Source organism: Giraffa tippelskirchi, chromosome 5 (genome assembly GCF_054371585.1).
Source record: "Giraffa tippelskirchi isolate mGirTip1 chromosome 5, T2T-mGirTip1v1.2.pri, whole genome shotgun sequence".
NCBI classification, from domain to species: domain Eukaryota; kingdom Metazoa; phylum Chordata; class Mammalia; order Artiodactyla; family Giraffidae; genus Giraffa; species Giraffa tippelskirchi.
In genome coordinates this window covers 179,984,868-180,127,704 of record NC_137279.1, presented here as the reverse complement: position 1 = coordinate 180,127,704, position 142,837 = coordinate 179,984,868, and the positions used below count along the sequence as shown (strand labels likewise).

Sequence of the window (142,837 nt, the reverse complement as noted above, 5' to 3'; positions counted from 1 at the left end):
AGAAGCTGAAGTTGACTAGCTCTGTGAAGATCTACGAGAACTTCTAGAAACTAACAGCAAAAAAAGATGTCTTTTTCATCATAGGGAATTGGAATGCAAAAGAAGGAAGTCAAGAGATACCTGAAGTAACAGGCAAGTTTGGTATTGGAGTACAAAATGAAGCAGGGCAAAAGCTAATAGAGTTGTGCCAAGAGAATGCACTGGTCATAGCAAACACCCTCTTCCAACAACACAAGAGATGACTCTACACATGAATATAACCAGATATTCAATAGAAATCAGATTGATTATATTCTTTGCAGCCAAAGATGGAGAAGCTCTACATAATCAGCAAACACAAGACTTGGAGCTGACTGTGGTTCAGATCATGAGCTTCTTATTGCAAAATTCAGGCTTAAATTGAAGAAAGTATTTAAAACCACTAGACCATTCAGGTATGACCTAAATCAAATCCTTATGATTATACAGTGGAGATAACAAATAGATTCAAAGGATTAGATCTGGTAGAGTGCCTGAAGAACTATGGATGAGGTTCATAACATTGTACAGGAGGCAGTGACCAAGATCATCCAAAAGAAAGAGAAATGCAAGAAGACAAAGTGGTTGTCTGAGGAGGCCTTACAAATAGTTGAGAAAAGAAGAGAAGCAAAAGGCAAAGGAGAAAGGGAAAGATATACCCAGCTGAATACAAGGTTCCAAAGAATAGCAAGTAGAGGTAAGAAAGCCTTCCTAAGTGAACAATGCAAAGAGACCGAGAAAAACAATAGAATGGGAAAGACTAGAGATCTCTTCAAGAAAATTAGAAATACCAAGGGAACATTTCATGTAAAGATGGGCCAATAAAGGACAGAAACAGTAAGGACCTAACAGAAGCACAAGATATTAAGAAGAGGTGGCAAGAATACACAGAAGAACAAGATGAAAAAGGACTTAATGACCAGTGTGGTCACTCACCTAGAGCCAGACATCCTGGAGTGTGAAGTCAAGTGGGCCTTGGGAAGCATTACTACAAACAAAGCTAGTAGAGGTGATGGAATTCCAGCTGAGCTAGTTCAAATCCTAAAAGATGATTCTGTTAAAGTACTGCACTCAATATGTAAGGAAATTTGGAAAACTCAGCAGTGGCCACTGTAGCAGAAAAGGTCAGTTTTCATTCCAATCCCAAACAAAGGCAATGCCAAAAAATGTTCAAACTACCGTACAATTGCGTTCATTTCATATGCTAGCAAGGTAATGCTCAAAATCCTTCAAGCTAGGCTTCAGCAGTATATGAACTGAGAACTTCCAGATGTACCAGCTGGATTTAGAAAAGGCAGAGGAACCAGTAATCAAATTGCCAACATCAGTTAGATCATAGAGAAAGCAAAGGAATTCCAGAAAAACATCTACTTCCATTTCATTAACAATGCTAAAGCCTTTTACTGTGTAGATCACAACAAACTGTGGAAAATCCTTCTGGAGATGGAAATATCAGACCACCTTGCAGGTCTCCTAAGAAACCTGCATGCAGGTCAAGAAATAACAGTTAGAACCATACATGGAACAATGGGCTGTTTCAAAATTGAGAAGAGAGCATGTCAAGGCTGCATATTGTCACTCTGCTTATTTAACTTAGATGCAGGGTACATCATGTAAAATGCCAGGCTGGATGAAGCACAAGCTGGAATCAAGATTGCTGGGAGAAATACCAACAACCTCAGTTCTGAAGATGATACCACTCAAATGGTAGAAAGTGAAAGGGAACTAAAGAGTTTCTTGATGAGGGTGAAAGAGGAGAGTGAAAAAGCTGGCTTGAAACTTAACATTCAAAAAACTAAGATCATGGCATCCAGTCCCATCACTTCCTGGCAAATAAGGGGAAAAAGTAGAAACAATGACAGATTTTATTTTCTTGGGCACAAAAATCACTGCGGATGGTGACTGCAGTCACAAAATTAAAAGATGCTTGCTCCTTGCAAGAAAAGCTATGACAAACCTAGACAGCAGACATACCACTTTGCCAACAAATGTCTGTATAGACAAAGCTATGGTTTTTTCAGTAGTCATGTATGAATGTGAGAGTTGGACCATAAGGAAGGCTGAGCGCCAAAGAATTGATGCGCTAGAATGATGGTGCTGGGGAAGACTCCTGAGAGTCCTTTGGACAGCAAGGAGATCAAAGCAGTCAATCCTAAAGGAAATTAACCCTGAATATTCATTGGAAGGACTGATGCTGAAGCTGAAGCTCCAATACTTTGGCCACCTGGTGTGAAGAGCTGACTCACTGGAAAAGATCCTGATGCTGGGAAAGATAGAGGGCAAAAGGAGAAGGGGACGACAGAGGATGAGATGACTGGATGGCATCACTGTAACTCAATGGACATGAATTTGAGCACACTCCAGGAGACAGTGAAGAACAGGGAAACCCAGCATTCTGCAGTTCATGGGGTCACAAAGAGTTGGAAACAGCACAGCCACTGAACAATAACAACAATAAGAAATTTAAAGGTATTGCTTTCCTGTTTCTTAGCAACAAGGATTGCTGTGGAGAATATTTATATCTATCATATGGTATACAAAACTTTGTGTGTGACCAGTTTCTCCCTCTGGAAGTTCTGACCTTCTGATTTTTTTTTTTTTCATTGCTGTGTTTTGGTGTGGCTCTGTTGTATAATAAAGAATTTGACTGGCCCTTGTCTCCTGTCCCTAGGAAGTAGCCTCTAAATTCTTCAAATTTTCAGAGTGATAGGACTGTCTTTGTTATCAAGACCCTGATAATTCATTTTCATGCAATTACTCCGGCATCCCCAAATGGCTCAGTGAGTAAAGAATCCACCTGTCATGCAGGAGATATAGAAGATGAGGGTTCGATCACTGGGTCAGGAAGATCCCCTGGAGGAGGAAAACGGCAACTGACTCTAGTATTCTTGCTTGAAAAATCCCATGGACAGAGGAGCCTTGCAGGCTACAGTCCAAAGGATTGCAAAGAGTCAGACACGGCTGAGCAACTAAGCATGCACATGAGGTTACTTATGGTGGTCCCCTAGATAAGTTAAGATGACTTAGGATAGCGGTTGGTCAAACAAGAAAGACTAGCCTTGTGATTAGGAGGATTGGAGCATCAAGCTATGTGATACTCGTCTGATCTCTAGATAAAGGAAGGGGGCTGGAGATTGAGTTTAATCATGTGGACAGTGATTCAACCCATCATGCCCATGTAATGAAATCTCAATAAAAACTGAAGCTCAGGTAAGCTTTCTTGGTTAACAGTCCTCTATATCCATGTCCTGGGAGGGCGATGTGTTCTGACTCCACAGGGAGAGGACACTGGAGGCTTCACATTTGGGACCCTCAAACATTGTCCTATGAGTCTTCTTTTGGCTGGTCCTGATTTGTATCTTTTTTTTTTCCATAATAAATCTGTAACCATAAGAAAAGCATTTTCCTGAGATCTGTGAGTTGTCCTAGTTGTATTATCAAGCTTCAGGGGTTAGTGGGAACCCCCTGAATTTGTAATCAGTTGGTCAGAATTGTGGGTGGTTTGGAAACCCCTGAGCTTGTAGTGGGGGTCTGAAGGGAGAAGTCTTTCGGAGAACTGCGAAACTTGGCCTACTCTGCAAAACTAGTGTCAGAACTGCATTGCAGGATCTTTCTGCATTATGAACCTTCAAGTCTGGAAATCCATGCACTCTGCAATTATTATTTTTTTGGAAACATTTCCCTACTCCATTCATTATCTTTTCTTCTCTCTTTCTGAAATTCCTGCCATCTCTTTCTTCGATTTCTACTTCTATATGTGTGTATGGTTTTTCTTTACTTTTTTTTCCCCTTCTATTTGGGAGATTTCCTCAACTTCCAACCTATTGACTTAATTTTTGGATTATTATATTAAAAATAATTTTTAAGAGCTCTTTTTTTGTTTGTTTCTCAAATGTTTCCTTTTTCTAATTTCCTGTTTATCCCCGCCCCCCACATGGACACAATCGTCCCCCTTCTTTTCCCTCTGAGGCTATTAATAATAGTTTTTATATTCATTATAAACTTTGAAGTTTCCTTCTGCTACCTGTTTTCCCTGTTTCTTTGGAATCTGTTTCTACCTCCCCTTTTGTTTTGCTCCTTTTTTTTTTTTCTGTTGTTGTTAGAGACTTTCATCAAATGTCTGGTGATCCTTAATGTCAGCTTTTATTTACACGAAAGAATAAAGTATTAAAAGCTCACAGAAAGCTCTATGTGTATGTGGCGGGAGGAGGATCTATCAATTATGGAACTTCACTAAAGGGTGATTAAGCAGGTATCTGGCATTTTTACTTGGAACTCTTCAATTGTCTATATATGTGTGTTCTTAAATTTCCACATAGAGAAGTCTCTTCTAATCTACCAAGGGCAAAGTTTTAAGTTTCCCAGTGTTCTGGGAACCAAGATGGGGAAGGAGATGGATGAGAGAGTCTTATAGTTCAGCAAATACCCCCTGGTTACAGTACAGTCCATCACTCCTATTTTCAGCTGTGCCCAGTGTTCCCATATCCATAGCCTCTGAATTCAGTCTCCTGACAAGCTGGAAGAGGGCAGTCATTTGGCTGCAGAGGTTGAAGGAGGAGATTTAGGAGTCTAGCTCCTTATGCTTCCCTGCAGGCCTCCCCTTTTAGTGCCATCTGACAACCTGCCTTCAAAGGTATCCAGCACCTCCCGTTCCTAAGCTGTTCTTGGGTTCTGAGGCAGGTATAGACTTGTTTCTTGTTGATACTTCTCTCCCCTGGATAAGGAATTATATTTCAGCTTCCTCTGGCCTTTCGCTAAGCCAGCCAACCCTTATCCATCCAGCTCGACATCTCTCAGTTGCTGTTGTCTCCCCTCCTTTTCTTTCTTTTTAAAAATTAAAGTAGAGAATTCCTTGGCAGTCCAGTGGTTAGGATCCCTCACGTCCACAGGTTTGATCTCTGGTTCGGAAACTAAGATCCCACATACTGCACAGCTTTGCCAGTAAGTAAATAAATAAAAATAAAAGTAAAATTCACATAACATCAAATTCACCATTGTAACCATTTAAAGTGTACAATTCAGCGGTTTCACAAGGTGGTGCAACCATCATCTATATCTAATTCCAGAACACCTTCATCACTTCTTCCTGCCAAACCTATAACCATTACATAGTCATTCCCTACCCTCCTACACCCTGGCAACCTTTTATCCACTTTCCGTCTCTGTGGATTTGCCTATTCTGGACATTTCATATAAATGGGATTATACAATAGCCATGGCTCTTTGCATCTGGTGTCTTTCACTAAGTATTGTGTTTTCAAGGTTCACCCATGTTACAGCATATATCAAGACTTCATTCTTTTTTATGGCCCCTGCAGAGGAAGCTTGGAGTCTAAATAACTGTACTCCCAGTGAAATCCCCTGTATTTTAACTTTTTGAAGAACTGCCAAACTGTTTTCCACAGTGGCTGCACTATTTTACATTCCCACTGGTGATGTATAAAGGTTCTGATTTTTCCACATCTATGCCAACACTTATTTTCAATTATTATTATTATTATGATTATTATTGCCATCTTAATGGGTATAAACTGGTATCTCATTGTGGTTTTTTGAGGGGTGGGGTACACCTTGAGGCTTGTGGGATCTTAGTTCCACGACCAAGGATCAAACTTGGGCCGCTGCAGTGAAAGTGCCAAGTCTTAACCACTGGTGGTGGTTGTTTAATAGCTCAGTCATGTCCGGCTCTTTGCGACCCCATGGACTGCAGCTCGCTAGGCTTCCCTGTCCTTCATCACCTCCTGGAGTTTGCTCAAACTCCTCTCCATTGAGTCAATGATGCCATCCAACCATCTTGTCCTCTGTCATTCCCTTCTCCTCCTGCCTTCAATCTTTCCGAGCATCAGGGTCTTTTCCAATGAGTCGGCTCTTCACATCAGGTGGCCAAAGTATTGGAGCTTCAGCTCCAGCATCAGTCCTTCCAATGAATGTTCAGGATTGAATAACCACTGGCCCTAACCACTGAACCACCAGGGAATTGCCCTCATTATGGTTTTGATTCACTTTTCTCTAACTAATAATATTGAGCATCTTTTCATGTTTACTGACTGTTAGTATATTTTCTTTGGAGAATGTCTATTCAAATCCTTTGTTCATATTTTAACTGAATTGTTTGTCTTCTTGCCATTGAATTGTAAGAGGTCTTTACATAGTCTGGATACTAGATCCTAATCAGATACATGCTCATCCTCAGTCGCTTTACTCGTGTCTGACTCTTTTTGACCCCATGGACTGTAGCTCACCAAGCTCCTTTGTCTGTGGGATTTCCCAGGCAAGAATACTGAAGTGGGTTGCCATTTCCTTCTCCAGGGTATTTTCCCGACCCAAGGATCAAACCCACATCTCCTGAGGCTCCTGCATTGCAGGCAGATTCTTTACCACTGGGCCACCAGAAAAGCCCTTATCAGATACATGATTTGAAAGTGTTTATCCCCATTCTGTGGATTGTTTTTTCACTTTTTCCCTAGTGTCCATTAATTCGCAAAAGTTTTTAATTCCAATGAAATCCAATTAATCTACTTTCTCTTTTGTTGCTTGCTCTTTGGGGCATCATATCTAAGAATTCATTGCCAAATCATGTAGACTCATCTCTATGTTTTCTTCCAAGAGTTTTACAGTTTTAGCATTTATATTTACATCTTTGATCCATTTCAGTTAAATTTTGTACATGGTATGAGGTATGGGTCTAATGTTTCCTCTTTCTTTCTTTCATGCAATCATCACCACAATTTCAGAATACTTTAAGCACCCCCTAAAGAAACACCACATCCATTAAATAGTCATTCCCTTCCCTTCTGAGTTTATACGTTTCTCCCTAATCCATATACTGTCATTTTAATGGAATTTCAGGAATCAGTGGAGATAAACCCATGTGATCAATTCTCATGTTTAGCCAGAAATCTGCTCCTTTCAAACCGCAACAATTCTCACTTTCACTAGGCAGATTCCTGAGCCAGGTGGTCTGAGAGACCTTTCTGGAGGAGGGAAATTTGATATGAGCCTTAAAGATGTTTAGGATTCCAGTGGAAGTTAAAGAGATGAGGTGGGAGAAGATGAGAAGGGAGAGTTAGGGAAGAGAAAGGGGGAAGGAGGGGAGAGGAAGGGCATCAACACCAGAAAATTTAATCAGATTAAAATCTGATTTCTTATCCCGAGTCTGTGACTCCGCTTGAGTTTCATTGAAAAGCAATCCTTTCCTTAGAACCCTAAGAAATGTGGCCTCACTTTGAGTGCAGTGAGAAAGGAGTTCTGGAATCTTTGCACCTGACTCTGCTGCCAACCTGGGGAAGGGGCCAGGTCTAGAGAGGCAAGGACAGCTATCAAGAACAAAGACAAGTAGGCTACACAGAAAACTTCTCCATTTGCAAGCTGTGTCACACCGAGCCGGCCTGTACCGCCTTTCAGTATTCTCACCTGTAAAGTGGTTACAGTTATCTAGCAGCATTATTGGAGAATTAAATAATACTGTGGGCCAAGTGATTAGCACAGTGCCTGACCCAGAAGAAAATTATAAAAATGCCAGTTTTCTTTTTTTCTTTGGAGATTCAAGGTAAACCATATGCATGGAATCTCAATCAAGGGCTTGAATGTCTGGTGAAGGAGCTTGACCTGAAGCTGAAAGCAGTGGAGAATCACAGGAGGTTTGTGAGTGGAGGAGTGACACAGATATATCTGTGCTTTGGGAAGATGACTTCTGGAAGAAGAGTCTAAGCATAATGCAAGAGAGGGAGCCCTAGCTCTGCACCTAATTGACTCCATTTTCTCACATGAAAGTGAAAGTGAAAGTCACTCAGTTGTGTCCAACTCTTTGTGACCCCATGGACCATACAGTCCATGGAATTCTCCAGGCCAGAATACTGGAGTGGGTAGCCTTTCCCTTCTCCACGGGATCTTCCCAACCCAGGGATTGAAGCCAGGTCTCCCACATTGCAGGCAGATTCTTTACCAGCTGAGCCACTAGGGAAGCCCAAGAATACTGGAGTGGTAGCATATCCCTTCTCCAGTGGATCTTCCGACCCGGGAATCAAACCGGGGTCTCCTGCATTGCAGGCAGATTCTTTACCAACTGAGCTATCAGGGAAGCCTTTCTCATATGTGCCCTACACATATGAATGGTCCTCATTGGTGTTTCACTAGCGGACTATGAGTTATATGAAAACATAAACCCTAATACAATCAGGCCCTAACAAGTTTGCCTTTTTTAAAGATAGACCTGATGGGAGTGGGGGCAGCTGATGTAGCCAGCCTGAGCAGTCACATGAGGGGTGAGATGGGACTTTGAGATGCTCTGGGGATGGTGGTCATGGCTGTGGCCCAGGGGCCCTGCAGGCACTGCCCCTCATAGAGGTGGAATGCTACATGCCTGGTGCGTGAGGATAATTAGGAAACCATATGAACTCCCCTTAAGAAACTTTTTCCATGATAAGTGACATCCACACCTGGGTGCTGAGCTCTGAGCACAGGTGGAGCCGGAGAATCACCTGGAATGACTCTTCTGTCCACTAGAGGGAAACGCAGGCTAGAGTGACAATGGCTCCTGTGCGCAGGAGCCCCAAGACAACCAAAGGATTTGCCACCAGCAGCCTGAGTTACCTAGGCCCAGTCCTGTGCTGGAAAAGTTTGCACCAGCTCAGTGAGAGCTCATTATTGCCTTTTCAGGAACCATGGAAGCTAGTTGTTACATGTGGTCATTACAAATCAAATTAAGACTGCCGTGGTGGTCCAGTGGTTAAGAATTCAGCCGCCAATGCAGGGATGTGGGTTCAATCCTTGGTCCAGGAAGATTCCACACGCTGCAAGGCAATTAAGCCCATGCACCACAACTGCTGAACCTAAACGCCCTAGAGCCCCAACTACTGAACCTGAATGCCCTAGAGCCCCAACTACTGAGCCTGAACGCCCTAGAGCCCATGCTCTGCAACAAGAGCTCACCGAGGTGAGAAACCTACACACCACAACTAGAGAGTAGCCCCCGCTTGCAGCAACAAAGACCCACTGCAGCCATAAAAAATAAAATTATATAAATTTTCTACATTTATATATTTACCAGGGACTCCCTGGTGGCTCAAATGGTAAAAGAATCACCTGCAATGTGGGAGACCTGGGTTTGATCCCTGGGTTGGGAAGATCCCCTGGAGAAGGGGATGGCTATCCACTCCAGTATTCTGATTCCATGGAGAATCCCATGGACAGAGAACCCTGGTGGGCTACAGTCCGTGGGGTCACAAAGAGTCGGACACAACTGAGCGACTTTCACTTTATATAAATTTACATATAATTAAATATTAAAAACAAAGATCATAGAGACTCCAAACTCATCATTCCCCACTTGTTTTTACTGTATTTTACTATTATGGTGGAAGTATTATAGAATGGAGTGCTACTGTACAACTCCAACTTTGATAGCTTCACATTGGCCACGGTGGAGTGTTTACTCTGTAGAAGCCTGCAAATGCTACAAATCAGGTTGTCCCCGTCCCCCTATCCCATTCCAGTTGTTAAATATTTACCAGGAAATCACTGCCTAAGCCTTTCCCACATCACGTCTTGTTGGGGAAGAGATGGACTTTTGCCAAACGCACACTCAGAGATATCCCCATGGATGGAGCATCCAATCTCAGCAGGCAGAGGCTGTAGGAGGGTGAGTTGAGGGGAAAGGCAGCGGTTATTTCTGTGTTGTTGCAGGACCTTGGCCTGGAGGCCCTCTCTCAATCTCAGGCTTTGTGCAGTGTACGCCCTCCATCCGAAATCTCTTTGAACTTAAGTGCTCAGGTGTGCCTTTCGGTGAGTTCTGAGATCACCCAGCACTAGGAAGTTTTCCCCCACCAGAAGAGATGCTTCCTGAGAGCCAGGGAAGCACCCTTCCGGATCTGTCTTCCCAGGCTTGGCTCCAGTCCCTGGGCCAAAACGTTGGTTGGGCTACACAGTACACTGTGGAGGAAAAAGCAAGACACTGGTATCAAACAAATCTGGGCTCCTCCACCCCCTCACTGCTGATCTGAGAAGGGCACTTCACAATCTGGTCTTCAGTATCCAACTTGTCAGATAAGGATAGGAATACTTGTCATGCATGGCCGTCCTGAAGATTGAACCAGATTATCCATGGGGAGCTCTCCCTTGGGCCTTCCTATCACCTAGAAGGTGTTCCCTGACACAGAAACTGTTTTTGTTATACTTGTGGTGGGGGCTGAATTTAAACTGCCTCTGAGTCCCAGACCGCCCTGACACTCGGTGTGTCAACGAAGGGGCGTGGGACAGGAAGGACCGGGGGCAACAAATCCGTGGTGGCACCACTGGCAGACCTCCCCAGTACCCAGCCAGGAAGTGAACCCTCCCCCGACTCCAGGGTTGGGACTTGCAGGGTGGAGGGCGGGCAGCCGGACGTCGCAGACCCGGGGGTGTGTGTGCAGGAAGCGGTGACCGGGCCTGTCCAGGAGCCTCAAAGTGGCGGAAGGGAGGGAACACCGGCACCTGCATTGTGAAAGGACCGCTCCCGCTGATTCGCCGCAGACCCCCTGGCGCGCGTTCTTGGCGTTCGCTGCAGGGGCGGGGCCAGCCGCTTTCAGGCAGGTGGTCACTGGGCAAAGGAGACTCCATCCACCTTCACGCCTTCAGTCATTCAGGCATCGATCAGTTATGGAGCTGCGGAGGCGCTGGTCCATGATCCCGAGGACCTTCCTGTTGTTGGCTCAGTGGTCAGATGGCTGGGTTGGAATCTCGGCTCCTCCACTCTGTAGCTGTGTAACTTGGGGTAAATGACTTAACCTCTCTGGACTGTCCTCGGCCGGAATGTTGGATTAAATGAGTGAATAGTAACTCCACTACTCTGTTGAGTGTTGGATTAAATGAATTCCATGTGAAGCACTTGGAATCGTGGCAGCAACCAGTCAGTATTAAGTGTAGGATCTTTTCAGAAAATAATTTTTATTATTGGAAGACTGTTTCAAGAGTGGAGGCTTGGAGGATGCGCTAGAGGCTCCCCAAACAGTTGCACAGTGGGGGGTCTGAACAGTGGTTTTAAAAATATTGAAAACTGAATGCCAACCTTTGAGAACTGTGAGATTTCATCTGAAACTCAGATTTTGGCTTCTTTTTAAAAAGATTGATGGTCTGGGAAGCTTGTGTTTCATAACCTGCTGTTGAGTATTGTGCTAGCGATGTTCTTTATTTAGAGTGTATTTTCCTAAGTCTGTTGCAAAGTGGTGTTAATTGTTGTACTAGCAAAAAAAACTCTTGGGCAATTCCCTTGTTGCAAGGGTCTGCAAGGACAATTTATTTTGAAAGGCAGATATTATATTTAAGTTGTGGTTATTGATTGCCTCGGTTTTAAAATGTTGCCTTCTGAGACATCTAAAAAAAGATTTCTTAAACATGTCAGAATGGGGCAGTTTACGCCACTTGTATAATCGGACAGTTTATGCCCTGAACCAAAGAAAGGAGCTGAAGTCCTTCAGGATTTCACAGTTGGGCTAGAGGCCAGAAGTTAGTGATTAGGTGGAAGGTGTTGGAGACCTTACCAAGAAGTGGAGTGGAGTTGGAGGGAAGGAGGAGACAGGTGACAGGTATTTCAAAACGTTGTATGGAAAAAACCCGAATGAACTTTTTGGGCAACCTAATAGAATTGAGGGACTTCTGAGGTGGCTCAGGGGTAAAGAATTCACCTACTAACGTAGGAGATGCCAGTTCGATCCTGGGGTTGGGAAGATCCCCTGGAGGAGGAAATGACAACCCACTGCATTATTCTTGTCTGGAGAATTCCACAGACAGAGGAGCCTGGCGGGCTGCAGGCCATGGGGTTGAGCACTCACGTACACACAGAGAATTGAGTACACACATAGAATTGAGAGTATGTGGGGAATGGAGGAAAGAGAGGAGACAGGTTGACTTTTGGGTTTCTGGCCTGAGGGAATGGGTGGGAGGTAGACCCATTCGCTGACCTGAGGGTCTAGAGGAGAATAATGAGTTTGTTTTTAGCCATGTGGGGTCTGAGACTCTGTATCAGTCATGAAATCAGTGAGATAACTTGTATCTGGTGCTCTGAAGAGAGAGGTGAGACAGGAGACCTGGCAAAATCACCCCGGGGGTGTGTGGGAAGAAGAGAAGGTCCAGAATGGACCCCGAGGACCTGCTTCCATTAAGAGATTAAGGCACTGAAGGAATTGGAAGATGTAAAAGGAGGAGGAGAGGAGCCTTCAGATTCGGTCCAGAATCTCTTCCTTTTACACTGCCTGCCTCCCCAGGGGGCCTTATCCTCCTTCTGCAGCATTAGACTCCCTGGACTGAGGAATAGGTGGGGAGGAGGGGTTCTGACCAGAGCCTGATGTTGCCTGAAAGGGAAGGCGGAGGCAAGACCCCTGTCAAGTTCGGAACACCTACCTAAGTGCCCTTCAGAAGCTCTCTCTTGCCTCCCCTCACCTCCCCTGAGTCACTTGGTGGGCTTCTGGGACACTATTGGAAAGGGGAGCTCAGAGGAAGGGCCCAGCTGGGCCCCTCTGATGGCAGAGTGAGCAAAAGCAAAACCAGGAAATTCTCAGCTGTGAGAAAGTTACAAGTCCAGAGGTACCAAGAGCTGCCACATGGTAGGATAACTACAGGTCAGGCGAACCCCATCCCTTGTGACCAGGAGGTGTTGCAATTGTCATCCATAGAGGCCAGCGATCTTTCTTGGGAGCCAGAGATCTGGGCTGAGCTTTGAAATGTGCATTGACTCTTACTATGTGCCAGACACCATCATGCATGTTTTATCTAATCATCGTAAAATTTCCTACGGAAGAAATACAATTTTCTGCATTCTTCTTTTAAAAAAACACATTTATTTATTTGGCTGCCTTGGGTCTTAGTTGCATCATATAAGATCTTTTGTTGTAGCACATTGATTATATGCTGTGACACTCAGGCTTCAGTAGTTTTGGCACCCTTGGGTTTAGTTGCCCTGCAGCATGTGGGATCTTCATTCCCTGACCAGGGATGGAACCCGGGTCCCCTGCATTGGAAGGCGAATTCTTAACCACTGGACCACCAGGGAAGTCCTGCAATATTCTGCATTCTACAGAAGAGGAAACTGAGGTGCAGAGAACATAAGTAATATGCCAAGGACATGCTACTGACGAGAAGCAGAGTTGGGAGGTCAAGGGTGGAACTCAGGCTCCATCACTGTGGTTTCTCCAGGGATGGCTCCACTTCTGTGATGCCTTCTCAGTCTCCTTGACACTTGGGTTCTACCCTGGGCTTCATCCTCGCCTTCACACTCAATCAAAAAACAATTACCAAATCCTGTCAATCCTACCCCTCTACAGATCTTGCATCTGTTCCCTTTCCTCACTCCCGGAGTCACCAACCAAGCTTGGACCTCATGGTCTCTTGTGTTGGCGTTTCCATCAGCTTCCTCCTTGGTCTCCCTGCCTTCCAGTTCTCCCACCTCTACCCCCATCCCTCTTCCACATGAGCTTCCAAAGGTTTCTCTTAAAAGCCAAGTCTGGCCATGTCATTGTCCTTAACACCTGCCAACAATATCCCATTGCCCTACAGATAAAGTGCAAATGCCCTAGCAGCCCCTCTGTTCCAGTGGTGACCTCACCACTCCCCTGACTTGCTCCAGCCAAACAGGATCTGCTTTACCCTCTTCTGAACAGGCCCTGGGCTGGGCTTTCTTGACTCTGGACCTTTGCACCCACCGCTGACTTGGCTGGCCACAATCTCCCTTATCCATCTCTGCCGACTAAAGTTCTGGCCACCCTCAAAGGCCCAGCTTCATAGAAGGCTGTTTTGCCAGAGCCAAGTGTATCTTGGATGAAAGTTCTTGGTCTTCCTGACTCTCTCTCCCCTACTGGGTAGCATGAGCTTCTGTGTGTGTCTCCCCCTGTGTGCAGCACAGTGCCTGACATACTAGAGAGGTTCTGTAAGCGAGTCCCTTAGCCTCCATCCACCAACTCCTTTATCCTGGCTCTGACTGCAGGTTCAGGCCTGGATTCACTCCAGCAACAGCTCCAGCTCCAACTGCAGCTCCTGGCTCATCCCCAACTCTGATTCTAGCTCTGACCTGCTTCAAGCTGTAGCTCCAGCTCCTGGCCTAGCATCAGCTTTGGCTCAGTATCCAGGACAGGCTTAGCCTATAGCATTGGTCCAAAATCCATCCAACTGTTTCCTACCCTCCCAATCTCCAGATCCAGTTTCCTGGACTAAGGTTTCCTGCCTCAGCATTCCCCAGTTAGAAGGCAGGAGAGAGCATGGGAAGAGACTTAAACAGAGTCCCACACAGCCTGCTGTCTTCTGGGGTCACCCCTGCCATCAAGTCACATCACTGCAGCATCCCAGCCCAACATCAGGGCCCTGACCAGTGCTATGGGGACAAACAGGCCCAGGTTCAAAGCAAGAGCCTGTCATTTACTGGATGTGATCCTCGAGGCCCAGTCCTTTTGTCTACAAAGTGGGACAACAGTCAACGTAAGAATGGCTGGAGGCAAGGCTGTGGAGTTCCCACAGGCATGGTGCCTGGCACAGAGTAGATGTCAATAACTGTGAGGGCTTTTCCTGCAGATGCCCTTCACATTCCAATGCCCATTGCGTAAGGGCTCTCCTGTCACTATGACACTGGTGGGCCTGGCACAGCCTTGTTTCTTGGCTTCTGGCTGGGACTATTGTCCCTAGAGCCTGTTGGGCAGTGGGGACAGAGCCAAGGTGCCCTGCTGGAATAGTGCAGCCCCTGCCTAAAACTCCATGTCCCTGACGTCAGGTGCAAACACGAATCCACCAGGTATGGGGGGAAAGGTCATTCTTCCTTCTTTGTTGTGGGCTGACTATATATGTTTTGGTGGGGGAGACAGGATACCTTCTTCTCCCCTCTGATTGCCCCACTGAGTTTCTGTCTCATCAAAGCTCAGAAAGCAAGGGTTGCTATGAATAAGGGAACTTGAGGATCCTATCCCTCAAACCCAGGGACCACCATCAGTGGGGGTCTGGATGTGATGTCCAGGTATATGCATGTATAAGTATGGATTTATATGTGGCATGATGTGTGGTGGGTATAGGTGTGCTAAAATATCATGTGTAGTGTGTATTTGTAGGCAATGTGTGGTCTATAAATGATGAAGGATAATTGGAGGGCTGCACCTATAGTAGCATATGTATGGCGTGTGCATATGACTTTCGTGTATGGATAATTGTAACGTGGAGACAGAAGTGGACCTGGGCGTGTGGTCTAAGCAATACGTGTATGTGGTGTGTCTGTACGTGGTGTGGGGCAAGGGGAGAATGTGAGCTGGAGAGTTTTGTTAGGCAGTTGGCAGCAGGGAGGTGTTAGCATATCTGGGATTCCTGCTGAATTCTCCGAAGTGACACAGGCCAATGTCATTGTCCACTTGCTGAAAGAGTAGAGAAGGGCAGTAGGGGATAAGTCAAAAGAATTGAGTCTAGTCTTCAGAGAAGCCTGACGCTCCATGTCCAGCTGACTGCCCTGCCCTGACTCTGCACACAGCCTGGGAAAATAAATACAACCTTTGGAAGGCCTGGTGATGTGTCTGGGGAAGATACTACAGCTGGTAGCTCATGTGAGCACTTCCCTGCCTTTGACCAGGAGTCGAGGTGGCTGAGGCCAACGGCTTTGCTGCCTCTCACTGGTCCTAGATGTTTACTTTGAAGCTGTGGCCCCGGTCCAGAGTTTCCAGACACTACCTGCTAAGCAGGGTTAGCCCAAGTGCAAATTGGCATCTCGTGGAACTCCAGGCTGGAGAAGGAAAGTTTCAGAACTTCTAAGGCCATGCCACATTCAGGCAGCTGATCTCTGGAGGAACATAACTTTAACTCAGGCTGGTTCCTCCCTGTCCCACCTCTCAGTGTGCCTCTTTGCTCAGAATGGGCCGTACATCCCTCCCACCTTCAGAATCACCCCTTAGATAATGTGACCCTGTCTGTGTCTTCCCTCACTCCATGCTAGAGACACCCTGAATCACTTGCATCTCCAACAACGCACTCTGCAGCTCACTGCCTGAAACACCTTACTCTGCCTGGCTAACTGATTTCATCCCTCAGAAGTCAGGTTTAGCATCAGCTCATCAGGATGCTTTCTGAAGCTGAAAATAATAGTTGTCCCCTAATGTCCTCTAATATCTATTACCCTGCTTGTCCTCAGTTGTAGAACACTGGTTTTTAGCTGGGCAAGAGGTTGGCCTGGAGTAAAAGTTCTGTTTCCCGGAATTCCTTGCAGCTAGGTGTGGCTCTGTGACTAAGTGCTAGTCAGCAGCTTGTGAGCAGAGAGATTTTAGGCAACCTCCAGGAACTGTTTCTATTATTTCATTATTTTTATTTTTGGCCACACCATGCAGCATGTGGGATCTTAGTTCCCTGTTGTTGTTGTTCAGTCGCCCAGTTCAGTTCAGTTCAGTTCAGTCGCTCAGTCGTGTCCGACTCTTTGAGACCCCATGAATTGCAGCACGCCAGACCTCTCTGTCCATCACCAACTCCCGGAGTCTACCCAAACCCATGTCCATCGAGTCGGTGATGCCATCCAACCATCTCAACCTCTGTTGTCCCCTTCTCCTCCTGCCCCCAATCCTACCCAGCTTTAGGGTCTTTTCCAATGAGTCAACTCTTCGCATGAGGTGGCCAAAGTATTGGAGTTTCAGCTTCGACATCAGTCCTTCCAATGAACACCCAGGACTGATCTCCTTTAGGATGGATTGATTGGATCTCCTTGCAGTCCAAGGGACTCTCAAGAGTCTTCTCCAACACCACAGTTCAAAAGCATCAATTCTGCGGCGCTCAGCTTTCTTCACCGTCCAACTCTCACATCCATACATGACCACTGGAAAAACCATAGCCTTAACTAGACGAACTTTTGTTGGCAGTCGCCCAGTCGTGTCCAACTCTTTGTGACCCCATAGACTGCAACATGCCAGGCTTTCGTGTCCCTTTGCAGATCACTGCCTTGATGTGGTGAAGGAGCTTGTGTAACTCAGTGAAGCTATGAGCCATGCCGTGTAGGGCCACCCAAGACAGACAGGTCATAGCAGAGAGTTCTGACAAAATGTGATCTACTGGAGAAGGGAATGACAAACCACCCCAGTATACCTGCCGTGAGGACCTCATGAACTGAATAAAAGGACTTAGTTCCCCGACCAGAGATCAAACCGGTGCCCCCTCCGTTGGAAGCTCAGAGTCTTAACCACTGGACAGCCAGGGAAATCCCCAAGAACTGTTTTTAAAGGCAGAGTGTGCTGCTTTCACGCCTTCCTCCCTGGGATTGACTGGAATGCAACCATCAAGGCCAGAGCTTGCACAGCCATCCTGGACAATGCGATAGAAGCATTGTGTTAAGAATGGCAGAAGATGGCACAACAATAAAACAGCAAGCACATGGTCTCTGATGGTCAGGAGTCTACCACACTAGCTCTGGACTAGTTACTTCCAGACTTCTAACTGGTTGTAATGACTGTGATTTGGGGTTTTCTGTGACCTACAGGCAAATCCAAGCTTAACTGGTATACTTTCCTTGGATCGGCTGACTCTCCTCTTGTTCCCTCAGCTCTGCTGGCCAACACCCTCCGTTCTAATTGCCTAGTTCTCTTTGTTCAGCAGATTGTGAGCTCATGAGGGCAGGGTCCACGTTAGTTACCAAGCACGGTGTCTAACAAATCAAAAAAAGTTAGTTTTCATTAACAACCATGTGAAATATACATTCAGGCATCCAGATTTGGGTGGAACTGTGATCAAGGAGTTATTCGTATATTAGTATAGAATACAGTATAGTCTACAAGTATAAAAATGGTCACTGAAGTGGTGGAAGGGGATGGGGTAAAGAGAAAAGAGAGTTAAAAGAAGAGGTCCTTTAAGGTCATGTTGAGGGGGAGACACCCTAGAATGAGGCTGAGGAAAAAAGCCTGCGAGCTGGCAAGGATCAAGCAAAGGGCTGCAGAGCAGGTGAGCTCCAAGACCTCATGTGATTCCAGGGTTTCCTCAGCAGCTCGCAGTTGCCAGATATAGTAGCAGAGAAAGCAATCAGTTGGTTTGGCCCAGGATGAGGACAGGAGAAGATGTCTGCAAAAGAAATGCCAGCCCTGTGGGAGGAAAGGCAATGTAAAACTAGGAAGGGCTGCAAGGTTGAGAGAGGATGGGGCTGTGTTGAGGGATGGGAGGTCCTGATGGAGTTGAAAAATAGGTGATGTGAACATGCAGACCTGACACAGCTGGAAAGAATTTGACATTTTTTTCACGATGTAACCAGGCCACACGATGCCTAGGATAAACACAAGGTCATCAAATTGTGGGGTTTTGTTTTTGTTTTTTACTAGTTCTGCAGCACCCCAACCCCTGCTCAAAGTCTTTCTGGAGACTCTGGGAATCCCAGGGTCTTTTCATACATGCCCGGAGAATTCATTCATGAGGCTTCCTCCTCGTTTCCCTCTTCTGCTCAGGATCTCGGTGGAACCATTGATTCTTGTCAGTGCTAATGGCCAGAGGAAACACCACTGCTGGTGAAGCCCAAAGGGGGGCTGATGTGACTGCTGGTGCCCACTTGGCTCTGTGCTGAGGTCCCCTTGCCCAAAGTTAAGGGCCATGCTGCTGAGAGAAGCAGTGGTCAAGGGCTCAGGGATATAGTCTAGGACATCTGAGTTTCCATCCTGGCTCCGGCACTGGCTCTGTGACCTTGAGCAAGCTGACTAACTTCTCTGAGGAGAGGATATTGCAGAACTGATTTCATGGGAATGTGGTGATGTTAAAATGAGGAAATTCACTGAAATCACTTAGTACAGTGCCTCGCATAGATGAGTGGTTACTAAATGTTGATGATCATGATTTTTGTTATAGTCCTTCTTGCATTCATTAACTCATTTAACAAGAAGCTCTGTACATTTTCCCGTAGTTGCTCATTGCTTCAGCCAAAATGGATTTCCTGATGCCTCCCAGCATTTCGCATCTTGTTTTACCCCCCTATCACTTTATACATGCTGATTGCTCTGTCTGGATTGTCCTTCACTCCTCATCTGCCTGGCACACTTGCCCTTCCTGCCTCAGCTAGTACCTGGTGGACTTTCCAGCCTGGATCAGATATGTTCTCTGGGCTCACACGTGACCAGGGCAGTCTTATCGCACAGCTCCAGGGGGAAACAGCCATATAGACCTCAGAGTTGTGCAACATGCCAACCCTGCCCATGTCTCTCTTCTGTTTCCCTCTGTCATAATTTCTTTTTTTTTTATCAGATCCTTATGGTAATGATTTATTTACCTGTTGGTCTCTCCCTCTAGACTCTGAACTCCTTGAGGCCTCTGTCTGACAGAGTCTAGGCTCAGTGAATGCTTATCTGAATGAAGGGATCTTGGTCTCATCCCTGTGTCTCAGGGCTGCTAGAAGGCTGAGAAGACAGAATGAACAAACATGAAACATGTTAAGAACTAAGCATGTCCAGGAAGTTCACTGCCTTGAGTGTTTCAGATCAAGGCATTTCCGAGACAAACAGAGCTGTAAAGGAGGATGCTGTGGTCACAGTAGGGGACTGGAGTTGAGATGGAAAGAATGAGTATATACTTGGAAAACCCAACATCCCACACTTCTGGATTGCTCAGTTTTGGGGCGGGAAGAATTCAAGCCCATCATTTCCCATGATTTTCCTCTGGTCCAAAGTGAAGGAAGTAATCATTTTGAAAGCTCTTACAAGGACATTATATATCCTAGAGGGACTATCATAGGTTGATGCCTCTTTATAGGCCTGTTTTTATGCATATAGGCTGGGCCATAGCCTGAAACAAAAAGATGTGCTCAGAGGATCTGCCATTGTTTTAAAATATAGTTTGAGTTATCCTCACAATGGGCTGGGACCAGATTATAGGACTTTTAGGAAAGCGTTTTTCTTCCTCAGTATGGATTGGGTCACAGGGGAGGAGTTAGGGCTTTGCTGCAACAGTTCAGGGGAGATAAGATGAGGGTCTGAGGATGGCCAGTGACAGTGTCACCTTTATAAGGTACAGATGTGATCATTTTGCTCCTCTGCTCAGAATATTTTTTTAAATATTTTAATTAATTAATTAATTTGCCACATTGGGTCTTAGTTGCAGATGCAAGACCTTTCCTTGGGGCATATGGGCTCTCTAGTTGTGGTGCATGGGCTCTGGAGTACATGGCCTCAGTAGCTGTGGCACACAAGCTTAGTTACTCTACATGTGGGATCTTAGTTCCCCAACCAGGGTTCGAACCTGCATCCCCTGCATTGCAAGGGGACTGTCAACCACTGGAACACCAGGGAAGTCCCTAAGGCTCTTTTTAATGGATCCTCACTGTCTTTGGGATGAGGATACAAGGCTTCCTTCCATCTTCTCAGCCTCAGGGCTTACCCGTTCCCCAGCAAGCAAACACTCATCCAGCCCAAGCTGCTCAGTGTTTCTGCTCCCACCATCCTCCACCACACTTCCATGTCTGTGGTGTTCCCTTTGCCTGGCATGTCCTTCCCTGTCTCAGGAACTCTTACTCATCCTGAAGGGTTTGGTTCCATTGCCACCTCCTCTGTGAAGTCTTCTCAGACTTCCATCCCCCCCTGCCCCCGCCAACAAAATCTAGTGTTTTCAAATGTGTATTCAGATCTCTTTTAGGCCTTTCCCATATCATTTCATAAGTTAATCTGCTTATATTTGTCTCCATGGTTAGATGTTGCTTACTCAAAGGATGAGATTAGCCATGCTTTATTCACCCCTGTGTTGCTGAGTGGTCACCAAATAGTCTTGGTGAATATACTGACAAGTCCACCTTTACAGCTTCCCCAAGTATCTTTTTTTTCTTTTTTTAATTTAAGGCCCTCAACTTTTAAGTTTTAAACCCAGATCAGAAAGTGTTTTTCCATTGTCTATTAATCAAAGACATCCTGCCAATCAGAGGGATCAAAAGAAAGAAGGGAACATTTGTTGAGAGCCACCTCTAAGGCTTGTTTTGTACACATATATTGTCTCACCTGATCCTATAATACTATGATCAGATAAATTACAGATCAGATGAGTGAGGCTTGGAAAACTTAACTGACCTCAAAGTCACAGAGTTGGCTAGAGACAGAACTATTCAATAGTCTCAAACCCTGATGATCCTGCCTCCAGGCCACTCTCTAAGGGCCTCAGCTAAGCTTATCTCTTGTTCCTCATCACCATTTGATCACATGAGATCACAGGGTTACCATTGTGTCTGAAGGTAGCCAACCAAACCTGGAGGTCTCTGCATGCCACAGTGGAAATGGAAGCAGCCATTACATGGTGTTGGGCTGTCCAGAACACTTTTTGTGCACATGGGTAAAAGGAGGCCCAGATGGGAGGCGGCACTTCAGAGTTGCCCAAGGCAGGTTCTGTTTCTGCCACGTTGGTCTGAGTCCAACAAGTGACTTACTTTGCAAACTTCCAGCTCTGAGAGGGTCAAGGCCAGCAGAACAAGGTTTAACTGTCATGAAGGAATATGGCATGAGCGTAAGGAGAAGGAGGGCAGAGGCCTAGCTAGCCAGTAAAAGAGTAGCGTTGCCTAAGCTTCAGTCTCTACCCCTTCTTCTGAGATTAGGCTCTGGGCTCTTGCCCAGAGAGCACCTCACCTGACCTTGTATCTCTGAGGGCTACCTGGTAGGTTGGTCCAACCACTGGGGCTCTCTCAGAACTGTGGCATGACCTCAGGTGGCGTGGCTTTCTGAGCCAAGGATGACCTACTCAGCTTCTTCCACTCCATCATTCTTATATCATCACCTCAGCAGTCAATCTTCCTGAGGAGTAGGGCTGTCTTTCTTTTCTGGAAAGGACCTTGAACTAGGGGGAGTTGAGGATGAGAAAATGCAGAGGTACTAGGTGAGGAAGGGTATACCAGGTGTCTCAAGAAATCTCAGGGTACTCTTCATGCCCCTCAGCCCCAACTGAGGCTCAGAACTTAATCCCATCACCCAGCCAAATGCTGAAGCCCAGGATAGGAAGCCTCCCTGTGGAATGGTCTATGGCCTTTGAAATCAGCCCTGAGTTGGAGGATCAGCCTTGAAGCCTCTCCTGTCCCTCAGTTGCCCAACCAACATCCAGTTGCCCAGTCAACAGGAATACTGTTGACTAAAAAATATAGTCACCACCTGAAAGTAGAGTGTTTTATTCAGTGGGAACGTTAGGACCTCAAGCCTGGGAGACTGCATTTCCAGTAGCCCTGAGAAATTGCTCTGAGGTGCTGGGGGAAGGAGTCAGGATATATAGAAGTTTGTAACAAAGGAGGGCAGGCAGTCTGAACACCAAAGATTACTATTAATTAAGGAAAACCAGATATCTCAAGGAATTTAATGCTCTTCAATGTTTGGGAAGATGCAAGAGTCTAGGATTATTGAAGTCATTCCTTTCATATACATTGAAGCTATCTGGGGCCACCATCCTGTTTTTTTGATTTCTCACTACCCACCCCACTCCACCCAACTCCTCAGCAATCACCATGAGTGGGGGTGGGGGCAGCATCTGCTGTATCTGAAGCTTTGTTTTCCCTTTCAGGAGCCCTTATTCACATTTGGAGGCCCCAAATCACTGACAACTGTTACATCCTTGTTTATTGATATGGAAGGAAATGGTCTATTTCACAGTCTCTCACCATCGTCATAAATTCGACTGTATCTGGGAGATGTTTCATGACCATATTTTTCGTCCCACAGCACTAGGAAGCTCATCCCAGATCAGGCAAAAGTTCTTGCTGATATATCACTCCAGGTGTTAATTTCCAGATTCAGTTCAGTTCAGTCGCTCAGTCGTGTCCGACTCTTTGCGACCCCATGAACAGCAGCAGGCCAGGCTTCCCTGTCCATCTCCAACTTCCAGAGTTTATTCAAACTCATGTCCATTGAGTCAGTGATGCCATCCAACCATCTCATTCTCTCTCATCCCCTTCTTCTCCCACCTTCAATCTTTCCCAGCATCAGGGTCTTTTCCAATGAGTCAGCTCTTCACATCAGGTGGCCAAAGTATTGGAGTTTCAGCCTCAACATCAGTCCTTCAAATGAATATGTAGGACTGATTTCCTTTAGGATTGACAGGTTGGATCTCCTTGCAGTCCAAAGGACTCTCAAGAGTCTCCTCCAACACCACACTTCAAAAGCACCAATTCTTCTGTGCTCAGCTTTCTTTATAGTCCAACTCTCAGATCCATACATGACTACTGGAAAAACCATAGCCTTGACTAGATGGACCTTTGTTGACAAAGTAATGTCTCTGTTTTTTAATATGCTGTCTAGGTTGGTCATAACTTTCCTTCCAAGGAGTAAGTGTCTTTTAATTTCATGGCTACAATCACCATCTGGAGTGATTTTGGAGCCCAAAAAAATAAAGTCTGACACTGTTTCCACTGTTTCCCCATCTATTTCCCATGAAGTGATGGGCCTGGATGCCATGATCTTAGTTTTCTGAATGTTGAGCTTTAAGCCAACTTTTTCACTCTCCTCTTTCACTTTCATCAAGAGGCTCTTTAGTTCTCCTTTGCTTTTCTGCCATAAGAGTGGTGTCATCCGCATATCTGAAGTTATTGATATTTCTCCTGGCAATCTTGATTCCAGCTTGTGCTTCTTTCAGCCCAGCGTATCTCATGGTGTACTCTGCATAGAAGTTAAATAAGCAGGGTGACAATATACAGCCTTGACATACTCCTTTTCCTATTTGGAACCAGTCTGTTGTTCCATGTCCAGTTCTAACTGTTGCTTCCTGACCTGCCTACAGGTTTCTTAAGAGGCAGGTCAGGTGGTCTGGCATTCCCATCTCTTTCAGAATTTCCCAGTTTTTGGTGATCCACACAGTCAAAGGCTTTGGCATAGTCAAGAAAGCATAAATAGATGTTTTTCTGGAAATCTCTTGCTTTTTCGATGATCCAGCGGATGTTAGCAATTTGATCTCTGGTTCCTCTGCCTTTTCCAAAACCAGCTTGAACACCTGGAAGTTCATGGTTCATGTACTGTTGAAGCCAGCTTGGAGAATTTTGATCATTACTTTGCTAGTGTATGAGATGACGGCAATTGTGTGGTAGTTTGAGCATTTTTTTGCATTTCCAGATTAGGCTCATTGATAAATAATAAAATATTCTCTGGGCCCTCTATCTTCTAACCTGTTAGGATCAAGGATTTAACCTATTAGGATTTCCTTTGTTGCTTCTTCCCACACCTAGAATTACACTATTACAATTATTGATGGCATACAGAACAATATTTTTATGATCAATTGCTTCGTCACCTAGTCGCCATTACATTTGTTGGAGGCCTGGCTGCACGCTGTGAGACGACAATCTTTTAAAATAGACATAAGTAATGTAGCTAGTAACCTTGACAAAGTCATAGCATAACAGACAAAAGCATAAACAATTTGGAAACAAAGAACAAATTGAAGCAATGATTAGCGTAACAAGTGGTAATCCAGTTGCAATAACCATCAGGTTTATAGGAAAGCCAGGCGGAAAGCCAAATCTTGGCAGGATCAGGCAGATAGAAAAAGACAAATATCTCATCCCCATTTACAAGGCATTTTTTATCAACCTGTTGTAGATAACAGTATAAGAGAAAAAAGGTACCTGGGAAACAGATTTAAGTTAGCATATTTTGTAAAGTCAAGGTTATAAATCATATTTATCATTTCATTCAGTCTCATGTAACTGATTTCTGTTGATCTGGCTGAAGTAATCAGGTTTCCATTAGAGTCTGTCATTTTGTTAACCAGTTCAGTGGCATTAAGGCTATCGGAAACACCATTGTTTAAAAGTTCTTTTTATGAGTCTTCTTGAAAATCTTCATTTTGTAAAAGCAGAGTAAAATTATAATAATCTATAAAGGACAAAACTTAAAATAACATGGTATAAGATTTGAGTACAATGCAATTAGGAAACTTGGATATTTCTGCAACATATAACACTTGTATAATCTCTAGAATTATGACTGATAACATTATATCAGGACATATCAGATGTTAGGGATTTCATATAAATTTTGCAATACCTGTATTAATGATATTTATCCATACATTATAACCTAACGTTCACTTTTAGTAACTTGACAATATTTTTCAATTAGAAATACCAAATAAACTTAGTTTAACATTTGTCTCTGAGGTGTCTCTGAGGTGTCTTACACATCTTTTTTGTTTTTTTCCAAAGCATCCATCCCAGAGTCAGGTGGAGGCTGACAAGCTTAGTTAGATTTTGATATTTGGGAAGTTTGTTAGATATATCAAAAAGGTTTTAAAATACAGGATCATAAGTCACTGAAAGAATACTTATTCAACCAAAGTAATAAACAATTAAAGGGATACAAATACAGATCACTTAAGGGCACAGAAACTCACACAATTTGTAGTCAAAAAGAAGCACTTTTAACAGAGAGAAATCAAATTCCAGTCCTGTACTAACTCACTTAACGAAGTCCATTCATTCACTTAGTTAACTTCAACTCAAACTCAGTCAATCCTGACTATGTACAAAACTTTTTCCTCAGGATTTCTTTCCACAGTCTCTCATCACTTCTGTATCCAGTCTCTCATTTTCCATCTAAATAAAATCAACCAGCCCATTCTTTCTTTTTCCTCCCCAAAGTGTAATTCCATTTCTCATGCCTTGTTTTACTGAAAACATACATTCTATTTCTTACTGTATATTGAAAATTTGTATTATTGTAGTGCTGTATTATTCCTAATAGCTTTAATTACATGTTTAAATCAGAACCCTCAACTTTTGTGCTGTGCTGTGCTAAGTCACTTCATTCGTATCTGACTCTTTGTGACCCTATGGACTGTAGCCTATAGCCTTCTGTCCATGGGATTCTCCAGGCAAGAATACTGAAGTGGGTTGCCATTTCCTCCTCCAAAGGATCTTCCCGACCCAGGGATCGAACCGAGTCTGTTATGTCTCCTGCATTGGTAGGGAGGTTCTTTACCACTAGCACCACCTAGGAAGGTCCAGGTAAATTAGAATGGTAAATTAGAATCCTTGACTTTTTTTAAATTAATTAACTTATTTTAATTAGAAGCTAATAACTTTACAATATTGTAGTGGTTTTTGCCATACATTGACATGAATCTCCCATGAGTGTACATGTATTCCACATCCTGGACCCCCCTCCCTCCTCCCTCTCCATCCCATCCCTCAGGGTCATCCCAGTGCACCGGCCCTGAGCACCCTGTCTCATGCATCGAACCTGGACTGGTGATCTATTTCACATATGGTAATATACATGTTTCAATGCTATTCTCTCAAATCATTCCACCCTCGCCTTCTCCTAGAGTCCAAAAGTCTGTTTACATATGTGTCTCTTTTGCTGTCGTGCATATAGGGTCATCGTTACCATCTTTCTAAATTCCATATGTGTTAATATACTGTATTGGTGTTTTTCTTTCTGACTTACTTGACTTTGTATAATAGACTCCAGTTTCACCCACCTCATTAGAACTGAGAATCCTTGACTTTTAAAACCTCAATTTTAGTAAAACTAAGAAGTAAGTAAGTATGAACTCTTACCTTGGCGTTCTATAGATTCAGTTCTGTTCAGTTGCTCAGTCGTGTCCGACTCTTTGCGACCCCATGAATCGCAGCACACCAGGCCTCTCTGTCCAACACCAACTCCCGGAGCCCACCTAAACTCATGTCCATTGAGTCGGTGACGCCATCCAACCATCTCATCCTCTGTCGTCCCCTTCCTCCTGCCCTCAATCTTACCCAGCATCAGGGTCTTTTCAAATGAGTCAGCTGTTTGCATTAGGTGGCCAAAGTATTGGAGTTTTAGCTTCAGTGTCAGTCCTTCTAATGAACACCCAGGAATGATCTCCTTTAGGATGGACTGGTTGGATCTCCTTGCAGTCCAAGGGACTCTCAAGAGTCTTCTCCAACACCACACTTCAAAAGCATCAATTCTTCTGCGTTCAGCTTTCTTCATAGTCCAACTCTCACATCCATACATGACTACTGGAAAAACTATAGCCTTGACTAGATGGACCTTCGGAGAAGGCAATGGCACCCCACTCCAGTACTCTTGCCTGGAAAATCCCATGGACGGAGAAGCCTGGTAGGCTATAGTCCATGGGGTCGCTAAGAGTCGGACATGACTGAGCGACTTCACTTTCACTTTTCTCTTTCATGCACTGGAGAAGGAAATGGCAACCCACTCCAGTATTCTTGCCTGGAGAATCCCAGGGACAGCAGAGCCTGATGGGCTGCCGTCTATGGGGTCACACAGAGTCGGACACGACTGAAGCGACTTAGCAGCAGCAGCAGCAGATGGACCTTTGTTGGCAAAGTAATGTCTCTGCTTTTTAATATGCTGTCTAGGTTGGTCATAACCTTCCTTCCAAGAAGTAAGTGTCTTTTAATTTCATGGCTGCAATCACCATCTGCAGTGATTTTGGAGCTCCCAAAAATAAAATCTCTCACTGTTTCCACTGTTTCCCCATCTATCTGCCATGAAGTGATGGGACCAGATGCCATGATCTTAGTTTTCTGAATGTTGAGCTTTAAGCCAATTTTTCACTCTCCTCTTTCACTTTCATCAAGAGGCTTTTTAGTTCCTCTTCACTTTCTGCCATAAGGGTGGTGTCATCCACATATCTGAGGTTATTGATATTTCTCCCGGCAATCTTGATTCCAGCTTGTGCTTCCTCCAGCTCAGCATTTCTCATGATGTACTCTGCATAAAAGTTAAATAAGCAAGGTGACAATATACAGCCTTGATGTACTTCTTTTCCTATTTGGAACCAGTCTGTTGTTCCATGTCCAGTTCTAACTGTTGCTTCCTGACCTGCATACAGGTTTTTCAAGAGGCAGGTCATGTGGTCTGGTATTCCTGTCTCTTCCAGAATTTTCCACAGTTTATTGTGATCCACACAGTCAAAGGCTTTGGCATAGTCAAGAAAGCAGAAATAGATGTTTTTCTGGAAATCTCTTGCTTTTTCGATGATCCAGCGGATGTTAGCAATTTGATCTCTGGTTCCTCTGCCTTTTCTAAAACCAGCTTGAACATCTGGAAGTTCACAGTTCACATATTGATGAAGCCTGGCTTGGAAAATTTTGAGCATTACTTTACTAGCGTGTGAGATGAGTGCAACTGTGCGGTAGTCTGAGCATTCTTTGGCATTGCCTTTCTTTGGGATTGGAATGAAAACTGACCTTTTCAAGTCCTGCGGCCACTGCTGAGTTTTCCAAATTTTCCAAATTCTGTTTCCAAAAAAAACAGAAGAGACTCAATCAAATCTGTCTGAACTCCCAAGGAGATGGATGGGCATAAGGGGCCTCTGCTGATACCAAGGCTCCAGATTCCTGTAGAGCTCAGGCGGAGGAGAAGGAATCTGCTCTGGATCCCTTCGTGTTGGTTGCCAAAACTGTCTACTGAAAAACATAGTCACGACCTGAAAGCAGAATGTGTTTTATTTGGTGAGAATGTTATGATTTCAAGCCTGGAAGCCAGCGTCTCTGGTAGTCCTGAGAAACTGCTCCAAGGAGCTGGGGGGAAGGAGTTAGGATACATAGAAGTTTGTAACAAAGCAGGGCAGGCAGTCTGAATATCAAAGATTACTGTTAATTAAGGAAAACCAGATATCTCAAGTTAAGGAAATTAGCACTCTTCTATGTATGGGAAGATGCGAGAGTCTGGGATTATTAAAGTCATTTCACTCATACACATCTCAAGTATCTGGGGCCCGCATCCTGTTTTTTTGATTTCTCATCCCCCATTCCCTAGCTCGTCAGCAATCATGCCACGGAGGTCAGGGGGGAATTCGGTGGCAGCATCTGCTGGATCTCAGGCTTTGTTTTCCCTTTGGGAGCCCTTATTCACATCTGGAGGCCCAAAATCGCTGATGGCTATTACATCTTGTTTATTGATATGGCAAGAGATAGTCTACTTCACAACTGGTAGCCTCAGATGACTTGAAGAGCTCTTAGCTACTTTCTACACGAAGAGTTTCTCTTGGGACCCTCAAGAGTCTCTTCTTTCTACTTTCTGCCCTTTCATCTCCCCCCAGGCAAACAAAAGGACTGGGTACAGAATAGCCTCAGGCTACTCCAATGCTTGCTCAGCCCTAAGCTCTTCAGCCTGGCCATTTCCTGGCCTCAGACCTCAGACCATCACTATCCAGTTCAGCTCAGCTGTGTCCGACTCTTTGCAACCCCATGAACTGCAGCACACCAGGCTTCCTGTCCATCACCAACTCCTGGAGCTTGCTCAAACTCATGTCCATTGAGTCAGTGATGCCATCCAATCATCTTGTCCTCTGTTGTCCCCTTCTCCTCCTGCCTTCAACCTTTCCCAGCATCAGGGTCTTTTCAAATGAGTCAGTCCTTCACAACAGCTGGCCAAAATATTGGCGTTTCAGCTCCAACATCAGTTCTTACAATTATTTTCAGGACTGATTTCCTTTAGGATTGACTGGTTTGACCTCCTTGCTGTCCAAGGGACTCTCAAGAGTCTTCTCCAACACCACACTTCAAAAGCATCAATTCTTCAACGCTCAGCCTTCTTTACGGCCCAACTCTCACATCCATACATGACTACGGGAAAAACCATAGCTTTGACTAGATGGACCTTTGTCAGCAAAGTATTGTCTGCTTTTTAATATGCTGTCTAGGTTTGTCATAGCTTTTCTTCCAAGGAGGAAGCATCTTTTAATTTCATGGCTGCAATCACCATCTGTAGTGATTTTGGAGCCCAAGAAAATAAAGTCTGTCACTGTTTCCATTGTTTCCCGATCTATTTGCCATGAAGTGATGGGACTGGATGCCATGATCTTCATTTTTTGAATGCTGAGTTTTAAGCCAACTTTTTCACTCTCCTCTTTCACTTTCATCAAGAGGCTCTTTAGTTCCTCTTCGCTTTCTGCCATAAGCACCAACCAAGGTATAAACTTACCAGTGGCTCTTGAGATAAGTATGAGCTTCCCTAGTGGCTCAGACATTAAAGAATCTGCCTGCAATGCAGGAGACCCAGGTTTAATCCCTGGGTCAGGAAGATTCCCTGGAGGAAGGAATGGCTGGCTACCCATTCCAATATTCTTGCCTGGAGATCCCATGAACAGAGGAACCTGGTCAGCTACAGTCCATGGGGTTGCAAGAGTAGGGCATGACTGAGTGACTAAGCAGGAACTCATAAGTTAAGATAAGTATGTTTTAAAGCATGGGCTGGGCTCCTTTTTCCCAGAAGTCAGGGTGGTAGATCTGCCATTTAAGGACTAAAGAGATCTTACCACAGGATAACAGATTGCTATTCCACTTGGCAACACTGGCACCTGACACCTTCACTTAGCAACAATCTCTTAGCCTGTCCTGGCAGCACCCCACCGGGTCAGAAAAACCATCTTGAGTCACCAGATATAAATCCAGCCCCTAGCCATTTAAATCAAATTTTCTCCCCTCTGACTTAAATGACATTATTTGGTATGATTTCACCACACTAATCAATACTACCGATGATGGTGACTGTGGTGATGTTGATAATGATGACAAATATTTTTAAAAGGCAATCCACACTCTTTGTTCTTATTTATTTATCGAACAGAGTTAAGAAGCTCTCTGGGGCATTAAAAAAATTTTTTTAATTTTATTTATGTGTTTTTTGGCCATGCTGGGCCTTTGTTGCTGCACACAGGCTTTCTCTAGCTGTGGGGAGAGGGCTTCTCATTGCAGTGGCTTCTCTTGTTGTGGAGCATGCGCTTGAGGGCATGTTGACTTCAGTAGTTGCAGCGTGTGGCTCAGTAGTTGTGGCACACGGGTTCAGTTGCTCCACAGCATGTGGAATCTTCCCGGATTAGGGATTGAACCCATGTCCCCTACTTTAGCAGGTGGATTCTTTACCACTGAACCACCAGGGAATTCTGCTTAAGTTCCTAGTAAAGGCCAAGCACTGTTCTACAGACCCTACTTAATCCTCATGATTATACTGTGAGATATACAGAATTATTATCCTCATTTGACAGGTGAGGAAAGTGAGGCTCAAAGAGATTTTGTAATTTGCCCAGGAGTAAACTGTATAGTCAGAAAGATTCCCTGGAGAAGGAAACGGCAACCCACTCCAGCATACTTGCCTGGAAAATCTCACGGAGAAGCCCAGCAAGTTAGTCTATGGGGCTGCAAGAGTCCAAGACAACTGAGCGACTGAGCTCGTACACATGCACAAACTGTATGGCAGAGATAGACTATGAAGCCAGTGACCTGTCCTTCGAATCTTTGCATTTAACTCTGCTCCTCTATCTCCAAAGAAGCTCAGGGGACCCAGCAGCCTTCCCCAAAGGCCCTCAGGGGAGTACACTAGGGTATGAAGAAGCCCTTCAGGCTGGGCATGGTGCACTGTGAGGGCACAGACAAGTGGAAAGCAACAAGGGGAGCTCTGAAATGTATTTGCCCTTGGCTGTGAGACTAGGATACATCTAGAAAAGGTCAAGGATGGCCACAACGGTAGTTTCATCACTGAGTGGGGAGCTGCCTTTCTGCTCCTCAGGGAGAAGCCCTTGTTCTCATTGATATCCTAGATGAAAAGAATGTTGCTGTGAAGAAAGGGTCCAGGTCTCTGCTCCAGGTTCCTGAGGCTAATGGAGCTGATAAGGTTGCCTTTTGCCCACCTTGGACTGCAGCCTCAGCAAAGCCCCTTGGGCTCCAGGCCTGGTGGTTAGGGGGAAAGAGAGTAGGAGTGAGAGTGGCCAAGAGGGCCATGGAGGCACGTGGTCAGGACTGTGTGCGCCGGAGGACAGCATTTCTAAGTGACAAATTTACAGCCAAGCACATGGTTAGAAAAAGGGGCTTGACTCTGGGCATGTAAAACCGGTCCCTGCTTTCCCTCTCTTAGCCTCAGATTCATCAGCTACCCACTGATGTTGTGAGGAAATGAAATGGTATATACATAAAGCACTTAGCACAGTGCTTGCCCAGCAATAATTGGGAGCTGTTGTATAATAGCAGGGCCCTAATTCAGTCAGTGGTGAAGAGTATCTTTAGTGGAGTGTTGTGGGACTCTGTCCTGATCAACAGACCGGACGGCGTGGTTGAAGTGGAGAGGAGCAGCCTGGATCTAAAATTAGAGAGGGTGTAGGACTTCCTCCATTGGTCCAATGGCTGGGATTCCACCTTCCAATGTAGGGGGCGCAGGTTCGATTCCTGACAGGGGAAGTAGGGTCCTGCATGCCACATGGTGCAGCCAAAATTAAAAAAAAACAAAACAAAAACAGACAAATAAACCGAGAGGGAGAGGAAACAGGAGGCAATAGGACCAGCACTGAAAACAATTTCAACAGGCTGAAATAAGCAAGAAGACACTGTCGTTTTGTGAGCTTCATGAAGGGGGAGACACTACACAAAGCAGAAGGTCGGGTAGAGACCTGACTTGACCCCAGCTCCAGTGAAAAGGATCTGAATAATTTAATTGACCACAACCTGATGGGAACTAGTCATGGGAGAGAAAGACTCCGAAGCCCAGCAGTCTTAGGCTGCATTAACAATGTGTCGTGTCCAGACTGCGGGAAATAATAGGCCTATTGTTCTGGCTTGGTCAGGCCATATCTGGAATCTTACACTGCTACACTTTCAGACTGGAATCGGGCCAAGACGGGGGACCAGCCCGGCCTCGGCTCCCAGGCATTTGTGCTAAGCACTTCCCCTGCATTTTCTGGTTTCATACTCGAAACAGGTAGTCACTTAATATCTCTACCTTATATATGTAGGACAGTTAACTGGATTGCCCAGGATCAACCACACAGCTAGTAAATGAGGAGCCTGGGGCTTTTCTGAATGGGCTCCCCTTGTGCTTGTACCTCAGGGAGGCTGAGCAGGCATCATTGAACACATATTTAAGTTTCTACTACGAATCAGGCCCCCAGCTAGTCAGTGGGGATACAGGAGTGAAAAAGATGTGATTCTCAACCTTCCGAGAGCTCATGGTTTGACTGGGGTCTAAATCACTTCTGATGCAGTGTAATCCTCTAGGGCTGAGGATGTTAGGGCTGTGGACTCAAGCCCAGAGAGGGGCAGACAGAAGAGTGTCACACAACTCATGGCAGAGCCATGGGGGCCAGTCCAGGCCCTTTGCACCAATTCAGCTGCTGCACCTTGGCTCTCAGCAGTGGCCAAGATCTGTGTGCCAAGATGGGGATTTTCTAGGGCAGACGAGGAAGCTTGGTGTGGCCATCATGGGGCCACGAGACCTTCTCTCTCCTGCTGGCAATAAGATTTTATGAAAGAAAAAAGGAGCCTGACACAGCACCCACAGGCACAGGATTGAGTGGCCTTTGAGCAGTCACTTCACTGGTGAGTGTCTGGGAAGCCAGGAGTGACGGTGACACAAGGGACACACAGAGGCTAAAAGACTGTTTTCTGACATCTGTCTGGCCTCCCATCTTCTTTCTTTCTTTTTCTTTTGGCCAGACCCCAAGGCTTTGCAGGATCTTAATTCTCCACCAGTGATGGAGCGCCCTCAGAGTCCTAACCACTGAACTGCCAGGGAATTCCCCTCCCACCTTCTTTCAAGGAGCAGATTATTCAGCACTCTTTCAAATCTTTCCTTGACTGTTTCAACTCAGGGCTTCCTATCTCCCAGGGCTTCTTGTTAGGGAGACAGGTTCAGCCTTCTCATTTTTGCTGAGAGGGATAGTGCGGTGCTATGAAGAGGGAAGGCTTTGAAATGGGGCAAAACCTTCTAGCCCTGGCTCTGCCACCTAACAGCTGTTTCATTTCTCTGAGGTTTCCTCCCCTTAGTTGTAAAATTGTAAAACGGAGATAATAATAGTACCACCCTCACAGGGTGGTTACAGGGCTGAAGGAGGTCATGTCAATCCTGGAGGAAGTTCTCCATAAAATGCTGCTGTTACTATCATTGTGTGCTAATTGCTGTGGTCTCGACTCCTTTCCACAAAGTGGGGGCTTTCTGCCCGAAGCGACGCGCTCTGCGTCGCCTTGTCTTTCTCCCCCATCATGAGGACCCCAAAGATGCCACTGTCCGTAAGAAGAAATAGTCCATCTTAGGGAAAGAGAGAGGGGCATCGGTTAGGAAAGTGCCAGCGCTACAGCCTCCAGGTTTAGAGCAGAAGGAGACTCGACTTGACTCCAGACGTTAAAGGAGGTCAGTGGGCTTTGGAGCCCCTACTTTTCCTGGACCTGCGGGTCCGAAGTCATGAGGTGTAGATCTCGCTCTGGGAGAACTCACTCTGGGGGTCCTTGGGCAGGTCACTTTTAGCCTTGGGCTTCAGTTTCCTCGTGCGTGTCAGGTGGGTCTCCAGGCCTTCCCCCGAGGTTGCGCGGAGCACGCGCAGCCGGATACGGGTTCCGGACTAGAGAACGTGGCTGGATGGCACCAGCTAGCAGCCGGGTGGTTTGGGCATGCGGGAGGACCGGCGGGCTCCAGGATTGGCTGGAGGCGGGGTAGCAAAGCTCCAGGATTGGCCAGGTCAGAGAGGGCTGGGCGAACCTTTAAGAGGAGCGGGGGGCGTGAGGGGAGTGAGTGCTTCGCCCAGCCGCCTGCCGGTTTAGCTAGTGTGCGGCGACCGAAGTGGCGGCGGCGGCTACAACTACAACGCGAGCCCGGGCGGAGCGGAGGCCCGCGGAGCAGAGGAGCATCCCGGCCTCCAGGTCCCCGGGCGGCGTGGCCCGCGGGTCATGGCCAAAGGAGAGGGCGCCGAGAGCGGCTCCGCCGCGGGACTTCTGCCCACCGGCATCCTCCAAGCCGGTGAACGCCCGGTCCAGGTGAAGGTGAGGTCCCCACAACCCCAGGTGGAGGGTCTGGGATGGGGGGCCAGGATGAGATGGGGGCGTCGCGGGATAAGCCTGGTTCTGGGACACATTGGGCTAAGCCGGGAACAGAAGAACCCAGAGGCAGGAGAGAGCCCTGGGGGTGCCCTGGAGGCGGAGAGTGATGGAAAAGGTTTGTAGGCGCCAGGACCCCCTTTTGCCCACCCCAGCTCTGGGCATTTCTAGAGAGCAGCCTTACTGGCAGCTCCACGTGGTGCCGGGCTCTGCCTACCAGGTTTCCGTTCCTCTGTGATCAGCCGCTAAAGTTTGCTGCCCTAGACGCGAGGGAGACCCCAGAAATCTGGGAAACCCACCTTGGTCCCCCATCTCTCATCCGTCTACTTCCCACCCCCACATCCTACGCTAGTTTCTCAACTCAGCCGCGAGGGCCGATCAAGTTCATTCATAAAACAAGAGCTCTGCTCTTAAAGGAGCCGCATCCGGTAGGCTCTGTGTGAGTGTAGGTATCGGCCCGCGCGTACACTTTGCGCTTTGCCTGTCTTGTCCTTCGGCCCCGTTCCCAGCTCTCTGGACGTAATGAAGGACCCAGTGACATCAGGCGGCCCCAGAGAGGGATCCCAGGCAATATATCTGCCTGGGAGGTGACTGCTTTTTCGTTTTAATTTTATTAACTGATCTTTGGAAGGAGCCTGGGTAAGCAATTAATGCTGCTGCAATGTATGAGTAATCTACTTTCCCTGGGCAACCTTAACCTCCCTAGTGCCCCACCCAGAGAGAGCCCAACCCAGCACCTAGAGGCCTTCCTACCCCTCACCCCCCAGTCCCCACAACAAGATCCCCTGGGCACTGGGGGAGGGGGGCAGGGAGAGGGAGGGTAAGACATCTCCTGGGTTTGCCTGAAGGTCTGGCTGCCTCCAGGGGCCAGGGAGGCTCTGGGACAGATGGAAGGAACAGCTGTGCCTACAGCCAACTGGGCTGGGCCCTTACAGATCTCTAGAGCTCTCACGCAGTAGGCAGGTGGGTTCTACCCTCTGAACCATGGCTGGAGCCAGGCCTGGGCTTAGGCAGCTTCTGGCAGCAAGAGGATTTTCAGGTTGTGGCAGTTGGTGCTAGGTGGGGACAGGTTCACTGCTGGAGCATATTCCCCCTTCAGCTTGGAAAGAAACAAGACTGAGGCCTTGGGGGGAGTCATTAAGTGATGGTGCACTAATAAGGATCTGGGGTTGGGGTGAAGTGGCTTAGGGGCTACTTGCTCAGTATGAATTTGCCTTTTATAGATTTTTAAAAACAGAGAAGACCTCTCTTTTCTTGTGAGAAATGAGCTCTCCCTGGGTGGGAACAGGGCAAGGCAGACTTATCCTTCCTGGCAGAGTTGGTTAGAGGGATGGTCCTGGCTCTGGAAAGTTCTAGGATGGAAGCCAGTCTCGTAGGTCTCTTCATTCTTTCCTCTTCATCCCAGAAGGAACCAAAGAAGAAAAAACAGTTGTCCATTTGCAACAAACTTTGCTATGCAGTTGGGGGAGCCCCTTACCAGGTGACGGGATGTGCCCTGGGATTCTTCCTGCAGATCTACCTGTTGGATGTAGCTCAGGTGAGTGAGCTGAATTCCCTAGGGCTCCTCCATCATCCCAAGGTGGGAGAGACTACGGACTCTAGGTAGGGTTTTTTCCCTCAACTGGGAAATGGGACTAGGCATCGCTACACTTCTGCCTGTCAGAGTCACAGTGGATTAGAAATAAGGTTTGGAGAGTATCCAGAAGGGGAGTCTCTCAGCCCCAGGAGTCTTGGCTGGCAAGGTCAGGCAACTCCTCCTTGCCTGGCAAGAGCAGCAGAGCCTGGAGGGGTAGGCGATGGTGTGAGAGAATAAAGCCCGCTGTGATGTTCTTAGAGACTGGCACACCATGTCCCCAGCTGGACAGCGGTCAGCTGGCTTGGCTCAGGGGTTGGTGGATGTTGTCAGGCCTGTGGACGAGGTGCATCCCATCCTCACCTGAGGAGCAGAGGCATGCAAGTGGACAGAGGGGTCCTCACAGGGTACTTAGGGTATCACAGGGCTCCTTGGCCAGCAGCCTGGCATCCTGAGAATTCACCTTATCTGGTGCAAGAGTGGGAGGCCAAACTGCCAAGGCTCTCAGGGTACACACACCAGCTGTCTTTTGTATGTAACTTCTGACTTTGCAAACAAGGCGTCTTAGTGGTATTCACTTACAGATGGGGAACCCTGAGCCCCAGAAAGGACAAATGACTCCCTTTAAGTGGCTAGTTTTCAAGCAACTTCCATGGCCTGGGTCCTAAGTGGGATGCAAATATGAGTAACCCCCTGTCAAAATGTAAAAAGTTAGGAAAGTCAGATGAGGAAAGTCCTCTCCATCTTCCTGGAGTGATAATAATAGTGATAGTAATATAGTAATAGCAGAGGCTTGATGAATGAAGAAGAGTCCAGAAAAATTGTCTATAAGCCGAGAAGTTCTGGAGGCAGAGGTATAACTTTAATGGGTAGTGATAGTGACAGCCTACTTTCTCGACATTTTTTTCTATTTAATCCTTTTTCCACATCCAAGATAGAGCTTGACCCTGTAAGATAGGGATCATAACACCATTATACAGATGGGAAAACTGAGGGTCATTGTGGTGACCCAGCAAATGCTATCTCTGCTTTTATTTGGCTGCGCTGGGTCTTAGTTACACTTAGTTGCAGCACGTGGGATCTTATTCCCCCTCCAGGAATCAAACCTGGGCCCCCTGGATTGTGAGCATAGAGTCTTAGCCACTAGACCACTAGGGAAGTCCCTCAAATGCTCATTCTGGTATCACGAGGTTAGGGGCTTGTGAGAGGGAGACAAGGGAATGCAATCGGATTCATTCTAATTGATGAGTTTTCAAGAGCAGTGGAGGGGAGGACAGAAAGGGGCAGGTCTGGGAAAGTTTCTCAGGAGACACACAGTACCACTGCTATTGGGGAACTGTTGTTGTCATTATTAACAAGGCAAGTGATGATGCTTGAGGCCTGGGTAGGAGCAGTACAGGGTCCTAACTGCCTGGCTGAAGTGGGGAGGGAGCTCTGCTTTTGCCCATCAGTGAGGGTTGAGGTTGCCCATCAGATGAAGGAAGAGGGAGTCATCTTTTTTCTGTTCCTCATCCCAGGTGGATCCTTTCTCTGCTTCCATCATCCTATTCGTGGGCCGAGCTTGGGATGCCATCACAGACCCCCTGGTGGGCTTCTGCATTAGCAAATCTCCCTGGACACGCCTGGGCCGCCTCATGCCCTGGTGAGTAGAAGATGCTCCTTCAGGGTGGTAGAAGGCGGGGCCTCTGGTGTGTCTGCTACCCCATGGTCCTTCTCTCTGGTTTGTCACAGACTAGGAGGTGAGAAGAAGGGATGATGGCAAAAGCTTCAGCAAGGCCTCAGCTGGCCCAGTCACAGGCACTGGAAGGAACCCTTTCCAGTTCAGGCTGGTCCAGCTGTTACACTGAGCAGATTCCCCTGTCTCAGGCCCCATTCCTCCCCAAGGTCCTTTCCCTTCCATGAAACTGGAATTCTAACCTCTCCCACTCCATCACTTCCTATAGTGGTTGAAAGGTTACACTCTGGAACCAGCATGCCTCAGTTTTATTACCAACTTGACCACTTATAGCTGTACCACCTTGGGCAAGACATTTAACACCTCAGCCTCAAGTTCCTTCATCTGCACAGTGGAGATAATAATTATGCCTTCCTCACTGGGTTGTGGTGAGAATTAAATTTTGCAATATATAACGTATTTGGCTTCCCTGGTGGCTCAGACAGTAAATAATCTGCCTGCAATGCGGGAGATGTGGGTTTGATCCCTGGGTTGGGAAGAGCCTCTGGAGAAGGGAATGGCAACCCACCCCAGTATTCTTGCCTGGGGAATTCCATGGACAGAGGAACCTGGTGAGCTACAGTCCATGGGGTTGCAAAGAGTCAGACATGACCGAGTGACTAATACACACACACAGCATATAATGTACTTAGAACAGTGCCTGTCACATATTAAGTAATATATAACTGGGCACCCCTGCAGAGTGGCTCCTGGAGGTGGGGTAAAGGTGGAAGATAAAACCGAGAATGGGAGTGCATAACCTCTGGCTTCTTGGACCCTGAGAACAACCTTTTCCTTTGATACAAAGCCTACACTCCTCAGCTTCAGACTGTGAGGCAGGGTTGGGGGAGGTGGTGCCACAGATCAGACGGCAAAGGCAGGCACAAGGGACAGGCGAACAGGCCGGCCGGAGCTCTGGTTCCCTCCAGGACATCCTGCTTGGTGGTTGGGGGGGAGGAGGACATACCCCTTTCATCTCTGGCCCATCCAGGCTCAAGTGGGCGCCTTCCTGCCCCAGGGGCGCCCATACCTGGTCTCCGGCCTTCAAGGCCTTCAAAGCTCTTCCCACAGTCCCTGCCCCCCCACCACAGCTTCCTTTCCCACGAGGCCCCCCTCCCTCCGAAATCCCGCCAGCCCCTGGCGAAGGCCCAGGTTGAGGCCTTTGATCCAGGCTTCGGGGCCAGGGGACAGGAGAGCTTGCCTTACCTGCGCAGGATGCTGGGGCTCCCAGGGAGCCGGCCCCTGAGACTGGGCCCTTGTATCCACCTCCCTGGCAGCCGGTGGGGGGCGGGGCTCTGCTGCCACATCTCCTCATGAGGCACAGCCAATGGCAGGCAGCCACTCGGGCCAGCCTGAGGCAGCAGTAACCCGGGTTACTTTCAGTCACATTTGGTTCCTCAGCGGGCCGCTTGGATGGGAGTATTTTGGCGAGGGCTGCCAGAGGAGCCCTTGTTCTCAGAGGATTTGGGAGGGGAGGGGAGGGGTGGGGTGGGGTGAGGGTGGGGAAGGGGAGGAAGCCCTCCCTGTGGGAGGTAGGATCTGAGGCCATCTTGCCTGCCTGGGCAGGTGTGGCAGCCAGCTTGGTGAAGTAGCTGAGGGCCCTTCGGGCTGGTTTCTGATTTGACGCATGTCTCTGGACATGTCCTCAGCTGTCTGGGTGGGACCTCCTGGCAATATCTCTCTGAGTGGTACCCCCACCCCTATCCGAGTGCGTGCTGAAGGCTGCCATGTAATACACGTGACCCTCCTCTCCATCCATACCTGTTAGGACCTGGGACCCCTTCTCCTTTCAGTGTAAGAAGAGGCTGGGCCTTCCAGGGGTTCATGACCCCTGGGACCCCCCTCTCCTCCTAGGCCTCAGATCAGCCCCTGACCTCAGTCAGCATTTAAGTCTTCCTTTTCAGACCAGGAAGACTTTGACAAACACTTTCCCGGAGTTCCCAAGGCCGTCCAGTGAGAGGCAGGGTGTCAGCAGGGTCACAGGGGAGATGCAGCAGGGCTGGACCTGAGGTCAGAGTCCCAGCCCAGGGCTTTGCAGCTCCATGAAGTCTCCTGCTGGGCTTTCCTGGTGTGATAATCACAGCACTGTGTCCTAAGCGCTGTTCTACATTTTAATATTAACTACTTCAACCCAATGACGCAGAGCCAAAATCCTTACAATGGCCTATAGAGCCCTGTTATCCCCATTTCTTCTCCAAGTTCATCTCCTAATTCCATCTCCCATACTCCGGCCCTCTGACCTTGCTACTCCCCAGACCTGCTGGGGCACATTTCCGGCCTGAGCACCCTTGCCCCACAAGCTCTGCAAGGCCAACTCCCTCTCATCTTGGCACAGAGGTCACCTTCTCAATGAGGGCAACTTTGGCCACTTGGCTATGGATCGTACCCCCATACTCTTAATCCCCTTCAGCCTGCTTTCTATTTTCCACAGCACTTAATTACCATCTAATACGTTATGTAGCTTGTGTGTGTGTGTGTGTGTGATAAAAGACACTATTTAAAATTTTTTAAATTTACCATTTTAGCCATTTTCAAGTGTACAGTTCAGTGGCATTAAGTATGGTCACATTGTTGCATGACCATCTCCAGAACTTTTTCCAAACTGAAACTCTGTACCCATTAAACACTAACTCTCCATTCCTTCTTCCCCTCCAGCCCCTGGCAACCAATTGTCTTCTGTCTATGAATCTGACTCATCTAAGTGAGATCATACGAGATTTGTCTTTTTGTGTCACTTCTAGGTTTTATATTGTAGCATGTTTCAGAATTTCATCCCTTTTTAAGGCTGCATAGTATATATCTTATATTTACTTTTTGTTTGCCAGCTAGCATGTGAATGTCATGAGGGCAGTGACTTGTCTGTTTTGTTTCTTGATACATCCCAAGTCATTGGAATAGCGCTCAGCTCAGAATTAGCACTTGAATATTTCTCGAGTAAATGTTGAAGGTGAGGTAGGTATTCTTACTACTCTCATTTTACAAATGAGAAAAATGAGTCTCAGAAGTTAAAGAACTTGCCCAAGACCAAGTTATTAATAGTTAGTAGTAGAGCCAGAACTGGATCCCTGAATTGTCGGCCTTTCTTCTAACCACGGTTCTCCACGGCCTTGGTTCTCAGCTGCCTTTTCTTTTCTTTTTGAAATGACAGCACTGGGTCTTGGGTGCTGCACACAGGCTTTCTCCAGTTGCAGTGAACTGGGACCTCTCTCTAGCTGCAGTTCATGGGCTTCTCATGGTGGTGGCTTCTCGTTGCGGAGCACAGGCTCAGTAGTGGGGCATGGGTTTAGTTGCTCTGCGGCATGTGGGATCTTTCTGGACCGTGGGATTCACATGTGGGGAGGCAGACCTTTGCCACCCCCGCCCGCGCTTATAGTTATTTCACGGGGTCCAGTCCTCCCCTGCGGCGGCTCCAGAAGGAAACCTTCCCCTGGAGTTGGCCTCCCTCACCCCGTGTATACACACAATGGTGAGAACCCCAGCATTGAGGCTGCTCCTTCTCCCCGATGTCTCAGCCTCCATTCTCATCCCCCAGCCCATGGAAAGCCCCTGTCTCTGAGGCAGGCAAGACTTGGGGGATCTGACCTCATGCTTCATGCTCGGGATTGTAGGCCAGAACCCTGTCTCAGTCTGCCCTTCCAGGGTTGGCCATCAGTACCTTCCCAGAGACCCTGGGGTGGGTGGATCCAGAGGGAGGAATTTCCTTCCCACCGGGCACCCTGTGGGGCTGCCGAAGAGTCCAGGCCGGGCCTGAATCCTGGGGTTTTGGCATCCAGCCCCTACTCAGACTCTCCCCTTCCTCAGGATCACCTTCTCCACACCCCTGGCCATCATCGCCTACTTCCTCATCTGGTTCGTGCCCGACTTCCAACAGGGCCAGACCCTGTGGTACTTGCTTTTCTACTGCCTCTTTGAAACATTGGTCACGGTGAGTGTGGGCAGGGGAAGGAAGTCCCTGGGGCCTCCGGGGTTGGTGCCCAAAGCCACATCTGTCTGTCCATCGTCTGACTGGCCGAGGGCCTCTCTTCCATGCCAGTGTTTCCACGTTCCCTACTCAGCTCTCACCATGTTCATCAGCACGGAGCAGAGTGAGCGCGATTCTGCCACTGCCTATCGTAAGTTTCCCCAGCCCGCTGATCCCACCCGCCAGGGACCCAGAGTCCCCTACTCCTTGACCCTCCTACCGTGTTTCTTCCCTTATGGGCTCAGCTCTCTGCTCTTGGGAGTAGGTGTGAAACCATACTAAAAAATAACTGATTGCTCTCTTGAGACCAGAGAGGTACAAGGACCAGGCAGAGGTCACACAGCAAGGCCACAAGTTTAAGCCAAGATGCCATCTACCCTACCATCCTATAACCATTCCATCTGGAGCTGTTTCCATCACTTGGGACTAGGGCTTCTGGGGCTTCTATCCGTCTGACCTTCCTCCCTGGGGGCCCACAAGCCATGCGGTCCTTCCAAAGGACTTCTTTTTTTCTGCTCAGGGATGACCGTGGAGGTATTAGGTACAGTGCTGGGCACAGCAATCCAGGGGCAGATCGTGGGCCAAGCAGATTCGCCTTGTATCCCAGATGCCAATGCTTCTACAGTCAATCGCACGCAGAGCACCACCTTGATCAAAGAAACGGTGAGTCCTTGGCAAGGCAGGGATAGGGGAAGATGAGGAATGATGGGGTGGTTTGCAGTTATCCTCAGAATAGTAATAATGGCTAGTGTTGGTAATTTGTTGGGCATTTGTTACATACAGTGTTAATATGCCCACTTTGCAGATAAGGAAACTGAAGCACTGAGAGGCTAAATAATTTGTCCAATGTAATATAGCTAGTGAGTTGCAGAAACTAGGTTTGGGGAGATTTGAACTGTGGGCTTTCAGACTCCACATCCTGGCCTTCTTAGCCTTTTGTTCATCTGGACTTGTTCCAGCCTTGGGAAGCAGCAGTAGGCCCAGGCTAGTTTCCCATTTCACAGATGGAGACAGAGAGGCCCCCAGAGAAGGGACTGATCCAAGGTCATTGAGGGGAACTGCTGGGAGCTGGGATAAAATCAGACTGACTGTGTCTCTATGTGATCTTTACCTGCTTTATAGCAAAATGCATACCTGCTGGCGGCAGGAGTCATTGCCTCCATCTATGTCATCTGCGCTGTCATCCTGACCCTGGGCGTGCGGGAACAGAGAGGTGAGGGGTCTCAGGAAGGGGTGTAGGCCACAGTGTGGGCTGGTTTTTGTCCCCCTGCCTGGGCCTCAGACTCTGGGAGGGGCCTCTGCTCCTGCTCACTGTCCCCTCTGGAACCTAGAACCCTACGAGACTCAGCAAACCAAGCAGATGCCCTTCTTTCGGGGCCTCCGGCTGGTCATGAGCCATGGACCGTACATCAAGCTTATTGCTGCCTTCCTCTTCACCTCCTTGGCTTTCATGGTGAGTGGGGCTCTGATATGCTCAGCCTGATGGGGGAGTGCAATAGGGGATGAGATAGGCCTTAGAATGTGACAGGGCCTGAAGGACAGGTGGAATGGGGGTGGGATGAGCAGAGGTCCCCCGAGCATGTGAAGAGTCTTCAAGGCTCAGCTCCAGCATCACCTGTTTCTTTGTCCTTCTTCCCGCTATGCCGTCCTGGCCCCCAGCTGGTGGAAGGGAACTTCGCCTTGTTTTGTACCTATACCTTGGGCTTTCGGAACGAATTCCAGAACCTGCTCCTGGCGATCATGGTGCGTGTGGGGTCCCAAGGGTGGCCGACATGGCTTAGGCTATGCAGTGGTTCTTTGGATAGCCAGAGGATGTTTCCCAGACTGGCCCAAGGTCGTGAGGGATGAAGGAGGCTTCTCAGAACATTTGGATCTGACCTACAGTTGCTTAGGTAGCACTATGAAAGAAAGAGTTTGGGTACATATATCAAATCTTTATTGGAACTTCCCTGGTGGTCCAGTGGCTAAGACTCCATGTTCCCAATGCAGGGGGCCTGGGTTCAATCCCTGGCCAGGGAACTAGCTCCCACATGCCACCACTGAAGATCCTGTAACTAAGAGTTTGCATGCTGCAACTATGGGGGAAAAAAAAAGATCCCGCATGCTGCAACTAAGACCTGGCACAGCCAAATATTTTTATCTTTATATTGTACACCTTGAACTAGTAACTACTACAATGTTCTTGTCAATTATATCTCGGTAACACTGGGGACTGGGGTTAGGTGTTCAAGTAGAAAGCATAGCCAAAGCAAAGACGTGGAGGCCAGAACTCAGAGTTCTGTGCTCAGAGGGCAGCAGATAAGATCAGGACCTTGTCCCAGATCCTTGAAGAGCCATCAGCTGCCGTGGAGCAATCGAGGTGATGGCATCTGGCTGCTCCTGGTCAGAGCTAGCAGCACCTTTGGAGTCCTGGGAAGGGCAAGAGGGATTCCAGGGCTCTAAGCCACTTCCTTCATCCCCTTTGCCCCTCCACAGTTCTCAGCCACAGTCACCATCCCCATCTGGCAGTGGTTCCTGACCCGGTTTGGCAAAAAGACAGCTGTATACATTGGAATCTCGGTGAGTGGGGCTGAAGGGGTAGGGCCTGGGCTGACCTGGGGGTCGCTGCCGGGAGCCTCTCAGCTGACTCATCTTCCTACACCCACTCACCTAGTCAGCAGTGCCATTTCTCATCTTGGTGGCCCTCATGGAGAGTAACCTGATTGTCACATACGTGGTGGCTGTGGCAGCCGGCATCAGTGTAGCAGCTGCCTTCTTACTACCGTGGTAAGTGTATATATATATATATATGTATATACCACCTGGGTATGTTCCCCAGCCTCCCAGCTCCCCAGTTCTGAAACTCCTTAGGGAGGATCTGTGGGGACTTCTCTTTCTGCAGGCCATTCTGCAGGTCCAGGTTGGGAGTGGGGCAGGTCCTCCCAGGACCATTGTATAGATTGTGAGCCGCTTGAGCACACCTAGTCAGGGTAGGAAATGGGGGCTCAAACCCTGCACTTCACTTGCCCAGCTGAGCAACTGCATGTGGGGCTACTTCCTCTTGGAGGAAGAGGCCTTCTTTTTTGATTCACATAAAGTTGCCATCTCCTCACTGAACTGTGTGTGTACTATAGAACCGCCAGCCCCCAGAGGAGCGCTCTTACTGACCTGGACCACATGGGCTGGTGGAGGCCTGGGGCTGCTAGGGGGGAGGGTGCTCACGGCTGCCGCCTCTGTGTGCAGGTCCATGCTGCCTGACGTCATCGATGACTTCCACTTGAAGCAGCCCCACATCCACGGGACCGAGCCCATCTTCTTCTCCTTCTACGTCTTCTTCACCAAGTTTGCCTCTGGAGTCTCTCTGGGCATCTCCACCCTCAGTCTGGAGTGAGTGGGGTGGGGGTCTGGGTAGTGCTGGGCAGGGGCAGGCCCCAGGTGCCCCCTCCTCACCACTCCCCTAACCACTGGGCCCCACAGCTTCACCGGGTACCAGACCCGCGGTTGCTCCCAGCCAGCACGTGTCAAGTTCACGCTGAAGATGCTGGTGACCATGGCTCCCATAGTCCTCATCCTCATAGGCCTGCTGCTCTTCAAGCTGTACCCCATTGATGAGGAGAGGCGGAGACAGAACAAGAAGGCCCTGCAGGCTCTGAGGTGAGTGGGCAAGGGATGGTTGGTGGACAAAAGGGCATCATCCAGTCTAAGCTCTTGAAAAACGCCTCCTGGAGCAGCCACGCTCAGCTCTGCCTCCCACACATCTTCCCCTCCACCGCTCCTCCTCTGCTCTTCCCCTCTGCCAGTTCGTCACAATGGCAGTTGATGTATTTTTTTTTTTTTGACTTTTATGTTTTAAAAATATTTATTTATTTGGCTGCATTGAGTCTTAGTTGCAGCACACAGAATTTTTGTTGCAGTAAACAAGCTTCTCTAGTTGTGGCATGGGGCCTCTCTAGTTGCAGTATGTGGGCTTAGTTGCCCCTCAGTATGTGGGATCTTAGTTCCTCAACCAGGGATCGAACCAATATCCCTTTGCATTGGAGGGTGGATTCTTAACCACTGGACCACTGGGGAAGCCTCCTAGTTAATGTTTCTTGAGCCCTTTGACGTCTGCTTATGCTAAGTGATTTTACATTTATTCATTCAACAAGTGCGTATATGGGAAACCTATGTGTCAGGCCTTGGCCTAGTGAAAGATACAAACAAAAATCCCTGTCACCTAAGGGGTTTACATTTTAGAGAGTGTACTCATGATCTCCTGTAGTCATCTTAACAGCCTTGGGCGTCAGAGATTCCTGTGATTCCCACTCTGCAGATGAAGAAACTGAGGCTTAACCAGGAAGAGTGATAAGGGGCAGATCTGGGGTTTGAGCTCCTGTATTCTAACTCCAGAGTCCACACTCTTCACTGCTCTCCTGGCATGCAGGACCTCAGTGTGAAGACCAGAGGGCAGGGTGGAGTGAGTTATGCCAGCTCATCAGCCCGCCCAGGCCAGAGTATAGTACTGGAGCTTGGGGTGCCTTGAGGGCAGCAGGAACAGTGAACAAACCTACCAGCAGTTTCTGGGCTGAAAGCGGGAGTGAACAAACATTGTCCTGTGACTTAGACTAACCTGGCAGTCAGCTAAGCCTGCAGAGCCAAGATCCCTCAGGGAACAAGCAGGTGAGTAAGGATGCTTCCTCCAACCCGTCTCCTCTGGTTCTTGCAGGGAAGAGGCCAGCAGCTCGGGCTGCTCTGACACAGACTCTACAGAACTGGCCAGCATCCTCTAGTGCCTACTGGATGGCTCGAAGCCACTACATACAGGGCCTGGGTCACCAAGCCACACGAGGAATCGAGGCCCACTTGCCTGCTCCCTGAATAGCTGGTCTCCAGATGCCAGGAAGGGAGCTAAAAACTTCACAGTAAGCTGCTCCCTGAATAGCTGGTCTCCAGATGCCAGGAAGGGAGCTAAAGACTTCATAATAAGCTGCTCCCTGAATAGCTGGTCTCCAGATGCCAGGAAGGGAGCTAAAGACTTCATAGTAAGTGACTCAGGACACCTCCTGTGCCTATCATGGGGCAAGAATCAGCTGCCGGCCTCCCTGTGACCACCCTGGGGGCCAAGCCCAGGGACTGCTACTGTGAATATGCCAAGGACTGATCGGGCCTAGCCTGGAACACTAATGTAGAAACGTTGTATACAGAGACTAATTAATAACTTAATGACCATGTACATAGCAGCGTGTATGTATGTATATGTCTGTGAGCTATTAATGTTATTAATTTTCATAAAAGCTGGAAAACTGAGCTGCCTATTTCTGCGTTTGTTCTCAGCAACTCACTGAGCACTTCCATTCTAGGATGCAGAGAATGAGAGGGAGCATTCAGCCAGAATGTATGTGGAGGTGTAACAACAGCATTGGCTAACATTTACTAAATACCTGTCTGTACCAGGCCCAAGTGTGGAAGTTTTCCTCTCACCGGATGGTGTTCTCACTTAATCCTGGAAACCATCTTGCTGGGTCAGGACTGTCCCCATTTTATTTTATTAGTATTTTTAAATTTTTTGGCTATGTGGCATGTGGGATCTTAGTTCCCCAACCAGGGTTAGAATCCATGCCCTCTGCAGTGGGAGCACAGTCTTAATTACTGGACCACCAGGGAAGTCCCTTGTCCCCATTTTACAGATGAGGAAACTGAGCCCCAGTATTGTGAGAAACTTGGCTAAACTTACACAGCCAAGAGAGATCTAACTGGAGTAACATCCCAGGTGTGTGAGACTCCAGTATCTTAACCACTACCCACTGTACCCTGAGTCTGAGAACAGCCAGTTTGCTCTGCTCAGGCCCGTGTGCTCTGCTTTCGCCCTGTGCGTGCCTGAGCATGCGGGGCTGGCTGCGTTGGGCAGATTCTGTGATTAGGACCCTGGGGGCCCGAGAGACCTGTGATTCTCTACCACTGATGACAGTGTTGGAAGGCAAGTCTATGTGTTGGTTGAGGGGAAGGATCTCACCACTGGTGTCGGGGAGGAGGGAAGTGGAGAAGGCCTAGTTTGTAGCATTTGCCTATTTCCAGAGTGTAAATATTCCCACTGTAGCCAATTTCAAGTTACCAGTGGTTGCGCTCTCCTGAAAATTTCCTGAAAATTTCATAACTGGCCCTCGCAAGCTGGTAGGAGCTTGTCTTAGCAAGTCATTGTGCACAACACACTCAGGCCACCCCCACCAAAAAAAAAAATCAAGAAAACAGCACTTGCAGGATTAGAGGCTATCAGTCTAGCCCTTTATTTTATTGTTTTTAATAATTTTTTTTGGTTTTGTTTTCTTTTTTCATTTAGCCCTTTATTTTATGTAGATAGATAAATGAGGCCCAGAGAAGAGACATGGTTAAAATGTTTAGGCTTGGTTTTTACTTTGGATTTGGGGCTCCATTTTTTTTTTTTTTTGAATTGTAAATTTGAATTTACTGGCTGAAGCTCTACACAACCACTTTTACAGGCACTGTTACACATGCTTAATAAATAACTATTTCATTAGTCCTCATAACTTCCCCATTTTACATATCAGGAAACTGAGGTGCAGAAAAATTAGTAAGTGGAGAATCTGATACTTGAACCCAGGCTATCTCCCTATAGGGCCTGTGTTCTTGAACCACTGCTTTAGGCTGTTATGTGAACCAATAATTTTGCCACCACAAAGCCAGGTCCCACTGCTGCCTTTGGAGCTGCCCTCAGGGTCAGAGGCTGCTCTGGTCTGATCTCCACAGCTGGAGGATTCAAGGACTCCAAGGTGACATTTACAGAGGTCCACTCACACCTCCCTTCTCCCTCCACTCTAATCAATAAACACCAAATCCCATCTTTAAAACAGAAATTCCCTAAACCACCTAAGTTTGCTTCTTTCCCCGTCCCTGCAGTTGCTTCTCAGGTTTTATCTTCTCTCACCTGGATGATTGTACCTGTGTCTTCACTGGCCTCAATTTGATCTCCTCAAACCATATCTGATTCCTTCTGCAGGCTATTTAAGATAACGAAGTAGCTCTCCAGGTTAGAAATTTCTTTTGAGTCTCCATTCAGTTCAGTTCAGTTCAGTCGCTCAGTCATGTCCAACTCTTTACGACCCCATAAACCGCAGCACGCCAGGCCTCCCTGTCCATCACCAACTCCCTGAGTCCACCCAAACCCATGTCCATCGAGTCGGTGATGCCATCCAGCCATCTCATCCTCTGTCCTCCCCTTCTCCTCCTGCCCTCAATCTTTCCCAGCATCAGGGTCTTTTCCAATGAGTCAGCTCTTCTCATCAGGTGGCCAAAGTATTGGAGTTTCAGCTTCAACATCAGTCCTTCCAATGAACACCCAGGACTGATCTCCTTTAGGATGGACTGGTTGGATCTCCTTGCAGTCCAAGGGACTCTCAAGAGTCTTCTCCAACACCACACTTCAAAAGCATCAATTCTTTGGCGCTCAATCTTCTTTATAGTCCAACTCTCACATCCATACATGACCACTGGAAAAACCATAGCCTTGACTAGACGGACCTTTGTTGGCAAAGTAATGTCTCTGCTTTTTAATATGCTGTCTAGGTTGGTCATAACTTTCCTTCCAAGGAGTAAGCGTCTTTTAATTTCATGGCTGCAATCACCATCTGGAGTGATTTTGGAGCCCAGAAAAATAAAGTCAGCCACTGTTTCCACTGTTTCCCCATCTATCTGCCATGAAGTGATGGAACCGGATGCCATGATCTTAGTTTTCTGAATGTTGAGCTTTAAGCCAACTTTTTCACTCTCCTCTTTCACTTTCATCAAGAGTCTCTTTAGTTCTTCTTCACTTTCTGCCATAAGGGTGGTGTCATCTGCATATCTGAGGTTATTGATATTTCTCCCGGCAATCTTGACTCCAGCTTGTGCTTCTTCCAGCCCAGCGTTTCTCATGATGTACTCTGCATATAAGTTAAATAAGCAGGGTGACAATATACAGCCTTGATGTACTCCTTTTCCTATTTGGAACCAGTCTGTTGTTCCATGTCCAGTTCAAATTATCAGATGCAAATGTTCTGCCTGATCTTCTCAGGAACTCTTATCTCTACCATCTTTTTAAAATGCAAATTAAAAAAAAAAGGGTAAAGTAATTTAGAACTTGACACTTCCTTGGTGGTTCAGATGATAAAGAATCTACCTGCAATGCAGGAGATCCAGGTTCTATCCCTAGGTTGGGTAGATAACCTGAAAAGGGGACTGGCAACCCACTCTAGTATTCTTGCCTGAAGAATTCCATGAACAGAGGAGGCTGGCCAGCTACAGTCCATGGGATTGCAAAGAGCTGGACACAACCGAGTGACTAACATATTTTCAGGAGGAAATCCAAGACCCCTGCCAACTTCCCAGCTCTAGGTTTATATACAGGCCACCTGCCTGGCCCTTGAACATACCTCTGACCTCTGGTGCTCCAGCATGTCTTGGCTCCAGTGTGCCTCTCTGAAGCTATTCCTGCCTCCTGCATCTTTAGGGCAACTCTGGGAATCAATGCCCTCGTCATGGCACCAGGCAAGGAGGGAAGGGGTGGGCTGTGTGGAGCCAAATTAATGAGCTAAGACTTTAATGAATGAATGAGCAAGGGCTTTGTCAGCTACACCCAACTCCCACTCACCCACTTCCCTGGTGTCAGTTTCCCCCAACTATACAATGGGGATCTGGAATTGAAAACCCTTGCCTCTCCAGTTTCATGTTCACAGAAAATTGCTCTCCGCAAAAACCTCTTCTGACTTTTGAGGGCATGATTTAGGAGGCGGGATAGGTGGGGGAAGCGGGAAAGCAATCTGGGATCTCAGAGACCGCTTGGATCACTGGCTGCTCCACGTCTCTTCTGGACAGCTCCTACTTTCCTGTCCTTTGGGAGACGTTGCTGCCTTGACTTCCTCACACTTGGATCCAGCAGCACTGTAAAGCCTGCCTCTCCCTCTTCACTGTTCTCAGCCAGGCCAACCGCACACCCCTCCACAGACCCCTGCTAAGGACCAGGTGTGGCTTTGGCGCCACCTGCTGGAAGAAAGGGGAAACACCTTTTAACATAGCCAAGAAGGATTTCCAGAGCTATCATTGACTGGCTCCAGGACCCTGTTGTTCTTTAGTCGCTAAGTCGTGTCCGACTCTTTGCGACCCCATGGACTGCAGCACATCAGGCCTCCCTGTCTTTCACTATCTCCCAGAGTTTGCTCAAACTCATGTCCATTGAGTCAGTGATGTCATCCAACCATCTCATCCTCCATCGTCCCCTTCTCCTGTCCTCAATCTTTCCCAGCATCAGGGTCTATTCCAATCAGTCGGCTGTTTGCATCAGGTGACAAAAATATTGGAGCTTCGGTTTCAGCATCAGTCCTTCCAGTGAATATTCAGGGCTGATTTCCTTTAGGATTGACTGGTTTGATCTCCTTGCTGTCCAAGGGGTTCTCAAGAGTCTTCTCCAGCACCACAGTGTGAAAGCATCCTTTCTTTGGTGCTCAGCCTTCATTATGGTCCAACTCTCACATTCATACATGACTACTGGAAAAACCATAGCGTTGACTATGTTGACCTTTGTTGGCAAAGTGATGTCTCTGCTTTTTAATACATTGTCTAGGTTTGTCATGGCTTTTTTTCCAAGGAGCAAGCGTCTTTTAATTTTCTGCCTGCAGTCACTGTCCACAGTGATTCTAGGACCCTGGCTATCCATTTATGCAACAAATATTTATAATGAGCCTACTATGTGTCATGCATTGACTAGGCTCTAAGGATAGAGTGGTGAACAAAACAGAGCTTACATTCTTGGTGGGGCCAATGACAAATGGACATGCAAATAAAATAACTTTCGATTGCAGTTAAGTGCCATGAAAGAAATAAGCAGGTTGCTCTAATAGAGGGAACTGAGACAGAGGTCATTTTATTTTAGGGTCATTTATTTTAAGATATTTTGATGTGGGCCATTTTTAAAGTCTTCACTGAATTTATTACAATATTGCTTCTGTTTTATGTTTTGGTTTTTTGGCCACAAGACATGTGGGATCTTAGCTCCCAGACCAGAGATCAAACCTGTACTCCCTGGATTAGAAGGTGAAATCTTAACTACTGCACTGATAGGGAAGTCCTTATTTTATTTTATTTTAAACAGGTGTTCAGGAAAGAATCTTCTGAGAGAGTGATATTTGAATCAAATCACAAAGGAGGAAAATTAGCCAGACATTTGAAAAGCTTGGGGGGAAAGCTTTGCAGGTACAGGAGACAGCTAACATAAAAACTCTGAGGTAGGAAAAGAGCCTGGCATATATGAAAGGCTGGGAAAAAACAGTGCAGCCAGAAGGTCGTGAAGGAGAGGATAGGTGGTGTGAGCTGGCTTTGGAGAGGCATGCAGTGCCCTGCAGCCTGCAGCGAGAGTTTCAATTTTATTTTTAAGAGCAGCCAAAAGTCATTGAAGAGGTTTAAACAGAAAATTGATGTACATTTTTAAAAAAGCGAAGGCAGACGCAGATGGCACCAGGTTTCGTGAGCCATGTTAAGTGTTTTGATCTTTATCCTAAGAGCAGACAGAAGCCATTGATGAGTCTTTTAAGTGGGGGAACCATGTGATAGATCAGGAGTTTAGAAAGACGCATCATCTGCTTTGTGGAGAAGAGACTGAAGGAAGTGAAAGTGGAAACAGGATGACTAGTGAAGAGGCTGCTCTTGTAATGTCCCCGGGTAGTGAAAAGTACCAGAGTGGTACTGGAAATAGAAGAAACAGTGGTACTGGTGGCAGTGGGAATAGAAGACAGATTTGGCAGCTGATTGGCCTGGAAAATGGACAGAGAAATGGTGAGAGAGGGAGAGGGAGACAGAAATGAAGGCAATGCCTAGACTTCTAACTTCGGAAACAGATTGGCACTTCTCCTAGGTAATAGAGGGAACCTTGGAGAAGGAGCGAACCTGGGGGACAAAACAAATCATTTGTCACCTGTTTGTATCATTTTCATATAAAAAGAAATAATGTTACTTTATATTAATATTAATAATATTACTTAGAAATTCCACTAAATCAGGGAAAGGATGCACACGATCACCACTATTACTATCTAACCTCTCATTGGAGATACGAGCCAATGCAATTCGATAAAAAAAGAAATAAAAATTGGAAAGGAGTAGGTAAAGTTATCTTTATTTGTCAATGGTAGTTTTGTATTCCAGGAGAACCCAAGTGAATCAACTGAAAACCTAACCAAAAAAAGTCAGTAAGGAAATGTGTTATAAAATTAACATACAAAAATCAATACCCTTTACATATACACACTGAAACAGTTAAAACTGCATCCTTCAACATGACAACCACTACCGTGTGTGGCTATTTGAATTTAAAAGTAAAATAATTAAATTGAATAGAAGCAAAATTCAGTTTCTCAGTCCAACTGGTCACATTTTAAGTTCTCAGTAGCCACATGTGTCATATAATTATAGAACATACCCGTCACGGCAGAAAGTGCTGTTGACCAGTGCTGAGTTGGAAGGTATAATGAAAGACAAGATCACACTCACGAGAGCGACAAAATAGCTCTAGGAGAGAAACAGCTCTATATCAAACCACATGACGTGGTCACAGCCCCTCTGTCTAGACTTCTCTGTATTCCAGCCAAAGTCCCATCTCTTTGAGAATTTTCCCTGACTCTATCTAACAGAAGACTCTTGAGAGTCCCTTGGACTGCAAGGAGATCCAATCAATCCATCCTAAAGGAGATCAGTCCTGGGTGTTCATTGGAGGGACTGATGTTGAAGCTGAAACGCCAATACTTTGGCCACCTCATGCGACGAGTTGACTCATTGGAAAAGACCCTGATGCTGGGTAGGATTGGGGGCAGGAGGAAAAGGGGATGACAGAGGATGAGATGGTTGGATGGCATCACTGACTCGATGGACATGGGTTTGGGTAGACTCCGGGAGTTGGTGATGGACAGAGAGGCCTGGCGTGCTGCAATTCATGGGGTCGCAAAGAGTCGGACACGACTGAGCGACTGAACTGAACTATCTAACAGGCTGAGTCAGAGGTTCCTCCAGGATCCCCTAGTTAAACATACAGTTGATCCTCATTATTTGCCAATTCCATGTTTGTGAATTTCCCTACTTGCTAAAATTTATTACCAACCCTAAGAAGGGAGGCAGGAGAGGGAAGAAGAAAGAAGCAGCAATGACAGAGGTGGTGGAGAGCCAGGGAAGGGTTAGGACTGGGTGTTTTGGATGAGATCCAGAGCCTCCCCCTTTTTCTCCAGGGAAGCTGTGCATGGCAGGGTGGGGCTCACAGCTCCAGGGCAATCAAGGAAGTGAACGATTGCTATGGCCTAAAGCATTGTTCATTTTCTGGGGTGAGGCCTAAGCCCTAAAGTGGCCCAGCCTTGAGTGAGCTCTGATTGCTCACCCACCCAGGAAATTACCTTCTGTCTGACAGAGATCCTGTTGAAAATGACCTGGGATGGGTACACTAGGTCCCCGTTCCAAGGTGATCCAATGCGGTCTGGATAGCTTGGAGGGAGTATGGGATATGCTGGGGTGATCTAGGTCAGAGAAGCAAGGAGGGCATAGGACTGCCTGCCCTTAGAGTGGCTCTTCAGAGACAAGGGATGAGGCCTGAAGTCTCTCTGTCTCCACTGGAGTCACGGCAGTCACTCATCCCAGTACCTTCACTTCAGAACTCCCATATAGCCTCAAAGGATATCTGTACTGAAGAAGGCAGGGGAACCACCCAGGGTAGCCCCCAGGCTCAGAGAGGGTGATGGAGTCACACAAGGTCACACAGCCAACCAGAGACAGAAGCAGAGTGGAATCTAGTTCTCATTTCTCCACTTAGTATCATTTTTGTTTTCCCACCAAATGATCACTTTCTTAAGGACCCAGACTCTTGTCCTGTATGAGTCCCTTCCCCTTTACTTCTACCAGGGCCCAGATTCTGAGCTAGTTTCCCAGCAGATGGGTTTGGTCTTTTCTGTTAACACTCAGGTGTAATGCAGTTCCACTCCCTGCTATTCCTTAAAGGGACCCAGATACAGGAGCCACAAGGGAAGGGATCCAGGTTATCTAACCTAACTTCAACCTGTTGCTTGGACGCCCCTGAAACATTCCTGCCTTGTGGCTGGCTGGCTGCATTTTGCTCACACCTGCCATTGGCAGACAATTCATGATGGTTCAAGTTGGTCTGTTTTATTTGTAAAAAAAGTAAAAGTTGCTCAGTTGTGTCCGACACTTCGCAACCCCATGGACTATACAGTCCATGGAATTCTCCAGGCCAGAATACTGGAGTGGGTAGCCTTTCCCTTCTCCAGGGGATCTTCCCAATCCAGGGGTCGAACCCAGGTCTCTGGCATTGCAGGTGTATTCTTTACCACCTGAGCCACAAGGGAACCCCAAGAATACTGGAGTTGGTAGCCTATCCCTTCTCCTGCGGATCTTCCCGATCCAGGAATAGAACTGGGGTCTCCTGCATTTGCAGGCAGATTCTTTACCAACTGAGCTATCGGGGAAGCCCATTTTATTTGTAAAGAAAGGTGTTAAGAAAGAGATTCCTCATCCTGATTGGAACTAGGTCCTTGTGGTTTGTCCCCACAGACCCTGGATCTGCCCTTTGGAGTCTGCACAAAACACAACCTCCCTCCATCCATCTCCTACTTAAAAGAGTCAATTTCTAGACTCTTTATTCTGTTCCAGTGATCATATTTGTCTATTGCTGCTCCAAAGGCTCCCTGTATTAATTACTATAGCTTTATAAATCTTGAAATCTTCCAACTTTTTGGAAGTTGATGAAAGTCTTCTAACTTTTTTTTCAAGGGTTCTTGTATATTCTAGGTCCTTTAATTAGCATATACATTTTGCTCTCAGTTTATCAATTTATACACAGTCACTTACACACACATACTATACACATGGAATTTTAATTGAATTGCACTGAATCTACAGACCAATTTGGAAAAAAACTGACAACAATATTGAGTCTTCCAATTCATGAACATGGAATATCTGTCAATTTACTGAGGTTGTGTTTAATTTTTCTCTAGATAAGTCTTCTTTTTTGTTTTTGGCCATGCAGCTTGTGAGATCTTAGTTCCCCAACCAGGGATTGAACTTGGGTCCTAGACAGGAAGACCACAAACTCCTAACCACTGGACCACCAGGGAATTTCCTCTTGATATAAGTTTTATAGTTTTCAGTGTTGAGATCTTGCACAACTTTGATTGATTTATTCCTAGGTATTTAATATTTTTCATGCAGTTAAAAATGGTATTGTTTTTTAAGTTTCATTTTTCCAATTGTTTCTTGCTAGTTTGTAGAAATACATTTGTTAAGTATATTGATCTTGTATCCAGTATTCTTTTAAATTCACTTATTAATTCTAAGAAACCTTCACATATTTAATTAAAAATTTTTTTCATCCATCTTAATGTTCCAGCTGGTATTTTCATTATTTTAAAGCATCCCATGTTTTGACCATCATGTTTAAAACTGACTGACTCTCTTAAATATTCTGAATCCATTAACTTTCTAAGCTCTTCAGGACCTCCAGCCTATTGACCCTACCACCTTTTTTTGCCCTTCACCTTACTTACCTCTTGGGGTCCATGGTCTCATTATTATCATTATTTTCTTGCCCCCTTCCCCTCTATAGAGGGGATCTATAGATCTTGCCTGGATACACTTCTGTTTCAGTCCAAACCCTAGGCTCAAGGTGGTTGAGAAAAAGACACAATGATGTTGACTAATTTCACAATAAATGGGCCTGTAATGCTACTCATTCCCCCAGTCCCTTTGCTCTTCTGCTCTCAACTGACTATCTCACACCTTCTATCCTCTCAAACCTCCAAAGCCTTCTTTCCATCTTCACTCTCAACTCATGATCTTGCTTCTTATTTCACTGGAAGAACAATCAGAAGAGGACTTCTGCATTCTACAACTACATCAACCTACCCACCAGCACATGCACTCTCCTATTCAAGCACATTCCTTCTACAATAGCTTTATTTTTCTCTCTCACATCTTCCTCTTCTCCCTATCTAATGATTCCTTCTCAGCAGCTTACAAACACATCATGTTATCTCCTATCTTAAAAGCCAGATCAAACCAAATCCCTCCTCTGACAGCACACTTTTTTTTTCTAGGTACCAGCTCACTTCTCTAATCCACTTTATAGCAAAACATCTCAAAAGAGTGACTTCACTCCCTCTGCTTTGTCTACTCTTATTCTCTCTTGAACCCACTCCAGGCTACTTACCCTAAGCTGCAGGGAACGCTGTACAGGGAGCGGAGAAAAGAGCAATATTGAGAGACAGGGATGACTGGACTCTAACCCATTCAAGCTTTGCCCCACTGTTCCACCAAAACTGCGCTTACCAGGTCACCAAATGACCTCTGTGTTGTTAATTCCAGTGCTCAGTTGCCCTCGTATTTGCTCATCTAAGCCTCAGATGTTCATTTCCTCCTTGAAACTCCTTTGACCTCACAAGAACACCCTTCTCTCTTCTCTTCTTCCCTCCCTGACTTTCCTTCCATCTTCCCAACCTCTACCTGAAGAGCTCAGGACCCAATCTCAGACCTCTTCTCCATACTACCTGCTTTGGTTGATGGTTCTCAACCCTAATGGTCAAATGCCTGTTTTAATTTAATTTACTTTTTAACTGTTTCATCATAAAGAATGTCAAACACACAAACAAAAATGGAGAGAGTAGTACAATGTGTTCCTATGTAACTATAGGTTGTGGTGGTTTAGGTGCTAAGTCATGTCCGATTCTTGTGACCCCCTGGACTGTAGCCTGCCAGGCTCCTCTGTCCATGGGATTTCCTGGGCAGAATACTGGAGTGGGTTGCCATTTCTTCTCCATCATGTATCTATTATCTGGGTTCAATACTTAATAATATTTCTCCCCATTTGCTTTATCTATCCCTTTTTTTTTCTTTTTCTATTTTCTTTGCAAATCCCAGGCACCATGTCATTTTACTCTTACTTACTTCATTGTGACTCTCTTTTTCCTTTCTCTCTCTCTCTCTCTCTTTTTTTGGTAATTCAAGCAAAATTAGTATGCATTTCTTAAAGACATGGGCCATTGTCTTGCAAAACCACAATGCCAAAACCAAACCTAACCACATTTAAAATAGTTCTTTGGTATCATTTAATATCAAGTCCATAACTTATACTTTCCCTAACATCTCAGATATATCTCATTACCGTGAATTTGTTCAAATTTGGATACAAATAGGTCTCCATATTAGATTTTGTTGCTGTATCCTTTCAACGTTATTCATCACCAGCGGTCCTTCTCCTCCCTTTATTTTTCATATGATTGACTTATTGCAGAAACCAGCTCAAATGCCCTGTAGAATGTTCCACTTTCTGGATCTACTTCCTTTTTATAACAAATCTTTTGTAATTTGCCCTTTACTGTCCTGAAATAGGATTCAGAAATAATGTAGCTACTGTATCAGTTAGGGTCTGGCAGGAAACAGATGGCACACTCAAGCCGAGTCCAATTGAGTTCAGTTTTATGAAGGGATTGTTGACCAAGATGTGGGCAGAGTTAAGGGAACCAACAAGAAATGAGGGAGCACTGGAGGGCGTGTCCCATCCCTGGGCCTGAAGGACCAAGAGGAGGGAGTGGTAGCTCCCTTTGGTTGAACCCAACCAGAAGCCACTGGGCAAGGGGGCTGGTTGATGTCATGTATGAAAGTCTGCCTCCTGGGGCAGAGAGCAGGGTGCAGAAGAACAGAGATCTGGTCTGAAGGGACAAATGGAGAAAACTCCTCATAGCAATCTATACACATAATTTCAGAATAATGAATTGAATTTCCTGTTACAAGGAGAAACGAGGAAAACTGATGCATGAAGTGTTATATATTTGAATATGAAAAAATTTTGCACGACTTCACCAGAAGTCCTGATGGAACCATCAGATGCTTGCTTCCCAGAATCACTGTGTCTGCTGAAGCTGCACATGGAGATGGATCCAGCAGAACGGGAGTGGCATCTCAAATACAGAGATTGGTTGATTTTCTGAACAAGACAAAACACCCTCTTCCATCAATTACATGGAAATGGTATTCCTGGGAAACTTGGTGTATATTAAAACCATATGTTGAATACTCTGTGTTTATGTGGAGAATCAATTTAGGCTCTATGTTGAGATAAATAATAAGCATATTTTTCATCAAATGAATGTCTGATAGGACATTTGAAAGTCGTGTGGAACATGGGACAATTTCTGTTGTGCAGGACTGTCTTGTCCATTGCAGGATGCTGAGGAACTTTGGCCCCACCCACTGAAGCCTCGGAGTGCTCCCCACCCTAATCACCGTGACATTACCTAACCTCTAATCCCCCCAAAAAATAATTCTGGCAATTTTCCAAAATTTTCTTTAGTGGGTGGATTATCCTGTTGGAGAATCACTGGCTTACGTGATCTCCTCCGGTCTCATGGGTTTAAGTGCACAGACAGCTTCCAATTTATTCATTCAGCCTCATCTTCTCTCCTGAGTTCACACTTGTAGATCCAATTTCTACTTCATGTTTCTCTTTACTCATTAACTGGTATCTCAAAATTCATCTTTCAAACTAAGACCTTGAATCTACTCCTCAGCTCAGACACCCCCACTCTTTTCGTCTCCCAGATTTATTTTAGTTTAGTAATAGTTTAATTCTCCTAGTTGTTCAGGCCAAAACATCGGAATCATTCCCGACACCTGCCTTTTTCTCACGCTTCACTTGGGATCCATCAGTCAATTCTGTTGGCTCCACCTTCAAGTGTTAGTTGCTCAGTTGTGTCTGACTCTTTGGACTGTAGCCCGCCAGGTTCCTCTGTCCACGGGGCTTTCCGGGCAAGAATACTGGAGTGGACTGCCATTCCCTTCTCTGGGGGAATCTTCCCAACCCAGGGGTTGAATCTACATCTTCTGTGTCTCCTGCATTGCAGGTGGATTCTATACTCACTGAGCCTTTGCAGAAGCCCCCATCATAAGAATTTTGGGGGAACACAGTTCAGCCTATAACAGTTGGGTTGCATTAAGGAGAACATTGCTATTGTTTGAAAGTTAACTATAGACAGAAATTGTATATGAATTTTGCTGACTAGCCAAAGGGATAGACCATACCAGGTTGTTGGCATCTCAGTTCCAGTCTAACTTCCTTCTAAGATTCATCCTCACTTTCCCTATATTTTGGAGGCTGGAAGACTTAGGATTACATTTCCCAGATTCCTTTGACAGCTTAGTTCTAGACTGGGTCTTGCAGATGAAAGGTGTGCATGTGAGATTTGCAAGGCAGAGGAAAGGAGAAGCTATTGTTACTCTATCAGTGGTGACCAGGCTATAGCTTCTGCAGGCATCAGGTGATTTGGGGTGTAACTTCAGATATCCTCCCGTGAATCACCCACTTTTGTGTCTCTGGTAGCTGAGATCATTGGTGTTGGTTCCTTATGATTTCTGCACTTCCTGATTTCCTAAACATTAGCAGACATATTTTTGGCTTCAGGATTCTTTGCAAGGTACGTCTCAAAATCTCGTATTATTCATTACCAAGCTCTCTTCTTCCTCAACTGTACAGCCACAGAGACCAAACTGGCAGGCCAGTGTGTAGTAGCCTGGTTCTCCTACCAGGAGCAGAGGCAGGGAGCTTTCATAACACCCTCAGGATTTGGAGTCTGACATTTTTCCCAAGGGAACTCTGCACCTGGTGGTTGGTTGCAGGACATTTAGGGTGATGAATTAAATACTGCACATAGGATCAGAAGTCCTTAGTTCTAGGCCCAGCCCAGGTGATTGCTGCATGGTCTTGAGCAAAATCCTTGTCTTTTGGGATCTTACTTTCCCCATATATAAAATGGGAGAAAGAAGAAGAAAACACATTTGAATAATAGCTAATGTTTACATACTACTTTCTATGTTCCAGTCATTATTCTGAAGACTTTTTGTACATCCACTCATTGAATCATCACAAAAATCATATGAGAAAGGTACTAGTTCTATCTTACATTTGGGGAAACAGATATTAAGAAACTTACCCAAGGGACTTCCCTGGTGGTCCAGTGGCTAAGATTCCAAGCTTCCAATGCAGGAGGCCTGGCTTCAATCCCTGGTCAGGGAACTAGATCCTACACACCACAACTAAAACTGAAGATCCTATGGGCCACAACTAAGACCCAGCACAGCCAAATAAACCAATAAAATAAGTAAATATTGAAGAAAAACAAAACAAATCTAAATTGTTTTTAAAAATACACTTCTTTAAAAAAAAGAGAGAGAAAAGAAAGAAACTTACCCAAGTCACCCAGGAAGTCTGTGTCACTGGTGGGTTTTAACCATTAAGCTACTTGGCCTCTTGTTACATGAAAATGTGTGCTAGATGGCAATCAAGGGCTTCTTGGGTGGCTCAGTGGTAAAGAATCTGCCTGCCAATGCAGGAGACATGGGTTCAATCCCTGATCCAGGAAGATCCCACACGCTGAGGTGTAACTAAGCCCCTGTGCCACAACTAACGAGACTGTGATCTAGAGCTCAGGAGCCGCAAATATTGAGCCCACATGCTGTAGTTACTGAAGTCTGTGGGCCTAGAGCCCCATGCTCTGAAACGGGAGAAGCCACCACGATGAGAAACCTGCGCACTGCAACTATAGAGTAGCCCCCGCTCGCTACAGATAGAGAAAAGCCCACACAGCAACGAAGACTCAGCACAGCCAAACTACATAAATAAAGTTTTGAAATGGCAATCTATCTACAGTTTGGAAATGGCTGGTTTGAGACATAGTGACCTTTGTCCCAAGTTCTTTGACCTCCCCAGACAAAGCAGGAATTCACTGGATCCAGAAACTAAAGACATTAGGAACTATTCTGTTTCTTTTTCTTATATGTCTCTCTGCACATCTTTGCTTAGCTTTTTTTCCTACTAACAGGTAGAAGACGGCCAACTCGTAGCTCTGAAACATACTTCTCTGTTCAAGTGACCGCCCACATTTGAGTTGGCCACTCTTGACTCTAATTATTGATTTCCCTGAGAGAGATCCTATCAGCCTAGCTAGAATCTGGAAGTGATTGTCTCCAATCACTTGGAGGTGACACATTCACTCTCTTGACTATAAAGATATTTAGATCCTTTCTCACCGTTGTAGCCACGCGTTCTGGAAAACAAACTCACTCAGAAGGACAAAGCAGATAGTGGAGTGCAGTTTATTACACCGGTGGGCCCAAGGCAGAGTCTCCTCTTAGCCAAGGACCCCGACCAGTTTTTGTGAAAACCTTATATACCCTAAGGGTACCTGCTCAAACCCACCTCCCCAAATTCTCTGAAACTAGTCTGAACAAAGGAAAAGAAAGAGACAATCAAAGTGAACCCATGATTCGTATGCCTTAAGCCTAGGTAGTTAACAGTGGACAATTATCAATAGGCTTGTGGTCATACCCCAATAAGCATAATAGAATTTATGATTCTATTCAGTTACACAGATAATTAGGGTATTCTTTTAGGTGATGGAGAGTCTAGGTACGAGCCCTGGGGCTCTTCCATCCGGGAGGGGTCTGGTTTTCCAGTTGGTATGTCGTTTTCATAGATACTGGGCATATAGCTCAAAGTCCACAGTCCAGCCCAAGATGGAGTCCTGCTTTCAAGATGGAGCCTGTTCTGTTTCCTCCTTCATCACCAGCTCAGGGACAATAATATGTCTCTCTCCTTATTGAAAAATCTCTTCTCCAGGCCTGGCAACCAGCTTTCATCTCCCAGGGACAGTCCAGTTATAGTAGAAAGAAACTGCAATCTGAAGTTCTGGGATGGGATCAATGCCCAGGTCACCACTTACTGGCTGTGTGACCTCGGGTAAGTTATATAACCTCCCTGAGCCTCTGTGTAGTCATTTCAGAAAAATCAGAAAATGCAAACAATTGTAACTAGAAAAAGAAAACTACCTTTTTTGTCCTCTTCTTTTTACTAGGCTCCTTTTGATGTAACACACACAGGCACAGATGGGAGGAGTCTAAGGGTTTAGTTTCAAAGCTTTGGCAGGGTCTTTATGTCTTTGTAGGAAAAGGAAAAGCCATTAAGAAGTACCTGGCCCTTCAATAGCCCTACTCATTATTCCCAGCAGGCCTAAGCGAACACAGTTGGGGAGGCCAAAGATCAAAGAAAGAAATAAAGCTGTTCTGCCTTGCAAATAGAAGTCCTATTCCATTGTGAGAGAGACGGCCTTGCAAATTTCAAGGGTAGCGGAGGTGAGAGAGCTAAGTCAGGAACAATTAGTGAAACCCAAGAGGGGAGAATTACATAAACCTCTAGGGGAAGGTAGGCGACAGGGACAAGTATGGGAGGGGTAGGTTTCCCCTTCCTGTTCTGACCCAGTTGGTGGCAGCAGGCCACCTTTAATCTAATCTAATGGGACTCCTTAGAGGAATTTAGTAAAGGGCGCCCCTTCCCTGAGTGGGTACAGCTCTGTGCCAGCATGCAGGGTTTGGAAAGTAGAATGTGAGCTGGGGGGCTTCCCTGGTGGCTCAGGTGGTAAAGAATCTGCCTGCAATGCAGGAGACCTGTGTTAGGAAGATCCCCTGGAGAAGGGAGTGGCTACCCACTCCAGTATTCTTACTTGGAAAATTCCATGGACAGGCGCCTACATACTTCATGGTCTCCAAGGCTATGCTCAGCAGCCCTGAGGGCCAGCCCATCAGTGTAGACTAGTGGGCTGCAGGAAGATCTGCTTAGAAGGCGGGCCCTAATGGAGCCAAAACAAGGGTGATGCCCAGAGCTCTGCCCCATCTCAAGACACACCTGGTGAGATGAGAAAAGGAGAGACCAAGCACTCAGCCCAACTTGCTACCCTCTGAGATTACTTAAAATGAATTCTACAAAATAAATAAAGAACAAAGCAAACAAACAAAAAATTGCCTCTAACCTCCAATTCTAAACCCTGTGGAGACAACCCACAGCATCCTTAAAAATCCTGTGAATTCCTGGGGATTACATTCTGACGTTATCCTACTGGGTTCTTAATCTCTTCCACATGCATGCATGACCTCACTTCTTTCTCCAACTTTTACAAAAACTACTCAAACTAAGCATTCATTTGAGTAGTAGGTTTAAAACTGGGGTGGGGGGACGATCAGGGAAGTATTTACAATGAAGAAGGGAAAGCTCCAATTTTAAAGTTCTTTTCAGTTATTCTGCCATTTTATGGGTTTCTCACTCACATTTAACCCTGTGTACATCCTATCCTCCAGAATTTTGCTAGCTCCTATAGCTCTTCCTTTCCTATATGTTCCTCCTAGAATTGCCTTCTGCACTCCAATGTGTCCTTCCCTATTATGCAGAGCAATTCAGCTTTCCCCAGCTCCGAATGTGCAACATGGATATCTAAACTCATTAAGTGGGGGTCTTAATGGAATCCATCCTTCTTATAACACCATACATTTGATGTAGTTGCCAGAACCTAAAGAAAAAAAAAAATAGCTTCATTTACCACAAAATGCTGGTAAACCTCCTGGGTAATGTGGTACTTAATAAACAGGAGGTGTAGAATATCAGGTAAAATTAGTTTTAGCCAGAAATATACTGATCTTCTACTAGCGTGAGCTTTAAATAGAAATTAGGGGCTTTCCTTGGGGCTCAGCAGTAAAGAATTCGCCTACCAATGCAGGAGACGTGGGCTCGATCCCTGGGACTGGAAGATCCCCTGGAGAAGGAAATGGCAACCCACTCCAGTGTTCTTCTCTGGAAAACCCCATGGACAGAATAAGGTCTCTTGAAGTCTTCAGTTTGTCATTCACTAAAGTATGGAAGAGCTGGGCTTTGTAGGGTCTGAGGATTATATAGTTTTACCAGGTGCTTTTTATTTTATTTTATGACAGCAAGTCATGTGGGATTTTAGTTCCCCAACCAGGGATCAAACCCACACCCCCTGAGGTGGAAGAGCAGAGTATTAACCCCTGGACCACCAGGAAGGTCCCTTTACTGGTGCCTTTTAAAAATGCTGGTTCAAAAAAAAAATAAAAAATAAATAAATAAATAAAAATGCTGGTTCTTAAACAATAAAAAAATTATTATTTTAAATGTAACTCAGCGAGACTTCAATGTTCTGCTTTGGAAATGATGAAGGGGAAGGGTGCTGCACCTGGGAAGTGCTGTCACAAGTTAAGCCATTTTGTGCAATTTTGCCTAAAGATAGAGCTATCAGAGTCAATGCATATCTGGAGTATTTTATTGTCCATGATTTGTGGATAGAGATCAAAGCAAAAGATCTTACCTGGAGTTAAGTTTAACAAATCAGAAAGTGTGCTGTGTTCCAAGAAGTTCAAATACATCCTGCCCGGACTTCAGAGAATCACAGTTCGTATCTTGGATGATAGAAAGGTGAGGCCAAGAGCAACTATTGCAAACTGGTCTCTCTCTGTTCTGTGGAGAAGTGATGATGAAGCTGACATAGAAGTTTTTTTTTTGTTGTTGTTGTTTTTAATGTGGCTATGTCGAGTCTTAGTTGTGGCCCTGGGGATCTTGGTTGCTGCGTGCGGAATCTACTTCCCTTAGCAGGGTTGGAAACTGGGTCCCCTGCATTGGGAGTACAGAGTCTTAACCAGTGGACCACCAGGGAAGTTCTGACATAGAGTTTCATAATAAAGATATTTAGGATCATCTTTTTCAACCGGGTCTCATGGATAACCACACAGCTGGCAATCTTTCAGGATTTTTGGGAAGGCCAAAAAGTGGGGATTGGTGACGGAAGGGTGTGGATGTTGAGTAGCTTGGAATGGTTGGGACAGAAGGTCTCTCAGGGTGTCAGCAAAATAGAAGGTTCCAGGGACACAGTATTGGCTGTTCTCAACCCATATCATCCACATCCTGAATCTCCTTTCCCTGGTAGCTTTACAAAACCTGGGAAGAGGGGTTGTGAACTTGGTTGCAAAAAGCGGGGAGGGGATGATCTTTAAGGAAAAAGGATACATTAAATATGAATAAAATTAGGTCCAGGGCTTTGGAAGGGTCTCACACAGGAAAGGAAGGATGAAGCTAAGCTTCATTAGCTTCAGAGTAAGTGTGTCTCTATTTTGGCCTGAGTCAGAAAAACTTTTTCTGCACGCTGTATTTCTGGACATTGGTACTTCTGGAAGGCATCATAGAAAAAGATCAAAATCCACCATATTCATTCCTGCGGAGTGATGGCATAACATCAGAGCACCAACCCTGGGCCATCATAGGAACTAGCCTTTCACTAGCTCATCAAAGGTCAACTTTGTAATGAGAGAAGCGAATAGAACAGCACGGATCTATCTGGAAAACATCAAGTTATTATGACCATTTTTCCAGCATTCTCATGCTGATTGCTTAGAGGTTGTTTGCGCTAGCTGAATACACAATGAAGGATGGAGGAGAACCAAGATGATCAGGCCAATCTCTGCAATTTATAACCTCCCATGAAGTTCTCATGCAGCAACGCCTCCCTCTTTTTCCATTATTTGCTAGAGATAGAACATCACACTTTTTTTTTTTTTACAATGGTCCCTGGCTTCCTGAAATGTAGCCAGGGATGACATAGGAGGATATGTTTTCCAGTTGCCTTTCAAATTTGCCCATGAATGGATATCTGATCTGATTTATATTTTGAAAAGTTCCCTCTGACTCTTGTGTGGAGCCCTGCTAGTGGGGACATGAATGGAAGCAGGCAGGTGAGCTGGGGGCTCTGTAGTAGGCTAGGCAAGAAATGATAGGGCTTTAGACTTGGTAGGTAGACTTCAGAGAAGAGGTTAGAGTCTTTAAAAAGGAGAGTCAACAGGACAGCTAATGAATTGGATGTGCGATGAGGGCTGTAGGATGGGATGAAAAAGAGGATTCACAGTTGCTTCCAAGGATTTTGGCCTGAGCCACTAGATAAAATTTCAGAAAAGGGGAAGATGGGGGCAAGTATAGAAAAAAAGAATAAAAAATTCTCTTTTGATGATGAAATCGATCAAGTCAAACTCCATAGACTATGGAAAAGCGATTCTAAACAGTGCAAATTTTCAAGTCAATCACTTAAATATCCATTCATTAAAAAAACAAGCTCTATAAAAACCAATGCAAATACTATATTTAGATAAATAAATTTTGTTTCTTTTACCCTGACATAGAGAAGTCCATGTCTTGTCTGTGTTATAACTACATCAACACAACCAAATTTCACTTCCTCTGGAGACTTTCAAGGTTAAAAAAGTATGAAGAAGTGAAACTACAGCAGAAATGAACACACTGTAAATCAACTAGACTTCAATAAAATGAAATTTTTTAAACAAGAAGTCAAACTCAAACGACCATCATGTTTGCAGATCAAACAATTATATCTACAAAGGAAGTCTCAAGGTTTAATTATCACAACAAACAATTCTGATAGAGAATTTTGTTAAGTGGGGAAATCTTTTGTGTGCCTTCTCATTAATTAATTGATTAATTAATTATTAATAATCTCACATGCAAACAAAAAGTGCAGCTCCTTCCAAAAGGTGCCAATCCATGTCCAGTTCCGGCATCCATTCCTTCTCTGATTACATTTGCTCATTTAACAAACATGTAATGAATAGACATTATAACAGGCACAGGACTAAATTATGAGAACATAATTATGAATAAAACATTTCCCTTGTCTTTGTGGAGCTTGCAGTCTAGTTGGGGAGATAGAAAAGTAAACACATGGCAACTTCCAATGTCAGCAATCAGGAGCACTAAATAACCTGAAAATGTTCAGATGATGAACACTTAAAAATGCTGGCAAAATTTTAAGGGGAAAAAATGTAAGGAAATGCATAAATGAACTGGTAAGAAGAAAGAGTAATTTCCAGGGTCCAAAGTAAAGAGACAGCTGAAAACCAGAGTGGTAACCATGAAAGCAGATGATGTAGCTACCCGTGGGAAGACTTAATTCCAATAATCTAAAATAGTCTAGGATTAGGACTTCCCTGACATTCCAGTGGTTAAGACTTCAAACTTCCGTTATGGGGAGGAGGGGCATGGGTCCAATCCCTGGCTGAGGAACTAGGATCCTGCATGTCTCACAACAAGGCTAAAAAATAAAATAAATAAAACAAAATAAAATATTCTAGGGTATATTCAGTGTGGGAGGAGACTAGACAAGGACATCATTCCCAGGGGTGAGAATCACTGGGTGCTACCTTGAAGGCTGACTACCACAACCCATCTGGCAAAGTACTAGTCCAGCAAAGGTGCCAGCCAATGACAAGACAATCTGGACTGGTGGGAGAGGAGAGGAATCATAAATATCATAACCAGTTCCATTAAGCGAGGACTGTTGCCTCTACTTGAATTTTCTTTCTTGCTGGGTCATGAATTTTTTTTCTCTTTTATTGAGGTATAATTTTGTGAAATAACAGAAAAATATATATACTTTTCTCTCCCCCCTGGTTCCTGGCACAGAGCTCCTAAAGCCTTTGTAATTTCCTATTTTCAAGGAATTCTTAATTTATAATTAGTAAGAGCATTAGGAGCATCTTCTGTCTAACATTTGGTCTTTGACTCCAGGTCCTGACACAGAGTTTCTTGGAATTTCCTGAGTGATAGCAGGGCCTTTGTTCTAATGTGATGACTCTGAGTAGGCTCCTAAATGGGGGCTGGTCACAAGAAAGACCAAGTCATGATTAGAAGCTTGGAATTTTCAGTCCTACCTTCCATTCTCTAGAGAGGAAAGAGAGGCTTGGAGTTAATAATTGATCATGTCTGCGTGATGAAGTCTCCTTAAAAAACCCAATAGTATGAGGTTCTGAGTGCTTCCAGGTCAGTGAACATGTGGAGGTATAGGGAGACTGGCACGTCCAAAGGGATCATGGAAGCTCTGTGCCCATTCCCTGGTGCCTTGCTCTGTGCATCTCTGCTCTGTGGGCCTGTGTCCTTCATTGTACCTTCTATAATAAACTAGTAAACAGTGAGCAAACGGTTTTTCTGAGTCCTGTGAGCCATGCTAGCAAATTAGTCGAATCTTATGAGGAAAGCATTTGTTGTTGTTGTTTGGTTGCTCAATCATGTCCAACTCTTTGTGACCCCATGGAATGCAGCATACCAGGTTCCCCGTCCTTCACCATCTCCCAGAGTTTGCTCAAATTCATGTTCATTGAGTCAATGATGCCATCCAACCATCTCATCCTCTGTCACCCCTTTCTCCTCCTGCTCTCAATCTTTCCCAGCATGAGGGTCTTTTCCAATGAGTTGGCTCTTCACATCAGTTGGCCAAACTACTGGAGCTTCAGCTTCAGCATCAGTCCTTCCAATGAATATTCAGGGTTGATTTCCTTAGGATTGACTGGCTTGATCTCCATGTTGTCCAAGGGACTCTCAGGTGTCTTCTCCAGCACCACAATTTGATTGGAGGAAGGCATGCATACCTCCAATTGATAGCCAGTTGGTCAGAAACACAGGTGACAACCTGGACTTGTAATTGGTGGCTGAAGTATGTGGGGGAGGGGCAGTCCTGTAGGACTAAGCCCTTAACCTGGGAGATCAGACATTAACTTCAAGAAGATAGTGTCAGAATTGTCACCTATTGTAGGACACCCAGGTAGCATCACAGAGAATTGCTTGTTGTGGGGATAAACCTCATACATCTGGTGTCAGAAATGTTGAGTGTGGTAGTGGTGTGAGAGTCAAGGAGAAACACAGGAAGAAGGCTGGGTTTTTCCTTCTCAAGCTGACACAGAGTAATATGAAGAAAGTCAGATGTATTTAAAATGTAATTATCCTTCTTTTTCTTTTTCCCTTCCTTTAGACTCATGCATGATGTGAATTGAGATGGTTAAATTTGTCATTTTGTCAAGTTGCAAAATCATAATGGAACCAGGGGAGAAATGGATGCCATAACTGGACATGGGTTCTTTCCTTTCAGAAGGAGTTGAGTGTATTTTTTGTTTGTATGTGAGACAATTGCTTTATGTTAGGCAGAGGCATTTTAAAAATTGTATATGGCATGAAAAAAAGTGGGAGGGCGTTGCTTGGCAACCCATGGTTGGAATGCAGAGGACATCTGTTGTTTTCCTCAATCAGCATTCTATCTCCTTCTTTCGGAGTATGCTTCCACCCCCACTGTATGCTGGCTTGGTGGGGCTGTCAGTCATTGTTCTCTGCTCTTCCCTAGTTGGGGAGAGGGGGGATGGGGTCCAATCCTGACTAGGCCACTTAGAAGTGCCTTCTCTGGAAGAATATCTTACTGGGAGACAGTAAGACTGGGAGTCTTACTGGGAGACTCTTAAAGTTGATTCATTCTGACACACTGTCCTGAAGAGACTGTCTATTTGTTTCCGTCACTTACAAATCCAGACCTGGCCTGGTTCCTGATTATCTTGATACTTAACTGTTGAGATTATCTTTTTTTAAAAATACTAATTTATTTTTGGCTGCTCTGGGTCTTGGTTGCTGCACTCAGCCTTTCTCTAGTTGCAGAGTGGAGAGGAGGCTACCCTTTGTTGCGGTGCGTGGGCCTCTCATTGCTGTGGTGGTTTCTCTTGTGGAGCACAGGCTCTAGGCGTTAGAGCTCAGTGGGTGTAATGCATGGGCCCTGCAACATGTGGCATCTTCCTGGACCAGGAATTGAACCTGTGTCCCGTGCATTGGCAGGCAGATTCTTAACCACTGGACCATGAAAGAAGCCCCCAGATTATTTTTTGGTTTTGTGAATTTTTACATTTTCTGCTTCCTTAAGTTAGCCAGAGTTAGTTTCTGTTGCTTGTAGCCAAAGGAATGTATTTGGCAGTTAATTCCTCAGCACTAAGTTCAATTAGAAGAATCCCATAGCAAAAAGAACACTAAATTCAGTTAGAAGGGTTTTATATCAAAGAGGTCCCCCAAACAAGATGATATTGAGTGATTCAGCTTTTTCAACATCTGCATGTAGTAGGTTTCTCCCCAAGCATTATGCCGTGGTGTCTGGACTGGAAAAGGTTTTAGGAAGGGTACCAGTACTTGTTGATACCTTGTATGCAGAACCACCACCTAGGATATGGCCTTAAAGATTTTGCACTACAAAAAACTCCAGGGAGTGTCATTCACATAGATTATGATGTGAATGGTACCCTTGGTGATGTGTAGTGCAGTGACTTGTTACTCCCCTCTCATAGTTCCTGTTGCTGGATTTGGCTTTTTGTGTCAGCCTCATAAGCCTTCTCCTTCTCTTGAATTTTCCTCAAGTGCAGAGTTGAATTTCCCTCTCAAATTCATATGTGGAATCCCTAAACTCAGCATTGCTATACTGGGTGACGGAGCCTCTAAAGAAGTAACTAGAGTTAATTGAGATCATGAGGGTGGGTTCCTGTCCAATAGTGTTAGTGTCGTTATAAGAAGAGATACCAGAGAACTCTCATTCTCTTTCTCTCCACACACATACACGGAAGACATAGCAAGGTAGTAGTCATCTGCAAGCCAGGACCAGAGCCCTCACTAGAGACTGAATTGGCTGGCACCTTGATCTTAGACTTTCCAGTCTCCAGAATTGTGAGAAGGTTTATTTTTAAGTCACCCAGTCTATGGTATTCTGTTATGGCAGCTCAAGCCAACTAAGACAGATTTAAATAGATATGTGGAGGTAGAGAGAAGGGTATTAATGAATTTCATTTATTAGAAGTACTGACTTCCAAACTGTGTCCCATCTAGCTACCTTGCTACATGAAGAAGAAAAAATGAGTTGATTGGTGTCTTTTTGTTTGTTGTGGTTAAGGACAGGTGAATGGAAAATACGAGAGAGAATGGAATCGACTCTTTCTGTTTCATGTTTTCTTCAACATGTAATCCATAAATACCCTGTCAAAGTAATTATCACACCATGACTGCCACCACCTCAATCACACACACACAAGCACTAGAACAGTGCTTAATGGGATCCTAGTTCCCTGACCAGGGAAGTTCCAGCATGGGGCTTCATTTTGGGGTGATGAAAATGTTGAGGAATTAGATAGTTCTGATGGTTGTCATATATATACTGGAAATGACTGAATTTTACACTTGGGTGAATTTTTTCTATGTGAATTATACCTCAATGAAGAAAACCAGGAAGGATAGCAAGCTGACTTCTATACTTATAGATCTTTGACAATCAGCCATTTGGTAACTCCATCCAACTTTGCATTTTCTCCCCAAATGCATGGACTTAGAGAATAAGGAGAAAGAATGGATTATAAATTACAGAGCAGTATTTTTAAAAGCATCTATATTATATGCAAGGCTAATTACAAATGCCATATAAAATTCTACTAATATAAACAATCCTAAATGCAGAGCATAGCAAGTTAAAGCCTCCTAAACCCTGTTTTACGAGCTAATGTATGGTGGTAGTTAAATCCTCACATATCAAATGCCTAATAAAATAGAAGTTTATTTTTTAATTTAGAATTCCAAAGCAGGATTTTCTCACTGATCAATAAGCAGTACTCTCTTAAGCAATGACTCAGGGACCCGACTCCTTTCATCTGGTGTCTCCATCTTCCAACACAGAGCTTCCAAAGTTGCTCTTTCACAGAAAGAGAAAAAGCATGGAGAACTGTCTACAATTCCATTGGCCAGATCCCAGGCACAAGGCCATCTGTCTCTATAAGGGGGCCAAGAAATGTAAGCTAATGAGGGCCCCGGAGGAAGAAGAAAGAGATTTATTAAATTGCTGACCAGTCTCTGCCACACCCACCCTTCAGTTAACTCTATCAACAGTTTAGAGCAAAGTCCTCCAACTTCCTTTGTATGTATACATTAATATATAACAATATTTTGTAATGAAAGTGGAATCACACCGTGCACACCAGAGACTATGCATGGTCGCTGATTCAGATATAACTTACACTTATTTGTCATCCGTATACATTCAGAATTTAAGAACACACAGGTTCAAACCTCGGTAAGCTCCAGCACTGTTATTCGGTGTTCATGCTGACACAGACACTATCCAGCATACTCTCTCACATGCTTGCCTGTGTGGATGGCTAATCCCAAGTGAGAAGAATTGAATGGGAATTTCACAGCCCTGCTGACATTCCTCTTCCTCTTGACATTCATTGGCCTCTTATATTATCTGATATTTTAATATTTTCTTCATTTCATGGCACATTATCATCATTGGTTCATGCAATGCTCCTCATGTGTATTTTATATTCCCTTTCATTCCATGTGTGGCTCAGCTGGCTTCCTTGGTGGCTCAGCTGGTAAAGAATCCACTTGCAATGCAGGAGACTTGGGTTCGATCCTTGGGTTGGGAAGATCCCCTGGAGAAGGGAAAGGCTACTCACTTCAGTATTCTGGCTTGGAGAATTCCATTGACTGTATAGTCCATGGGGGTTGCAAAGAGTCGGACATGACTGAGTGACTTTCACTTCACTTCACTTCACTTCATTCGATAACCCACTTCCTTCCCACCCTATAGACACCTCTGGAATGGGTTTAATACATACCTTTGTCTTTGTGTTCTTGCAAAATGTATATTGCTTTGTGATCACATATATTAAATTTGCATAAGTGTTTTGTATGTATAACTTATTCTGACTTTTTATTTATTTATTTATTTATTTATTTGACTTCACTGGGTCTTAGTTGTGGCACACAGGATCTTTAGTTGTGGCACATGGGATCTAGTTCCCCGACCAGGGATCGAACCCAGGCCCCCTGTATTGGGAGCGCAGAGTCTGAGCCACTGGACCACCGGGGAAGACCCTTATTCTGACTTTTTAAAATCAATATTATTTTTATTTTTAATTTAAGATCCATCCATGTTATTGAGTATACATCTAATTCATTGTTCCCAACTGCTATATGTAGTACTCATGATAAATTTTTTTTACATATTTACTTTTCAAATGCAGAAACTCAGATCATCTCCATTCCTCTGCATCACAAATAATGCTGGAATGAACAGTCTAGTTCTTGACTCTTTACAAGCTTGTGTGGGAATTTCATTGCACTGTAGACACAGGGGCAGATTTGCTGGGTCGTTAGGTACACATATACAGTACTGGACTATGTGCCACCATACTGCGCTCTGGAATGGTTCCACCAGTCTTTATTCCCATCATGAAGAGTTCCTAGTTCCCCAACAAAGCTCATTATTATTCTCGAATTTTTGCTATTTGACTCGATGTGAAGCAATATCTCATTGTTCATTTCTATTTTTTCTCATTATAATTTGGTTTACACATTTCTTCATATGCTTGCTACCCTTCTGAGTTGCCTCTTCTGTGTATTGCCTACTCATATCCTTTCCCACTTTAAAATTTGAAGTTGTACTTTTAGCAAATATTCATGAGCTCTTTGTTTTTTTCTAGATCAAGGATTAGTAAACAATGGCCCACAGACCAAATTTAGCACGTCTCCGGTTTTTGTAAATAAAGTTTTGTTAGAACACAGTCATACCCATTCACTTATCATCTATTGTTGCTTTTCTACTACAAGAGTAGAGATGAACAGTTGTGTCAAAGATCATCTGTTCTACTAAGTTGACTTAAATTTTCACTATTTGTTCCTTTACAGGAAGTTTGCCAAATCCTGTCCTAGTTAACAATCTCTTATTGGCGTCAGACATGACAAACCTCTTTTCCCGTTTTGTCATCTTTGAACTTTGTCTATACAGTCCTTTATTGAACAACAACAAAAAAAATCTCAATTTACTGTAATCAAATCCACACATATTTTCTTTTTTACCTCAGGTTACACTTTTTTGAAGTTTAAAAAATGATTTCTGTTCTGCCTCTAGATTACAAAAATACCTTCATACTTTTTTTTTCCTATTAAATTCATACTTTTACCTTTTATGTTTAGGTCTTTAACCCATTTGGAACTCACCTTTAGACACAGTGTTAAATAGAGATCTAGCATTTTTCTCCATATAGTGAGACAATTTATCAAAAACTATCTACTAAACAATCCAATTAGCCTTTGTGCCAGTTTTCAGTGTATTGCCTCATAGTTTCAAATCTACGCTTCCTTGCCTGCTCAGCAAAAATTATGATGATCCCTTTAAATATTTCTCCATTCTCTATTAACATCTGGCATAATGTTAAGCTGGTCAGTAAAGGATGCCAGGGGAATACTGGAGGAAAAAAGAGATTTTTCCTGCTTCCTTCTCTTACCAGGCTCTTGCAGTATGCAATCTCTGTGATACCAGGTTTGCAACACATAACTCTCCAGCATCTGGTTCCTGGATTATGCAGCGGCCTGCAGTGCCCAGTATATAGCAGCTTCCCCTGGCACCTTCTCATGTAGATTTCCAGCAAAATTCACTGGTGCAACTTCATCATCCAGTGAAGAGGACACTACTTTGTCAACACATTCTGGGTTTCAGCTTGGAGGGCAAGGAATACTCTTTTGCAAGCATTGCCCTAGAGATAGTAGCTTTTCCTGACAGTTGAGATTCTTGTATTCTTTAGGTGCTCTCTTTATTTCTTACTACTCAGTCTCCCGTAATTTCATCCCTTGCTATAGTTCCTAGGTCTTTACATTAAATTTTTCCTGTTCATAATAATGTATGGTTTCTGTCTTGTGGTGGGACCCTGTCTGATACAGTCATATTCTCATTTATTTGTGCTATATTTTTATCATATATTAAATTCACATATTTATACCTAGGTCTGTCTCTGAGATCTAGTTTTAATGGTCTGATTTAATCTTAAATGAGATAACAGATGCAAAACACCTGGCCATTACCTATCATAGAGTAGGTACTCATTAAATGATATTAATCATGGTAGAGATTACATATCTTTGCCCTCAAAGAGTACCCACCTAGGACCAGTAATCTGACTGGTTTAATTTTGTGGGCTGGAAGTGGGGAGTCAGTCTAGTAGAGGACAGTGGCTTATTCCTCAGTTCAATCAACTTATGAATGAATGAAAACCCAGAAATCACTGGATTTTCCTGATTTTAAGCCACTGTTTTGTCATCATCCATTATTTAAATTCATGAAGACATTTATTCCCACAAGGTTGCTGATAGGTCTATTCTATAATTTTAAAATTTTCTTAAACATAATAATTATAAGTCTGGGTAATGTAGCCTCATATAGGGATTCAATGGAATACAATATATTCCAAGTATACATAATGCTTTGTTTCTTTTACATTCTCATCCCAAACAGGAAGTTTCTCTTACTAAATACAACTGAGCTATAAAGTAAAATCTAAACAAACAGGAAAACATGTCCTATTCTTGGAAGGGAAGACTTAAAATGTCCAGTCTATCAAAGTTTAATACAGTTATAATTATAAACAATATTTTTTGAAATGGACAAAATAATCTTTAAGTTGATTTTGTAGATAGTCTCCAGAGATGAATGTGATCAATTCCTTCTTCTGCTGATGGGAGTTATCTCTCCCCTTAAACCTAGACTGGACTTAATGACTCAATCGGTAGAATAGAAGGCTGATTTACTTAGTCAATAGAATGCAGAGAAAGTATCATTTTGGGATTTCCAATGTTAGATCATAAGAAATATTGCAGCTTCCTTGTGGATCTCTTGAAATGTTTTCTCTTCAAACACTTCCCCTCAGAACCCAGACACCATGATATGAGAATCCCAAGCCACATGGCTAGGTCATCTATAGGCACTCTGATTGACAGCCCCAAATAAGCTCCTAGTAGAGAGCCAACATGAATTCCCAGTTATGTGAATGAGCCATCCTTGACTGGCCATTTCTAGCTCAGTCAAGCCTTCAGATGAGTCCGGCCTCAGTCCCCATCTGACATTAATCACTTGAGAGAACTGCCCAGCTGAGGACTGTCCAGCTGGGCCCAGGCAACCCACGGGAGCACGAAAGATAGCAAATTATCATTTTAATTTACTAAGTGTTAGTGTGGTTTGTTATGCAGTAATAGATAACTGGAACAGAAATTGATAACAAAAGTGTCATCCTTCTATGACAAAAACCTAAGACATGTGGCAATGGCTTGGGACCACAAGGTTTTTGGAAGCTGAAAGGGCCTCAGGGAGACCGTTAGTGAAGATTTAAAGGAGAGAAAGGAAATTGTGATTGGAAGTCGGAGAAAAGGTAACTCCTGTTATGTAGCAGCAAAAAGTTCAGAAGTAGTAAAACACAAAATAGAAAATGTAGTGAATTTGGGTGAATTTGGCTAAGGAGGTTTCTGGGTAGACTGTCCCAAGCCTGACTGGTTTATTTTAGCTGTCAACGATAAGCTACAATGATAAGCTGTCAATGATAAGCTAAGAGAGAGATAAGTTAAAAGGGAACTAATCAGCTACTTAGAAAAATTTGGAGGATATATGAAGGACACAGGACAGTTTTTCTGCCATTAAAAATTCTCAAAAGAAGAATAGTCTTCAAATAAGGAGGAAGTCAAGAGTGCATCTGTAAGACTCTCTGTTAAGACTTCAGAAAGTTTAAGTACATATTTTATAGCTTCTCTCAAGTGAATGAAATCACTTCTAAGAATGTTAGAATGTCTCTTAGACTTTTTTTTTAACTAGACAAGAGAGCTTTTAAGAATCTTAAGGGTATTTCCTATAGCATACTGAATCTCAGACCAAGGTAGAGAAGGGCAGACCAAGGTATCTTGAAGACATTTGTGGATGTGACTTTTGAGAACCTAAATAAAATTCTCAGAAAACACAAATGTTCAGGAGAACTGCATTTTTAGAAATAACATCAGCTTCAAGTAAAGAGTACAGTTCAAAATGAAAAGAGCCCTTGAAACACCCAACTTCCTATGGGCAAGAAGCAGGATGTGAAGGCTACATATGAGCCACTTTTTAGGGAAAAGGAAGGATGACTCAATGTGAAGAACCAAGAGTCCAGAAGGCAGAGCTTAAAGCTACAGAGAATCACTCCCCAGAAGCAGGCGTGCATGAGTGCTCAGTCACTCTTTGCGACCCCATGGACTGTAACCTGCCAAGATGCTCTGTTCATGGGATTTTTCAGACAAGAATACTGGAGAGGGTTGCCATTTCCTACTCCACACAGAAGTAGGATTGGGTCCCAATCAAGGAAATAGAAGCATGTACCCGACTGGGATTTCAGAGCCTTGGAACACTCTCATGGGTCTCCTGTTTCTCCCTTGTGAGAAGTTTGTTTGTTTGTTTAACAGAAGTATTTATTGCATTTGTCTTATCCCCATAACACCACTGTATGCTGTGTTTGTGTTGCAGACAACTTGATTATTTTTTCATAGATATTCAGATGAAGAGGAACCATGCCCAAAGACACTCATCTATAGTTAGACCTCATTTAGATGATGAGATCTTGAACTTTGAGCTAATGCTATAATGAGATGTGATTTTGGGAATCGTGGGAAGAAGGTTCACATTCAATGGACATGAATTGTGTTGTCCGAAGGGTGGGCTGTGGTAGGTAGTCTTTAAAGTCGTTACACCATGAATCTCTTCTGTAGTTTCTTTTTACTCCAAAATTTTTGTGTGCCTTCTCTTCGTCATTTCACCAAAGATCTATTTTGTTATTCTTCTCAAGGAATCAACTTTTGGCTATGTCAGTCTTTTGAAAATCACATGTATTTGCTTTTTGCTTAGTTTCTCCTCTTACTTTTACTAACTCATTACTTCCACTTTCTTTTGGTTAGTTTTGTTGTTCTTTGTCTAACTTTCTCTCCCCTTTTTTTGGCCACACCCTGTGGCTTGTGGGAACTCAGTTCCCCAACCAGGGACAGTGAAAGCCCAGAATCCTAATCAATAGACCACCAGGGAATGAACTCTCTGTCTAACTTCTTGACTTAAACATTTAGCCCTTTAAGTTGTACCTTATCTTCTTTTCTAACATTAGCACTCAAGGCTTTGCATGAAATATGTCCTTCAAGTATCAATGTATAGTATTTTTTTGTCATTTCATTCTAAAAGCATTTTCTGATTTCTTATCTGATGAATTTAGCAGCATGTTTAAAATTTTCCAAATGAACAGGGCATTTTTAGTTGTTGCTGTTATTGTCCCCTAATTATGATTTAGACATCCAATGTGGTAAGTATAACACTGATTCTTTGGTATTTGAGATTTGTTTTTCAACAAGGCTACAGAATGGTCTAGAGTATGGTCAATATTTACAGAGGCTCCATGGAAATGATCAATGAAAATATATACTCTCTAATATTAGGTAAATTTTATAAGTAAGATACATTAAATCACCCCTTAAAACTGTGTTCCACTATTTAAAATGATGCTCCTTTGGGATGGACATGTACATGCTGCTCTGTTTAAAATGGGTTATCTACTGTATAGCGTAGGGAACTCTGCTCAGTGTTATGTGGTAGCCTGGATGGGAGGGGAGTTTGTGGGAAAATGGTCACATGTCACTTTGCTGTCCACCTGAAACTATCACAACATTGTTAATCAGCTATACGCCAATATAAAATAAGAAGTTAAAAAAAACAACTGTGTCTTAGTCTTGGGTCCTCCTGTGATAATTGTATGCCATTTGTGACATCTTTTGCAGGTGTCATTTCAGTTTCCCTTTTTTTATGAATGTGATATAAAATATTTCAAAATTTTATGATGTAGGCAGTATGTTTGGTATTAAACTATTAATTTATGGAGTTTTATACCTAATAGTTTGTTAATATTTTAAGATACTGGTATTTTATATCCTTTTTCTTTTTTTGGTTGCACCATGTAGCTTATAGGATCTTAGTTCCCCAACTAGGGATTGAACCCGGGTCCCCTGCAGTGGAAGTCCAGAGTCCTAACTACGGGACTGCCAGGAAATTCCCCTGATATCCTCTTTATATGAAAAAAATTGACTCCAAATTTTAAGCTGGAATGTCATGGCAAAATTGTCCAGAAAATCATTACAACCATGTAATTTGTAGAGATTTTCAATACTTAGATTAAGAATTATGTGCAAACTGGTCACAGTCTATGTTCTGATTATCAAACAAAAATAATTTTTAAATGGTTATAAAAAAGTTTATGTTAGCATAGAAAAAGATTGAATTCAGACATACATTTCAGTGTACATGAAAATTTTAGGAATGAAAAAACAGTCATCCTTTCTCAGGCAGCAAAGTATAGGCGATTTAATAAATGGCACAATTAGCCATCCACAAGAAAAAAAAAATAAGATTGGACTCCCAAACTCACTACATTCAGAAATAAAGCCTGGATGCATGAAATTTCAAAGATAAGAAAAAAAATTTAATAATATTTTGGAGTCTAAACATATAATTTAAGATTTAGAAAGATCTTTCATTTATTTTTTATTTTATTGAAGTATAGTTGATTTAAAATGTGTTAATTTTTGCTGTACAGCAAAGTGTTTCAGTTATGCATATATATATGTATGTATACTTTTCATATTCTTTTCCATTATGGTTTATCACAAGATATTGAATATAATTTCCTGTGTTGTGCTCGACAGCAGGATCCTGTTCTTTATCCATTCTTTATATTAATATAATAGTTTGCATCTGCTAATCTCAAACTCCCAATCCTTCCCTCTCTCTCCTTCCCCTCCCACCCAGCATGGCAACCAAAGTCTGCTTTCTATGTCTGGGTAGAAAGACCTTTTAAAGAGGAGAAAAAATCAGAAGATCAAGAAAAAGTTAGGTTTATTATAGCTCATAAAAAATATTTTTTTAATGTGAAAAGATAACAAAACAAAAAGTAGCTTGAAAAAATGTTTGCAATGCATGAAATTGAATAAGGATTAATACCTGCAGTATACAATAAGAGTCTATAAATTAACATTTTTTAAAAAGACAACTCCACGCTCTGTAGCAAAGGAGGCTATAGTTCATCCCATTAACCTCCCTCTTCCGTCTGTCCTCAGGAAGAGGGGCCTAGGAGAGTCTTGAAGGAGAAGTTGCTTTCCAAGGCTGTGTGGAAGAGTGGATCCTTGAGCTGTGCAAGGAATAGACTATGTCAGCAAGGGATGGACTGTGTGCATGACCTCTTCATTCAGGTCAGTTCAGTCGCTCAGTCGTGTCATGACCTCTCAGCTCTATATTCAAATAGAGAACTGCTCAACTTCCCAGCGGTCCAGAGGTTGAGAATCCGCTTGCCAGTGCAGGGGACATGAGTTCAATCCCCGGTCCAGAAGGATCCCACATGCCAGGGAGCTAAAAAAAAAAGCTCCTGGATCACAACTAATGAAGCTTGTGCTTTAAAGCCCCTGCTCTGCAACAAGAGAAGCCACCACCATGAGAAGCCCTCATACCGCAGCTAGAGAATAGCCCCCACTCATTGCAACTAGAGACAGCCCATGTGCAGCAACGAAGACCCAGTGCAGCCATACTGCTGTGAGGAGTGTAGAGCTGACAGCTTCCAGCTGCAATACTGCTGGGGTTTGCCACAACGTTCATGCCAAGGTGCAGTGTCCCTGGGTTATTCTTAGTCCATGGCTGAGCCCAGTAGGCCTAGCGCTGGGCCATTTGTTCCTCACGTAGGGTTCCGTTAATGCGAAATTAGCCTGGCCAGGGCTTTCTCAGTGCTGTCTGCACTGCCCTCTGAGGCTCTTCTTAGCCACTCCTCCTTTTACAGTGCCAGTCCTGTGTCATGATGTGAAGTCATGACATGACATGATGTCACGTCTCCCTGTCTACTCTGGCTTCTCATTTTTATCTTTTAGAGGCATTTACCCTTGAACTTCCAATTCCATCTTTGGCATCTGCTTGCTAGAGGACTCAGATTTAGTTTGGGGTGATTCATTGTGCAGCAATACATAACGAAACAGCTAGATGTGGGTGCTGCCATAACAAAAGCCCAAAACGTGTGGCGCTGGTTTTGAAACTGCCCGGCAGGGGCCGGAAGAACCTGAAGGGCAAAGGCTTTCAAAGAGCTTCAGTGAGAGTGTAAGCTAAAACCTAAAGGACTGGAAGAGAATTGTTGGAGGACACAAAGGACAGAGAGGAAAGGGGGTCCTTTCCCAGAAAGTTTGGCAACACTGTCACATGAAGTAATACAGAAAATAAATGTCTTTGTTGATCTCAAGGAGCCAACCAAGATTTCTAGGCAGGATACTGAAGGTGTTACCTGCTTTCTACACATTGCCTGTCATGAAACATGAAAGGAGAGAGATAAACTGAAAAATAAACTTAACTGTAAAGGAGACTGGGGCTTCCCAGGTGGCACAGTGGTAAAGAATCTGTCTGCCAATGCAAGATACTCGGGTTCAATCCCTGGGTCAGGAAGATTCACTGGAGGAGGAAGTGACAACCCACTCCAGTATTTCTTGCCTGGAGAATTCCATGGACAGAGCCTGGCGGGCTACAATCCTTGGAGTCACAAAGAGTTGAACACGACTGAGTACATGCACAAAGCAAAGCATAAAGGAGACCACATATGGTATGATTCCATTTATATGAAGTGCCCAGAACAGGCAAATCTATAGAAACCAAAAGGAGATTAGTGGTTGTTATAGCTGGACACTGAGGACTGTGGGGAAATGAGGAATGACTGCTAATGGGTACAGGGTTATTTTTTGGGGTGATGAATGTGTTCTAAAACTCATAGTGGTGATGACTGTAAAAACTCTATGAGAGTACTAAAAACCACTGGATTGTATACTTTAAATGGATGAATTGTATGGAATGTGAACTACATCTTAATAAAGCCTCCCTGAAAACTCAGGACCAGGACCAGGACTCAAATTTAAAACTGGTTTTCATTGTTGGCATCTCCAGATGGTAAATTATTCTAAAATTAAGAAGTATCTCTTGGGAATTCCCTGGTGGTCCAGTGGTTAAGACTCTGGTACTTTCACTGCCATGGCCTGGGTTCAATCCCTGATCAGGGAACTTAGATGTTGCAAGCCATGAGGTGTGGAGGTACAAAAAAAGTGTCTCTTTGCAAAAATAAAATCCAAGACACTATTAGGAAAACATTATCTAAAAATGAAATTAAAGGTTAACACTTCAAAATGATCTAAGGAGGTGTCCAACAGAACCTGTCAGATAGAAAGAAGTCTCCCCAGATATCTTAAGGATATTCACTCACAGTAGTCTCTTAGTGAGCCCAAGGTAGAGAAGAGCTGATCTCAAAGAGTTATGGCTTTTGTTGAAAGGAGTGGGATAAAAATCGATGCATTAAAACCCCCACAAAGCCTTTAAGGGAACTGCCAGTCCAGAAGCATTATCAGCTTAGACTAACAGGAACAAAATGAAAACAGGCCTTTGCAACCCTTTTATAGGCAAGAAGCAGTCTGAGACTACGTGGTTGCAAACTCAGTTTTTCTTTTGGGAAAGGAAGGATGATTCAGAGGGTGGAAACAAGAACCCAGACACTAGAGCCAGAAACCACAGTGAACAAGAATGACTCTCAGGCAGTTGGGCAAAGCTCTAATCCAACAAGCATTTCAGAATTGGCTCTGTTGTGTACCTCCTTCTTTCCCTCTTTTTGAGATTATCCAATGCCTTTCCCAGTATGGTATGAACAATGTATGTAGGGAAGAGATAACTTGCCACTTTAGTTTACAGATCTGTTATATAGAGAAGGGGTGTGAGGGAGAGACCAATTAGGAGATAAATTCAGAAGCTCTTATGATAGCCCAAGCAAGAGATAGTGGTGGTTTTGAGTAGGCAGCAGTGGAAAAAGTGATTAAGTGGTGAGATTCAATATATTTTGAAATTAGAGCCAGCAGGCTTTGAGTTAAGACATGAGAAAAAAGGAGAATTGAATATGAAGCCCTGGAAGAACTGGGTGAATGAATGTCCCACTGATACTCTTTTTGTCTGCCTCCTTTCAGAGCAGAATTTTCCAGAATGACCTACACTGTTGTCTCCATTTTCTCACCTCCCACTTTGTCATCCCACTCCTAGTTAGTCTCTGCCTACTACCTCTGCAAAATTGCTGTTGACAATACTACCAGTAACCACCATATTTCTAAATCCAATGGACACTTTCCCATCCTCTTTTATTTTTTTTACTTTAAAAAATTTATATTGGAGTATAGCTGATTTACAATACTGTGTTAGTTTCAGGTGTACAGCAAAGTGAATCAGTTATACATATATATATATATATATCTCCACTATTTTTTAGATTCTTTTCCCATATAGACCATTACACAGTACTGAGTAGAGTTTCCTGTGCTGTATAGTAGGTCCTTATTATTACCTATTTTATATGTAGTGTCCCAATCCCAATCTTACAGTTTATCCCTTCCCCCTTATCCCCTAGAAACCATAAGTTTATTTTCTACATCTGTAACTCTATTTCTGTTTTGTTGATAAGTTCATTTGTACCATTTTTTTTTTTTAGATTCCACATACAGCTTATCCATAATTTTTATCTTTTTCTGACTTACTTCACTCAGTGTGATAATCTCTATGTCCATCCATGTTGCTGCGAATTGCGTTACTTTGCAACTAGCCAATCTGATCACATGGACCACATTGTCTAACTCAATGAAACTAAGCCATGCCATGTGCGGCCACCCAAGACAGACAGGTCATGGTGGAGAGGTCTGACAGAATGTGGTCCACTGGAGAAGGGAATGGCAAACCACTTCAGTATTCTTGCCTTGAGAACCCCATGAACAGTATGAAAAGGCAAAAAGATAGGACATTGAAAGATGAGCTCCCCAGGTTGGTATGTGCCCAATACGCTACTGGAGATCAGTGGAGAAATAATTCCAGAAAGAATGAAGGGATGGAGCCAAAGCAAAAACAACACCCAATTGTGGATGGGACTGGTGATAGAAGCAAGGTCCAATGCTGTAAAGAGCAATATTGCATAGGAACCTGGAATGTTAGGTCCATGAATCAAGGCAAATTGGAAGTGGTCAAACAGGAGATGGCAAGAGTGAATGTCGACATTTTAGGAATCAGTGAACTAAAATGGACTGGAATGGGTGAATTTAGCTCAGATGACCATTATATCTACTACTGTGGGCAGGAATCCCTTAGAAGAAATGGAGTAGCCATCATAGTCAACAAGAGTCCAAAATGCAGTACTTGGATGCAATCTCAAAAACGACAGAATGATCTCTGTTTGTTTCCAAGGCAAACCATTCAATATCACAGTAATCCAAGTCTATGCCCCAACCAGTAATGCTGAAGAAGCTGAAGTTGAACAGTTCTATGAAGACCTACAAGACCTTCTAGAACTAACACCCCAAAAAGCTGTCCTTTTAATAATGAAAAGGGGGACTGGAATGCAAAAGTAGGAAGTCAAGAAACACCTGGAATAACAGGCAAATTTGGCCTTGGAGTACAGAATGAAGCAGGGCAAAGGCAATAGAATTTTGCCAAGAGAATGCACTGGTCATAGCAAACACCCTCTTCCAACAACACAAGAGAAGACTCTACACACGGACATCACCAGATGGCCAACACGGAAATCAGATTGATTATACTTTTTGCAGCCAAAGATGGAGAAGCTCTATACAGTCAGCAGAAACAAGACCAGGAGCTGACTGTGGCTCAGATCATGAACTCTTAATTGCCAAATTCAGACTTAAATTGAAGAAAGTGGGGAAAACCACTAGACCATTCACGTATGACCTAAATCAAATCCCTTATGATTATACAGTGGAAGTGAGAAATAGATTTAAGGGACTAGATCTGATAGACAGAGTGCCTGATGAACTATGGACGGAGGTTCATGACATTGTACATGAGACAGGGATCAAGATCATCCCCAAGAAAAAGAAATGCAAAAAAGGCAAAATGGCTGTCTGAGGAAGCCTTACAAATAGCTGTGAAAAGAAGAGAAGCAAAAAGCAAAGGAGAAAAGGAAAGATAGAAGCATCTGAGTGTAGAATTCCAAGAATAGCAAGGAGAGATAAGAAAGCCTTCCTCAGCGATCAGTGCAAAGAAATAGAGGAAAACAATAGAATGAGAAAGACTAGAGATCTCTTCAAGATAATTAGAGATACCAAGGGAACATTTCATGCAAACATGGGCACAATAAAGGACAGAAATGGTATGGACCTAACAGAAGCAGAAGATGTTAAGAAGAGGTGGCAAGAATACACAGAGTGAGTGAGTGAAGTCGCTCAGTCGTGTCCGACTCTTTGTGACCCCATGAACTGTAATCTACCAGGCTCCTCCGTGCATGGGATTTTCCAGGCAAGAATACTGGAGTGGGTTGCCATTTCCTTCTCCTGTACAAAAAAGATCTTCATGACCCAGATAATCACGATGGTGTGATCACTCACCTAGGGCCAGACATCCTAGAATGCAAAGTCAAGTGGGCCTTAGGAAGCATCACTATGAACACAGCTAGTGGAGGTGATGGAATTCCAGCTGAGTCATTTCAAATCCTAGGAGAAGGCAATGGCACCCCACTCCAGTACTCTTGCCTGGAAAATCCCATGGACGGAGGAGCCTAGTAGGCTAGAGTCCATGGGGACGCTAAGAGTTGGACACGACTGAGCAACATCACTTTCACTTTTCCCTTTCATGCACTGGAGAAGGAAATGGCAACCCACTCCAGTATTCTTGCCTGGAGAATCCCAGGGACGGCAGAGCCTGGTGGGCTGCCGTCTGTGGGGTCGCACAGAGTTGGACATGACTGACGCAACTTAGCAGTAGCAGCAGCAGCAGCATTTCAAATCCTAAAAGATGACGCTGTGAAAGTACTGCACTCAATATGTCAGCAAATTTGGAAAACTTAGCAGTGGCCACAGGACTGGAAAAGATCAGTTTTCATTCCAATCTCAAAGAAAGGCAATGCCAAAGAATGCTCAAACTACCACACAATTGCACTCATCTCACATGCTAGTAAAGTAATGCTCAAAATTCTCCAAGCCATGCTTCAGCAATAAGTGAACTGTGAACTTCCAGATGTTCAAGCTGGATTTAGAAAAGGCAGAGGAACCAGAGATCAAATTGCCAACATCTGTTGGATCATCAAAAAAGCAAGAGAGTTCCAGAGAAACATCTATTTCTGCTTTATTGACTATGCCAAAGCCTTTGACTGTGTGAATCACAATAAACTGTGGAAAATTCTGAAAGAGATGGGAATACCAGACCATCTGATCTGCCTCTTGAGAAACCTGTATGCAGGTCAGGAAGCAACAGTTAGAACTGGACATGGAACAACAGACTGGTTCCAAATAGGAAAAGGAGTACGTCAAGGCTGTATATTGCCACCCTGCTTATTTAACTTATATGCAGAGTACATCATGAGAAACGCTGAGCTGGATGAAGCACAAGCTGGAATCAAGATTGCCGGGAGAAGTATGAATAACCTCAGATATGCAGATGACACCACCCTTATGGCAGAAAGTGAAGAAGAACTAAAGAGCCTCTTGATGAAAGTGAAAGAGGAGAGTGAAAAAGTTGGCTTAAAGCTCAACATTCAGAAAACTAAGATCATGGCATCCAGTCCCATCACTTCATGGCAAATAGTTGGGGAAACAATGGAAACAGTGGCTAACTTTATTTTGGGGGGCTCCAAAATCACTGCAGATGGTGACTGCAGCCATGAAATTAAAAGACGCTTACTCCTTGGAAGGAAAGGTATGACCAACCTAGACAGCATAATAAAAAGCAGAGACATTACTTTTCTAACAAAGGTCCATCTAGTCAAGGCTATGGTTTTTCCAGTAGTCATGTATGGATGTGAGAGTTGGACCATAAAGAAAGCTGAGCGCTGAAGAATTGATGCTTTTGAACTGTGGTGTTGGAGAAGACTCTAGAGAATCCCTTGGACTGCAAGGAGATCCAACCAGTCCATCCTCAAGGAAATCAGTCCTGGGTGTTCATTGGAAGGAATGATGTTGAAGCTGAGACTCCAACACTTTGGCCACCTGATGCGAGGAACTGAATCATTGGAAAAGACCCTGATGCTGGGAAAGATTGAAGGCAGGAGGAGAAGGGGATAACAGAGGATGAGATGATTGGACGGCATCACTGACTCAATGGACATGAGTTTGGGGGGACTCTAGGAGTTGGTGATGGACATGGAGGCCTGGCGTGCTGCAGTTCATGGGGTTGCAAAGAGTTGGACACGACTGAGCGACTAAACTGAACTGAACTGATGACTAATATTCCATTGTACATAGGTACCACTCCTTCTATAGCCATTCCTCTGTTGATGGACATTTAGGTTGTTTGATGTTCTGGCTATTGTAAACAGTGAATGTTGGAGAGGGTGTGGAGAAAAGGGAACCTTCCTACACTGTTGACGGGAATGGAAACTGGTACAGCTACTGTAGAGAATAGTATGGAAGTTCCTTTAAAAACTTAAAAAAAGAGCTACCATATGATCCAGCAATCCATACTCCTTTGCATATACCTTGAGACAACCAGAATTCAAAAAGGCAGATGCACCCCAGTACTCATTGCAGCACTAATTACAATAGCCAGAACATGGAAGCAACCCATTTTCTTTTTATTTGGTCGCTCTACTGCATGTAGTGCAGAGACACTGCCTTTTTGAAGTATTTTCTTCCTTGGCTTTCTTGAGCCATGTACTTCTGATTTTCTGCTACCCCTCTCATTGCCCCTTCTCATTCTCCTCTTCTGGCTTCTTTTCTAATACACTATTAATGTAGATCAGTATCTCTGAATGACCCTTTTCTATACTCTGTCAATCCTAGGATTTCTAAACCAAGACCTCCTGCCCAGACTTGTCTTCTGAGCTCCAGTTCTATATGTCTACTTGCATATTCAAGAAATCCCATAGATAAATCAAATTGGCATGTGAGTGTAGGAGTCATCACTTTCCCCAACAAACTTACTCTTCCTCCAGTGTCCCCAGTCTCTATAAGGAAATACCATCTACCCAACTGCTCAAGCCAGAAAGCTAATAGTCTTGGCTACTTACCCTCTTTTACACATAGGCAATCAATCACTAGCTCCTGTAATTCTACATCTTGGATCACTCACTCTCAAATCTGTCTATTTCTTTTTATCTACTGCTGCCAAGCAAGATGTAGGCCAAGCCATCACCATCCCTTGTCTGGACTTTTATATCAGCCCCCTGCCTCTATCCAGCAGCCTCCTTGCATTTGCCCTCCAAGATATTTGCTTGTTTAGGCACAAACAAGATGGTGCTTTCCCTCAGTTTAAAGTCTGTCAATGATCTCCTACATCCTTGGAATTTACTCCAAATTGCTGGAGATAGCTCATAAGACTTTGCATAATCTGGATTGTGCTGTCTCTTTCACCTCAACCTCATATTATTTTCCTTTCTTTTCTGGATCCAGTCACAGTGATCTGCTCTCAATCCCTTGAACATGCCAAGATTTTCTCACTTTTGGACCTTCACGCTTTCCCTCTGCTTAAACAGCTCTTCTCCATTCTCTTTGTCTGGCTCTCGCTCACCCTTCAAGCCTCAGATTAATAACACTTCCTCCGGGCAGCTGACCCTAGCCCCCAGATTATGTCAGTCACTCTGTTGTGTGTTTTCTTAACCTTTTGAACTTCCACTTGGCAGCACTTTGCTTGTGCTTCTTCTAATCAGTTAGTAGAGTGTCTGTTTCATGTCCTCTTTCCCCAATAGAGTATTAGCTCCTTTACGACAGACCCTGCTTATTTTATTCACCATCATAGATAAGTATGTAGTTAGATACTCACTGAGTGTTTCTGGACTGGCTGACAGTTGGGGAAAGGCCCAAGTAGCACTGGTCTTGGGCAGACTAGACTTGCCTAAGGCTATAACCCCCACCCTTTCCTCTCTTAAGGGAAGTTATAAGGACCAGAGGAAATAAAAGCACTGGGTGACTTCATGCACTGTCCAGTACAAGATGAAAGAATATTCATCACAATTTTACTTATTAGAGTGAAAAATCGAAAAAAGCCAATAGCCCTTAAGTGTCCAGCAATATGGGAATGGCTTCAGACATTAACCAGTGGTTTAAGATAACTGCCTAATATACCTAATCCTTGTTTTTCAAGTAGAACCTCACATAGGACCCCAACGTAAGATGCATTAAAATTTGGCTCTTCTAGTGAACATGGGAGGTGGCAGAGCTTCATCTTTTAGGCCTCCCCAGTTTTTCCTTTCTCTCCCCTCCCCTACTTTCATCCTTTCTCCTACAGATCTTGAAGATGTTCCAGTTCCTGGCTCTATCCTCACTTTTCAAGTCAGGACATCATTTCTGTTTGGGTTCCCATGAGACACTCCCAAATACTTTATTGTGTCATTGTTACGCTGACTCAAGTTGGTTTTCTGTTACTTGTAATTTTCAAAAACAAAAACACTTTAAATAATACCGTTGCAGCTTGAAATTCATGTATGTAATGGAAAGAAAACTGTGTTTGGAGTCAGAAAACTGTTTTTAAATCCATGTCCTGACTTCAGGCAAAGAATCATTTTCAACTCAGTTTTCTCATCTGCAAACGAAGCTGAACTTTTGCAAGTAGTAAAAAAACAATATTAATATATTAAAAGGATCAGTATTGAGCAGGCTGTCAACAAACACTCAATAAATAAGATTAAAGTCTTGTTAGAAGTCCCTCCTACCCATTATAACTTGAAGGAGCATATTTAGTGCAGCCAAAGTTAGCAAGGCTGCCATCTTGTGGCAATTTACTGACACACTGAACAGGGTCACTTGACACATTTGAAGTAGAAGGTTCGTGGTCACATCTCTCTCTCTTTTTAAAATTCTTTGGCAACACCACGCGGCATGTGGGATCTTAGTTCCCTGACCAGGGATGGAACCTACAACCCCTGCGTTGGAAGTGCAGAGTCATGATCACTGGAACACCAGGGAAGTCCCATATCTTTTTCTGACTGACTCTCCTGCTTCCTCCTTTCTCTTATAAGGCTCCATGTGATTGTATTTGACCTACCCAAATAACCCAGGATCACCTCCCCATCTCAAGATCCTTAATTTAATCACATCTTCAAAATCCCTTTTGCCATGTAAGGTAGCGTATTCACAGGTTCCAAAGATTTGAACGTGGACATCTTTGAGAGTCATTATCCCACATATCACAGTGCATTTTTCTTCAGTAATATAACATTGGTAGCTTAAAACTGGCCACGATAGTATTTACAATACAGAAATTGGCAAATGCTACAAATCAGGTATTTCCCCTGTGGAGCGCATACTGTTGAAGTCTTACTGCATACCTCTGGTTCTGATGGTTTGTTGAGGTGAGGAGCTATTAGAATTATGATATAATCCAGAGGACACCTAGGGCTCCTCCTAGTTCTGCCATGCTTAGTACAAAAAATTGTGGGAATTTTATATAGGCAGGAGCACCAAGGTCTTCAATCCCTTAAGAAAAAAGTTTTGGGTGACCTACGGAAAATCAGTTATGGCTCCACCTAGAGGCTATATGATTAAGTTAAAGTTAATGCAGTATAGGTGGAAGTGATATCTGCCATTGGAGAAGGAAATGGCAACTCACTCCAGTGTTCTTGCCTGGAGAATCCCAGGGACAGGGGAGCCTGGTGGGCTGTCGTCTATGGGGTCGCACAGAGTCGGATACGACTGAAACGACTTAGCAGCAGCAGCAGCAGATATCTGCCATTTCTGGATCAGGACTTTTCCTTCATGCCCTATTTCTTTTTCCATCACTATGATCCTGATGAACGCAGGTGTTGGTTGAAAACAAAGAGAATATGGAATGTGTAGTGGATATGTGAAGTCAAAATTATCAGCTAAGGCCTTGTGGTCAGTTCCAGAAAGATTCTGTGTCACGTCAGCTCGATAGGTATGTGTGTGTGCAAGCTAAGTTGCTTCCGTTGTATCTGACTCTTTGTGACCCTATGAACTGTAGCCCGGAAGCCTCCTCTGTCCAAGGGATCCTTCAGGCAAGAATACTGGAGTGGGTTGCCATGCCCTCCTCCAGGGGATCTTCCTGACCCAGGGATCAAAGCCACGTCTCTCATGTCTCCTGCATTGGCAGGCAGATTCTTTACCACTTGTGCCACTTGGGAAACTCTCACTAGCTACATACTACAACTAATTTTCTTCTCCCCATCTTCCGATAGATATAGGGTGTGGCGTGTTGTGGTGGTTGCTGTTTGAAGTTCAATCCATAGGCTGATAAACATTGATGAAGGGTCACTGTGGAACTGAAGGAAGGTGAACATTATTCCAAAATCCTGGACTTGGAGCTGGATGAAGTAATTGATGAGACTTGGATTGATTCCTTTGCAGTGGGGGGCGGGTAGGGGGATAAGTATAGTGATGACAATTTGGTTGTAAAAAGGGAGGGTTGTTTTAGTTAGGAGTTTTGGTTTGTTTCATTTATTAAAGTGTTAATATAGAAAGAAAAGGATATATTGCTCTTGGGCCATCCAGGGTTTATTATCGTGACATCTATCACTTATTGGGCACTCAGCATCGGCATGCCCTTCATATATCTGGGCAATACTATCCCAAACAAAGAGAGTGCACCTTTTAACATCAAAGCTGACAGAGCTCGCTGTCACTTTCCTTGTATAGCTGACCCAGCCAACTCCATTCTCTTCAGTTTAAGTTCCCTGAGACAAATGATTTGGGAAAAGGAGAAAAGCCAATAAAAGTTCATTAATGAGTAGGTTCCTACTGTAGACAGCTGAAGCTCAGTTCCTCTGAGGACCCTCAAAAACACTGTGAAACACACACCTGAAAATGTCCCTCCAAGGGACAAGGAAGCTGAAATATTTGTTGACTGTTGGTTCTGGCTTTGAGACAGAAAGCAGAGTAGGCTTTGTGGAGTTCTTTAGGAAATTTTAGCTTTCCAGTCTCAGAAGCTGCAACTTCCCTTTTCTCTTTACTTACACATGATGTGATGGCTTGGGCTACAGCAGCAAACTTGCAACTTTAAGAGTAAACTGAATCACAGAGATATCAGCTCGGACATTACCGAGTCAGTAAAAGTGCCCACCTACGTTCTTCTTGTGAGCAAAACATACTTTAAAAAAAGATGTTATCCTAGTCAATTTTTCTCTTATCTGCAGCCAAAAGCATTCGTATTCCTGACTTATCTAGTCTTGCAGCCAAGGGCACACAGGCCCAGACTTTGAATCAGAAGTTACTGACATAAAGGAAATTTACTGGTGGTCCAGTGTTTAGGACTTGGCACTTTCATGACCTGAGCTCATTCCCTGATTGGAGAACTAAGATCCCACAAGCTGCAAGGTAAGGTAAAAAAAAAAAGTTAGTGATATAAAGAAGCAGATGCTTGGGACTTTCCTGGTGGTCCAGTGGTTAAGAATCCACCTGCCAATCCAGGGGATATGAGTTCAATCCCTGGTCTGGGAAGATCCCACAAGCCTCGGAGCAACTAAGCCAGTGAGCCACAACTCCTGAGCCCACATGCTCTAAAACCTGTGCTCCGCAACAAGAGAAGCCACCACTATGAGAAGCCTACACACTGCAACTAGAGAAAAGCATGTGTGCAACAACAAAGACCCAGTGCAGCTAAAAATAAAATAATAAATAAAAATTTTAAAATGATGCTCTTTGACGATGGGCCCATAGTGGCAGTGCTTCTAATGGCACCATCCAGGATGTTGACACTTCAGATCTTATTTTGCCTCCTAGTTACCTTTACCAGGGACAGAGACAATAGACTTTCAGAATCAAATAATAATTACTACTACTCATTGAATATTTAGCGAGCCAAATGTTTTTATAAATTTTCTCTAATTGTCATATTGACGATTCGAGATGAATTTTAACATATATGTTAAAATTTTTGGCCGCAGCATGTGGGATCTTAGATGAATTTTAACATACATATATATTTAAAATTTTTTTGGCTGCAGTATGTGGGATCTTAGATTCCTGACCAGAGACCAAACCTACACCCCTGAAGTAGAAGCACAAAGTCTTAACCACTGGACCAACAGGGAAGTTCCTGGATTTTAATATCTTTTCCTGAGGTTAACTACCTTGACCAATATTACACATTAAGTGGCAGTGTTGTGGTTCAGGTTCAGATGAGAGCGGTGCCAAAGCCAGATCTTAACCACTGTGTTATCATATCACCAATATCTCTTTTGCCAACTTGTAATGTTTGGACCTGAGAGCTTAACTCAGGGACTCTATCCTAGGAGGAGAAGAAAGATGGGCTCACATAAATTGTTGTCTGTCGGCCCCTCTGGCAGGGGGATACAGGATCTGCCCAAACACAGACAGGCTCTGGGCCAGGCAGCACAGATGCAGACACTCCTCTGAGCCAGGCTGGGAAACACTCCAGATGAACCAGCAGCCTTCTGTGTCTGAAACTCTGAGTGATAAGGAAGAATCTTGTGTGGCACCCTCAGAGACAAAGCGATCCTGCAGGTTTAGAATTTTACTGAAATCCAGGCAAAATAAATGGTAAAATACATGAAGAGGGGGCATGTGTGAGAATCAGTCAACTCTCTGCTGACAATTCTTGCTTGAGAAATAACTGCACTCCTTTCTCCCTTTCGCTTCCCAGGCTAGATTTTGAAAATCTGAGGCTGAAACCCCCCAAATCCAGTCTTCCACTCACCTCCTATTCACCTTTCTCCAAGTCTCAGAGCTACCTTGACCCCTCTCACCCTTTTCGTTTAGTCACATTCTCCATAAATATCTACTGAGTATCAATTTTGTGCCAGAGAAGCAAGGACTCTAACTTCAGAGTACTTAGAAGGTACTAAAAGATAATCGCACAAATAGTTATTTAATTAAGACTGTGCTATCTGCCAAGAAGGAAAAGTAACATTCAATGGGAGTGGACCCCTGGGGAACTAGATCTAGTCTGAAGGTTCCTATTGCGATCATCCTCTTTCGTCCTATCTGCCTCCTCTCCACTGACCCCTTTATACAAATGCTGTCTCCTGCACTGTCTTCTTTGCTGCATCCCCATGCTAAAGCCTTGATTCAGACTTCACTACATCTTTGTAGCTGCTTTCTAACAGGTCTCCCTGCCTCTTTTTTCACTTACTCAAGCCCATGCTCTACACCATAGAGTTGTATTTCTAAAATGTGATCTAACCCGCTCCCTCTCGCTTTCACATTGGGGTTTCACATCTCCTGCCTGGTACAACTTACTCAACCTCTTTTCTCAGGCTTATCTCCTATCCGTCTCCTCCAGGAAACTCTCACCTCATCCAGGCACAGATTCCCATCTCCCCTACTGTTTATTCATGCTTGCTCTGCAATGAATTCATCTCAGCCCAGGGAAAGATTATTCTGAATTCAAGGGGCTCACTGAGCATGGGCTTGATGAGAGCCCAGCATGGATGAGGCACTGAGTACTGGGCAATGAACAAGATCAGTGAGGAGGAAAAGCTGGAACCGATAGTCAGCACATCTTCTGATAATATCCCCCAGTGGTGATACTGGTTTCCACAATACATTGTGAAAGGTCCATGAGGGCAGTGACAGGGTCTGACTTGTCTACTGCCGTACTCCTAGTTGTGCCTGGTACAAACTAGTGTGGAGCTTAGCACAGAACTCAATAATTCTTTTTCAGTGTATAAATAAACTAAAAAAATGAAAGTCACAGATTTTTTAAAATTCTTAAACTGTCTTGCACTGGCGTCACAGTGCCTGTATTCAGACTTCTTAAAAGATCAGAAGTTCCTGAAGGGCAGCCGTGGTGATGTACTCATGTGTGCACTCTTTACAAAGAATCACTTTACCAAGTGATTTTACATGGGTTATTGCTTCTCTTTCTCATTACAACCACATGAATTACTATCCCCAGTTTATAGTTGGGGAAGATTTGTTCCTTATTTTCTTCCTTCTCTTTTCTGTTTCCTCCTTTTTCTCCCTTTCCTTTAGGATACATGTATGGTTTAGGCATTTCCTGTCTCTAATCCAGAAAGAGACTTAGAAGGGCTAAATGTAGAGCTGATTACAATGAGGGCCAGGCAGGCTACGTGCCCTGGGCTACCCACACAGGCCGGTTTCCCTGTTTACTCACATGGTAAAGAATCTGCCTGCAATGTGGGAGACCTGGGTTTCAACCCTGGGTCAGGAAGATCCCCTGGAGGAGGGTGTGGCAACACACTCCAGTATTCTTGCCTGGAGAATCCCATGGACAGAGGAGCCTAGCAGGATAGAGTCCATAGGGTCTCAAAGAGTCTGAAGCAACTTAGCATGCATGCGTGCAAGTGCATGTGTGTGTGTGTGTGCGCATGCGCACGCGCACACACACACACACACACACACACACACACACACACACACACGAAGCACTCAAATATAATCTTTTGGTGTTCAGTTCAGTTCAGTCGCTCAGTCAGGTTTGACTCTCTGCAACTCCGTGTACTGCAGCATGTCAGGCCTCCCTGTCCATCATCAACTCTAGGAGTTTACTCAAACTCATGTCCATTGAGTCGGTGACGCCATCCAACCATCTCATCCTCTGTCATTCCCGTCTCCTCCTGCCCTCAATCATTCCCAGAATCAGGGTCTTTTCAAATGAGTCAGTTCTTCACATTAGGTGGACAAAGCAATGGAGTTCCAGCTTCAGCATCAGTCCTTCCAATGAATATTCAGGACTGATCTCCTTTAGGATGGACTGGTTGGATCTCCTTGCAGTCCAAGGGACTCTTAAGAGTCTCCTCCAACACCACAGTTCAAAACCATCAATTCTTCAGTGCTCAGCTTTCTTTATAGTCCAACTCTCACATCCATACATGACTACTGGAAAAACCAAAGCTTTGGCTAGACGGACCTTTGTTGGCAAAGTAATGTCTCTGCTTTTTAATAGGCTGTCTAGGTCGGTCATAACTTTTCTTCCAAGGAGCAAGTGTCTTTTAATTTCACAGCTTCAGTCATCCTCTGCAGTGATTTTGGAGCCCCCCCCCCAAAAAAAATAAAGTCTGTCACTGTTTCCATTGTTTCCCCATCTATTTGCCATGAAGTGATGGGACCAGATTCCGTGATCTTAGTTTCTGAATATTGAGCTTTAAGTCAACTTTTTCGCTCTCCTCTTTCATTTTCATCAAGAGGCTCTTTAGTTCTTCTTCACTTTCTGCCATAAGGGTGGTGTCATCTGCATATCTGAGGTTATTCATATTTCTCCCGGCAATCTTGATTCCAGCTTGTGCTTCCTCCAGACCAGCATTTTGCATGATGTATTCTGCATATATGTTAAATAAGCAGGATGACAATATATAGCTTTGATGTACTCCTTTCCCGATTTGGAACCAGTCTGTTGTTCCATGTCCAGTTCTAACTGTTGCTTCCTGACCTGCATACAGATTTCTCCGGAGGCAGGTCAGGAGTTCTGGTATTCCCATCTCTTTAAGAATTTTCCACAGTTTGTGGTGATCCGTAAAGTCAAAGGCTTTGGCATAGTCAATAAATCAGAAATAGATGTTTTTCTGGAAATCTCTTGCTTTTTTGATGATCCAGTGGATGTTGGCAATTTGATCTCTGGTTCCCCTACCTTTTCTAAATCCAGCTTGAACATCTGAAAGTTCACAGTTCACAGACTGTTGAAGCCTGACTTGGAGAATTTTGAGCATTACTTTACTAGCCTGTGAGATGAGTGCAATTGTGCGGTAGTTTGAGCATTCTTTGGCATTGCCTTTCTTTGGGATTGGAATGAAAACTGACCTTTTTCAGTCCTGTGGCCACTGCTGAGTTTTCCAACTTTTGATGTTATGTCTGAATAAAGTTTATGTGTCAGACATGTTCTTGTTAAATGTCAGTATTTAAAATATACTCCAATTTTCGTTCCATATTTTGTCACATGATCATTTTCTTTTAAATATTCGGGGAGTCATAAAATTGAGAAGAGGCCCAGGTTTAGAGAACTTAGGTAACCTGACCAAATTCTGACCCCTGGTAAAGCACCTAAGCCATGACTGGTACCCTGGATGTCTTCCCACTAGGGGCATCACTGCCTTCAAATTGCAGCAGATGATTCCATTATGGTCTATCACAGGGGTTACGTTCTGAGGTTTAGTCACATAGATATGTTTCCTCTAAAATTCCGATACTTTGTGAACTTGGCAAATAATTCAGCATCCTCGCTTGAAAACTAGAGGCCATAATGGTACCTACCGCGGGGAGTTCCTATTAGAATTAAGTGAAAATGAGCTTGAAGCTTTCAGCAGAGGCCTGGCATGTACTCAGCGCGCAGTAAATGGTAGTCGTTATTATAAGAATTGTATTTGTTGAATGAGTGACTCTGGCATATAACGCTTGCATTGAACTTGAAGCTTGGAGCTGTCAGATGCGTTCAACTGAAGGGGTGGCAACTTGCCAATTTTTTTCTGGAAATAAAATCTTTGTGGGAGGATAATCACTGGTTGGAAAGCGTGAGCCTTGAGGGAACAAAGCTCAGATCCCCAGGCCCAAGGACCACGGAAGCGAAGCCTTCCTGGCGCCTAGCGGCCACCGTGCTGAACCTCCCCCAGACTGAGTGGCAGCCGGCTGGGAACGCCCAGCCCGGGGCAAAGATGCCTCAGAAGCCAGGTTTTAGCCGAGTGAAGCAGGCTCTCTTCTAATTCTGCTCATCTTTTTTTCCCCTCTCGATCATCTTATTCTCGGGGATCACACCCTGAGTGCTGGGAAGAAGGACTCCTAAACCGCGGGGCGGAGGCTTCCGCGCGGCCCCAGACCTGACCATCTATGGTCACAGAGCACCGAAAAGGAAGTGGGTTGCGCTTCCACCTTCCCAGCCCCGGCCAGAGCAAGCGGGGCGGCGGCGGGGGCACGCCCAGAAACCCTGAGCTATGCCTGAGCGCCCCCTCCGACCCCTCCACACACCCAGCCTCCGCAGGTCCTCCCGAAACATTGCCCAGACCAACGGTCTCTCCACATCACAAACGGGGAAACCGAGGTATCCACGCCCAGAGGGAGGCGGAGCTTAGCTTGGTCTACTATTGTTGGAGGGCGTGGCCTAGCCTTAGACACGCCCCCGTCGCGCCCGCCTCGGGGGCGGGGCTCTTTTCCCAAGCCAGCGAGGAATTCTTTCTCCCGGGCGTGGCGGATAAGGGGCGGAGTCACCAGCCGCGCGGCCAGACTTCCTCCCGGGTCCCTCCACTGGGCCGGCGTTTTAGCCGGCCCTTCATTTCCGGTGGGGGTGCCGCGCCCAGTGAGGGCCCGGAAGTGGGTCGCGCGAAGGTTGCTGGGCGGTTCTTGCCGGAAGTGGAGAGCGGCTGATCGCAGTCCCGAGGTGAGACAGAAGTCTGAGGTGAGTGTGCGCGGCGGGGAGTGACTGGGGTCCACTCCTCGGCCCACTAGCCTTTGGCGTTATTAATGGCCTTTCTGGCCTAGGTGCGTGCGGTGAGGCCTCCTGAGGGGGCCGGGACGGTGGGGCCCTTACGCCGACCCCGGATCCTGGGCGCGGTCTCTTGAGGTGGGGCCGGGGTGACCAACTGAGCTGGACTCTCCTGTGGAGGCCCTCCCTCCGCTAGATTTAGCGGTTCTGGAGGTCAGTCTCAACGGAGGCCTGATTCCTAAGGAGCTCTGACTGAAAGAAACCTCCGAGACCTTAGAGTCTTCACTATTCCTGGTCTCACCCCATTGCTTGGATGGGTAAACTGATTCCCGAAGAGACGAGGCTTGTTTAAGGTCTTACTGCGAAACAATCGTAAACAGTCTTTAACAGGGAAACAATCGGAATCTAGACCTTAGTTTCTTAGTTTACCAGCCCCAGATCCTCCTCTCATTCATTTCCTGGGAACCTTTCTGTACCTTGGGGTGGTCTTCCGGTAGGTGTCTCTCAGGCAGTTGCAAGTTTAAAGGCTACCCGCTGCGTGGAACTTTTATTTAAAATACGGCTTGTTTGGAATGCCTGGGGAGGGTTTTTTTGTTGTTGTTGTTTTTAAAGAGTGGAGCAGGTCTTTGTGTTTGCAATCTGAGAGCCTCCCCTTTCTCCTAGTCTGTAGTTCTTATCTTGAAAACCCAAGTTAACTTTATTGAAGGTATCTCATACTTCTGGTCATGAAATCTTTTGGCTCAGGTTTGGTCTGGCTCCACTGCAAAGCATCGGTAGCCATAGGTGCTTTATTTAATTTGTTTGAGCCTCATTTTTCTCATCTTTTAAGTGAAGATCTCTGCTCACCTCACAGGATTAACTTCAGTGTAACAAATTGTGTTTATTCTTTGTTAGGCACTCTGCCATATCCAGGGTTTGCAGAAACAAAATAAGGTAGACTCTGCCCTCATGGATCTGACATTGTTTGCAGGGAATTTAACAATATTATAAATGTGATGCATGTTAGGAAAGAACATGATATTATGGCAGTATGTAACAAGGGGCTCAGGAAAATCGCTTCTGCAGAAGCAGGATTTAAGATGAGTTTCAAACAACGAAGAGCTCCATGAAGACAGGATGAGAAACTTAAAGCAGAGGTTAGTATCAGAACTGTGTCAGTTGAAGCTCTTTATAGGGATCCCTGTTCAAGTGAAAAACGAGGGGGCTGGGGAGCCCAGCACATTAATCATTCACTAGTCATTTATTGAGCCCTTAATATGTGTGAGGCACATGTGAAATGAGGCACTTGGCCCTGGTGACCAAGAATACAGTAGTTCTCTAGGAGTGGAGGAGGAAGCAGACAAGTAAATCGTAGGTAGCTTAAGTGTTGTAGTGTGAGCGCAGGGCTCTGAGAGGAAGACTACCTGAGCCAGGTTTCCAGGCTTTGGGGAGGAAGTGGGAGGGTAAGTCTTGCAGGATTTATTTAGCCATATGGTGATCTGAAAAAGGAATTTCCAGCCAAAGAGTCCAATGCAAGAAATGGAGACTGGACGTTGAAAGACCATGACTGGAATTCCAGTAAAGCTCAGAGAAGTGGGGGAAGTGGGCAGTGGTGGGATCAAATATGAAGGCCCTTGTAAACCCTGCTAAGGAATTTGGAGCTTACCCTGAAAGCTGTGGGGAGGCTTTGAACACTCTTATGTAGGAAAATGATGTGGTCAGATTGATGTTTTATTAATTTGTCTGTTGGGGGGAGGGGAAGGACCTTAATAGGGAAGTAGACCAGTGTTCGGAAGGTTGAACAATGGTTTGAACTAAGACAGTGAGAATGGAAAGAAGAGGAGGGATCAAATTTGAGCAATATGAAAAAGATGAAATCCATAGATTTGGAGGCTGATTATTTATGGAAATGAAAAAATAGAAGGAGCCTAGGACAATTGTCTGATTTTCTGGTTTAGGGAAGTGGTAGTACTATTTACCAGGATAGGTACTCTATGAGGAAGGTTAACTGGAGAGGTGAAATAGAAAATGAATTTTGGACGTATTTACTTTGAGGTGTTTGCAGCACATCTAGGCAAAGATGTCTAATAAGGTATCCCGGCTAGAAGAAACAGCACGAACAAAGATGTGAAGGCAGGAGAGGGTTTATATTGTTCAGTGAAGTACTGGGGCCTCGGGTTTGTAGGGGTAGATAAGACCAGAAAGAAAAGGTAGTTGCTGCCAGGTTGTCAGGGGCTTTTGATGCCTTGTTTGAATGCGTTTGGATTTATTCTATGGTTGCCATTTTGCTTATTGAGTTAGTGCTGTTCAGTATAAAGAAATTTCAGTTGAATTTTCTTCCCTGTTCCCCAGAAATACTTCATCAGTCAGATGTTTTGGAGGAGTTTAAATAAAATGGTAGCAGTGAAAGTACTTTGTCAAGTACAACCTGTCATGCAAATCAAAAGTGGTAGTATTGCTAAGCTTCAGTGTGTGTGTGTATTTTTGATTTGCTTAGCTGTTTAGTTTGTAAAATGTTTCCAGCCTGAAGAATTGAAGCCTTTTTTTCATCCCTTTTCTTCCTTATACATACCTTTGTTTAGTTGCATTTATCTTTTCAACTAGGAACTGAGCCTTTAAAAAGTGACTTCCTTCTTTCAGTTTTCTCTGAGGCGTGGTGAGTCAAAGATGCATTTTACTTAAGCAAATGCAGTGTCATTGGAAGTTGAACCCTCTGGTTTGAAATTTAATCCTGAGATTTGAAATCTGAGGATCCTCAAGCCATATCTTAGGCAGTCCTAGTGATTATTTCTTTGCCTTACCCTCATCAGTTTCTTTATTTTCTATTAAGCTGTCTTTCATATCTACACTTAAGCATTTCAATCAAACCAGACTGCTTTTTTGAAAAGAAAATTTTCATCTTGTTACCCCTTCACTGGCTTCATTTTCCCAGAGAATCAAGTCTAAACTCTTTTGTCCAATTTACAGAGTTCTCCAGAGTCAGACCCTTAATATAGTTTTCATTGGGTGGTATAGATTGACATTCTGATTTAGAGAGTTCCAAACTATTAGCATTTTATTTGTACCTTTTGCACTTACCTTTTGCTCATGATTACATTAGAACAGAGTTTCTCAACCTCAGCATAATTCACATTTGGGGCCAAATAATTCTTCATTTTGCAGGATTGTGCTGTGCATTGTAGGATTTCAGCAGTATCCCTGGCCTCTACCTATAAGATGCTAGGGGCAGTCCCTCAACTGTGATAACCAAAAACGTCTTCAGATATTGCCAGATGTCTCCCGGATTGAGAGTAGTGCATGAGAAAATATCTTAGCTCTGATTGTATGGTGTCTTATCTCCAATTCAGTTCTTTGAGGGCAGGCTCCATTGCTGTGATTAACACAATGTATGGCACATGATAAGCGCAGGGTACTTTGCAAGGAATGGATCATGGGTTTCATTGAGGCGTCAAGAATTATTGTTTATTCAAGGAATTTCTGGGTGGGCTTTGAAGGACTGGCTGTTTTGTGGTTTTTTTCCCCTCAGAGAATGTGATCTTAATGAAGAAAGCCTTTGTTTAGGCACTCACTAGAAATGAGATTTGTATTAGTTGACAGCACAAGTCAGCCGATTTATATTTTTCCCATATTGGAGGTATATAAATTCCTGTTTTCTTTACCTGCACTTAGACAGCTTTCTTTAGCACACAGGGATTCTCATTTTATTTATTTTTGGTTGCGCTGGATCTTCATTGCTGCACACAGGCTTTCTCTAGTTGCGGTGACTGGGGGTTACTCTTGGTTGCAGTGCATGGGCTTCTCATTGAAGTGGCTTCTCTTGTTGTGGAGCATGGGCTCTAGGTGCATGGGCTTCAGCAGTTGCAATACTCAGGCTCAGTAGTTGTGGGCTCTAGAGCTCAGACTCTGTAGTTGTGTTGAATGGGCTTAGTTGCTCTGAGGCATGTGGAATCTTCCTGGACCAGGGATCGAGCCAGTGTCCCCTCTGTTGGCAGGTGGATTCTTATCCTCTGTATTATCTTCTGGATTCTTATCCACCAGGAAAGTCCCTATCATTTAGTTTAAATTGCATGCAGTTTATGATGTTGTTACTCAACATTTATTTTGACTGATAAAATTGCTATATAGTTGACCCTCATACAACATAGATTTTCAAGAGTTCACTTACACCGATGGATATGGAAGGCTGGCTGTAAAGTTATTCGAGGAGTTCCTGCTGCACTGAGGGCCTGTTCTCATACCTCCAAGTAATTCAAGGGTTGACTGTAGTTTCATGACCTTAAAGTTAATGCAGCTCTAGCATTCACCATGAAACTATTTGTTCTTGATTTACCATCACGTAAACATAATAAAAACTATCAAAGCTCTAAAAATACTCCTCAGCTACAGTGCAGCTTTGTTCGCCTTATATTACCAGACCTGTTGTGTCACATTTTTCCATTCCACTGCAAAATATAGTTGAAATGTTTAGTGGAAGGAGTGAGCTTTTTTGTTGTTATTGTTGTTGTCTTTTTCCCTCCAGGGGTCATTAAAATTCCTGTACTTAAGTTAATTATAGAGGTACAGTCACAGATCTTTTCATATCTGTAGCCGTAGCTGAATCATGGCTAGGGACAAATGACATCCTTGAATCTATCTTTATGCATGAGAATGGGAAATGCTGTTCTGTTTAAAGCAACTACCAATTGAAATCAACCAATGTGGTTTTTCCTTATGTAATGTAAAAGACGCCTCCTGAATGCTTTTATGCTGTTAGTCTTCATAATATGAATGAATTCATTGAATATAAAAGAGAGGGTAACCCATGACCACACAAAGTTATCTCTTTGCCCCAAAGCATTGAAACAGCTAGTTCTTAAGTCTGACTTCAGCTTGTACACAATTACTAACTTTACTCACTCCTGGAGCTTTAGATAGAGGACATGTTTATTGAGGTAACAGGAGACAAGTGCTGATATTGGGCAGAATTCTTTCCCTCCCTAGAAGACAGACCTTTCTTTCTGTTTTAATATAAACCTCAGGTGGCAGTGACTCGGGCACTAAATGTCATTGGTTTCATCGGAGAAACCAAATGCTTGGGGAAGAACAGTGGCTCCTGATTTGGGTTAGATTTAGATAGCATCTTTACTGGGGCAAAGTGCTATCTGTTCTTTGGTTTCTGGGTTACAAGCCAGCTTGTAAGTATCCTGTTAGCATGTGTAGGTTTTGCTCTGTAACATGTGATGAGAATTTCTATATTGTTAGGAGTAGAACTAGACTAATGCCTTATGGTTTAGTGGTAGCTTAGAAGAGATATCCAAGTGGGACTGTTTTGTTGTCTTTTATTTAAAAGAAATTATATAACTTAAAAAAAAAAAAGTTTGGAAAACAGAAGGGGAAATTGTCCAAAAATCCATCACTCTAACTTGACAAATATTGTAAATTTTGTGTTCTTTTCAAGTCTTTTTCCACAGTGCGTGTAGTCATTTCCCTGTAATTAGAAGTCTAAGCTAACACTGCAGTGAACATCGTCATGCCTATCACTTTTCCCACATTAGTATTACTTTCTTAGGATAACATCTAGGGAACAGAATTCCAAAGTAAAGGCCAACAGAAGCATTTTGAAGCAGATCAGGTGGGCTACAATAATATACAGGGTGACTTGTATAGTTGCTTTATTTTCAATTCTACTTAAGGGTATGACCTACAGGAACAACTACCAGACAAAGTAGAAAACATTTTAATCATAGCAGCTTTTTGTAAGTAGAAATTCATTCCACTGCCTTAATTGCCTAGTGAAAAGAGGCAAGAACTGCAGGAGTAACCTGGTTCCGTTACTTCTGAATGACAGGTAGAAGGAATTGGGTTGTTTGAATTGTTAGAATGAGGAGAATATGAAGCAGCTTTGGCAGGAGTCACTGACCATTTCTGATTTCACTTGGTTTCAAACCACAAAAGAAGTTGCTGGAGAATCAAGCTCCTCGTTTCTTTTTGTTCTGCATAATATCCCTCCAAAAGCCTATACATTCTCATTACTTAATGATGTTTCCTTGCTGATGACTTGCAAATGTTGATCTCCAGCCTTGATCCTTCCCCAAGCTTATTTCTAACTATTTATTGGATATTCCTACTTGGAAACTTCATCTTCTGTTCAAACTGTGTATCTAAGACTGACCTCATGTTCTTGCCTTAGCTAGAACATGCCAGAAACTTGTTTTTGCCTATAGCATCATCATTCTCTTACTTCCCTGGATTTGCCATTCTGGAGTCATCTTTGACTCCCTTCTCTGAATGCTACTGTACTCAGCAGTACCAGACAGTTAATACTTGTTCTGTGTTTAATGCTCACTTGTTTTGTGTGACCTCAGAGGGCAGAACCAAGACCAGTGGGTGGAAGTTGCAGGGAGACTGGTTTTGCCTCCATATAAGGAAGAACTTTTAAATACTTTGAGCTGTGTGAATGGAATAGGCTGCCTCCAGAAATCTTGGGTTCTCCACACTGAGGGCGTTTGAACAGAGGCTACCTGACTAATTGCTGAGGATGTTGAAAGATTTGTTCTTGCATCTGATTATGCTTTCTAGACTCCTTCCCAATCCTGAGAGCCAGTGATTCAGTGAAAGATAGCTTTGTCACTCCTGCTGGACTCCCTCAGAGCAGAAAAACTATTTTACTATTAATTCACGTGCTGGTCACTTAGTAGCCCAAAAGTGATTTTTTTTTTCTTTGCAATATCAAAAATGTTTTTTGCAGTAGCACTTTTATTTTGCAGCTAGTTGAACAGCTTTCAACCTAACCTAGACCCTAATATCGTCCTTTTTCCCCCAAAAAACCGATTCTCTCAGACAGTACTTATAAAAATTTTGCTTTCATCGTATTATTCCTTCATTCAAAATCCTTGAAAGGCTTCACATTTATCACAACACCAAATTCAAATACTGCCTGGCTCTCAGTGCCCTCCGTAACCTAGCCCACCTTGCTTATTTCCCATAATACTATGTGGACTATCTGCTCACACTCTGTGCTGAGCCTCCTTGGTCTCTATTTGCTTTTGATTGCTCTAGAATGTCTTCCCTTTTTTCTTTTACTTTTTCTGCCTCACTTCTCTCCTGAAACCCCTGAGACTAACTCTAGTCCTCATTGATTTCTTCTGAACTCCAAGCATATAGTCATTTATACTCTGTAATTTAGGACCGTACAACATCTTACAAAGGAAAAGCTCCAGTGTATTGGCTGATACTTTAACTTTTCCCAATCCAAATGAAATTAGTTAATCTCTTAACAGAACTTTAAAAATATAGTCGTCAGTATTTATTCCATTGGCATTTGTGTTGCCCTTCTCAATAAGAATGAAAGCTTCTATATGGCAGATACCATGGCTGCCATTTCTTCAGTAGCTATGACAGTGCTAAGCATTTTCATGTTATGAGCATCTTCTGTGTGCCAGGTTTTCTAGATGCTGGAAATTTGGGGGGGGAGGGCAGTTAGTAGAGCAGGGGCAGGGAGAATGAAGAAATTTCCCATGCTTCTGGAGCCTATATTCTAGTACATGGTAGGCAGTAATAACATTTTACATTTGAACTGCATTTTAAGGCTCCCAAAGAGACTGTGCTTAGTCACTCGGTTGTGTCTGACTCTTTGTGACTGTAACCGCCTGGCTCCTCTGTCCATGGGGATTCTCCAGGCACGAATACTGGAGTGGGTTGCCATGCCCTCCTCCCGGGGATCTTCCTAACTCAGGGATCAAACCCAGGTCTCCTGCATTGCAGGTGGATTCTTTACAGTTTGAGCCACCAGGGAAATCCCATGAATACTGAAGTGGGTAGCCTATCCCTTCTCCAGGGGATCTTCCCCACCTAGGAATCGAACTGGGGTCTCCTACATTGCAGACAGGTTCTTTACTACCAGCTGAGCTACTTATCTATAAAACCAACTCCTTTGATCCTTACATCTCTGTGTGTGAGGTGCATGCATGCTAAGTCACTTCAGTCGTGTCCGGCTCCGTGTGACCGTATGGACTGTAGCCTGCCAGGTTCCTCTGTCCATGGAATTCTCCAGGCGAGGATACTGGAGTGGGTTGCCATTTCCTTCAACCCAGGGATTGAATCCATATCTCTTAGGTCTCCTGCATAGGCAGGCTTGTTCTTTACCACTAGCGCCACCAGGGAAGCTCCAAGTGTGCTAGGTAATGATCTGTTAAATGACTGTCCTGAAGTTACACAGCTAATACATGGCAGAGTTGGGACTCAAACCTTGGTCTCCTGAATCCTGGTTTTGTTAAGACGAGTAATTAAGACTGCCTCGCCTTCTGAGGCCTTTATGATGAACGCTTAAATAGTTGGGAATCTGTATATTCGTTTATGGATGCTTACATACAGTTCTTGGCTATTGGCAACCAAAAATGGCAGGGAACAAGATTAGGCATAGCTGTTGTTCTCGGCTTTGGCAATTCTGTATTGGGAAAAATCTTATTTTAAATATTTACCTTCCAAATATGTGTCATCTCTACTGAAGGTGAAAAAATATTGGCCTCCGTGGAGGAAATTGAGAGCAGAGAAATTGAAGGCTGCTAATAATGTGACTCAGGACACCATAAAGAGACCTTGAAGCCACAGTGCTGTGCTCAACAAACAGCTGGGGCTGGATGCTGTGATGAACTCCTAGTCCCTTAAGCCCTTGAAAGCCATTGTGGAGTGGTGGGAAGAGCCTGAGAATTTGTGTTCTCCTGAACACAAATTTAACTTCTGTTGGTTTCTTTCCTCTAAAGATGGGAATCAGTATCTTTGTAACATACATCATAGAATTATTAGACAAAAGAAGCAGTAGTTTGATGATGTACTATAAGGGAGTTTTGTTTTTTGTTTTTTTCTTTATAAATATTTTGTTTGTTTTGTTGGCTGCACCTTGGGGCATGCGGGATCTTAGTTCCCCGACCAAGGATTGAACCTGTGCCCCTTGTGTTGGGATTGTGGAGTCCTAACCACTGAACTGTCAGGGAAGTCAGGAAATTTTGTTTTTAATTGATATTATATCATCTACTAAGGTTATCTTCCTTAAGGTATTTAGTTTGACAATCTCCATATCAGTAATTTGTGCCCAAGCAGGCTGTGTTTATTTGAAAGAGAATGTTTGTTAGATCCTACAATTAGGGGGAAAATTTTTTTTTTAAGAAAGGGAGAAAAACACCCCACACTTCTCCTCAGACTTGACACAGAGAGGAGACAGCCAGACTTGTGTTGAGGGGAGAGAGGGTAAAGGCCTTACTGTTATCATTTTTTTCAAGGACCTATATTAACCTATTGTGTTTATAGTGCCTACCACATTTATAGTACTGGAATTACAAAGGCAAGACATGGTCTCTTCTGTAGGGTGACTGATTGCCTGCTGACTATTAAATGATTTTAAAGCAGTGTGTGAAATGTGTGGCAGAGATAAGTACACAGTGAAATATTGTGGGAGACATAATGGAATTGCTTCTTGGTGAGATGATACCTTAGCTGAGATTTAGTGGACAGTGGGAATTCTAGGGGCAGATTGAGAAGGGAAAACATACCGAACTGGAAAAAGCTTCCTAGAGGAGGTGAAACCGTAGTTGAATCTGAAAAAGGCAGTAGGAGTTACGAGATAAGGAACAGGTTGGGAAAGGAAAGCAACCAAGCAGAGTGGATAGCATTGAAAAGTCTTAAAAGACTTTTCATGATCCTAGTTATGAGAGAAAGCATAACTCTTTCTGGAAAATGCCAGTAGTTTGGCTTGCTGTGGAATGTTGAGGAAAGGTGTGGCAGGAGATAAAACAGGGCCAGATTATGGAAACCCTTGTTGGGACTTGACTCTGAATCACTGTGGTAATAAGGGGAATGGATAAGAGGGTGTGTTAGTGAAATTAGAGGACACTAGTGAAGAGGTTATTGCAGTAATCTAGGCAAAGTCATGGTGGCTGAATTTTTATAAATCAGGATGAAGACAAGGGGCATCTATTTATGATAGAGCCTGTGGATTTTGATAACTGATGAAATTAGTCAGAAGGCAATTTAGTTAATGTTTATGGAATCCTAGCCATGTCTCCGGACTGAGCCAGTCAAGCACTTTCACATGTATTTCCTCACATATTCTTTCTACAGCCCTTTGGATTTTATGCTGTTGTTCCTATTTTACAAATAAGGAAGCTGAGGTTCAAAAAGTTTGATAACACTCAGACACAGAGACTCCCAATCTATCTGATTTCTCTAAAGAATAATGCTCTTAACCACTATACTGTACTGCTTAACAGTTTCCAGGTTACTGTCTTTTTTTTTTTTTTATTAGAGTATGGCTCCTTTACAATGTTGTATTAGTTTCTGCTGTACAGCAGAGTGAATCAGTTATATGTATACATACACCCCCTCTTAAAAGACGCTTACTCCTTGGAAGGAAGGTTATGGCCAACCTAGATAGCATATTTAAAAGCAGAGACATTACTTTGCCAACAAAGGTCCGTCTAGTCAAGGCTATGGTTTTTCCAGTGGTCACGTATGGATGTGAGAGTTGGACGGTGAAGAAAGCTGAGCGCCGCAGAATTGATGCTTTTGAGCTGTGGTGTTGGAGAAGACTCTTGAGAGTCCCTTGGACTGCAAGGAGATCCAATCAATCCATCCTAAAAGAGATTAATCCTGGGTGTTCATTGGAAGGTCTGATGTTGAAGCTGAAACTCCAATACTTTGGCCACCTCATGCGAAGGGTTGACTCATTGGAAAAGACCCTAATGCTGGGTAAGATTGGGGGCAGGAGGAGAAGGGGACGACAGAGGATGAGATGGTTGGATGGCATCACTGACTCGATGGACACGGGTTTGGGTAGACTCCCGGCGTTGGTGATGGACAGGGAGGCCTGGCGTGCTGCAATTCATGGGGTCGCAAAGAGTCGGACACGACTGAGCGACTGAACTGAACTGAACAACCCCTCTTTTTTGGATTTCCTTCCCATTTAGGTCCCCACAGAGCACTGAGTAGAGTTCCCTGTGCTACACAGTGGTTCTCATTAGTTATCTATTTTACACATCAGTTTATATATCAGCTCATTCGTGTCTGACTCTTTGCGACCCCATGGACTGCAGTACACAGGGCTTCCCTGTCCATCACCAACTCTCGGAGCTTGCTCAGACTCATGTCCATTGAGTCAGTGATGCCATCCAACCATCTCATCTTCTGTCATCCCCTTCTCCTCCTGCCTTCAATCTTTCCCAGCATCAAAGTCTTTTCAAATGAGTCAGTTCTTCACATCAAGTGGCCAGAGTATTGGAGTTTCAGCTTCAGCATCAGTCCTTCCAATGAATATTCAGGACTGATCTCCTTTAGGATGGACTGGTTGGATCTCCTTGCAGTTCAAGGGACTCTCAAGAGTCTCCTCCAACACCACAGTTCAAAAGCATCAATTCTTCAGTGCTCAGCTTTCATTATAGTCCAACTCTCACATCCATACATGACCACTGGAAGAAACAAAGCTTTGGCTAGACGGACCTTTGTTGGCAAAGTAATGTCTGTGCTTTTTAATAGGCTGTCTAGGTTGGTCATACCTTGCCTTCCTAGGAGCAAGTGTCTTTTAATTTCATGGCTGCAGTCATCATCTGCAGTGATTTTGGAGCCCCCAAAAGTAAAGTTTGTCTCTGTTTCCATTGTTTCCCCATCTATTGGCCATGAAGTGATGGGACCAGATTCCATGATCCTAGTTTTCTGAATGCTGAGCTTTAAGCCAACTTTTTCACTCTCCTCTTTTTCATTAAGAGGCTCTTTAGTTCTTCACTTTCTGCCATGTGTGGTGTCATCTGCATATCTGAGGTTATTGATATTTCTCCCAGCAGTCTTGATTCCAGCTTGTGCTTCATCCAATCCAGCATTTATCATGCATATAAGTTAAAGAAGCAGGTTAACAATATACAGCCTATGTATTTTATACATAGTAGTGTATGTATGTGAATCCCAATCTCCCAAATTCATCCCATCCCCCTTCCTGCCCACCCCTGGTATCCATAACTTTATTCTCTACGTCTGTGTCTCTATTTCTGCTTTGCAGATAAGTTCTTCTGTATGATTTTTCTAGATTCCACATAAAAATGATATTGTATGATACTTGTTTTTCTGACTTTACTCTGTATTACAGTCTCTAGGTCTGTCCGTGTCTCTTCAAATGGCACTGTTTTGTTCCTTTTTATGGCTGAGTAATATTTCATTGTATGTATGTTATATTTTCTTTATCCATTCCTCTATTGACGGACATAGAGGTTGCGTCCATGTCCTGGCTGTTGTAAATAGTGCTGCAGTGAGTATTGGGGTGCAGGTTTCTATCTTGATTACCTCAAGTGATTGGCGGCTGTGCTGTAAGTGCTGTATTACTGAAACAGTGATGGTGGGATCTGGAGGAGCACTGTTAGGGAAAATGATGAGTTCTTTTTGGGACATTTCCTTTGGGACATCTAGTTGATGTCTAGGTGGGAGCTCAATCTAAAATTCTGAATTCCAGAAGGGTGGCCTGAGCTGGATACACTGCTCTGGGAATTGTTAGTCTGTAGGTGGTTGTGGCGGTATCACTTGGCGAGTGGACTGAATAGTAATAAGATAATAGTAGTTGACAGCTTTGGAGTGGACATGACCACCTAAAGAATGGTATATATACATAGAGCATAGGACAAAGTATGTCTTTTGGTCCCTTCAATTCTAAACATTCTTTCCCATGACATCTCAAATTTCAGTCCACCCCTACCAAAAACAGAAAACTAGGTACTATTTTCCTATATTTGATTAGTGGTGGCATGAGATTAGCTTTAATGATAGCTGTTTTGTCCTTTCTCATTCTGCTTAAGTTAAACCGCAGAACGATAGCTTGTTTAGAATTAAAAACTTACAAGTACAAATGAAAAACGGAAAAGAAGAAACCAAAATCCCAGAAGCTGTGTTACTAAGCTATTAAGACAGATTCACCAACCCTGGCAGCCTTTAGAGACACTTGTACTGTGTTACCGTGTTAACAGTGTCCTCAGCCTGTAGCATCCATTATGTATGAAGGAACATGTTTTAATAACAGAATGAGTGGTATCTATTAGTGGAAGGTAATTGGGAATTTTTTGCATTCACTGCCTTTCTCCTTGGTATTTACATAGTGTGATGGATTATATGTTAGTCTGTCCCTGGATAGCACCCAGAACAAACAGGGCAGCAATTGGGATACTCAGTGATCATGCTGTAATGTAAGGGAGAGTTACGGATGCTTCTAGTCTGCTCCAGTAAGGATTTGGAGGCTTCTGCTGCCTCTCCAGGCCAGGGATGGAAAGGTTTATTTGGTTCACATTCTCATCTTTCTCTTTGATTAGCTTTTAAACAACACACTTTGGCAAATCACCAGCCTCTGAGAAATCAGAGCCTGTACACAGAAAAGAGTGGGCAGGGATGATCTTGTCTTTCTTAGAATATCTTGTGAGTTGCTTCTCTCTTCTACAGGGAAGACAATGTGTTAAATTGAGGTATTCTGTCATGTCATCATCTTTGAGGGAATTGTGAGTCTGTCCTCATTTTAGGTGGCTTCAAGGGAGTTGAGTTCATTCGTCTTCAGTTACCTGACCAGATTAATACTTTGAAATGAAATCTCTGTAAGTCTTTGGTTCAAATTTCACTTGACTGATTTTTACAAGATAACTTACCGTCTCAGCCACTTTATATTGATGTATATTGATAACGTTAACACTTACTTATATGTGTTTGTGGGCAACTTTCAGAACCCTTGTCCCTCTGGAGTTCTGGGATCCTGTACTTGAGGTTCATTGACTTCATAAATATTTATTGAACGCTTTCTACCTGCCAGGTAGTGGTCTAGATGGTAGAAGACAAACTTGTTTAGGAAACAAACCAGAAAAGATCCCTTCTCTTTTAAGAAGAAAGGAGCTTCCTTTCTTTAGGATATTAGACATTGAATGAGGCTAGTTCAGTAAGTTGGTATTTGTGACAAGATCTCTATAACAAGCTCTTATGGATATGTCTTGTTTTCCTTCCCTACTGCATATCTAGATCCTGTCCATCCGCCTTTGAAGTCTGGCTCAATTGGCAGCTTCTCCTTGATAGCCTTATCTGTCCCTTTCAGCTGATATATTCTTTTCTTTGAAATCTTATGTTATTTTGCCTGCAACTTATGTCACCTTGAATTTTTTTCTGTTTAATAGTTTTAGTGCACATGCGAAGTGCACGGTGAATAGTCCTCTGTTAGACTACAAGTTATTGTGGGTAGAATAAATATCCTGTTCATCTCGGCCTTGGGTATTCCGCATGCAGGCAGCAGGATATTGTAGGAAAAAACACTGAACTTAGAGCCAGAAGACGTGAATTTGAGTACTGGCTTCCCAACTAACTAACTTTGTGACTATAGGCAAGTCATTTAGCTTTATTTAAATTGTTTCCTATCTTTAAGAATATAGTAATTATCTTTCCATTCATAAGTAGTTGTTGATAGGCTTAATAAACTGAGAGAACATACGTGACTGTTCCTTGTAAATTCTAAATTCTTACACAAATACTTAGTTGATGATATCATAGTAAATATTCAGTAAGTATTTGGATGAGTAAGTATTTGCTTTCAGTTAACACTGTCTCCTGGGTAGTTCTTTTGCTTAATGAGGTCTCTATGCTTTTGCAAATATGCTAGACTATCTTCCATCTTATTTTACTGTAAAATGATTCTGTTCTTCAGAATTGGCATCTTCTTCATCTCCAGGGCATTCTTTTTTCTTTTTCCTCCGTAGGTTCTGTGTCATATTAAAGCAACAAATAACATTTGGTCTGTTTCAGCAGGTGGTACATTATGGCTGACATGCAAAATCTGGTAGAAAGATTGGAGAGAGCAGTGGGTCGCCTGGAGGCAGTTTCCCATGCCTCTGACACACACTGTGGGTATGGAGACAGTGCTGCAAAAGGTAAGCAGTATACACACCAGTAGACTGCTTTGAGTGAAACTTGGTGTCCTGGCCTGAAATTTTTCTATCTTGGTATATTCTCTCCTTTGGAGCTAACTTCCTGAAACATTTAATCTAGAAAGTTCATCGCCTGTAAGATCAGGGAGGAAGTGACTTGTATGCAAGGAGGCCTGTGGTTAAGTTATTTTAACCCGAGAACTTCCTGCTTGTATGCTATTTCCTGTTCTTTCTTTAGCAAAATGACTCTAGTATAAGTCAAATGACATGTGATATTAAAATTTCCTCTCTCCAAATTATTGGCAAATTGACCATTTTGCATGTGTACCAGTTAAATTATAGAATATTAGGCTAAAAGGAACTTTGGTGGGGGGTAATTTTGTTTATTTTCATTCTGTTGATTAAAAAAATCAAGCTCAGTTAGGAAAGGGGACTTAGCTAGGATCACGCAAGAAGTTAATGGTGATTCTGGAGCTAGAATGCAAGCTTCTGACTTATACTCCAGCCTTCTGTTAACTGTGTTACCTTGCCTCTCCTCTTTCATATGGAAGTGCCTTTAACAAACCCTCTTTCTCATATGTGACCATTCTTGGTGATGTGTCTGTCTTCAGCAGGAACAACTCCATATGTGCAAGCTTTTGACTCACTGCTGGCCGGTCCTGTGGCAGAGTACCTCAAGATCAGTAAAGAGATTGGGGGAGATGTGCAGAAACATGTAAGGAGGTTTGGCCCTTTTTTCTGTCTTTTAAGGACTGGTGGCTTTCTTCAAATCCTAGTCATCCTTGGTTTAAGAGCCCCTTGAGAGGCTCCTGGCTTCTTCTACCTGCACTGAGGAACTCAGTCTATGCACTGAAACAGTTTTTCAGTTTTTTTTCCAGGCCCTCTGCTTTTATCACATGCTCTGATGGGCTTCTTTTATATAGATAGCTTGCTTTGCTCATCTTGGTAGTGAGAATATGCTACCCCACTATGTTATATAACCAAGCCTGGGGTGGCTTATTCAAAGGACTTATCATCATGACTTAGCATTTATGAAACTGTGCTTGGTAGTTATGCTAAAACTATGCTAATGTGAGTTACTTTCACACTTAGCCCACAGTAAGAATATGAAGTAGGCAATGACAGGTGCCTCTGCACCCACCTCCCTTCATGTGCTGCTACCCACATTGTCACCACCACCCCCACTCTGTCTTTCTCTTTGGGACCCAGAACCTTCCTGCTAGTCTTTGAGTGAGCCTTTGTAAGCAGTAACCATGTTTAGGATCAGCCTGAAGCTTCAGTAAAACTGCCTGATCTTTGGAAGATCTATTTGAAGCCTCTTAGATACCATCTGTTGGCAGTGGTGTTAACTCTAGAGAGTGGGACTGGGACTTAGGAGTATGGGGCTTGCATTTTTACTTTATACAGTAGATAACATTTGAAAAAGTTTAAAACGTATCACTTCTACGTTTTAAAAATACAAACCCAGAAAAAAAAATATGACTTGACTTTGAATTTTTGTATGCGGTGGTGCTTATAGCTTCATGCTTTTTAAAATTCATTTGTCCACGGCCCTCAGTAAGAAATACATATTTGTAACCAAGATATGCATGTATGCTAAGTCTCTTTAGTCGTGTCCGACTCTTTGCGACCCTATGGACTGTAGCCTGCCAGGCTCCTCTGTCCATGGAATTCTCCAGGCAAGAATACTGCAGTGGGTTGCCCATGCCCTCATCCAGGGTTCTTCCCAACCCAGGGATCGAAACCATTTCTCTTACATCTCCTTCGTTGGCAGGCAGGTTCTTTACCACTAGCGCCACCTAGGAAGACCAATTAAGATAGATGTTTCACAAAATAGTGCTTATGCTGCTTGTATTGCACCTTTAAAAAAAGTAATTTCTAATGTATTGCACTCATTGTTCTACTGTACTTCACTTAATAAAGTGCTAATTATGTGTCACAAAGTTGATTTAATTATTTGTGGTAGGTCACGGTCCAACACTTGAAAATAGCTTTAACCTTATGGAGTAAATACTTTGAGAATTTGAGGCATAAGCTTAGGCTTTTGCTTTTACTCCTACCTCTGGTTTTTGAAAACAATTTTTTTTTTTTTGGTGATGAGAGGTAGGAGAGATTTTTCAGTGCACTTCATACCACACATGTGCAGTTACAAACTTGACTTCATTGAAAGCCCTAAGTATCTTCATTTCCAACTCTGGATATACAACCCTGGTTAGTTCTAACAGGAGCAATGGTATATGTAATTCTGGTTTCAGTCCCTGAAATCTGGATTACTTAAAGAAATCAACATGAAGTGCCTGGGTTGCTGCCGGAATACATGAGCGTGGAGGTTTCAGGTTTTTCTTATCAGGACCTGTCCAGTTGTGAAGTGTCGCTGATAGCTGATTCTTCTCCTGTCCTCTTGTTTTCAGGCGGAAATGGTCCACACAGGTCTGAAGTTAGAGCGAGCTCTCTTGGTTACAGCCTCTCAGTGCCAGCAGCCAGCAGGCGTAAGTTGGTTTGTTATGGTTTGATGCGCAGGACAGGTTGAGGGCTTTCTGCTAAGCTATCACAACACGTTAAGATAGACCTACCAGGCACCAAGTCCCAGGAGAGTCTGATTTTAAGCCCCACTATGGCAATGTGCCATTTGACAGTCTTTTCTAGCCTCTTGGCTTAGCCCAAATTCATCATATTGTCTCCTAAGTTCAGTAGGCCCTAGAGAGTGATTCTCTTGCTCCACTGTGGATGTGCTTATTAGTAAGACTGCTGGGGAGATTGTAAAAGTATTGTTTCTCCCCTTACCCTAAGTGGTTGGACATCTCTCTTTAACTTTATTCCTACCTCAAAATTTTATGCTGCCAAAGTATGAAAATAAATAGAAAATTTAGATTTTTCTCAGAGCCACACATTTTAAGTTTGTTTTGTTTCTTCTTTTTTGCATTTGGCTCTCCTAGGTAGAGGGGTAGTAAAATAAGTTTTTGTGCTAATGCTGTATTACAACCTGTGAACCCTCAACATGCCTAAATAATGTAAAAGTAGCAGAAGTAATGTTAAATATGTTAGACTCTAATTTTTAATCTTAAAAATTAAAAGACAAAAGGTTAAAGCATTTTGTCTAAACCTTTTTTTCCAACCCCACACTTTCCACAACACTTCAGGCAGCTGAGACATTATTATATTTCCCTTACTTTAGATCAAGGATTGGCAGACGGTAGTCTGCAGGCCAAATCTGGCCCACCACCTATTTTAAGTGAAGTTTTTTTGAAACACAGCCGTGTCCATTCCTTTAAGTATTGTCTGTTGTTGCTCTATGCACTACAACAGCAGAGTTAAGAAATAGCAACAGAGCCCGTATGGCCTGCAAAGACTGAAATATTTATGGTCTGGCTCTTTACAGAAAGTTTACCAACTCCTGCTTTAGACTGTTCTCATACTGAGATCTGAGAATCGAGATGTTCAGGAAACCAAGCTTTGTGGGAAGGATGAAAACACAGAAACACAAGATTTCGTCCATTATGCTAAGCTTCCTGCTCAAATGCCAAGTCCTCTAATTGCATTTGATTCAGCAGATCTCTTCTCAGCAGCTGCTATATGGCTAGCACTGTGTTGAGGGCTGTGCAGATGATAAAATGGGGCTAAAACAAAGCCCTTGTCTTTGAAGAATTAATGAGAAAGAAAAATACGTTCACGTGGATCTGTTAATAAATGTTGCGTGGTAAGGTGCCAGAATTGGCTGTGCTGACGAGAGATGCTGTAGGAGGCCGGCGTGGCTGGGGCTGGAGGGCTGCTCCTCATGAAGCAGAGGGGCATGTGGATAGATGGAAAGAAAAGAGCTGATCACGAGTGAGGGCCCAGAAATGAGTTCGTAGCTCCTGTTAGTGGGACAGAAAAGAGACAAATGACAGAAATGATAGAATTTTGTGGTACAGCTGGGGTATGGATCCTGATCATGAAGCACCACAAAATCCTGCCTGAGGAGTTGGAACTCTCTGAGGAGAGTGAGGCGTTGAGTAGTAGTGTAGCCAATGAATCTTTGGAGATAAATACAGAGTTTATTTGCATGCTTGTTGTAGTTCATGAAGAATTTTTGCCTTACAAGATCAGAGTTGAGCAACATAAAACATAAAAAGACGCTAACCTCTGTCTTTTCCTGCCTCTTTTTTCTAGAACAAGCTTTCTGACTTGTTGGCACCCATCTCCGAGCAGATCCAAGAAGTGGTGACCTTTCGGGAGAAGAACCGAGGCAGCAAGTTGTTCAATCACCTGTCAGCTGTCAGCGAAAGTATCCAGGCCCTGGGTTGGGTGGCTATGGTGAGCTGCACAGCTTCTATGGGAGGGAAGGGACAGAGGTCAGGAGATGTGGCTTGAAAGGCCCTGAAAAAGACAGCTTTTTCTTTTTCTAGGCTCCCAAGCCTGGTCCCTATGTGAAGGAAATGAATGATGCTGCCATGTTTTATACAAATCGAGTTCTCAAGGAGTACAAAGATGTGTAAGTCCAGCTTGTCCTCAAGGGGTAAAGAACAAACCCAGCTGGTTACTTGACTTGCTAGAGTAGGGCTTGGGTTAAGTTAAGGCTGGCCGTGGCTGCTGTGTTGATTCTCTTATCTCAGGGCTGCTCTTTGGAAAGTGTGATAGATGTTGACTCATAGAAGCTGGATTTGCAAGCAGGAAGTGTTTCTTCTTCCTCTTCTGCTTTTTCCCTGGGGTTTGTAGAGGGCTTTTGAGTTTTCTCATCCTTACCCTTAAAGGTTAGGAGCTTTTGCTGGATGTGAAAACTAATGCCCTTTTTTTTTGCCTGTGTGGATAAGATTTTGTTCCTTTGTTGAAAACTTCTAACTGGCTCAATGGCAAAAGTTAACAATAAGATTTACTGTAACGTGACCCTGACTATTCTTATGGTCAGGTAAAGTGAGAGGAAGGCTGCCTGACCACTGCAGGTATTGCATAAGGGGAGTCATTGTACATCCAACCATGTGTCCACCAGTGTGAACTTCTCCATCACTGGATTTGAGCTGGAGTGACTATAGGCACCTGTTACTTAGCTGCATAACTCTCCAAACCCTTCTTTTCTTCCTTCCTTTCATCCTCAGTAACCAGCATATGTTGAGTGACTACTCTGTGAAGGAGTGAGCCTTCATGTGGGTCTGAAATATCTCCCAGAACATCAGGCAGCTCCTTGATCCTTCCAGTAATCTGAAATTAAGCATCACAATGTTTTGATTATACCCCACTATTACACTCCACAATTTACAGTTGAGGAAATTGAGTTTTATGCTCAGTTCAGTTCAGTCGCTCAGTCATGTCCAACTCTTTGCGACCCCGTGGTCTGCAGCACGCCAGGCTTCCCTGTCCATCACCAACTCCCAGAGCTTACTCAAACTCATGTCCATTGAGTCGGTGATGCCATCCAATCATCTCATCCTCTGTCATCCTGTTCTCCTCCTGCCTTCAGTCTTTCTCAGTGTCAGGGTCTTTGCCAGTGAGTCAGTTCTTTGCATCAGGTGGCCAGAGTATTGGAGCTTCAGCATCAGTCTTTCCATTGAATACTCAGGACTGATTTCCTTTAGGATGGACTGGTTTGATCTCCTTGTAGTCCAAGGGACTCTCAAGAGTCTTCTCCAACACCACAGTACAAAGCATCAATTCTTTGGTGCTCAATAATCATGAAGTCTTCCAGCTAATAATACGAAAGAGAGGAGACTGGAACTACAGTGCAGTGCTATTTCTGTAATTTAATACTGATTATTTCCTCCTAAAGGGACGTGTTTTATTTTTAATTTTTTGGAGGAAGGCATATTTTTGACCTAAGGCATTATGTTACAAGGCAGTTGAGTTTCTTGGAGTCCTGAAGATCCATAGTGATGCTTGAGAGTCCTCTTGACCATGGCTTCAAGCATAGGATATTTGCTCTTTTCATTTTTTTATATAAGATTATGCCTAAGGTCTTATTGAGAAGGTGATGGCACCCCACTCCAGTACTCCAGTACTCCTGCCTGGAAAATCCCATGGACGGAGGAGCCTGGTGGGCTGCAGTCCATGGGGTCGCAAAGAGTCGGACACAACTGAGCGGCTTCACTTTCACTTTTCCCTTTCATGCATTGGAGAAGGAAATGGCAACCCACTCCTGTGTTCTTGCCTGGAGAATCCCAGGGACGGCGGAGCCTGATGGGCTGCTGTCTATGGGGTCGCACAGAGTCAGACACGACTGAAGCGACTTAGCAGCAGCAAGATCTTTTTATGCTTTGAAAAAACAGTTTGTTACTTTTTAAAAAAAGTTTAAGGCATATTGCTATAAGAGGTAGAGATATAGAATCCCTATCGGTATGGACTTTGGTCTAATTAGGGTAAGAGAATAAGTTTAAAAAAGAAGAAAAGAGAAGCTCAGTTATGATAGAACAGCTGCCATTGAGCAGAGCCTAAGGAGCACCATAGGCAGGAAAATGTGAGCTCACAGATAGGAAGGATCTGGAATCACTGTTGTAATGTACCCTGACTGCCTGCAGTGAGTTGTTCTTTAATTCTCCCAGGGATAAGAAGCACGTGGACTGGGTCAAAGCTTACTTGAGTATATGGACAGAGCTGCAGGCTTACATTAAGGAGTTCCATACCACTGGACTAGCCTGGAGCAGAACGGTGAGTTCTCCTCCCCTCCTGTCATTCCTCCAGGAATGGGTCTGCAGGTTTCTTAGACTTTAGTGCTACCAAAATTCAAGAAGACATGCTGGTCTTTCCAGTGGAGGACAGAAAGAAATAGAGAAGGAAAAGGGGTAAAAGAGTAAAGAAAGCAAGGGTAAGAGAAAGAATACTTAGTTCTACTCAATGTCAGTAAACATGGGTCAGGGGCATGGTTGGGCTGGAGGGGAGATAGATGAATGAATAACATCATCCCAACCCTCAGGAAGCTTAAAAATAGAGATACAAAACCCCAGTACCAGTCACCAAGCCAAGTGCTATTATAAAGGTACACACTGCAGAGAATGAGAAAGAGTGATTCTCAACTGGGAGAGAATCACTATACTTTCAGGAGTCATATTCTCATCTGAGACTTTTCAGGTATAGGATGGAAGTGCGAGAGATGGGTAACTGCAAAGCTTAAAGTAAATGCAGAATAAATGTAGAGATTGGTCATTTGCCTTCAGTAAGAAGACAGAGTCAAATTTTTAGGAGGAAAGGCTGAAAGGGAAGTAGTTGAGCCTTTTAGACTTTGTAATAAGTGATAAGGGGACTTCCTTGGTGGTCCAGTGGCTAAGACTCTGCGCTCCTGATGCAGGGGACCTGGGTTCAATCCCTGCTCAGGGAACTGGATCCCACGTGCCGCAACAAAGACCTGGCACAGCCAAATAAATGCATTTTTTTTTTAATTGCTGATAAGAAACTATAGTAGGTATTTGAGCAAAATAGTGATGATGATCAGATTTGTTCTTAAAAGAGTCATGGTATATAAGGTTAGGGGCAAGGACTTATGCTCAGAGTATGTAAGTACTCATGGTGCAAGGGGCTGATACAAACAAACTTAGGGAGATACAACCAAGATAATAGAATGAGTTAATGAGAAGACGATTGAACAGTCAAGCTTGGATGGTAATACTTTTCACTAAAATAGAGATGGGGTGATTGTACAGGAAAGGGAAGCAGGCGGGGGATGGTGAAATCAATCTTGGATTTTGTAAGTCTGAGGTATTGCTGATACAATTTTTAGAACTCTAGGTTTAGAGCTGGCAAAAGGGAGCTGAGTTGGGTGTGGGTCGGGAGCATTAATCATTGCGTCAATGGCTACAGTGAAAATCCTATGTATCTTAGACACATGTAAGGCCCTGTTGGGGCCGGTACCGAGGGGAAGAAAAGTTGACTGTGTTCCCTGCACTTACTATTCCAGGGGCCTGTGGCAAAAGAACTGAGTGGCTTGCCATCTGGACCCTCTGCTGGATCTGGTCCTCCTCCTCCCCCACCAGGCCCACCGCCCCCCCCAGTCCCCACCAGTTCAGGCTCAGATGACTCTGCTTCACGCTCAGCACTGTTTGCGCAGATTAATCAGGGGGAGAGCATCACACATGGTAAGTGAATGCTTTGGCAAGAGGAGTCAGTAAACAACTTGTTTTGGCAAGAACTTACCAGCTAGAAACCCGGCAGTCTGTAAACCAGAATCATGGTTTGTTTATGGGAGATTCATTTGGGGTGTTACATTCTTTCAGGTTGCCTAAAGGGACAGCAGAGTTGGCTTAAATGGAAATTGAAAATGGGTCATTATAGTTGTGGAAATCTCTTTTCCCATTGGAACATGATTTAAGGGGCACATAAAGAGTACCTGCTGTATTGTGCCAAGGCATGGTGCCAGTGGTTTTCCCTAGAGCTTTTTCCATGTTACCACATGGTCTCTTTGGGAAGTCATCATGGAAACGGGTGGTTAACTTCCTCCGAGGATGTATGTTAGTCATATGGAAAACTTGCCTAAGAATGACCTAATGTTGGCATAGAAAAGGTAGACAGTCTTATATACAGTAGGTTGAAGTCTAAATTATGCAACACTCTCCTAGGAATCTACCTATAAAAATATTGAAAGGACAGGTTTTAGACATTATTATTTATAGTAGCTAAGAATGGTGTAACAATCTATGTATCCAGCTTTAAGAGAAATGGTTAACTGTGGTATGTTCCTCATGATAGAATATTATGCAACCATTAAGTCTTTTTTCTGCTGTGAACCATGCAGTGTTTAAAGAAAAAAAAAACTAACCACACGGAGTGGTGGTGCTAAAAAGCTAGTGTTGCTTATGTAGATTGGGTTCTGTTCATAAGCAAGGCATGTGTCAGCCTTTTGAGGGTGATTATGGAATTTTTTTCCCTTAAAAAAATAAAGATATTTTTAGAAACTATAGGGTAACTTGAGAAAAATTTTACTGTGTTAATTGGTTAAATCAAATTTTTTTGGTCTAAGTGTGTATGCTTACATCTAAATAAAAAACAACTATGAATAGAAAAATTACTGGAAGGGAAGTTTCAAGTGCCAGCACTGATTGGGGGTGGGTGGTAAGTTAGCTGTGAATGAGGTTATTTTTCCTTTTGCCAAGTTTTCTCTATTATCACATATTACTTTTTTTTCCTCTGTTGCTTTAAAAACTATGTACATATTTCGTGAGTATATACTTAGTGTCTTTCTAGATCTTTTTCTTGTGTTTTTATACCCATCCCCCTATATATACACATTCTGCATTTTATTTATTTTTTAGTGGAATTTTATAACTTAACCTTGGGGTAGAAGAGAATTATAAAAGTGCTTCTCCAAAGGTGTGTGAGAGAACATCTCAGAGGCTCTGGGTTTTGGCTTTGAATTTTTGGTTAAGGATCAGTGTAACTTCTGATAGCAGAAGTTGGTTATTGCTTCAGCTCAAAGCCCTGGTATGAAGGACAGGAACAAAGCAGCTGTTGTTCTTACAGCCCTGAAACACGTATCTGATGACATGAAGACTCACAAGAACCCTGCCTTGAAGGCTCAGAGTGGTCCAATACGAAGTGGCCCCAAACCGTTCTCTGCATCTAAACCAGATCCCCCCAAACCAGTCACAAAGAAGGAGCCAGCTCTACTTGAACTAGAGGGCAAGAAGTGGAGAGTGGTGAGTTAAAAACGCCCAGAGTCGGGGAACAAGAAGTGGGAGCAAAGAGACTAAATGGGGCGCAGCCAAAAGAGTACAGGCTTTTGATTCCAAGAAAGTTTGGCATAGTCTGGTTTTTGGGGTGTGCTTACTGATGAAGTTCCTAAAAGGGGATCTCTTTAACAGGAAAATCAGGAGAATGTTTCCAACCTGGTGATAGAGGATACAGAACTGAAACAGGTGGCTTACATATTCAAGTGTGTGAACTCAACATTGCAAATCAAGGGCAAAATTAACTCCATTACAGTAGGTGAGTTCTTCTTGGCCCAGGCAGGCTCTGTCCTAGAGCTTAAGAGGGCAGGCACCCTACCTCCCCTATTTCTAGAGATTCTTAATAGAGTGCTTTCCTTTAAAGTTATACTGTTAACCTGTTCCCTTTCTTCTCCTAGATAACTGTAAGAAACTCGGTCTGGTGTTCGATGACGTGGTGGGCATTGTGGAGATAATCAATAGTAAGGATGTCAAAGTTCAGGTAACTTGATACCTTGGCTCCTTCCTTTTGGTCTCGGGGGAATTAATTGAAAGCGACACAGCCGACCCACAAATGTTGCTGTGGTAGAAATCTGACTCTGTGGGGTCTGTAAGCTGAGCTGCTCTGGATGTGGCAGGAAAGGAGTTGGCCCTTATCGTGAGCTGTTTCCAGCACCATCCCCACCCACCCCTAGTATCCAGTGTCTGTTGTACACCTGTGAGTTGTTGATGTGCTTCTGTGCAACAGGGAAAGCTTTTCCCACAGTTCACTGTTGTTCTTCCAGAGGCCAGAACTCAGTGCTCTTGGTTTCCTCTGCAGGTAATGGGTAAAGTGCCAACCATTTCCATCAACAAAACAGATGGCTGCCACGTTTACCTGAGCAAGAACTCCCTGGATTGTGAGATAGTCAGTGCCAAATCTTCTGAGATGAATGTCCTCATTCCTACAGAAGGCGGTGACTTCGTAAGTTTCTTGATCCCATGTGAAAACAGAAGGGGCTGAAGGCTACTGTTGGAGAAAGCTAGTTGAGGGACATTCTGCACCAAGTGGGTCCAGCCCAGCTGTGCACACCTCAAGCACATGGAAGCCTGAGATGGTCCCACAAAGCAGACCCCCTAAGGAGAGTGGCTTCTGCCTTTCTTAGGCTGAGCAGATGCTCAGGGTAGTAGAAAGGACTGGGGTTGAGTCACAGCACCCTGCTGAGCTGGTGCCAGGAAGCCATTCACATTCCCATCTGTACCTCACAGGTTTAACAGCTGTCCAAGGTCACTGATCAGTAGGAAATAGACTCAAACCTCCATCTGTCTAGCTTTGGAGGCTCTGTTCTCATTCCTGCACTGCACTGCTCCTTCACTGTCAGTGGGGGGGAGGTGGTCTCTAAGATGTGGTGCTGCCAGTTCCATAGCCCCCATAGCCATGCTTTCACAAGTGGATTCCATTTCTCATTACATCCTACTTGCTCTCACAGTTTAGTGCAAACAGGCATTGGGAGAAAAGTGTGAAGATTTAATTAACCCCATGTTGCCTAGCTCAGGTTTAAACTTGTTTGTTTCTGTTTGCAGAATGAGTTCCCAGTCCCTGAGCAGTTCAAGACCCTATGGAATGGGCAGAAGTTGGTCACCACAGTGACAGAAATTGCTGGATAAGCGAAGTGCCACTGGGTTCTTTGCCCTCTCCCTCACACCATGGGATAAATCTGTATCAAGATGGTTCTTTTTTAGATTTCCTCTACCTTTCTGCTCTTAAACTGCTTCTCTGCTTTGAGAAGCACAGCTACCTGCCTTCACTGAAATATACCTCAGGCTGAGATTTGGGGTGGGATAGCAGGTCAGTTGATCTTGCGCAGGAAGGTGCAGCTCTTTCATATCAGCTCAGCCACACCACCAGTCCATTCTTAAGCAACTGCAGACCAGGTCAGGTGTGTTTTAGCTTTCAGCCTTTGGGGATTATTTGGCCAACAAATAGTCTTTTGGGAAGAATATAGCAGTCCCAGGAATTAACAGGTCAGAATGTTCACACAAGTTAACTTTTTTCTAATGATGAGTGTGAAGGTAACAGAAGCTGATCCTAGTTAGTTCTTCTAACTTAAACTAATTTTCACTATTGACAAGTGAAGCAAAGGTTGCATGGGACCAAAGGCTGAAGCTTGGCCATCTAGCATTCCTAGCAAAATGATTTCCTACAAGCATTCCTTTTCTTCTGCATTCCATCCTGCACCTGCCCAAACCTGATAGTAGGTTGTCCTGTGTTAGCTGCTGTGGTGGTGCCCTGCACCCAGGCCAGCTAAAGGAGCCTTGGACCCTTTCTTTCTCGGGCCCCTGCCCAGCACCTTCCTACAGAGATGACTTAAAAAGAGTGAAAAAGAAAAAAAAAGGAAAACCATGCCATTCCCAGAAATCTGGCTCCCCTTTCTCCTTCTATTCTAGGTGCCCGTCGTCCATCTTCACTGCTTCCATGGCCCTTTCATACTCACAACTTTTGGCTTCTCTCTGGGCACCTGAACAAAGGACTAAAATTGCCACTGCAGGCTGTTTTTAGGTCTTGTGTAAAACTCTTGCACAGCCTTGCTAATGCAAATTTCAGTTTTTCCTCTAGGACAAACACTTTTACCAAAATATGCAACTTTTTCTTGCTGGAAAGAGAGATTGTCCTGTGATTTCTACCCATTTCCTGAGGCCTGTGGAAATAAACCTTTATGTACTTAAAGTTATACAGAAAATAGAATAAAATTAATACCAAACTCACTTAGTATTTATGTATATTTGCCGAACAGAGATGTAAGAACTTCGAAAAGAAAAATGACACCAAGGATAAGAAACTACTCTTTATTTTAGACAACTTCATAAAATTGTTTTCACCCGTCCCCACTTCTTGCCTTTCATCCCCTTGTTTTAGTTGAAAAGTCTTGAAAGAGGTGAAAGAAAACCAGAGGGTAAACTTTGTGGCACTTAATAAAGTGCTTCCCTCAAACGGAGCTAATCATTTCCACAAACTGGCATTCTGCAGGACAGTCTTCCAAAAGTGGTGCTAGGATTTCATGGGGTGAGATATTGTCTTTAGCAGGAATTCTCAAAAAGTCCTTAATATTCTAAGGTTGGTTGATCTCCAAGAGAAAAGGGTTATGGAACATTCCCTAAGCTTTCTTGAGAAATCTTTTTTTTTTTTTTTTCACAGAACGTATCAGAAGCAGTTTGGAGTGTGCTGGTAATACACATTTTTGAGATGGAAGTTAGAAAAGCCTGATCTCTTCCCATTTTTTCCCCTCCCATTCTTTGCTAATACCAGCAATAGAGTAACTCTGGAATCCAGACCACCAGTCCTATTCAGAAGGGACAGGTTTATCAAGGGTGGAATGGAAAGAACCAGCTACCTCCTTTTTCGTTTTAATTTTTAAACATTTTTCTTTAAACCTCCCTACCATCCCCATCTAAGTTAAGCAATATGAATACTTCTTGCCTTAAGCAATCCAATTGGGTGCTACTTCCCTCCTTTTGTGACAGAGCAACTAATTCATCACTACCTAAGGAGACAGTGCTACCAAGGCAAGATCATGGGCTGCCAGAATTTGTAAAATAATACCCAAGACACCACAGAAAGCAACATACTCAGAGGAGGGCAGCCTTAAAGAAATTACATGGATGCATTAGCCAAGCAATACTTTTCCGAGCACTGGTCAAATCACCAGAACAGTTAAGAAAGCATTTTATGTGAATACCTCAGACCTGGGTACTGGCCCCTTGGCTTGAGATTTTCCTGAGAAAGTCATTCATCTTAGACTATCTCATTGGTTTAGTTTGTTCAGTCTCTTCCAGGCCTGGGCAAAGCTCTGCCACTGACCTGACTCCTGATTCCTAAGAGAGTCTAACCATATCAAAGGTTGTAAAACAAGCTCCATGGCTATTAGCTAATTAAACTGGCATTCAACACCATCTGCTGATAGGATGAGGCAAAGGATAAGATTCATATCTTGGATCTTTCCAAGTGGGGCATGTTCGATGATGACTAGAGAAAAGGATTAGTTGCTAGCTGGATCTGAGCTCAGGCTTGGGCATAGAGGGAACTGGTTTGGAAGTGAGAGGGGTTCCCTGAGCTCTGGTTCAGACTACAAGGGTTTCACTCAAGGAAGGGTATGATGTTGGTGTAAAACCATTCTTCAGACAGTTGAAGATGGTCACCTTCAAGAGCCAGGAACACCAGCTGTCCAGCCTTGTCCATTGCCTTTAGCCCCAAGCGGTCCTGCAGAGAAAAAGGCCATAATTAAGAAGCTTAATGGTTTCACAGTAAAATCATAAATAATGTTAATGAGAGATTCTCAAAAATACAGTATTTTCTCTTTGAGTATTAAAATTTAGGTAAATGAAATGCCAACAAGGATACTTCCCTCCCATTTTTTTCCCTAAACATTAAAAACATGTTTTTGATGGCTGTTCCTCTCATTGCTTGAAGCCTTAGGTGGTAGGATTTTAGTCCACCATATATCTAAGCTGACTTGTCTTCTCTTAGGACACCATGGGGATGGGTTGGTGGTCTATTAGTGTCTTCTAATTTTTATGGGAAAAAAAAATTGGGAAAAAAAAAAGTTATGTGCCATTGAGGTTGTTCTATACAGAGTTTTATACTCTGCTTTCTGAAAAGTTTCCCAAAGCTTCTGGAGGACCACTTACAAGTGGGCAAGCCATGGACAAAACTGCCTCAAAATGTCAAGTGGGACCGAGCCAAAGATGGGAGAACATTAGCTACAGAACTTACAACATACCCAACTCTTAGATAACAAAACTCAGACACTTCCACATTCTGCAGCTGAACAAGTCATGACTCAGCTGGGGTGCTGAAGAACAAGTGTGGTTGGGAAGATGAGCAGTTAGGATGGTGCCAGAATGCTGCTCCTGCTGTTCAGTTGCTCAGTCGTGTCTGACTCGACTCCATGGACTACAGCACGCCAGGCCTCCCTGTTCATCACGAATTCCCCGGAGTCTACCCAAACTCATGTCCATTGAGTCTGTGATGCCATCCAACCATCTCATCCTCTGTCGTCCCCTTCTCCTCCTGCCCTCAATCCTTCCCAGCATTAGGGTCTTTTCAAATGAGTCAGCTCTTTGCATGAGGTGGCTAAAGTATTGGAGTTTCAGCTTCAACATCAGTCCCAATGAACACCCAGGACTGATCTCCTTTAGGATGGACTGGTTGGATCTTGCAGTCCAAGGGACTCTCAAGAGTCTTCTCTAACACCACAGTTCAAAAGCATCAAACCACCAATTTGAAACTCATGACAAGTTCTTGGTTGTAACTTGCAAAACTCTTAACAGACCCTAGCTTCCTTTTACCTCACCCGCGGCGGGGCACCAGAGGCAAGAGAAAAGCCAAGAGATGACAATTGGCCTCTGAAATTACTTGGGATCTGAACAGAAGGCAAGTGGTTCAGATGCAGCATCTCTGCACTTTAGGGAGAGTTATCTCCAAGATAAAAGCCTAAGAGTGTGGGAGACTCCGGAACTGGGAGTGGTGAAAAGCTGCTTGAGAAAAAGGCCTCCTGCTGAGCAAAATTCATAGCTCTGTTCCTCCCAGTCCCCTGTCAGTGCCTGGTTTAAAAACAGGACTTCATCATCTGTTGATATTAGTGTTTTAAAGTAACAGCCCTCCATGTTTTTGTCACGTGGGGGCTCTTTGGATTTGTTGTGGACTGTGCCTCAGCAAAGGAAGCCAGTTCTAACCCTGTTATCAGGAGTTAGAGATATGTCCCTTGCCCAGGCCTGAAAACACGAACAGGTCCTTCAACCTTCAGGATGGAGACTTCCGTGGACCAGTGCCGGATAAGCTGGTGCCACAATCAGCAGCCTAACGAGCCTTGCCCACAGCACGTGCTGTGCTGAGTGTACAGGGCCAGGTGTGTCACCCAAGCACCTAGCAGCTCCCAGAATAGAGCTGACAAGGACTGCACCTCTCCCCAGTTACCTGTGTGTATAGGGTGCTCTCCTGTAAGGGAATGGTCTCCTTGGCTTGGCCACTTCTGTAAAATCCAAACCACTACAGGAGAGGAGGAAGAAAGGTCAGATCAGACACATGGTGAACACTGCCAAACTATTTCAAGACTGGCTAGTAGCTACGACTACCGACAGACAACTCCCTAACGCTGCAGCAAGGAGGGACAACAAAGTGTGTCTTGAGTCATTTTTTCTTAAGGGTGGATCCTGAGGTATGAGTTAATCATTCCGAAGAGCTTTCCGATTCCCTAGAATTGCTGCTTCCTACAGTTACTGAGCACCTACTCTGTGAAAATCCTTGTGCTGTATAAACATTCAAAGATGAATTTATGTATACAGTCCCTATTTTTAAGCAGCTCTGGTCCAATGCACAGATACAACTAATTGTTTAGCATGGGGGTCAGCAAACTTTTCCATAATAACCAAACACAACATAATTTAGGCTTTAAGGGGCCAAGTGGTTGCAACTACTAAATACTGCCATTGTAATGCAAAAGAAGCCACGAGACAATATTTTTGAAATGAATACAGCTGCATTCTTTTTTTCCTCTGTCTTTCCCCACCAGCCCCCAGCTGCATCCCAGCATGGCATTCAAGATCCTGAACAGGGATCAAACCCACATCCCCTGCAGTGGAAGCTCATTGTCTTAACCACTGGACTGCCAGGGAAGTCTCAATATGGCTGCATTCTAATGAAACTATTTATAGACATTGAAATTTGTAATTCGTGTCATTTTCACATCATCAAAGTTTTTTACTTTTTCCTACCATTTAAAAACAAAAACCGTTTTCCTTTGTGGGCCATACAAAAGCAGGTGCAGGGTGGATTCAGCCCATAGGCTGTGGTGTGCTAGTCCCTGGTGCTCTGACACAGTGTGATGAACACTGATATGATAGAGGCTGATAATTCTTAAGAGGGAGCAAATTCTGTTTAGAAGAGGGGTGGCTTTCTGGATGGAGGAAATGACATTTGAGCTGAATGGGAGCTTGTCAGGGGGAGAAGCCCAGGGAAGGGCATTTTAGAGACTAAAGCATGAACAAAGGAACACAAAAGAAGAAACACATGCCAGGAGCAGGGCATTTCAATTAGCGCAATATGACTTGGTCAGAGAGGGGATGAAGTGATCAACGAAGTAAGATTAGGCTGGAAAGAAATCAAAGTCAAGTCAAGGCTGAACGTGAATGTGAACCTCAGAGAGTTATAGATTTTGGACTGGTGCTGCTGAACCTTCTCTAGATCACAGATGTCTGAAAATCTAGACAATCTAAATTGTCTAGACCATTCCTCAGAGAATGCAACTTCAGCTGACCCTTGAACATGGGTGTGAACTGCTTGGGTCCACTTATATGTGGTTTTTCAATACTGTGGATGCTGAGGGACAACTATAAGTTATATGCAGATTTTTGACTGTGCAAAGCATCAGCGTCCCTAACCGCTATGTTGTTCAAGGGTCAACTGTATATAAGTTTGCAAACAGTTTTGGGTGGTGGGGAGTTATAACCCTGAGTGTCCCATTTATAGAACTCAGAACCCCTGCTCTACACAAATGTGAGTGAAAGGGACTGACAATTTTTCCCAGCAGGCATCTGTGGGGTTGTTTTTTGTTTTTTTAAATTGATTTATTTATTTGGCTACATTGGGTCTTAAGTTGCAGTATGTGGGATCTTATTTCCCTGACCAGGGACTGAACCTGCATCCCCTGCATTGGGAGAACAGTTTTAACCACTGAACCACCAGGGAAGTCCCCAGGCAGCTGTGTTTTAATGCCACTTTCTCTGCCGGTCTCCTGGCACGTTGTGGCCTAAGAAGCGTCTCACCTCAGAATCCACAGGGTCCACAATGGAATCATTGAGGAATTTCACCATCACAAACTTCTTAAGGGCCATCAGGTTTTTCTTGTAGGACTCATTGACACCCTGGAGGAAAAGTCAATAGTAAGAACCTTGGGGACATTACCATCAGATTCTAGCCAGGGAATTAAAACCTTTCAGTGCTCTGGTCTCCCTGACCCTGGGTTTCTTCTCCATGGTAATGGGCTGCTTTTCTCGCTTCCTGCCCAGAATACACCAGGTACAGCCTTTTTCTTAGCATGCCATCTGATTGACAACACTCCCAGCAACCATGGCGTACAGATGGCGACCATGAATGGCCACCATGAATCTGTCACTGCGCTCCACAAGTCTCCATCACATAGGTTAAACGCTTCTAGCCAGAGAAAGCCAAGGCAAAATAAGAAACTGCAAACTGAGTAGTTCTGCCATACTCTTCTGTTCCCATCACCCCCTTTCAAATTCTGTTTTGTGTGTTTGTTTTAAACCTCCAGACAAGCCAATAAAAATTGGGCCAGAATCTACCAACCCATGTTCATCTCTAGGACACATTCAGTCCCCTGTGCAGTCTCTCTTCTTACGTAAATCACTCTTCTGAAAAAATATGACCCCAAAGCGAGCCACTGGAAAGGCTTCCCTCAGTAAGGCAGCAGTGAGGTTCCTGCCAGCCAGCACCTATTGAGCTCACCCTGCTGCCTCAACACTAGGCAAGAGGAAGAACCTGCAGGAAGAAAGCCAAATGAATTTCAGCCTCCCTAGAAGGAACTGAACCTCATAAGCACTGCCTCCCACAACACAGAACTTCTGGTTTCCTGGGTTCTGTCTGGGGTATTTTGGACAGTCACTGCTCATCTGTTTATAATGTCCCTAACAGGAAAGCGAATGCATAATTATGGTAGCCTGGGTTGGGTGCTTACTCTCTCTTGATTAATATCCGCCAGGAAGATGCTGTGGTTGCGGTATATGTCTTCCTTGATGGGGTCGTGCCAGTATTCTGCTTGCACCAGGCTGTGGGAGAAAGAGCAATAAAGGTGACCAAGCTGCACGTTAGTCAGCATGCCTGAGGCATGGCCCTGGGCACAGGCCACCAAAAGACCAGAGCTTTCTGTTCCTGCTGCCTGATCCCTTTTTCTTTAGCATCTCCTATGCTCCTTCCTTCTTGTCCTTGAGACCTAGCTTAAACATCTTTTCTTCAAAGACCATTCTGGCCAAACTAGGGACCTCCTCCATTACTGTCCATCACTGCATCTTGTTTCTTTCTGCCACAGCCTTAGCTGGTGCTAAGGGGGATCTAGTTCCCTGATCAAGGATCGAACCCAGGCTCCCCTGCATTGGGAACTCAGAGTCTTAACCACTGGACCACCAGGGAAGTCCCCGTGTTATCTTATTTTTAACTTCCAGGATCTCTCTCTTAACTCTCTAATGATTGGTTTTATTTGAACTCTTTTCTAGAGTCATGGATGATCTATTTCTGAAGATAATCATATAAGCTTTTTTTTTAAGGTTTCCTTCAGCTTCTCGAATTGCCATCTGTCTCTTCCAAGTCCCTTTTTACTTTTTGTTGTTTTGATCTGTCTTTTATTTTGGAAGCTTTCCTCAGATGTCTGACGGAGGGGTGGACGGAGGGGTGGGCTGGTGGTCCTTGGCTCACTGTTCATATTTAAACAAGGGCTTCTCTGATAGCTCAGTTGGTAAATCTGCCTGCAATGCAGGAGACCCTGGTTCAATTCCTGGGTGGGGAAGATTCGCTGAAGAAGGGATAGGCTACCCACTCGAGATCTCTTGGGCTTCCCTTGTGGTTCAGCTGGTTAAGAATCCACCTGCAATGCGGCAAACCTAGGTTCAATCCCTGGGTTGGGAAGATCACCTGGAGACGGAAAAGGCTACCCACTTCAGTATTCTGGCCTGGAGAATTCCATGGACTGTATTGTCCATGGGGTCGCAAAGAGTTGGACAGAACTGAGCCACTTTCATTGAGCTAAATGGAAGTTCTTCACATAAGACACAGTTTATCTACTGGTGGTTTCACTACGTGGTAGTCAGAAGGAGTCCTGATTTGTTGGAGGATTGCAAAACATCAACCTGCAGATCTTCTCTCTGGGACCAATCAGTTTTTTCAGGGAGGGATCCATCAAACTTCTGCCAAGGAGGTAATAACCTGGCTGCTATTACTCTGGGAATCAAACAGGAGGGGGTGGGTTTTCAATATAGTGTCTTATCACCATCCTGTGCTTATTATCCCAAAGTCTGGTACTTCTTGAGTTAAACTGCTCCAGAAAATAAATTTGGCTTCTCTTGTCAGGGTTGGGGACGAGCAGTCACTTGGACATACACTTAAGGGATTCGGGGAGTCTGATCATTGTTTCTACAGATTTTCAATGAAGAGTCTCATGCACTTACTCTACCAAAGTATCTTAGATGTCAAATTCCTGAGTCTTTCTGAGATTATAAAAAGTGAACTGGTCCCTTCTTGTCAGTGTTTCCTTCAACACACATAAAGGTTTCAGAATTTTCTGCTCTGCTAAAACAATTATCACTCATTCATCTGCTTTCTTTCAAAAACCGTGTTGACATCTTTTTTATTACCTCCTCTCCTCTCCTGTTCTCTTTGCCCTTGTGAGTTTATCACAGTTTATTCTTTTGCTTTATTGTTGTTTAGTCACTAAGTCATGTACGATTCTTTTGTGACCCCATGGACTATAGCCCGCCAGGCTCCTCTGTCCATGGGATTCTCCAGGCAAGAATACTGGAGTGGGTTGCCATGCCCTCCTCCAGGGAATCTCCCTGACCCAGGGATCAAACCCAGTCTCTTATGTCTCCTGCATTGGCAGGCAGGCTCTAGCGCCACCTGGGAAGCCCCATAACCATACTAGTTGATCCCAAATCTCAGCTATCACCCAGAATATTCCAGACCTACTAAATCCAAATTTCTAGGATGTAGCCCTGGAATTCATTTTTAATGAATTTTCCAGGGGGTCTGACATATAATTCAGGTTTGGGAACAACTGAAGGACAACATACTCCAAAAGTAATTCTGAATATTTTTAAATACCCAAACATATGTAGTTGAGGACACTGATGTAAGAGGTTAACCCTTTGCTGTTGACAATATAAAGAATCTGTCCTTCAAATATTAACAGTGATTTCTTAGCCAGAATAATTTCTATAGGCTTTGTTTTTTAAAGATGAAAATGTATTGTTGCAATTATATTCTTCTTATATAGAAAAATGTCCTCCCTTTCTTTAAATTACTATTAGGGCAGTTTTAGGTTTACAATAAAATGAAGCAGATAGTATAAACATATTTACAATCATTTGAATATCACTAGCAACTACTCCTAGAATCACGATTAGCATGAAAGTCTGCATGATATTATCATGCAGTGACAGTTCTGCATCCTTTTCAGCTAACCACACATACCGTTCCTGTATAGCTTTGTTGTAAGCCCCAGCATTCAGTGTTTTTCTGATGAAGTCACAGATGTGTGAGCTTTCTCCTGGGCACCGAGGGAGTCCAAAAACACCTACAGCAGTAGGAGACAAATATCCATGCCTTCAATAATCATGTCCTGAATACCTACTATGTGCAGGGCATTGAGAGAAACAAAAACCAGAAATAGATCCTGATTTCATTTATTCATTTCTTACGGAAATAATGTATTTGGAATTAATACTTTAACCAGCTTCCTCCTGGTGTTCCCTCTCTTTTCTGCCTCAGGCCCTTTGCACCTACTCCCCTCTGGAGGATGCACTTCTCTTACTGCTTCAATGGGAGGCCTCATTCTCATCTCTTGGGGTCTTGGCTTAGAGAAGTCATATCTGAGAACCTTAACTCAAGCAGTGCTTAACCCCTGTTCCTCCCCCGACCCAGTTATACCTGCATCCTCATCAATAACATTTTGGGGGGTACCAAACATACCAATTCTAAGTATATATTGGCAATAATTAATTTAATCCTTACAACCACCCTGCAGAGTAGAAATCATTATTTACAGCATATTACAGATAGGAAACTTTTAAATAGAGAGGTTAGATACTTTGTCCGAGGTTAGAGAGTAAGTGATAGAGCCAAGATATGAACATGAGCAGTTTGGTTCTAGTGTCCATGCCTTTCACAAATATAACCACTATCCTTCCATTACTGTATTTTTTTCTTTATCACAGTTACTATTATCTGTATTTATTTTGTTTGCTTGTTTTGTGTCTAGTCTCCCCCTACTAGGATGGAAGTTTCATGAAGGCAGAAACCTTATCTGTCTTGTTTTGAGGTTTTCAATAAATATTCGTGGAATCAATGAATGAATGATAAAGCTGTTTCTACCAATTTGCCTCTGAATAAAACATATACTTTTAAAAAGTATTTTCCTACCTATTATTTTATTTCATCCTCTGAAAAATTCCCGTGTAAGATGGGCAGCGTTTTATTTTAGCTTCTCTCTGGGAAAGGGACCCCATGATACCAAATTACTTCCCCAATTAACACTTAATTGGATGAATCCAATTTCCGGATTATAAGGGGAATCCTGCTCCTACACTCAACCAGCTTAACAGCTAAATCCATCAGAACAGAAATAAAGTTCTATCCTAAGACACATCTGCCCCAAAAGTTTATTGATTCTATCTAAATAACAAACCTGTTGGGGTTTTTTTTTTTTTGAAAGATTTTAATTTCTGCTGTTAATTTTATAGACAAAAAAAGCCTAGACACTATTCTTTGCCTAAGTCCCAATTCAATAGGACACCACTCATGTCAGAAAACAGGAAAGGTTGTTGGACTTTCCAAATTCCTCAACCACTGCCTGCTATATGGCTGCAACCATCTCAACTGCAGGAAATCATATCAATTAAACTAGAGAAAAGTAGGTGGTAATGTAATGACTCCCCTGTGTTCCAGGTCTCTGGAATCCTATTTTGTCATCATTGCTGGTTAGTTTGTTATAACTTGGAAAAACAGGATTTGGGACAGGATGGCTGATTTCTTGTACAAATAGAGATGCTGGAATACTTTAGGTGAAGAGGACAAAGTTACCTTGATGTTGTCCCCCAACTGAGATGAGATTGACCATGGGAGGTGATGGGCATCTCTGAGCCACTGCCCGCCTGGAGGAAAGAAAAAGGATTATCAGTTTCCACTGTCAGATGGAAATAGATCATCAATAATCAACTTCCCAGGGGAGTCTAGGGGAGAATGGGTACATATATATGTATGACTGAGTCCCTTCACTGTTCACCTGAAACTCACAACATTATCTACTAATCAACTATACCTCAATACAAAATTAAAAGTTTAAAAAAAAACTTCCCAGATTAAGTTACTTAAGCTGTGGTTCCCCAAAGCCACAAAGTTTCAGGATTTATTTTCCTCTGATACGGCCAAACACAAATCTTTATTCCTTCATAGAAAATAAGCTCCACAGAGCTTCTTCCAAGGGGCTATTTTAGAAGAGTCTCCCATCCAAGGTAGGTGAAGATTCCAAAAACACTAAACGGATAGATCTATCTGAATCAAAGGGAAAACAGTCAGTTCCATGTGATACGATATATAAGTGGTATGATGTAACAGAAAGGGACTTACAGAAATTGGCCTCCCTGGGAGAATCCCATAGCATTGTAGCCTTGCTGCAATTTAGGATCCTTAGCAAGAATCTGACACACTGTTGTTACTTGGGAGTTGACATTCAAAAAGAAGCTGTTCTCCACATCCTAAAAGAGAAGCCACAGAGAAGTCAAAGTATGGGGCTGAACACAAGCACTGGCACTTTCTCTAAGAGGCAAACTTGTTTAGGTTGGTACTCTCATAAGCCACTCAAGAACTCAAGTATCATTGTATGGTCTTCTGCTAAAAATGCAAGGTAAAGCATTTTAATAGTATAGTCTACGAAATCAGTCAGCAAACCTTCAAAGGAACAGAACTGTGAAGCTCCTCACCTCTCTGAGAGTCTTCCCAATCTCTAAAGATAAGACGTAAATTCCAGGTATTTTCTTCTCAACCATTTTTTTAATAGCACCCATACTTAAGGGATTACAACAGCTGTCTCCTAGACAACAAAGACAATCATGGAAACTTACGGGTAAAAACAACATTATTTAAATTTTTAAAACTTTGTACTTCAAAGGCATTAATGAATATACACAAAGACAACACATAAAAGAAAATATTTGCAAAACATACTTAATAAGAGTTTAATATCTGGAACATACAAAGAACTCTACAAGTCAACAAGAAGATCATCTAATTAAAATGGGAAAAGGACTTAAACAGACATCTCTTCAAAGAAGATATACAAATGGCCAACAAGCACACGAAGCTATGTTCAACATCACTGGTCATTAAGGAAATGCAAATCAAAATCACAATGAGGTACCAAAGCAAACCTACTAAGATGCCTTTAAAGCCTTCAATTTTTTTTTTTAAATTACCTTATTTAAAAATGGAAAATAACAGACTTACCTGGTGGTCCAGTAGTTAAGAATCCACCTGCTAATGCAGGGGACATGGTCCTATAAGATTCCACATGCCACAGGGCAACTAAGCCTGTGTGCCACAACTACTGAGCCCACTCGCCCTAGAGCCTGTGCACAACAAGAGAAGCCACCTCAACGAGAAGCCCATGCACTGCAACTAGAGAAAGCCCTCACACAGCAATGAAGACCTAGTGCAGCCAAAAATAAAAAATAAATTAAAAAAAAAATTAAATAGAAAATAACAAGTGTTGGCAAGGATAGGGAGAAATAGAAACCCTTTACATTGCTGGTGGAAATGTAATATGGTGCAGCCACTGTGAAAACAATTTGATGGTTCCTCAAAAAGTTAAATACACAATGACCATTTGACCCATTAATTTCAATTCTAAATACATAACCAAGAAAAGTGAAAACATATGTCCCTACAGAGACTTGTACAAGAATACTTAAAGCAGCATTATCTGTAATAGCTAAAAGGTGGAAAACACTCAAATGTCCATCAATGGATGACTGGATAAACAAATTATGGTAGATATATACAGGAAAATATTATTCTGCCATAAAAAGAAACAAAGTATTGAAATATGCTACAACATAGATGAACTTCGAAAACGTTATTTTAAGTGAAATAAGCCAGAAATGAAACTGTATAGTTCCTTTTATATAACACCTCCAGAACAGGCAAACCCACAGAAACAGAAAGCAGACTGAACATTTCCCGGGGGTGATGGGAAGACGGGGTGAAGAGCGATTCTTTAAAATGGGGTACATGTATTTTCTGCAGTGATGAAAAAGTTTGGAAAACAGAGAGAAGTGGTTGCACAACATGAATACACTAAATGCCACTGAACTGTATGCTTCAACAGGCTAAGTGTATGTTACATGAATTTCACCTCAACAACAACAAAAAGAACAACATTTTTTGCTCAGCTCATGTTGTTAACAAGTAATAACTTCAAAAGCCCAATACGGTGTCAGGCGGACCCCAAATTCACAATCGAAAATAAGCAGAGGTGCCTGTTCTCTTATCATCTAGAACATCTGCAGTTCACAGGCCCCAAAGCACCTTGAAATCTTCTCTCTCTTTAGGGCCAGGACAAGACAAGTAAAGAAAGACACATAAAGAAAGCTCATGTAAGTGCTGACATTGAACTTACCTTCTGCATTGTTTTTTCTTCCTGTTTCAAGGAACCAAGAACTAAGAATAGGAAACAGACTGACTGCTGAGTAGGATAAGTGGGCTAAGCTCATTTTCCATTTTGAACTTAATCATTCCATTTTCAATCTGAGAGTTAAACTTAAAAAAATTTGTTTTTAAAGGAGGAAAAGAGCTCGAGCAAGTTCTATTTCTCGCACTGAACTATAATCATGGGTTACTTAGGTGGCTTCCAAATAGACTGACTGTTGTCTGGGAGGACACAGAGCTCTCATGTTCTCTTTTAACTCCACTGCAGTAGCCCGAGGCCCTGGCACAGACCCTTGAAAGAACTATCTCTACCTACTGACTCTAATTCCTCTCTGAACATTTTTCTTTCACCTATTCAGTAAGGTTCTCACTCTCACCACTCCCCTAAAAGTGGTTTAATCAAGGTCATTAGTGATCTTCCCATTGCTAAACCCAATAACCAATTCTTAGCCCTCATCTTAGTTGACCTATCACCAACATTTCACAGTTTATTATCCCTTCCTCTTGAAACATTTTCACGTGGTTTCCAGGGCATTGCACTCTCCTGACTCCACCTCCTCCCTAGCTGTTCTATCTCTGTCTCCTTTGCTAATTCCTCTCCATCCCCTCGGGGGCTTCCCTGGTGGCTTTGAGGTAAAGAATCTGTGACAATGGGTTTGATCCCTGGGTCGGGAAGATCCCCTGGAGAAGGAAATGGCAATCCACTCCAGTATTCCTGCCTGGAGAATCCCATGGACAGAGGAACATGGTGGGCTACAGTCCACAGGCTCAAAAGAGAGTCAGACATGATTGAAGCGACTTAGCACGCATGCATTCCATCTCTTCATCCTCCAGATGCTGGGAATGCCTCAGAGCTCGGACTTTAGACCTCTTTCCTCTTCTGAATATTGTCAATCCCTAGGTGATCTTGTCCAGTCTCATAGCTTTAAATACTAGCCATATGCCAAAGGTTCCCAACTTAATCCTCCAGCCTGTATCTGTCTCAAAACTCCATACTCCAAATGCCTCTACATCTCCTGAATATGTAACCAACATCTCAAATTTAGTAAGTCCCAAAGCACATTCTTGATTTTCACCCCAAATTTGTTCACCTTACAGGCTTCCCCATTTTGGTAAAATGACAACCTCATCCTTCTCGTTGTCCAGGCCAAAAACCATGGAATCATCCTTGACTCCTTTCTCATCCCATATATAATCTGTTAGCAAATCCTACTGGTTCTATCTTCAAACTGTATCCAAATGCTGACTACTTCTCAACATCTCCCCTTTTACTATACTTTTTCAAGTCACCGTCACCTCTTGTTTCAGTTCAGTTCAGTCACTCAGTCGTGTATGACTCTTTGCAACCCCATGGACTGCAGCACGCCAGGCCTCCCTGTCCATCACCAACTTCTGGAGCTTATTCAAACTCATGTCCATTGAGTCGGTGATGCCATCCAACCATCTCATCCTCTGTCATCCCCTTCTCCTCCTGCCTTCAATCCTTCCCAGCATCTTGTTTAGATTATTGCAAAAGCTTTCTAACTTTTTTCCCTGCAAAGGTCCATGACCTCCTACAATCTAGTCTCAATATAGCAACTCGTCGTTGTTCACTCAGTTGTGTCCAACTTTTTTTGACCCCACGGACTGCAGCATGCCAAGCTTCCCTGTCCTTCAACACCTCCTGGAGCTTGTTCAAACTCACGTCCATTGAGTCGGTGATGCCATCCAACCATCTCACCCTGCTGTCTCCTCCTCCTGCCTTCAGTCTTTTGCAGCATCAGGGAATACAGGAACTAGAGTGCTTTTAAAAAGCAAATCAGATCATGTCACTCATCTGCTCAAAACTCACAACAATGTCCCATCTCTTCTAGCCAAAGTTCCTACAGTAGCCTTAGTAGCCCCAACAACATATGCAGGCCATCCTCCTACCCCTATTTTCTTCTGACTCACCCCGTTTCAGCTACACTGACCTGAGTGTTGCTCCTTGAACACATTAGACATACTGGATATACATCTGCCTCATGGCTTTGCATTTGCTGATCTTTCCACCATATACTCACATGGCATCTCCTCTCATGGACTTCAGGCCTTTGCTCAGATAATCACTTTTTCAGTAAATCCTGACTTTGCTCTATGAAACTGCAAGCCTCCACTTGCACTCTCTATCCCCCCCACCCTCGCTTTATTTTCCTCCATTGCACGAATCACCATTTGACATATGTTTTATTTATTTATCGTTTGTCTCTTCCACTGGGAAGTTCTAAAAGAGCAAAGAGTTTAGTCTGTTTAGTTTACTGTATCCTCAAGATCCAGTAGGTAGTCAACAGCTACGCGTCAAAAGTATAAACGAATTACAGGTGCCTAAGAAATCTCTGTTCAATGCATGAATGAACAAAAGGATGGAGATGCCGCGGTCACGCAGGCACAACCCTGCCTTCCTGAGCGACAGTCGGATGCTGCACCCTGACGCCACTGCCGTGAGATTAAACCAGGACACAGCGTAAAACCCTACCGCAGTGCACAGCCCTCTGTGAGCGCTCACCAAAAGACAGCTCCTTCCTCATCTCCCTTTCCAATGCAGGGTAACCCCCAAATCCTAAAACGTCGAGCCAGTCCGGTGTTGTGTGACCATGGTCCTCGCCCTCCACGCTTGCACTCTGCAGACGCGAACCCAGGCTTGGAGAGGGAAAGGGTCGCCAAACCCTTTTGACTCTCTTCTCACTCCCTCCTTCACTCACCCATCCCATGCCAGATCACCAGCGGCAGGGGAACCGGCGGGTCGAGATGCCCCAGCGCCAGGGAAGTGCAGGAACCCAGCAGGAAAGCGAGAGCCAAGAGCCACAAGCAGCTGGACGACGCCATCTTGACTCTATCACATGACTGCGCTCCCCGTGCCCCGGCCTATATGCCGGCGCGGGCGCGGGCGCGGGCGCGGGCGCGGGCGGGTCGCATCCGCCACACCTCCGCCTGGGTTGCCCCGGGCCGACGGGCGTCTCCCCTGGCTCCTTGCCCCAGTAGACTGCTCGCCACCAGAAATCAAACGCATGCCAACATATACTCAGTGCTTCCTGTGCATCAAGCACTATTCTAAGCGCTTTACATCTGGTAACTGCTTTAATCCCCATCACGCCCGAATACCCTTCTCCCCATTTTACACTTGAGGCACTGAGAATTTGGGTTAGGAACCAAGGTCACAGAGATAGTACGTTGGTGGATCCAAAGGCTTTGTTCTTACCCTTGCATCGCCCTGCCTTTGGAAGAAAAGTACTTTGTGGAAGAGAAGGAAGAAGGGAAGGAGGAAGGAAAAAAGAGCTGACTCAGCTCTTTATCAGAAATTGAAGGAGAGTTATAATTTCCAGGGCTAATCATGGCAGTGTGGTATTCGCTATCGTGAAGGAAAGATAGAACTTCAAAAGGCAAAGATAAAATGCCAGAGAAGGACTGGTACAAGCTAAGATAGAGAGGGAAGGTACATGTTTTCTAGAAGTGTCACAACTTCCAGATTGACAAAAGTGTCTGATGGATGTAAGCACGGCGGAAAAAGCCACTGTCACTTTCTGATATAATCTCAAAGTTGAATTATGGTAGGAACCTCTTATCCACCATTTCCTGCTTTTTATTTGCTTCCAGATTCATAATCTCAATCCTTGCCCGCAAAAGAAAAAAAATAATTTTTTTCAGCAAAACATTGAAATTGTTTAAATGGAGAGTTTAAGTGAATTAAAGTGTATCCATTATATAATGGAAAGTTGTGAGGTGGATTTTATAAAGGATAGGTAAATTTGCCTATGTGATGGTGGTGGTTTAGTCTCTTAAGTCATGTCTGACTCTTTTGCGACCCTATGGACTGCAGCCTGCCAGCCTCCTCTGTCCATGGGGTTCTCCAGGCAGGAATAGGGGAGTGGGTTGCCATGCTCTCCCTCCTCAGGGGATCTTCCCCACCCAGTGATCGAACCTATCTCTCTTGCATTGGCAGGAGGGTTCTTTACAACTAGCACCCCCTGGGAAGCCCAAAGTTGTATATAGTGACATGG

General features: G+C 44.0%; 3 protein-coding genes, 1 long non-coding RNA gene and 1 other non-coding gene across 28 annotated transcripts; 4 read left to right on the top strand and 1 right to left on the bottom strand.

Annotated features, from left to right (window-relative positions):
• The first annotated feature begins 34,425 nt into the window (after window positions 1-34,425).
• On the top strand, window positions 34,426-47,242 carry MFSD2A (MFSD2 lysolipid transporter A, lysophospholipid). Of its 8 annotated transcripts, none has more exons than XM_081494004.1 (14): window positions 34,426-34,669; window positions 36,135-36,266; window positions 37,820-37,944; window positions 41,818-41,941; window positions 42,050-42,128; window positions 42,498-42,640; window positions 43,100-43,190; window positions 43,309-43,430; window positions 43,637-43,720; window positions 44,453-44,536; window positions 44,631-44,743; window positions 45,200-45,343; window positions 45,434-45,610; window positions 46,662-47,242. In XM_081494004.1, exons 1-14 carry the CDS (start codon window positions 34,583-34,585, stop codon window positions 46,723-46,725), a joined length of 1,569 nt encoding a protein of 522 aa, XP_081350130.1. In that variant the 5' UTR covers window positions 34,426-34,582; the 3' UTR covers window positions 46,726-47,242. The 8 variants fall into 8 exon arrangements, with proteins under 8 accessions (XP_081350130.1, XP_081350132.1, XP_081350135.1 ...); XM_081494006.1 differs by having other exon boundaries at window positions 34,426-34,675; window positions 36,243-36,266; XM_081494009.1 differs by having other exon boundaries at window positions 34,426-34,675; window positions 36,138-36,266; window positions 45,535-45,610.
• Window positions 47,243-69,546: 22,304 nt separating this feature from the next.
• On the top strand, window positions 69,547-125,071 carry CAP1 (cyclase associated actin cytoskeleton regulatory protein 1). 13 transcript variants are annotated; one of them, XM_081493981.1, is made up of 14 exons: window positions 69,547-69,639; window positions 80,658-80,789; window positions 113,638-113,759; window positions 114,371-114,471; window positions 116,168-116,245; window positions 117,906-118,049; window positions 118,142-118,227; window positions 120,266-120,371; window positions 121,615-121,792; window positions 123,174-123,349; window positions 123,515-123,638; window positions 123,778-123,860; window positions 124,179-124,322; window positions 124,922-125,071. In XM_081493981.1, the coding sequence occupies exons 2-14, from the start codon at window positions 80,773-80,775 to the stop codon at window positions 125,003-125,005; spliced, it is 1,443 nt and encodes a 480-aa protein (XP_081350107.1). In that variant the 5' UTR covers window positions 69,547-69,639; window positions 80,658-80,772; the 3' UTR covers window positions 125,006-125,071. The 13 variants fall into 13 exon arrangements, with proteins under 13 accessions (XP_081350107.1, XP_081350106.1, XP_081350117.1 ...); XM_081493980.1 differs by having other exon boundaries at window positions 114,368-114,471; XM_081493991.1 differs by lacking the exons at window positions 69,547-69,639; window positions 80,658-80,789 and adding an exon at window positions 98,804-98,829.
• Window positions 107,405-111,720, top strand: LOC145507445 (uncharacterized). The gene is made up of 2 exons (XR_014054870.1): window positions 107,405-109,194; window positions 110,368-111,720. It is a non-coding gene; the product is annotated as an uncharacterized LOC145507445 (long non-coding RNA).
• A 1,099-nt stretch (window positions 125,072-126,170) lies between the features above and the next one.
• On the bottom strand, window positions 126,171-141,681 carry PPT1 (palmitoyl-protein thioesterase 1). 5 transcript variants are annotated; one of them, XM_081493997.1, is made up of 10 exons: window positions 141,346-141,681; window positions 140,506-140,604; window positions 137,099-137,208; window positions 136,746-136,873; window positions 136,200-136,270; window positions 134,592-134,694; window positions 132,088-132,178; window positions 131,159-131,257; window positions 129,312-129,383; window positions 126,171-127,595 (listed from the first exon to the last, which is right to left on the bottom strand). In XM_081493997.1, the coding sequence occupies exons 2-10, from the start codon at window positions 140,579-140,581 to the stop codon at window positions 127,473-127,475; spliced, it is 873 nt and encodes a 290-aa protein (XP_081350123.1). In that variant the 5' UTR covers window positions 140,582-140,604; window positions 141,346-141,681; the 3' UTR covers window positions 126,171-127,472. The 5 variants fall into 5 exon arrangements, with proteins under 5 accessions (XP_081350123.1, XP_081350122.1, XP_081350121.1 ...); XM_081493996.1 differs by having other exon boundaries at window positions 141,542-141,681; XM_081493995.1 differs by lacking the exon at window positions 140,506-140,604 and having other exon boundaries at window positions 141,542-141,681.
• Window positions 127,778-127,925, top strand: LOC145508148 (small nucleolar RNA SNORA79). Its single transcript, XR_014055405.1, has one exon. It is a non-coding gene; the product is annotated as a small nucleolar RNA SNORA79 (small nucleolar RNA).
• Window positions 141,682-142,837: the final 1,156 nt, after the last annotated feature.

What these genes read in the sequence shown, in the direction of transcription:
- MFSD2A (XM_081494001.1), top strand. Translation starts at nt 34,583, where the DNA reads ATGGCCAAAGGAGAGGGCGCCGAGAGCGGCTCCGCCGCGGGACTTCTG. An exon ending in CGATTCTGCCACTGCCTATC is followed by an intron (nt 42,129 to 42,497) that starts GTAAGTTTCCCC and finishes TTTTCTGCTCAG; the next exon opens with GGATGACCGTGGAGGTATTA. An exon ending in GCTGCCTTCTTACTACCGTG is followed by an intron (nt 44,744 to 45,199) that starts GTAAGTGTATAT and finishes CTCTGTGTGCAG; the next exon opens with GTCCATGCTGCCTGACGTCA.
- PPT1 (XM_081493995.1), bottom strand. Translation starts at nt 141,665, where the DNA reads ATGGCGTCGTCCAGCTGCTTGTGGCTCTTGGCTCTCGCTTTCCTGCTG. An exon ending in TTGGGAAGACTCTCAGAGAG is followed by an intron (nt 136,874 to 137,098) that starts GTGAGGAGCTTC and finishes CTTCTCTTTTAG; the next exon opens with GATGTGGAGAACAGCTTCTT. An exon ending in TGGACCCTGTGGATTCTGAG is followed by an intron (nt 129,384 to 131,158) that starts GTGAGACGCTTC and finishes CCTCTCCTGTAG; the next exon opens with TGGTTTGGATTTTACAGAAG.
- CAP1 (XM_081493980.1), top strand. An exon ending in GGGGAGATGTGCAGAAACAT is followed by an intron (nt 114,472 to 116,167) that starts GTAAGGAGGTTT and finishes TCTTGTTTTCAG; the next exon opens with GCGGAAATGGTCCACACAGG. An exon ending in GTAAGGATGTCAAAGTTCAG is followed by an intron (nt 123,861 to 124,178) that starts GTAACTTGATAC and finishes TTTCCTCTGCAG; the next exon opens with GTAATGGGTAAAGTGCCAAC.